The sequence below is a fragment of the Macaca nemestrina genome, chromosome X (assembly GCF_043159975.1).
Source record: "Macaca nemestrina isolate mMacNem1 chromosome X, mMacNem.hap1, whole genome shotgun sequence".
Taxonomy (NCBI): Eukaryota; Metazoa; Chordata; class Mammalia; order Primates; family Cercopithecidae; genus Macaca; species Macaca nemestrina.
Window position 1 is genome coordinate 120,220,185 of NC_092145.1, and position 144,179 is coordinate 120,364,363.

Consider the following 144,179-nt stretch of genomic DNA (forward strand, 5'->3'; position numbering starts at 1 on the left):
ATGTTTTACTACAATTTCAAAAAAATAATAATGTAATATGCCAAATGCCACAGACTTGTACAGTTTAAATGGGTGAATTATACCTTAATAAAGCTGTTAAAAATAAATAAAATTGTAAAACATAATTACACAGTTTAGTGAGTTATGAAGCAAACGCTTATGTAATGACCACTCTAATCAAGAACCAGAAAAATTTTAAGACTACTCTGGCCAACATAGTGAGACCCCATCTCTATTTTTTCTTTAAAAACGTATTTGAAAAAGTAAAAAAAACCCATAACATTGCCAGCACCACCAAAGCATCCCTGTGTATCCCACCCATTCCCACTCTTTCTCCCCACTAACCTAACTTCTTGGTAATAATTTCCTAGCATCCTCTATGCTTTTACAGCCTAGGTAGGCATCCCTAAACATATTAGTTCAGTTTTGCCTGTTTTTGAATTTTATATAAATGAAATAACATAGAAAGTGTTCTTTTGTGTCCGGTTTCATTTGCTCATCATCATGTTTCTGAGATTCAACCATGTTGTTGGATATAAGCTACAGGTGGTTCATTTGTGGTGTTGTACACTAGTGTTCCATTGCATTTTTTTTTCTTTTGAGACAGAGTCTCACTCTATTGCCCAAGCTGGAGTGCAGTAGTGCAATCTCGGCTCACTGCTACCTCTGCCTCCCGGGTTCAAGAGATTCTCGTGCCTCAGCCTCCCAGGTAGTTGGATTACAGGTGCCCACCACCTTGCCGGCTAATTTTGTATTTTCAGCAGACAGGGTTTCACCATGTTGGCCAGGCTAGTCTCGAACTCCTGACCTCAGGGGATCCGCCAGCCTCGGCCTGCCAAAGTGCTGGGATTACAAGTATGAGCCACCACGCCCGGCTGCATTTGTATATTAAAATGTACTTATCCATTCTATTGTTAATGAATATTTGCTGCTATGAGCAGTTTATGCGTGTACATGCATTTCTGACGGGTATAAATCTTGGAGTGGAATTTTTGGTTCTCAGCGTTATGCATATCCTCCACTTTGGTGGATAATGCTCAATTATTTTTGAAAATGTTCTATTTCACACTCCCACTAACAGTGTGAGAGTTCCTGTTGTTCCATCTCCTTGCAAAGACTTAGTATTGTCACTCTTAAACTTTAGCCATTCTAGTGGGAGTGTAAGGGTATCTCCTTGTGGTTTTCACTTCCATTTCCTTTCTCACTAATAAGATTGAGCCCCTTTTTGTACATTTATTTGCACTCTTTTCCTAAATGCTTGTTCAAATATCTTGCCCACTTTTCTACTGTGTCTGTCTTTTGCTTAATGATTTGTAGGAGTTTTGTTTGTTTGCTTGTTTGTTTTGAGACAGAGTTTCACTCTTGTTGCCCAGGCTGTAGTGCAGTGGCGCGATCCCGGCTCACTGTAACCTCTGCCTCCTAGGTTCAAGCGATTCACCCACCTCAGCCTCCTGAGTAGCTGGGATTACAGGCACGCATCACAACGCCCTGCTAATTTTTGTATTTTTAACAGAGATGGGCTTTCACCCTGTTGGCCAGGCTGGTCTCCAACTCCTGACCTCTGGTGATCCGCCTGCCTCGGCCTTCCAAAGTAGTGGGATTACCGGCGTGAACCACCACGCCTGGCCAGTTCTTTATATATGCTCCATAAAAGCTCCTTGTCAGATATATGAGTTGCAAATATCACCCCCACACCCCGTAGCTTGCCTTTTCACTCTTGTAATGGCGTCTTTTAATGAGGAGAAAACCTTAGTTTTAATGTGATCACATTTATCAACTGTTTTCTTTTGTGATTAGTGCTTTTTGTATACTGTTTTGAAAAGTCTTCCCCAACCCAGTGTCATGAAGACATCCTCATATGTTATCTTCTAAAGCTTTATTGTTTAGACTTTTACAGTATGGTATCTAATCTGCCTGAAATTGACTGTTGTGTATTATGTGAGGTAGGAATCAAGTTTCTTTTTCTTTTTTTTTTTTTTTTCTTTTTTTTGAGATGGAGTCTCATTCTGTCACCCAGGCTGGAGTGAAGTGGTGTGATCTGGCTCACTGCAACGTCGGCCTCCTGGGTTCAAGCGATTCCCTTGCCTTAGCCTCCCGAGTAGCTGGGATTACAGGTGCGCACCACCACACCAGGCTAAATTTTGTATTTTTAGTAGAGACAGGGTTTCACCATGTTGGCCAGGCTGATCTCGAACTCCTGACCTCAAGTGATCCACCCACCTCAGCCTCCCAAAGTGCTGGGATTACAGGCGTGAGCCACCATGCCTGGCCCAAGTTTCATTTTTGCAGACACAGGTATCCCTTTATCCCTGTACCATTTATTGAAAAGATCATTCTTTCTCCACTGTCTTACAAGGTTACCTTTGTTGTAAATCAAATTTCCATATATGCAAAGATTTGTTTCTGGTCTTTGATTAATGTCATGCTGATTTATATTTATTTCAATTATTTTCAGTTGTATATACTGTCAGCTTATAAGTCTTAATACAGAGTAGAGCAAGTCTCAATCTTCAAGCATGTCACAGTTCTTGGGCCTTTGAATTCCACAAACTTTCAGTATGGAATTTCTATAAACTTTTAATTTGTCAAGTTCCACAAACACAGACAAATAAAAACACCTTTTCAGATTTTGATTATGATTGCACTGAATCTGAAGATCAATTTGGGAAGTATTTATACCTCTATAGTATTGAGCCTTCCAATTCTGGAACATGGTATATTTCTCTCTTTTTTGTTTATTTTTAAAAATTTCTCTCAGTAATGTTTAATAGTTTTCCGCAGGACAGCTTGTGCTCTTTTTCAAAAAAGTCATTCCTGAGTACTTGATATTTTTTGGTGCCATGGTAAATAGCACTGAATTTCAGTTTCTGTTTGTTATTCTATGTACCCAGTAACATTATCTACAAGTAAGTCATTTTACTTTGTCTTGTCTACTTCTTATACTTTTCATTTCTGTTTCTTTTTCTTGTTTTGCTGAAATAGCTGGCACCATTGTAGGGATCTTTCTCTTTCTCCCGATCTCAAAGAAAAGCTTTCTATATTTCACCATTTCTATATTTCACCACTAAGTATAATTTTTGCTGTTATGTTTTTTGCAGATAACTTCCATCAGAATAGAGAAGTTTGCCAAGAGTTTTATCTATAAATGAATGTTACTTTTATAAAACATTTCTTCTGGCCGGGCGCAGTAGCTCACGCCTGTAATCTCAGCACTTTGAGAGGTGGAGGCAGGCGGATCACAAGGTCAGGAGTTCGAGACCAGCCCGGCCAATATGGTGAAACCCCATCTCCACTAAAAATACAAAAATTAGCCGGGCATGGTGGCGCACGCCTGTAGTCCCAGCTACTCGGGAGGCTGAGGCAGAAGACTTGCTTGAACCTGGGAGGCGGAGGTTGCAGTGAGCTGAGATCACGCCACTGCACTCCAGCCTGGGCGACAGAGCGAGACTCCGTCTCAAAAAATAAAATAAAATAAAATAAAATAAAATAAACATACACCAAAAAAACACACATTTTTTCTGCATATATAAAGAGGATCGTATGATATTTCTTGCCTTTCCTGTTAATGTGGCAAATTCTGTTGGTTGATTTTCTACTATCAAAATAACTGCATTTCTGAAAAAAATCTTATATGGTAAAAGTATATTATCTTTTTATTTTCCCCCATGTTCTATTGTTGGGTTCTGTCTGCTAATCATTTGTTAGTATAGTTTGTATCTATGTTCTTGAGAAAGATAGGCCCATAATTTTTCTTATTCATAATGCTCTTGTTGTGTTTCCTTATCTAGGTAATGTGGGCTTTACCAGAGGAGTGCAGGAGTGGTCCCTCATTTTTACTGTCTGGAAGAGTTTTTTAATATTGGTGTTATTTTAACCTCTAAATGTTTGGTAGAATTCTTGGGGGAAATTATCTAGAACTAGAGTTTCTATGGTGTGATGGGTGACGCAGTGGGAGAGATGCGGGGGAGTTTTAAAAGATTCAGTTTATTCAGTATTTCTAGAACTATTCAGATTTTCTATTTCTTCTTGCATCTTTTTAAAAATTTTTGTGGAGAGGGGGCCTCGCTATGTTGCCTAGGTTGGTCTTGAACTCCTGGGCTCAAGCAATCTGACCACCTCAGCCTCCCAAAGTGCTGGGATTATAAATGTGAGCCACCATGCCTGGCCACATCTTTTTGATATGTTTTATTTTTCTAAAAATCTGCTCATCTCATCTAATTTTTAAAATTTATTGCAATAAAACTGATCAAAATATTATTTTAGTATCTTTGTCATATCTGAAGGATCTATAGTGATACCTTTTTTAAAATTCCTGACACTAATAACTGCCTTCTCTCATTTTTTTCTCTATCAGCGTTGACATGGATTTATCAATTTCATCAGTCTTTTTAGAAAACCAACTTTTGATTTTGTTGAACTTCTCTATTACATCTTTGTTTTTTATTTCGTGATTTCTACTCTTTCATTCCTTCTACTTCCTTTGGTTTAAATTTGCTGTTCTTGCCGGGCACGGTGGCTCATGCCTGTAATCCCAGCACTTTGGGAGGCTGAGGTGGGTGGATCACGAGGTCAGGAGATTGAGACCATCCTGGCTGACACGGTGAAACCTCGTCTCTACTAAAAATACAAAAGATCAGCCAGGGGTGGTGGCAGTCGCCTGTAGTCCCAGCTACTCGGGAGGCTGAGGCAGGAGAATGACATGAACCCAGGAGGCAGAGCTTGCAGTGAGCCAAGATCACGCCACTGCACCCCAGCTTGGGGGACAGAGCGAGACTCCGTCTCAAAAAAAAAAAAAAAAAAAAAATTGCTGTTCTTTTTCTAGTTTCTTGATATGGATGCTTAGCTCATTAATTTTCAGACTTTCTCCTTTTTCTAATACATACATTTAAGGGTATAAATTTTTTAATGAATGCTGCTTTATCTGTGTTCCACAAGTTTTGGTATATAGCATTTTCATTGTCATTCAGTTCAAAATACTGTCTTATTTTCACTATTCACAATAGCGAAGACATGGAATTGGCCTAGGTGCCCATCAATGGTGGATTGGATAAATAAAATATGGTACATATACACCATGGAATACTACACAGCCACGAAAAAAAGAATAAAATCAATGTCCTTTGCAGCAACATGGATGCAGCTGGAGGTCATAATAACAGGAACAGAATATCAAATACTGCATGTTTTGACTTATAAGATGGGAACAATAGACACTGTGGACTACTAGGGGGAAGATGGGGATGTGGGTGTGGGTTGAAAAACTACCTATTTGGTACTATGCTTACTACCTGAGTGAGGGAACCTGTACCCCAAACCTCAGCCCCATGCAATATACCCACATAACAAACCTGCACATGTGCCCCCTGAATGTAAAATAAAAGTTGAAATTGTTATTATTATTGGTTATTTTTAAATCCAAACACAAAGAGACTTTTACATTATCTTTTTAGCATTGATTTCTGACTTATTGGCATTGAGGTAGAGAACATGCACCATTTTTTGAAATTTGTTGAAACTTGCTTTATGGCCCAATCTACAGTTAATCTTTTGTAACTATCTTATAGGAATTGATAAAGAAGCTATTTTCTATACTTGTTGGCTACATTATTCTTTATGCCTATTAGGTCATGTTTGTTAGTTGAGTTGTACAAATGTTCTGTATCCTTACTGATACCTTTGTCTGTCTGTACTATCAGTTGCGGAGCAAGGTTTGTCAAAATCTCCCCTATGGTCTGGGTATGGCAGTTCATACCTATCATCCCAGCGTTTTGGGAGGCTAATGGGGGAGGATGGTTTGATGCCAGGAATTCGAGGTTACAGTGAGCTATTATCACACCACTACACTCCAGCCTGAGTGACAGGGTGAGACCCTGTCTGTTAAATAAATAAATAAATAAACCAACACATAAATAAGTAAAATCTCTACCATGATCAAGGATTGGGTTTTCCCTTTGTAATTAAATTTTTGCTTTATTTTGGGGCCTTCTTATTAGAGGCATACACATTTAGAACTGGTATATCTTCTTGGTGAATCAAACATTTTTAAATCATGATAACATCTTCTTTATCTGTAGTAATGCTTTTGTCCATAATGCTCATTTTTGTCTGAAAATATAGCCACATCAGCTTCCTTTCTTTCTTTTGGTGTATTCCTTGTATACATATCTAACCAGTTACTTTACATGTAATATAATTACAATAATTTTAAGCTAATCATCTTGATGAATGCTTGCTATTTGTCATGCTATCATTTGGATCAATTTAGTAGTTTTCAATATTATTTCATTTATTAGTATTTTTAAGGAGGCTGTATGGCTTTTATTCTTAGCACTTAATTAGTGATATCACCTTCAATTTTCGTTATTTTTTCCAATGCATTGGTTGCTTCCAGAAACATCCCTCTAATTCCATAATCTTTTGTTCAATGTGTTTTTTAAAAATTATTATCAATATTATTTTTGATTGACAAATCATAATTATCTACATTTATGGGGTACAATGTGATGTGTTGAAATGTGAATACAATGTGGCCTGATTAAATCAAGCAAATTAACATATTCATCGCCTCAATTAGCTATCTCTTTTATAATTAGACATTTGAAATGTACTGTCTTAGTATTATATATTTCAAACATTCAATAGTCTTTATAATTACTATTTCCCCTGGACCCCTTAAATGCCTGAGACATTGCACCAGGCCAGTGAATTTCTTTCCACCAGTATCCCATGCCAGTTGCATTAAAAGAGACCCTTATCTACTGTAGACAGTGGACAGAAAAAGCTGAGAGTCAGGCCTAGGAGTTAATTATAAGAGCAGCAGTGCTCCAGAGAAAGTGAAATTTTCAACTCCAGTGAGTCCGCTGTACCAAGATCAGGGCCCTGATTGGGAAGGAGTGGGGCCTTGAGATATGGAACATGGACATCTGGATCAATGCTATCAAAAAAATCTTAACTCACCATATACCCCAAATCCTCTGGGCCTGCAGAAGTGGCCCACTCCACCTTGTTTAAGGCTAGTGCCTAGCAAAAATGGTGGAATAAGAAATGCCAAAAGTTCATCCCTCCATAAATGCAATGAAAAAACGGGCAAAAGTGGTCAGAATCAACTTTTTCAGAACCCTGGAAATTAACCCAAAGCTTGCAGCAACCAGGATACTACTTAAGAAAAACGGACTGAACCTCAGTAGGAATGATGAGCTCTGTGGCATTTTAACTTACTCTGAAAACATTTACAGTTAATTGTGTTAGTCACTGCTATCTGAGGCAATGGATAATAGTTGGGACAGGCAATAGACCAAAAATCTCGGGAGAAAAATCTGAATAATGAGGTGATTTGGGAATAAGAGCTTTGAAAAGTTCTGGCATGTTCCTGGGAATCCAAAAGGCCGCATGCATGCCCAGGACTATGGGCAGGCTCAGAAAAGACCTGAGAAGACCCTAAGTTCCCACCTCTGGTTGCCCTTCAGGCTCCATACATCAGGAAGTGAAGGCTAAGGCAGAGTTTTAAACTGCCTGGCTGAGTGTTGAAGGTGTGCCCCAACACACAAACAGACAGAAATTCAAGGAAATCTCTACAATTTTTAGCTGCCACTAAGCAAATGGAACAGAGGAAAAAGAAATTATTCTTTAAAAGAACTAATTTAAATAATTGATTTTTATAATGAAAGAGAAATTAAGACATTCCCAGAGAAACAAAAACTGAGGGAGTTTGTCACTAGCACAGCTACCCTATGAGAAATGCTAAAGGGAGTCCTTCAGGCTGAAATGAAAGGACACTGGACAGTAACTCAAACCCACATAAAGAAATAAAAAGCACCAGTAAAGGTAAGTACATAGACAAATATAGAAGTGTGTATTGGCCAGGCATGGTAGCTCACACCTCTAATCCCAGCATTTTGGGAGGCCGAGGTGGGTGGATCACCTAAGGTCAGGAGTTCAAGACCAGCCTTGTCTACACAGTGAAACCCCGTCTCTACTAAAAATACAAAAATTAGCTGGGCATGGTGGCAGGTGTCTGTAATCCCAGTTATTCAGGAGGCTGAGGCAGGAGAATTGCTTGAACCCAGAAGACGGAGGTTGCAGTGAGCCAAGATTACACCACTGCATTCCAGCCTGGGTGACAGAGTGAGACTCTGTCTAAAAAAATAAGTAAATAATAATAAAGTTTGTATTTAAGTATTTTTGGTTTGTAGCTCCTTGTTTCCTATCTTATTTAAAAGACATCTATAAGAAACAATAATTATAAATCTATGTTAATGGGCACATAATGTATAAACATACAATTGTGACAATAACAACATGGGAAGGGGGACAGAGCTATATAGAAGAGCAATTTTGTATACTATTGAAATTAAGGCCAGGCATAGTGGCTCATGCCTATGGTCTCAGCACTTTGGGAGGCTGAGGTAAGAGGATCACTTGAGCCCAGGAGTTCAGGACTAACCTAGGCAATATAGTGAGACTCAGTTTCTACAAAAAGTTTTAAAATTAGCCAGACATGGTGGCATGTGCCTGTAGTTCCACCTACTTGGGAGGCTGAAGCAGGAGGATCACTTGAGCCCAGGAGTTAGAGGCTGCAGTGAGCTATGATTATGCCACTGCACCCTCACTGCACTGGGTGAAGAGTAAGACCCTGTCTCTGAAGAAAAGAAAAAGAAAAGAAATTAAGTTGGCATCGATCTGAACTGGGTTGTTGTAAATGTAAGATGTTAATTGCAATCTCCAGGGCAACCACTAAGAAAATAACCCAAAAATGTATAGTAAAAAGAAATGGCAGGAGAACTTAAGTGTTACACTAGAAAATATCCAATTGATATGAAAGAAAGCAGTAATGGAGGAATTGAGGAACAAAAAAAAGTAAGACATACAGGGAATGAATAACAAAATAGCAGAAGTGAGTCCTTCCTTACCAGTAATCACGTTAAGTGTAAATAGATGTGATTTCCCAATTAAAAGTCAGAGATTAGCAGAATGGATAAAATACATGACCCAACTATATGCTATCTACAAGAGATTTACTTTAGATTCAGAAATGCAAATAGACTGAAAGTAAACGAATGAAAAAAATATATTTCTTGCAAACAGTAACCGAAAAGAGAGCTGGAGTGACTATACTTAAGACTAGTGGTAGCCTTTTGTTTGAAGACGGTGCAGAGGCCTCTACCCTGCAAGATAACATGTACCCCACCCCCTACTGGGATCTACCCCAACCATTCCTCCTGGCTGCTAGGTCAGTAACTAGGGTTCAGTCATAACATACACCAGCCACTAAAGTGCCGGGCCTGCTAAGAGAGGAGAGTGGCTATATTTCAAAAGACTGTAAGAGCAAACCAACATGTAATGGCAGAAGCCCAGAGAGTATGGATGGGACTCTGAGGATTCTGTATCAAGGGAGGGGTTATGAGTGAAACTGTGTCTCCTGAAAGAGTTATTTTGAAGTCCAAACCTCCAGTACCCCAGAATGTGACCTTATTTGGATAAAGGATTCTTGCAGACTTAACCAAGTTAAGATGAGGTCATCTAGAAGGGCCCTATATCAAAACAACTCGTGTCCTCTAAAAAGAAAAAATTCGAACACAGACACACACAAAGGGAAGATGATGTGAAGATGTACAGAGGAATGCCGTGTGAAGACGGGGCAGAGGCTAAATGCAGCTGTAAGCCAAGGAGCACCAAGCATTGGCAGCAAGGAACTAGATAGAGGCAAGGAAGGATTCTACCCAGAGTCTCAGAGGGAGCATGGCCCTGCCAACATCTTGACTTCAGACTTCCTGCCTCTAGAATCATGAGACAATAAATTTCTGTTGTTGTAAGCCACTCAGTTTGTGGTATTTTGTTCTGGTAGCCCTAGTAAACTAATTCAGGAGGTAAGCCATAAAGTTGGCTAAGGGAGAGTTTATTGATAGATGCCCACTCATCTATGATATGAGATTTTAAACCTTGGCAGGACTCTTGGGAGATGGTGTTACACGCATTGTTGGAAGCTTGGAGAAACCAATGGGCACCACTGAGTGAGGCAGAAATGGGAGAACTGCCATGGTAGGCTGTGGAAGGAAGACCAAAAAGCACAGAAAAATACGCATGCTAGGGGGTTGTTATGGATTGAATTGTGTCCTCCTAAAATTCGTATGTTGTAGCCCTACTCTCCAATGCTACTGTATTTGGAGATATGGCACGTAGGGAGGTAATTAAGTTAAATAAAGTCATAAGAGTGGGACTCTAATGCTGCAGGACTGGTATCCTTATAAGGAGAGGAAGAGACTTCAGAGAGATCTTGCTCTCCATGCAAATACAGAGAAGCGGCCACATGAGACACAGTAAGAAAGTGGCTGTCTGCAAGCCAGGAAGAGAGGTCTCACCAGAAACCAACCCTGATGACACCTTGATCTTGTACTTCCAGCCTCCAGAACTGTGAGAGAACAAATGTCTGTTGTTTAAGCCACCCAGCCTGTGGTATTTTGGTATAGCAGCCTAAGCAACTAATATAGGGGTTGTATTATATAAAGTCCTCACAGGAGGACCCCAAGGACACACTTTATCAAAGCAATAAACAATGCATGGGTAACAGGGGAACCAGAATCAATGAGAAACTCAATGGCCATCCATCAGGATGGTTGGGAATGATGGTAGGATATGCTGCTACAGAACGGAGCTCACTGATAGCAATGAGGATGATGGAATCCCAAAATGACAGATGGCACATGGTGACACTCTCAGAGGAAGGTGGGTGGCAGGTAGAGACAAGTGCCTGACCAAGGGGAATCAAGTGATCACACAGCCAGAACTAACCATCATGACCTGGGTTCTGTCAGACCCACCAAGTCGTAGGTTTAGGAAGGCCAAAAAGCAGTCCTTCAGAAGATGGAGGTGGAACACATAGATCAGTTATAAACAAAGCCAGAGAGCACAAGCAAGTGGCTAAGCAAGTGACGCAGACCCCTCAATATCTACCACTGTTCCATCTGTGACTCTGCTCCAGCTCACACTTAGGGCTTCATGGGGTATTCTTTGTGACCAGCTGATGGAAGAGGGAAAAAGCCAAGCTTGGTTCATGGATGGGAAAGCTTGGAATGTTTACACAAATGAAAAATTGGTGGTAACATAGAGAAAGGAAGTAGAGAATAGAAAAACAACAGTAAGAAACAACAAACCAAAAGCTGGTTCTTTAAAGATATCAGCAAAATTTACAAACCTTTAGCTAAGATGACTAAGAAAAAGAGAGAATAAGAAGATAACTAAAATCAGTAATTTTTTCATGGTTTTGATACTTTATTCTATTAATATGGTATGTTATGTTAATTGATTTTAGGATGTTAAACCACCTTTGCATTCCTGGGATGAATGCCATTTGGCCGGAGTATATAATCCCTTTCTTTTTCAGTTTTTTATTTCCATAGGTTTCTGGGGAACAGGTGGTGTTTGGTTACAAGAGTAAGTTCTTTAGTGGTGATTTTTGAGATTTTGGTGCACCCATCTCCCCAGCAGTATACACTGAACCCAATTTTTTTGTAGTCTTTTATCCCTCACCCCCTTCCCACCCTTTCCCCCTGAGTCCCCAGAGTCCATTGTGTCATTCTTATGCCTTTGGGTCCTCATAGCTTAGCTCCCACTTATGAGTGACAACATACAATGTTTGGTTTTCTATTCCTCAGTTACTTCACTTACAATAATACTCTCTAGTCCCATCAAGGTCGCTGCAAATGCCATTAATTCATTCCTTTTTATGGCCAAGTAGTATTCCATTGTGTTTGTGTGTGTGTGTGTGTGTGTGTGTGTGTGTATCATATATCATATATATCTCACAGTTTCTTTATCCACTTCTTGATTATTGATGGACATTTGGGTTGGCTCCACAGTTTTGCAATTGTGAATTGTGCTGCTATAAACATGTGTGAGCAAGTATCTTTTTCATATAATGACTTATTTTCCTCTGGGTAGATACCCAGTAGTGGGATTGCTGGATCAAATGGTAGTTCTACTTTTAGTTCTTTAAGGAATCTCCACACTGTTTTCCATAGTGGTTGTACTAGTTTACATTCCCACCAGCAGTGTAGAAGTGTTCCCTTTTCATTGCATTCACACCAACATCTATTTTTTTTATTTTTTGTAAAATCAGAAATTTTAAAAACAACTTTATAGAAATTAAAAGGATTATGGATACTAAGAACAACTGTATGCCAACAAATCACATAATCTAGATGAAGTGGACAAATTCCCAGGAACACACAAACAACCACAATTGACTCAAGAAAAAAATACAAAATCTCAACAAATCTTTAACAAGTAAAGAGATAGAATCAGTAATCAAAAACCTCCCAGCAAAGAAAAGTCTAGGACCAGATTACTTCACTAGTGAATTCTATCAAATATTTAAAGAACAATTAACAGCAATCCTACCTCAAATTCTCCCAAAAATGGAAGAGAAGGGACTACTTCCCAGCATATTCTATAAGGCCTGCATGACCCTGATACCAAAGACACAAACAAAAAAATACTACTGACCAATATCCTTTATGAACAGACAGAAAAATCCTCAGCAAAATACTAGCAAACTGAATTCAATGGAACATAAAAATGACTATATACCATGACCAAGTGGGATATATCCCACGAATGCAAGGGTGGTTCTACATAAGAAAATAGATCAATAGAACACACCATATTAAAAGAACAAAGGGGAAAAAAAACCCACATGATCATCTCAGTAGTTGCAAAAAAAAAAAAAAAAAAAGCATTTGACAAAACTCAACACTCTTTCACGAAAAAAACACCCAGCAAACTAAGAACAAAAAGGAATTCCTTATGAAAAACCTATAGCTAACCTCATACTCAACAGTAAAAGACTGAAAGCTCTTCCCCTAAGATCAGGAACAAAGCAAGGATGCCTGCTTTCACCACTGCTATTGAACATTGTACTGGAAATCCTAGCTACAGCAATTAGGCAAGTAAAAGAAATAACAGGCATCCAACTTGGAAAGAAAGAAGTAAAACTATTTCTGTTTGCAGATGACATCATCCTACATATAGAAAATCCTACAGAAGGCCGGACACGGTGGCTCATGCCTGTAATCTCAGCACTTTGGGAGGCCAAGGCAGGTGGATCACAGGGTCAGGAGATCAAGACCATCTTGGCTAACACAGTGAAACCCTGTCTCTACTAAAAGTACAAAAAATTAGCTGGGCGTGGTGGCACGCACCTGTAATCCCAACTACTTGGGAGGCTGAGGCAAGAGAATCACTTGAACCCAGGAGGTGGAGGTTGCAGTGAGCCAAGATTGTGCCACTGCACTCCAGCCTGGTTGACAGAGTGAGACTCCATCTCAGAAAAAAAAAAAAAAAAAAAAAATATATATATATATATATATATATATATATAATAAAATAAAAAGAAAATCCTATAGAATACACACAAAAAACTACTAGTGCTAATAAACTCAGCAAATTTGTAGGGTATGAGATCTACATACAAAAATCAGTTGTGGTTGCACAACAATCTGAATGTACTCAATGCCACCAAGCTATTCACTTTAAAAATGGTTAAAATGGTAAATTTTAAGTTATATATATTTTACCACAATTTTTCTTAAAGACACAGGAGGGTCAGAGATAAAGGAGATGTGATGGTAGAAACAGAATCAGAGGAATCAGAATGAGGATCAGAACAAGATTTTTTTTTGAGACAGGGTCTCACTCTGTTGTTCAGGCTGAAGTGCGGTGGCACAGTCAAGGCTCACTACAGCCTTGAACTTCTGGGCTCAAGCAATCCTCCTGCCTCAGTCTCCCAGTAGCTGGGGCTACAGGTGCATGCCACCATACCTAATTAAAAAAAAAAATAGAGACAGGGGTCTCACTTTGTTGCCTAGGCTAGTCTTGAACTCCTGGCTTCAAGCAGTCCTCCCACCTCAGCCTCCCAAAGTGCTGGGACTACAGGCCTGAGCCACTGCGCCCAGTACAGAGCAAGATTTGAAGATGCTACACTGGCGAGTTTGAGGATGAAGGGCCACAAGTCAAGGAATGCAGGCACCCTCTGGGAGCTGGAAAAGGCAAGGAAATTGATTGTCCCCTAGAGCCTCCAGGAGGAATGTAGCTTTTCTCACAACTTAACTTTAGCTCTACAAAACTCATTTTGGACTGCTGACCTTCAGAACCCTGAGATAATACATTTGTGGTGTTTAAAACACACATACTAAAGTAAGGACCAGATAAAAAGCTGAAAGTAGGACCAGGCAGGGTGGCTCATGCCTGTAATCCCAGCACTTTTGGAGGCTGAAGTGGGAGAATCACTTGAGCCCAAAAGTTCAAGACCAGCCTGGGCAACCTAGCAAGACTCCATCTCTACAAAAATTTAAAAATTAGCTGGGCGTGATGGCCTGTGCCTATGGTCCCAACTACTCAAGAGGCTGACACAGGAGGATCCTTTAAGCCCAAAAGGTCAAGACTGCAGACAGCTATTGTTACAGGATATCTGGGGTGTTGATTTTCCAGGCTGGAAACCTTTGTGGTCATGGCACCTTTGCCCACGTTCTTGTCCTGCCTCCAGGAAGAATGAGGTATGCAGACAAGTGAAGGGTGAAGAAGAGTTTTATTTAGTGTTAGAACAGCTCAGAGGAGTGGGTAGCTCCTCTGTGTAGGCAGGTCATCCTGTGGAGTATTCAGCTCATAGCAGAGAGGAGGCTCTGGAGAGGATAGCTCCTCTCCACAGGCAGGTCGTTTGGACATTTCTGCAGGTCTCTGAAGCTCTCAGTGGGAGAGGGTAGCTCCTCTCTGCCGGCAGGTCATCTCTGCAGCTCTCAGCATAAAGGGTACTCCTCTCTGCAGCTGATCCTCCTGCCATCTCTCTGCCCTCTTTGTCCTTTGGCCATCCTCTGCCCTGAAGGCTTTTATGGACCTCAGAGGGGAAGAAGTGCATGTAGATTGGTCCGTGGGCAGCCATGGGTGGGCCCGGAAGAGGCACCACGAGTCCTCACTCTGGCAGCCCAGCCCCCAGCCTTCAGGCCCTCCCTGGTTTGAGAGTGGGGCCTTACTGCGGATCCCACCCCCTCTTGCCCAGGACTCTGTCTGCCTCCCGCTGCCATTCATGGCCCTGGGGCTTGCCTCCAACCCCGCTCTGAGATCGGAGCCGGTTCTGGGAGGGGAGAGAGGCCAGGCAGTGGGAGCAGACACCCCTGAGCCTGCACGGATGGGGGTTTCTTCCTGGGGCGCCCGAGGGTGCAGGCTACAGAGATGCCCAGGTCCTGTGCCTGGGAGGGCAGCCTCAGTTGCACCCAGGAGCTCCCACCCCGCCAACCCTGAATAAGCAGGGCTCTTGCTTGTCCCCAGCTCCCGCCTGCTTCCTGGAGCGGGAGGCCCCTGCAGTAGCAGGTCGGGTAGTTGTGGCTGCACCAGGGAGGGCAGATCCTGCCTGTTCCCGGCTCCCCCAAGAGCACAGGGAGGCTCGGATCCACAGCTGCAGTTTGGGTGGCCGTGGTGCCCAGGAGGGCGGGGCTCTGCCTGCTCCATAGAGCAGGAGGCCTGGGTCTGCAGCTGCGGTTTGGGCGGCTGCAGCAGCACAGGGAGCTCCAGTCCCAACTCAAGAGGGCCAGGGCTCCCACAGGCTCCATGGAGTGTACAGCTCCAGCCACACATCCCTGCTGCAGCTGGCATGGTGGCAGCAGCCCCCGCCATCACTATGATCACATCACTGCACTTGTCTCAGTCTGGGCGACAGAATCAGACCTTGTCTCAAAAAAATAAAAAAAATAAAAAAAAAAGTTTAAAGTATTACTTATAATAGCAAGCACAGGAAAGCTTAAAAAAAATCAGTTTTGCTCCTATACGGCAGCAATGGACAATCCAAAACAGAAACTAAAAAAAAATTTACATTTACAATACCTCCAAAATAATAAAATGCCAAGGAACAAATTTAACCAAGGAGTTGAAAGACTTATACACTGAAAACCATGAAATACTGCTGAAAAGAATTAAAGAACATCTAAATAAATAGAAAGACATTCCATGTTCATAGTTTGGAAGACTTTAATATTGTTAAGATAGCAATACTCCCCCAAAAGATGTACAGATTTAACATAATCCCTATCAAAAGGACCTGCAATGACAGAAATGGAAAAGCTAGCTCTGATGTTCATATGGAACTGCATGGACTCTGAATAGCCACAACAACATTGTAACTGAAAAACAAAGTTTGTGGGCTTATACCTCTTGATTTTAAACTGACTACAATGCTACAGTAATCAAAACAGTGTGGTACTGGCATAAGGCTAGATGTAGAAATAAATGAATAGAATTGGGAGTCCAGAAATAAACTCAAACATCTATGGCCAATTGATTTTTTAACATGGATGTCAAAACTATTCAATGGGTAAAACCAATTTCTTCAATAAATGGTGCTTGAACAACTCTGTAACCATAGAATGAAGTTGGAATCCTACCTCACTCTATAAACAAAAATTAACTCAAGATGGATCAGCAACCTAAATTTAAGAGGTAATGCTATGAAACTATTAGGAGAAAACCTAAGGTTAAATCTTCATCAGATTTGGCAGTAGATTCTTATATTTGACACCAAAAGCATAAGCGACTAAAGAAAAAAATACATAAATTGGACTTCATCAAAATTGGCATGCATCAACCATATTGCTGTCATTCCAATATTCACATCTATTCTCATCTTTTCCTGTGAACAGTTTCCTTATCTATGCACTGTGGCCAAGGTAACAATCTGGCTACCTCTCTGGAATAATTACAGCTTTAATGAGACTGTATTGTGACAAATATAGTTACCAATTGTCGATGCACTGAAAATGGAGATGAGGCTGGGCGCGGTGGCTCACACCTGCAATCCCAGAATTTTGGGAGACCGAGGCGGGCAGATCACCTGAGGTCAGGAGTTTGAGATCAGCTTTGCCAAAATGGTGAAACCCCGTCTCTACTAAAAATACAAAAAATTAGCCGGGTATGGCAGCACACACCTGTAATCCCAGCTACTTGGGAGGCTGAGTCAGGAGTATTGCTTGAACCCAGGAGGCGGAGGTTGTAATGAGCCGAGATGGTGCCACTGCACTCCAGCCTGGGCAACCGAGCAAGACTCCGTCTCAAAAAAAAAAAAAAAAAAAGAGAGAGAGAGAGAAAATGGAGTTGACCTCCAGCTTGCTTGCTCAGTTTTTATTGAAAGTTGTGCTTACTGAATTTGTGCTTCTTGTCCTGCAACTCTCAGCTCTGCAGGTTTGGAGCTTCTAGTTCTTAGAGAGGTAGCTCTTTCACCAGGGGCTCAGAAAAAGTCCTACTACAATTTAAACTATTGCTTCTACCCAGTCACTTTAGGTTTCACACACTAACAGACAAGCAGGCAATGAGAGGAGTCACTATCCTGGCAGGTCTAACCTTGACCTTCATGAGGAGGTAGGGCTGTGTTACACAAGGGAGACAGCGGATTATATTCGACCTTTAGTTGATATTCTTGGGTACCTCTTGGTACTTCCTTGCTCGATTTTGACAGGAAATGGACAAATATGGCAACCTTGGTCTGAAAAGAGGATGGTGAGCAGGGCTCAGACCCTTCAAGGATGAGAATCTGTGTTGTGTCAGCAGGTGAGCCACCTACGCTGACAGTTGTTTTCGAACGGTGAAGAGAATCTAGAATGGGTAGTAGAGAAGGGACACACTGAATATCAGTCAAGGCCTCAAGACCAGTTGGAGTAGCTGAGTCTGTAGTTTATCTCACTGACCCTCCTCTTGTAAGTTATTCTGGGAAATGAAGACCACCTGAAACCTGGAGGAGCTGCGCTCCGAGTTTACTCTGTGAAGCAAGTGGGTGTGAGCAGCACAAGGGGTGAAGACTGAGATGGGTGCTGTGGTGCGCTGCGCAAATGTCCCACTGAAGCGCTCTTTCTCCCTGCTGCGGGGACTGTTGACAGCTGGCAGCTGGCCGCTGAATCCCTCCCTGGGGATTGCCTTCAGCTGAAGATACCTTCCTCACCCGAGATCACATCCCATTCCCAGGGGCAGCCCATATCCAGAGACTGGTCAATGTGGGAGAACAAAGGCTTTGGCCCCTCCTCTCAATTGCAGACAATTCTAAAGGATCATCCCAGCTCCAGAACTCCCCATGGGGTCAAATGGGCCTTGGGTGCAACCTCATCACAGTTCAGGTTCTTTCTCTGCCCCATCCTGCTTCCCTCATGCCCTCTCGGGTGTAGATCCTGAGAGCACGCCTCAATAAGCTTCCCGCATGCAAATCTCTGTCTCAGAGTCTGTTTCCCAGGAAACCTGGCCTGTGACAAACTGTTTTACAGTGGTACTCTTGGGCACTACCCAGGTGAAATACTGGGTGTAGCTGCAGTGCCTGAGGAGTTATTGCTTCCTTCCTTGCAGCTTTGAGGAATCCTCATGAGTCTGAAAAATCAACACCAGCGACTCTGAAGGAGGCATTTCTATTGGTCTGTCTTCCTCTAGTTACCCTGGGAGGGATATTTTGCCAGTGATCAATTAGACAATGTCACACGGACCCAGTGTGCTCAGAGGGTCCCAGTATTCATTATTCTAGCAGCAGATACCACCCTTGGCTTAACCCCACAAGACTAACTCATAGGGTAAAATAAGTGAAAGATAGTTACAGACAGAATGGCATTCAGACGTCATTCTTATTTATCTGTGTGGAGACAGCTGAGACCATTCTTGATGGATGGACTCACGGTAATTCAGCAGGACTGGCTGTAAAAATTGAATAGTGTGTGACATTTTGAGCAGCCAGAAACCTGGCATGTCTTGTGGCTCATCTTTCCAATAATCTTCAAAGCATCCTTGGCACACTGTTCCAGCCTTTTCATCTGCCCATTTATCTGGGGCAATGGGGGAGGATGGCAACATTGGGATAAGGTTCCTGTCAATAAATCCTCTACACTCAACTGAGGCACAGGCAGACACATTAGCAGAGATAAGTGAGTTGCCCTACCCACTCTAGAAATCACCCATTGAAGACCTAAGCACATGAGAACAGAGGTCTGAGATGGAACAATGAGCATCGAAAGCAATGCTCTGATTGGTCCTGCAAAATTCCCAGTCAGGATTTCACAGCCCTTCCTAAAGAGAAGAAGATACATTTGCTGAATAGACTGTGAGTGCTGGCGTGTCAACCACGTTGCTATCATTCCAATATTTGCATCTATTCTCATGATTTCCTGTGAACAGTTCCCTTATCTATGTACTGTGGCCAAGGTAACAAGCTGGCCACTTCTCTGGAATAATTACAGCTTTGGTGAGCCTATATTGTGACAGATACAGTTACCAATTATTGATACATTGAAAGTAGAGTTGACCTCTAGCTTGCATGCTCAGCTGTTATTGAAAACAACTGCAAATGCTTGGCTCAACCCTGGCACAGCTCTATGAAACAGAGAACAGCAACAAAAACTATGGGAATTATTTTAAAAGTCAAAAACTGGTTCTATGAAAATATGTTTTTAAAGACAGACCTCTGGCAAGAGTGATCAAGAATAAAAAAGAGAAGATGTGGGCCGGGTGCAGTGGCTCACGCCTGTAATCCCAGCACTTTGGGAGGCCAAGGCAGGTGGATGACGAGGTCAGGAGATCGAGACCATCCTGGCTAACACGGTGAAAGCCCGTCTCTACTAAAAACCCAAAAAATTAACCGGGCATGGTGGCGGGCGCCTGTAGTCCCAGATACTTGGGAGACTGAGGCAGGAGAATGGCGTGAACCTGGGAGGCGGAGCTTGCAGTGAGTCGAGATGACACCACTGCACTCCAGCCTGGGCGACAGAGCAAGACTCGGTCTCAAAAAAAAATGAGAGGATGTGAATAAATAAAATACAAAAAGAAAAGGAAGAAATAACCACAGGCACAAAAGTGATAATTTAAAAAAGAAAAAAGCATTATGAATAACTCTGCACTACTAAAATTGAAAAAAAAAAGAAATAAAATTCTAGAAATATATAAAATGCAACAGTTTGATCAAGAAGATGACTAATTCCAGGCCAAGCACGAAAAGATTGAAATGGTAGTCAAAGACATCCTCTCCCCAAAAACTTTAGGCCTTTTAGTTTGTTTTTTAAAAAATATTATTTTACTTTAAGTTCCAGGATACATGTGCAGAGCGTGCAGGTTTGTTACATAGGTATACGTGTGCCATGGTGGTTTGCTGCACCTATCAACCCGTCATCCAGGGGTTAAGCCCCGCACGCATTAGGTATTTGTCCTGATGCTCTCCCTCCCTTTACCCTCCACCCCTCGACAGGCCCCAGTGTGTGTTGTTCTCCTCCCTGTGTCCATGTGTTCTCATGGTTCAACTCCCACTTATGAGTGAGAACATGCAGTGTTTGGTTTTCTGTTCCTGTGTTAATGTGCTGAGGATGATGACTTCCAACTTCATCCATGTCCCTGCAAAGGACATGATCTCATTCTTTTTTATGGCTGCATATATTCCATGGTGCATATGTGCCACATTTTCTTTATCCAGTCTATCATTGATGGCCCTTTTAGTTTTATAGGCGAGTTCTATGAAATTTTTAAGAAATGCTTAATTCCGACCAGGTGTGGTGGCTCACGCCTATAATCCCAGCACTTTGGGAGGCCAAGGCAGGCGGATCACTTGAGATCAGGAGTTCGAGACCAGCCTGGCCAACATAGTGAAACCCTGTCTCTACAAAAACTAGAAAATTAGCCGGGAGGCTGTAATTCCAGGAGGCTGAGGCAGGAGGATAGCTTGAGCCTGGGAGGCAGAGGTTGCAGTGAGCCGAGATCATGCCACTGCACTCCAGCAGGTGCAACAGGGTGAGACTCTATCTTTAAAAATATATAATTTTTTTAAAAAGAAAGAAATGTTTAATTCCTATTTTACACAGATTGTTTCAGAGTTTAGAAAAAGAGTGAACACCATCCAGCTCATTTTGAAGCCAAGGCAATCTTAATTCCAAAACCAGTTAGTGACAATTTTAAAAAGTACTTATGGCCAGGCACAGTGAGTGGCGCACGCCTGTAATCCCAGCACTTTGGGAGGTCAAGGCGGGTGGATCATGAGATCAGGAGATCGAGGCCATCCTGGCTAACATGGTGAAACCCCATCTCTACTAACAATACAAAAAAATAGCTGGGCATGGTGGTGGGCACCTGTAGTCCCAGCTACTCGGGAGGCTGAGACAGGAGAATGGCGTGAACCTGGGAGGCGGAGCTTGCAGTCAGCCAAGATCGCACCACTGCACTCCAGCTTGGGTGACAGAGCGAGACTCCATCTCAAAAAAAGAAAAGTATATATATATATATATGAAGGTTTTATCCCAGAAATTCAACAATGGTTCAACATCAGTAAACTTAGCAAACAAGGAACATAAAGAAATTTTCTTTACTTGATAAAGGTTATGTATCAAATCCTACAGAAGGCTGGGCATGGTGGCTCACACTGATAATCCCAACACATTGAGAGTCCAAGGCAGGCAGATCACTTGAGATCAGGAGTTGGAGACCAGCCTGGCCAACATGGCAAAACTCTGTCTCTACTAAAAATACAAAAATTAGCTGGGTTTGATGGTGGGCACCTATAATCCCAGTTACTCAGGAGGCTGAGGCACAAGAATTACTCGAACCCAGGAGGCAGTGGTTGCAGTGAGCTGAGATTACGGCACTGCACTCCAGCCTGGGTGATGGAGTGAGGCTGTGCCTCAGAAACAACAACAAAAAACCCACAGCAAATATACTTAATGGAGAAACTCTAGATACATTCCCTTTAAGATTGTAAGTAAGACAAATGTGTCCTCAACCACTACTGTTTAACATGGCATGAAAGTCCTGGCCATTGTTAGAAAATGAAAATAATTAAGAGGTTGTATTAGTCAGGCTTCTCCAGAGAAAGAGAAGCAATAGGATGTATACGGACAGTGAAAAAGAGTGTAAGGGGAGGAGAGAGAGGAAGAGAGATGGAGGGAGGGAGATTTACTTTAAGGAATTAGCTCATGTGATTGTGTGGACTGACAAGTCAGAGATCTGCAGAGCAGACCAGCAGGCTGGAGACCCAAGGAAGAACTGATGTTGCAGCTTAAGTCCAAAGGCAGTCTAGAGGCAGAATTCTCTCCCTCCGAGAATGTTCATCTTTTTTCTTTTTCCTTTTCTTTTCTTTTTTTTTTTTTTTTTTTGAGACAGAGTTTTGCTCTTCTTGCCCAGGCTAGAGTGCAATGGCACAATCTCAGCTCACTGCAACCTCCACCTCCCAGGTTCAAGCGATTCTCCTGCCTCAGCTTCCCGAGTAGCTGGGATTACAGGCATGCCCCACCACGCGCAGCTAATTTTGTATTTTTGGTAGAGATGGGGTTTCTCCATGTTGGTCAGGCTGGTCTCGAACTCCTGTCCTCAAGTGATCCGCCTGCCTCAGCCTCCCAAAGTGCTAGGATTACAGGCGTGAGCCACCGCACCCGGCCTGTTCATCTTTTTTCTTAAGGCCTTCAACTGATTGGACAAGGCCTACCCACATTATGGAGGGTAATCTGCTTTACTCAAAGTCTATTGAGTTAAATGTTAATCTCATCTAAAAAATACCTCCATGGCAACACCTAGACTATAGACTGTTCTGTGACAAAATAACTGGGCACAAGAGACTAGCCAAATTGACATATAAAATTAATCATCACAGAGATATACTTTTGGGAAGGAAAAAGATAAAATTGCTATTTGCAAGTGGTATGATCATCTATCTAGAAATAAAAATGTAATCCACAAACTCAACTCTAAACGGGGATGTACATAAAGTTTCTAACTAGAAAATCAACCTACAGAAATCAGTAGCTGCTTTTTACTATAGAAATAACTAGAAACTACAAAATGTAATAAAAAGAAAATCATTTACAATCGCCACAAAATTATAAAGTGTCTAAAATTAGTGTAAGACTACACAAGCCCTCTCTGAGGAATACAGTGATGTACTACACAAGGATAGATAAACTGACCAATGGAAAAGAATCAAGAATCCAAAGCAGACACACATTCAGTTTACCTGGTTTATTACAGTATGACACTGATGTATAGTGGAAAAAAGATAATCTTTTAAATAAATGGCACTGGGTTAATTTTGTATCTAAATGGGGAGAAATAAATCTGGATCCCTATCTCACACCATACATGTAAATCAATTTCAGAAGAACTGTAGATCTAAATAGGAAAGATAAAATAATAAAGCTTTTAGAGGAAAACATTTTCATGAATTGGTGTGGGCAAGATTTTTTTTTTTTTTTTTTTTTTTTGAGACAGAGTCTCGCTCTGTTGCCCAGGCTGGAGTGCAGTGTCATGATCTCGGCTCACTGCAACCTCCACCTCCTGGGTTCAAGCGATTCTCCTGCCTCAGCCTCCTGAGTAGCTGGGATTACAGGTGTATGCCACCACATCTGGCTAATTTTTGTATTTTTAGTAGAGATGAGATTTCACCATGTTGGTCAGGCTAGTCTCGAACTCCTGATCTTGTGATCTGCCCACCTCAGCCTCCCAAAGTGCTGGGATTACAGGCATGAGCCACCGTGCCCGGCCAGAGCCAAGATTTTAAAGATCCCCTGCATGGAGTTAAAACAAAACTGGTGCACCAAATGGAAAAAATTAAAACTGTATCCCAAGCTAACACCACCAATAAATCGGAGAGTCTCTAGACTGAAGAACTAAAAGTGAAAGTGAAAACTATAAAGTTAATAAAAGAAACTGTAGAAGAATATCTTTGTGGTCTCTATTGGCAGAAAAAGACTACTTAAATAAAACTTCAAAGGTACAAACAATTAGGTGAAAAGGGAAATGTATTTACTTCAAAATTAAGGATTTCTGTTTATTGAAGCACACCACGGACAAAGGGAATAGATGTATGCACAAAATGGAAGAAAATGTTTTCAATCTCTAAAACAAGAAATGAGCATGTCAAATACGTGAGAAACACCTGCAAAATCAACATGAAGCAAAACAGCATCCCCAATAGAAAACTGGGCAAAGAATATGAACAGGCAGTTTAGAGAGAGACACCCACCTGCAAAGCTGCTCCAACTTATTTGCAGTCAGGGAGATGCAAATTAAAACAAAAATGAGATATCACTTTTTTATATTAGACTGCAAAAGTTAGCTGTATAATGCCAAGTGCTGGGGACCTATGGGGCTATAAAGAGCCCTCTGGCATTGCAGGTAAGAGTGTAGACTAGTGCAGCCATTCTGGAGAAGAAGCTGGCATCTCTGACATTAATTAAGTAAACACGTAGTGAATGACCCAGCAATTTGCCTCCTGGGTATATATCCCATGAAAATTCAGAGGTCCATGAGGTATATGTAAAAAGATGCTCAGTGCAGTATTTTTTTGTGGTGGGTAGCAAACTGGGCATCCATCACTGAGGGGGTGATTAGATAAAACCTGGGGACTATGGAGTAATCTGAAGCATTTAGTAGCAATGAGTTAGACATACAAATAGCTACATGAGTGAATCTTAAAGCTATGCTTAGTGAAAAATCTAAAGCCCAGAATGAGATATATAACAGAATATACATAAACTTAAAATATGCCAATGAGAATGGATAAACAAATTGTGGTATATTCATACAACAGAATACTACACAGCAATTTTTTTAAATCCCCAAATATTGACACATGCAATAACATGGATGATCTCAGAAGCATTCTATTGAACAAAAGCCAAACACAATAAAGTGTGCTTTATATGACTCTATGTCTATAAAATTCCAGAACAGGCAAAACTAATCTACAGTGGGAAAAGCAGATTAGTGTTGCTTAGAGCTACGGTGGAGAGAAGGGATTGACTGCAAAAGAATACAAGGGATATCTTGTATTCTTGGTGATGGATCCAAGATCCATCATGGATGAAAATGACCTATATCTTGACTGGGGTGTGGTTAAACGGCTATGTATATTTCTCCAAACTCATCAAACTGTACACTTAAAATGGGTACATGTTATTGTATGTAAATTATACATCAATAATGTTGATTTTAAAAATAAAAAAATATGTACACAAAACAGTACACATTTTCTAATAGATTTTACATGGGAAGACTACTAATAAGAGACATTGTGTAGTCACTCTATGTATTAGTCAGCTTGGGCTGCTATAACAAAATACCACAGGCTGGGGGCTTAAGGAACTTAGGTTTATTTCCCATAGTTCTGGAGACTGGGAAATCCAAGGTCAAAGTGCCAGCCAATTCAGTTCCCTGGGGAGGGCTCTATTCCTGGTTTGCAGACAGCCATCTTCTTGCTGTGTACTCACATGGCAGAGAGAGTGTGCTCTGGTCTTCCTCTTCCCATAAGAACATTAATCCCATCATGGGGAGCTCCCATCCTCAAGATGTCATCTACATTTAATCACCTCCCAAAGGTCCCACCTCATAATACCATCTCAGTGGAGATTGGGGCTTCAATATGTGAATTTTGAAGGGGCAGAAACATTTAGTACATAATATTCCAGAACACAGCTAGTAAAGAAAAACTTTAACTTCACACCTGGCTAGCCATGAAGCCTGTGTTTATTTAACTCCTGCCCTCCCCCACTCCCCCACCCTGCCATCAGTTTCTGGCCCCAGCCTGGTGGATTTGAGGATTGTGATGCCTCAGGAGGATCAGAAACCTGCCCACCATCCCCTTGAAGCTTCCACATGAGTGTAGGCATTGCCTGGAGACAAGGGTAGAATAATAGGACTGGTTTTGCAGAGGTTGAGTGGGACCCACACCTTCCCTGAGTTCCCACCAGCAGGATCTCTTGCCTTTGACCCAAAAAGCTGCTCCTTTAATTGTTGTGCCACCTGGGGCTGTGACATCACTAATGGGACCTAGCCTTGGCTCACCCTGCATGCCGAGTTCAAGTTTATCAAGAGGTTCTGTCAGGTCAACCTGCAGGAGTTGCTGAACGTGCATGCATAGCTCCTAAGCACCAAAGCCCTCTCCAGACTGCTAACCCCATCTGGGATGTTTCCGTTTCTGAACAAAGCCAAAGTCTTCTGACTCCAAGCCCAGCATCCTTTACTTTACCCAACAGATACCTCCCTGTATCGAGGAAGACAATTTCCAGGATACAGACTGACACTGAACAGCAGAACAGCTTCAAGCACAAGCCTTGAAGCTAGAGGTGAGATGAAATCTCAGCCGGCTAGCCTTGGGCAAGTTTCTTAATCTCTCTGAGTGTTAAGAGAAAAATGAGATCATCCATTAATGGAGAAAAAAATGATGACTATGAGCAAACGAATCCCATTCAGGGAACCTGTTTAGAAGAAAGAAGCAAAACTGCATTGTCATTATGGAACCTTAAACCTAATCAGCTATTTGGGGGTCTGTATTAGGGTTCTCCAGAGAAACAGAACCAAAAAGATGTACATGCACACACACGTGCACATGTATATATGTATAAATACATGGATATATCTATACACATACACATATATATACACACACATATATATACACATATACATATATACACGCATATATATATACACACATATATATATACACACACACATAGAGCAAGAGAGAGAGAGAGATTATAAGGGACTGGCTTACACGATTATGGAGGCCAGCAAGTCCAAAATCTGCAGTGTGTGCTGGTAGGCGGAGACCCAGGAGAGGTGAAGCTGCAGATGAAGTCCGAAGGCAGTGTATTCTGGAGAATTCCTCTTGCTCAGGGAGGCTGGTCTTTTTGCTCCTTTCTGGCCTTCAACTGATTGAACGAGGCCCACCCACATTATAGATCTGTTCATCAATTTCAATGTTAATCTGTTCATCAATTTCAATGTTAATTTTATCCCAAAACACCCTCCAAGTCGACACATAAAATTAGCCATCACAGCATCTGCATAAGAAAGAATGTGCTGGCAGAGGGGTCTGTTTAAGAAGAATGTGCATGGCATTTATAAAAGGGGACATCAGAGAGACCACCCGTGTCTTGGCCAGCACTGCTCAGGGAAGCCGCCCCCCTGACCTCTAAAACACTTGGGCTTGTCTGGGGAGGCAGATGGAAATAGATAACTCAGGCAGTGAACCTAAAGCTATCTCATTCTCCTGCCTTGACTAATCTCACACTCACTGAGCTGACTTCTGCCCTGTTTGGCTTTCCTTCTAGCTTTGCCTAGAAATAGAATTGCCAGATTTAGCAAATAAAATACAGCACTTATGCTAAAAAAAAAAAAAAAAAAAAAAAAAAAGTATTCATTGTTTATCTGAAATGCAAATTGAACTGGACAGCCTGTATTTTATCTGGCAACTCAACCCACAGGGAAGGTTTGCTGACAACTGAGTGGCAGAATTTGGTCCTCCTGATGTTTTCAGAGAAGTACCCAGTACCAACCGGCTGACCCCTATAGGTACACTCTGCACATATTGCAGTCACCTGTTTATTGTTCATCTCCCAGGCTGTGAGCCACTTGAGAGCAAAGACTGTGTCTTGTTCACCACTGAATCACAGTGGTGCCTGGTATCAACAGTACTTGTTACAATCGCTGCAGTTTTTTGTTTTTTGTTTTTGTTTGTTTTTTGTTTGTTTGTTTTATTGTTGTTGTTGTTGTTTGGTTGGTTGGGTTTTTTTTGAGGAGGAATCTCGCTCTGTCACCCAGGCTGGAGGGCAGTCATGATCTCGGCTCACCACAACCTCTGCCTCTCAGGTTCAAGCAATTCTCTTGCCTCACCCTTCCAAGTAGCTGGGATTACTGGCATGCACCACCACGCCCAGCTAATTTTTGTATTTTTAGTAGAAACAGGGTTTTGCCATGTTGACCAGGCTGGTCTTGAACTCCTGACCTCAGGTGATCCACCCACCTCGGCCTCCCAAAGTGCTGGGATTACAGGCATGAGCCACCGTGCCCAACCTCTGCATTTGATTTTTGAAGTAATTCCATCTGAACAACGTGATATTATGTCTGTGTCAGTTAAAACTCCAATTCCAGGGGCAGTCAGTCATTTGCCTTCACCAAAAATCCCCTCTCCAGCTACTCAGTTGGCTTTGTATCAGAAATACCACATCCAAATGCAAGATCACAAAGGCTCCATCAATACCTGAGGCTTTGCTAATTAGCAAAGTGAAAGTCAAAAATGGGTTTTCATTGATGAAATTGGTGACTTGTTAATTAGCATGACGAATGTTAGAAATAGACTCTTGCTGGTGAAATTAGAGGTATTCCGGATCTATGGGTTTACTGGAATACATTGGAGATACCACTCTCCACTCTGATAAAGAGGTTATCAGAATCTAGCAAGGTCTGTGCCCTATACCTTAGAGATGGCACCTGAGGCTTGATTCCACCTTTAGTTTTAGAGGATTTCTGGTTCCCTGATGCTTCTGGAATGTTGCATCCACCTTCAGTGACCTTTCATGCAAGGGTAGGCTGAGAGCTGGGACTTCCTCAAGCCTAGAGAAAAGGTTGCATCAATTGTGTTTGTGCCGGATTGCTAAACGAGTGCTTGCTTAATAAATGTGGTAGAGTTTGGTCAGATATTTGCTTTTGTGTGAGCTGGTGGTAAGGTTTCTGGGGGCGGTTAGCTAATCCTCACTCACCTCAAGACTCTTTGGAGATGTATCAGTTATTAAGAGTTTTGTTTTGTTTTGTTTTGTTTTTTGTTTTTTGAGACACAGTTTCACTGTCTCTCAGGCTGGAGTGCTGTGGCATGATCTCGCTCACTGCAACCTCTGCCTCCTGGGTTCAGGTGATTCTCATGCCTCAGCCTCGCAAGTAGCTGGGATTTCGGGCCCGCACCACCACGCCTGGCTAATTTTTGTATTATTAATAGAGACAGGGTTTCACCATGTTAGCCAGGCTGGTCTCGAACTCCTAACCTCAAGTGATCTGCCGGCCTTAGCCTCCCAAAGTGCTGGGATTACAGGTGTGAGCCACCACGCCCGGCCAGTTATTAAGAGATCATCTCTCAGCTCCAAACCCACCCCTCTTTATGATACTGGGGCTGGGACTTAAACCACCTTTCTGCTTTGCCAGCTGCTCCCTCTTGGGCTTTGCCTGTAGGAGGCACTAGAGAGAGACTCAAGGCTAGAGGAGAAGGGAGGGTTTTTTTTATTTTTTCCTTTGGGCTTCTGCTGGCTTCCCAGTGGCTTCTTCCCTTAGCTTCCTGATCCTGTGAGTGGCATCCCTCACACCATGCTTCTTCACTGTGGCAGCAGCAGTCCCTTCCTGTAACAGCGGCTAAATCCGGTTTGCAATGCCCACAGAACCAGCCTCATCATCTCCTACCCCAGAGATGCCAGCCGGCCAGCTCATCCTCCTTAGAGGTCTGGATTCCACTCCGTGGGGCCCCTCCTCTGAGCTCAGAGACACCAGCACTAGCCAGCAGGTGCCCCTTCCTCAGGCTGCTGAGTTTCAGCCCCATGTGATCACTCCTCCAAGCTTCTAGGTTTTAATAATTCCAACTTTTCCCCCTTTGTTCCCCAGAGGTGGTAGTTGCTTCCAGAAATTGCTACCTTCGTGATACCATAGAGTTCTCTTTTTTACTTTTTGAGTTCTTCAATAACTAGTTAATAATTCCTTATACTTAGCTAACCATTCTCTATATTAAATTCTCTCTGTTAAAACAACCGCTGTGGTTTTTGTTTCCTGCCTCATACAGGAGGCTATATTACCTTCTAGAAAGAACTTTAGGGTTATGCATGACCAATTTGGCTTAGGTCAGCACTCAATAAATATTTATGGGATAAATAAATGAGTAAACGACTGACTTTCTTGCTGTAAATTAATAATGACTTCCTGAGTTTTTAATACCAATCTCGTGATTTTAATTAACATGAGTCAGTCCCCAGAGCGTTCTTGTTTCCTTTTTTTTTTCCCCCTTTTTGTGGAGGTGGTCCCGCTATGTTGCCCAGGCTGGGTTCAAGCCATCCTCCAGCCTCTGCCTCCCTAAGTGTTGGGATTACAGGTGTGAGCTACCACCCCTGCCCTCTTGTTTCTGAAAGAGAGTAACAATCAGGCCTAAAGAAAAAAAAGATATAAAAAGTTGAAAGGAATAATAAGTACCCAAACCCGGCCACAGCAAGAGTAAACGCACCCACTAAAGTCCTCCTCCAGCTATTTTCAGAGTTAAATCAGCTCTGCCCTGGAGACTTCTCGCCTAACCTAAAAGTCCACTTCCACTTCCCTCTGACCCAGACATCTCACTCTTCAAACCACCTGGGCTTTCCTGGGGGACGTGAGGCACCTTTGTTTCTTCCCTCCACTCTATCTATGCACAGATAGTTAACAGCTACAGATATTTAACATCCCCAGAAGGCATCACTCATTCCAAGGGAGAGGCTAGCAGATAACAAAGAAACTGCAGAACAGCCCCAGGTTCAAAACCATGACTCCAGAGCCAGCTAAGGCCCCAGTCCAGCCTCTACACCTCTGCCTTGTTCCCAGAGAGCCGTTTCAGTCTTGGCTCTGTGCATTCTTTTACACTCTTGGACAAAACATTCCATCTTCCACCCCTGTGGCAACAGTTATTTGGGCATGGACACCAGGCCTTCTGCTGACTGCTGGGACTACAAAGTTACACTGTCTCTGCTCCCATGGAGCTCACAGCAAAAATAAAGAGAGAAGAGGTGCATTGATCACACACTGAAAAAGCCAGAGGTCCCCATACTTTCTTGTTGTCTGTGTTACACCTGCATTCCCCTGGCTACTTCTGTACTGTTTTTGACCACCCCTGGCTTCAGTGTGCCTTTGTTTCCAAAACCTGTAACTTATTTGGAGGCCTGCCCATAGCTACTGGAGCAACTTTATTGAGGAGAGCTGAAAATGTCTGGAAATTGAGCTGAAAATGTCTGGAAATTTATGCTTCCCCAGGACAGAGCAGTCCTTAGCCAATGGCTGGTGGATGGAGGAGTATGAAAGCCCAGCTCCCTTGCCTATGCATGGGACCCCTCTGACCTATAACTCACACTCCAGAGCTCCCCCACTCCCAAGTCAGGTTGAGGCTACCCGCCGCGAGACTATCTGAGATGGAATGCTTGCACGGGTGCTTCCCCAACCTAGGCCACCCATTCATCTGTCTCAGGTCTGGAGCACCTGGGTGGAGGGTTACAAGCTGACTTCCACACGGACCCTCCTCTGTCAACTGAGGGAGGAACTGTCAAATTCCAGATGCGAATCCCCCCACTCCCTCTGGCTGGTGGATTTATACACCAACTCCCAGGCAGCTCCGAGAGCAGAAGGAGAGATTGCTGGTGTGCCCACGGCTCAAGGTCATGACAGATTCCCCTCCTCCTATTCAGTGCCCATGATCATCCACAAGCACGGGGGGCCTCCACCAGCAACTCCCCCAAGCCCTCAGTCCTGGACCTCTCTGCCTTCCCCTACAACTGTTTCACCCCCAGAGATGACTCCAGAACAAATCATATATTAGTTCAGCTTAAGGGACTAGGGACCATTACAGTTCCCAGGAAAATTCAACAGGGAGCTTTCAGTGTGTGAATCCAAAGGAATCAGATAGGTGATTTACCTCCCACCTGCTAAGCAAATACCGCAGATAGTTCCTGTAACAGACAGTACTGTTGTTGGGACCATATCTCCAAGGCCCACCCAGAGGGAGGAAAGTTATCTGCGGACATTCCTGTACTTGCCAATTCTGAGTTCCAGTTTCCGCTTAGAAACTGGGGACCTTGGGAAAATCCCTATATTTATCTAAATTTCAGTCTCCATAGCTGAAAAATGGGAATAAGAACACCCACCTTGCAGGGCTGTTGTTGAGGAGTAAATCTGATGTCATATGGAGAAATACTTACACTATGAAGCATTGTCCAGATATTATTACACGGCAGAGAGGAGTGGACGGTGGGACAAACAATGGAGTGGAGTCAGAAAGGCACAAAGTCTGTTGAGGTGACAGTGAATCAGGGAATCAGGATGACTAAAGCATGGAATCTATGCGTGATGATTAATTTTACGTGTCAGCTTGACTGGACTAGGGGATGTTCAGATAGCTAATAAGATATTATTTATGGGTGTGTCTGTGAGAGTTTCTGGAAGAGATTACCATTTGAATCAGCAGGCTGAATAAAAATCACCCTTGCCAATGTGGGTGGGTGATAGAGTTTGGATGAGTGCACCTGCTCAAATCTCATATTGAAATGTAATCCACAATGTTGGAGGTGGGACCTGGTGGGAGGTAACTGGATCATGAGGAAGGGTTTCTCATGAATGGTTTAGCACCATCCCCCTTGGTACTGTCCTCCTGACAGAAGATCTGGTCATTTAAAAGTGAGTGGTACCTCCTCTCCCCTCTCTTGCTCCTGCTCTAGCTATGTGACATGCCTGCTCCCCTTTTGCCTTCCACCATGATTGGAACTTTCCTGAGGCCTCCCTGGAAGCCAAGCAGATAGCAGCATCATGCTTCCTGTACAGCCTGCAGAACCGTGAGCCAATTAAACCTCTTTTCTTTATCAATTACCCAGTCACAGGTATTTCTTTATAGCAATACAAGAACACTCTAATACAGTGGGTATCATCCAATCCATTGAGAGCCCGAATAGAACAAAAAGGAGGAGGAAGAGAGGAGGAGCGAATTAACTCTCTCTGTCCTTGAGCTGGGACATCCCTCTCCTCCTGCCCTTGAACATCAGCACTTCTGGCTCCTGGGCCATTGGACTCAGACCAGGACTTATAGCATCAGCTTCTCTGGGTCTCCAGCTTGCGGATAGCAGATTGTGGATCTTCTCAGCCTCCACAGTTGTGTGGGCCAATTCCCACAGTAAATAAATCTCCATAAATGTATCTCCTATTGGTTCTGCTTTTCTGGAAAATCCTGATTAATACACCATGGAAGATGCTGCAAGTTAGACTCTCCAGAAGCAGATGATGGGATGGCTTTTGAGATGCAAGATGTTTATTAGAGATCAAATTCTGTGAGGAAAAAAAGAAATGGGAGAAGGCAAGATAGGGCTGACTGAGAAGCTGAACTGTAATGCAAACCCGCATAGCTTTGGCCAACCCAGTGGAGAGCTCTGGAGCAGGGATGGGCCACCAGAGGTTTCCTGCAATTGGCTGAAATGGCCAGACTCTTACACACTTTTATGCTTTCTGCTAAAGCACTCACCAGGTGTGGGCTGCCCTGAGGAGGCTGTGGCCTGGAGTGAGGTGGCTCTCTGCAGCTGAGACAGACTGGAAGAGCTGACAGCTGGGAGCTATGTGCTCTCTGCACACTCCATGAATGGACAACAAAACTTTCTTGGAATCTCGCTCTGTTGTCCAGGCTAGAGTGCAGTGGTGCGATCTCGGCTCACTACAACCTCCACCTCCCGGGTTCAAGCAATTCTCCTGCCTCAGCCTCCTGAGTAACTGGGATTACAGGCATGAACCACCACGCCTGGCTAAGTTTTGTATTTTTTTTTTTAGTAGAGACAGGGTTTCACCATGTTGGCCAGGCTGGTCTCTAACTCCTGACCTCAAGTGATCCGCCCGCCTCAGCCTCCCAAAGTGAACAAGAACTTTATTGAAGGCAGATTTGGTGACACATCTCTGTGTCTATCACAAGACAGATAAGGGATAAAACCAGAAAATTTGTCATTATAACCATTAATTAATTCAGTTATTCACTCAAAAAGACAGACACAGTCAGCCAGACAACAAACTATCATCAAAGACTTACTTTGTGCCAGGGATTAAACTCAGTGCTGTGGAAAGATGCAAAGACAAAAAGACAGATACCTCCATGGTTTGGATTTCCCCAGAGCAGATCCTGTGATAAGAGGATGAGTGCTGGCTTGTGGTTTATTTGGGAGGTATAAGAAACACCAGAAGAGAAGTAGGGAAGTGAGACAAGGGAAGGAAATCAGGCACTAAATGGTGGGCTTTACTGGCTACCACTGTGGGCAGCTGGAGCTCATTTCCACAGGTGAACTGTGTGTAATGGCCAAGAGCACATGCCTCAGTGTTACCCACTCAAGGGCAAGGGAGCTGGGGTAGTTATACGCCAACTCCCATCAGTCATTGGTTGAGAGCTGCTCTCAGAAGGCATTAAGCCCCTGGCACTTTCATCCTGCCCCACGCTGCAGGGCACAGAAATGGTGAGTGCTGGAAGGCTCTGGGGCACTAGCAGTGGGTGCTGCACTCACATTAAGCACTTGACAGCCTTGAGGGGAGACTGATCATCAGAAAAATAGTCTGACAAATGTAATGAGGAGAGGCATGCTTGAAACACAAAGAAGGTCCCTAATCTGAGGGACCTTCTCAAAGGGGTGGCTGAACACCTGAGCTGAGTCTTTTTTTTTTTTTGAGACGGAGTCTTGCTCCGTTGCCCAAGCTGGAGTGCAGTGGCGCGATCTTGGCTCACTGCAACCTCCACCTCCCCAGCTTCTCCTGCCTCAGCCTCCTGAGTAGCTGGGATTACAGGCACCTGCCACCACGTCTGGCTAATTTTTGTATTTTTAGTAGAGACAGGGTTTCACCATGTTGGCCAGGCTGGTCTCGAACTCCTGATCTCAGGCGATCCGCCCACCTCGGCCTCCCAAAGTGCTGGGTTTACAGACTTGAGCCACCGTGCCTGGCCATGATCTGAGTCTTAAAAGGTAAGAAGGTTAGAAGAAGGGGCCAGGAAAGAGGCTCTAAGGATTTGATAGCTGGGGTGCTTCAGGAGTTTTCAAGTCATCCAGGGTGGCTGGACATATCATCCAGCATATGAAAGAGGAGGAATGGAAGGATAAGGGAAGGAAAGAAGGTGGTGCTAGATCACACAGAGCCCGAGCGTGGCTTTCTTCTTCCTATGGAAGGATTGGGGAGATTTGCTGGGATTGTAAAAACAGGTATGTCATGAACCTGATATACTCTCTAGAGAAATTACTTTAGGTGCAGAGTGGGGAATGGATTCGAGGTGACAACATGAGGACAGGGAGCCCCAGAGAGAAATTGCAAAGGCTGAACACAGGGAAGTGCCCATGGAGAGAGAGAGGGAGAAGGTGACAGAATCAAGAGAGATGAAGAATACACAAAGCCTAATGCTAACAAGAAGAGGAGCCCTAGGAAGGCATCCATGCTAGTCTTGGCTTCCCATGCAGTGTTTTAACCAAACCTCTCAACTTTCTACCACACCTGGAAGGACTATTTACCTGGGTCCAGGATATGGCAAGGAGATTCCCATAAGTTCTACTACAGCAAGAACACAGCCATAAACTGTCTGTGGGTAATTAAGGTGCAAGTACCAGACCTGTGTTATTACCCTGAGAACATTCCATGCCCAAAGTCAAAAGGCCTAATGTCTTGATTTAAATTCATTTTCAATGTGCAGATTCACCACCACTTATTTTTCAAGGTACTCAAAATGTTAGAAACTTCTAGTGGGTTAAAGATAGTCTTTTCAGTTGGTGCTCACTGTATCATTTTTAGCTCCTTTTTTTCCTCCATCGACCTTTTGATCCTCATGGCCTGTCTACACTACAGTGTTTGGGTTGCTGTTGCTCTTGTTTTTTTCCTAACAGACTCCAAAGCAACCCATATCTCATTTGGGTAGGGTAGGAAGCAAAGATAATCATGGTATTCTTATCTTTCCAGTGCTAGACTCTGATATATTGGTAAGATAAAGGCCTCCAAAATAAATACTACACTGGAAGTTGCATATACCCATTCTTACTTGGATGTCATTGACCGGAACTTAGTCATATGGCTATATCTACTGGCAAGGAAAGTTGAGAAATGTAATTTTTATTTTAGGTGGCCATTTAACGAGCTAGAAAACTCAGCCTTTCTTTTAAAGAGGAAAAGGGAGAGAAGGGGTATTGTGGAGCAACTACAAGTCTCTGCTGTTAGCTATTGCTTCCTAACAAACCACCCCAAAACTTAGTAGCATAAAACAACTACCTTTTTGCATCTCACAGTTCTGTGGTTCAGGAATTTGGGGCTGCAACACCTTGACTGGAGCTGGAAAACCCCAACTGGCCACACTTACATGTCTGATGGCTCAGATGGGGAGGTTCGCATGGCTGGCGCTAACTGGGATGGCTGAGCCTCTCTCTTTTCATGGGGTTAGCGGGTTCACTAATATATTTGGGAGCTTGGCTCTCCTCCTAAGGGGCTTCCGTCTCCAGCAGGTTAATCTGAGCTTCTTCACATGGTGGCTGGAAATCCCCCAGGCAAAAGTGGAAGCTACCAGAACTCCTAAGCCCTGGACTTAAATGCCACCCATCTTCACCCAGACACAAATACATATGTCACTTTAGCCATATTCTGTTGATCAAAACAGCAGATTCAAAGGCTGGAGAAGTAACTCCACTTCATGACGGAAAGAGCTGCAAAGAAACATTGCAAAGGATGTGAACACTGGGAGACATGATTCATTGGGGGCTGTTTTTAAGAACCTACCACACCTGCAACTAGGGGTAACATATTACATTTGATCTGTCATTTTATACCACTTACCACTGTTTATAAGCCATTCCCACAGAGACTGAGCTTTTCCTCTTGAATTCCACAGTAAATACTGGTGCCTTGATTTGGTTATATGTGCATAGCATGAGGATCTGAAAGAAACCAGGAATTAGACACAAAATTAAGTCTTGTACTTTTTCCACAGAAACATCTCTCTCTGAATAGCAGCAGTCTGCTTCTAATGTAGAAGGCTGGTAAAAGCATTCTTCCCACCCTTACAGCAACAACAAAAAAAGGAAAGACAATCTGCAAATCACAACTTACCTTGAACTTATCAGACAGCTGAAGTCACAGGGCAACCAACTAATCCAAACTCTAAGAAAAGACAGGTGCCTCCAAGGAGAGTTGGGAATAAACACTTATGGACAACATGGAAGATCAGATGGGTAATTTTAGCAGAGAGAATAAACCTATAAGAAAGAATCAAATGGAAATGCAAGAAATGAAAGACACTACTGTCCCTTGGATGGGCTCATCAAGAGACTGATACAGCTGAGGAAAGAATCAGCAAATTTGAAGATAAGTCAGTGGAAATTATTCAAACTGAAACACAAAGAGAAATGAATGGAGGGAAAAAACAGAACAGAGCATCAAAGATCTGTGGGAAATTATCAAACAGTCTGAAGTACATGTAACTGAAATCCCAAAAGGAGAAGAGCAAACAAGGCAGGAGAAATATTTGAGGGAATAATGGCTAAGAATTTTCCAAAAATAAATGGCAGACACCAAACCACAGATCCATGAAGCACAGAGAAGACCAAGCAGGGTAAAACAAAAACCGAAAGCAAAACCAAACAAACAAAAATCTAGGTATATCATATTTAAACTGCTGAAAACCAACAAACAAAGAGAACAATTATAAAGGCAGCCAGAGAAAAAAGGCATATTACATAAAGTAGAACAAAGATAAGAATCATGGCATACTTCTCATCAGAAACCATACAAGTCAAAAGACAATAAAGTAACACCTTCAAAATGTTAAGCAACAACAAAAGAACACGTCAACCCCAAATTCTATACCCAGCAAAAAATATATTTCAAAAGTAAAAGAGAAATACTCTCTCAAACAAAAACAGAGGATTAATTGCTGGCAGAACTGCTCTGTAAGAAATGTTATAAGTAGGAGGAATATGACTTGGATCTACACAAATAAATGAAAAGGGTTGGAAATTGAACAAATAAAGCTAAATAAAAATTCCTTTTAAAATGTTTAAATTGCTCTAAAAGATGACTGTCTAAAGTCAGCACAGCAGCAATGCATTGTGTGTTTATAGGATATGTAAATGTACCGTGGGATGGGAGGGAGGAATTAGAATTACACTCATAATGTTTTTAAACTACATATGAAATAGTATACTATTATTTGAAGGTAGATATTGATCTTGGCTTCCTGTAACCTCCACCTCCCAGGTTCAAGCAATTCTTGTGCATCAGTCTCCCAAGTAGCTGGGACTACAGGTGCCCGCCACCACGCCTGGCTAATGTTTGTATTTCTAGTAGAGATGGCATCCTCTACTAGAGAACCTCAAGTGATCCGCCCACCTCAGCCTCCCAAAATGCTGGGATTACAGGCACGAGCCACTACGCCTGACCAGAACAAAGCTTTTATAACACATGTTTTCTCCATAAGGCACATCATTGCCTTCTCCTGTTTAGGAATGCTAGACAGCACTGTAGCACTACACTTGGGGGTCATTTTAAACAGTGAAATCACCAACAAAAAGCACAAAATGTGAAAAACATGGCACTAGCCAGACGGCCAAAATAACACTTGTTTATAGTACGAGAGCTCAAACTACCAGGCAGAGAGGTCCCTTATTCAGCTCAGCCGGGAACATGGGCTTTAGGTAACTCAAGTTTTTTGCAGCTCTTTCCAAGAGTGACTGTGAATGGACTGCAAGTATTGATTTTGGGGTTACAAATCAATGTTAGTGAGCAGGTGAATTTGCAAATATGGAACCCACAAATAATGAGGATTGACTGTACTGGCACAAGACCTGGAAGGCCGGAGAGGTAGAAGCCATGATTATTATTGCTTCTCTTGCAACAGCAGACAGACACAAGGCACAGGAAATAAAGCTTTTGCAGCCACCTCCAGGCACTTCCCCGAGAATCGGCTACCTTGGTCCCACAGGCTGGCGTGCTCTTTCTTCACTGTACTTTCTGATGCTCTGGAAGTTTGGAGGAAATCTGAGAGACTTTTGCTCTTCCAGCTCTCCTAACTGGTTTGTAAGTACCTAACCCTCAGTGTTAAATCCCTCTCTATTTGAAATTCCAAGTGCCATCTGTTTTCCTAACCAAATCCTGACTAATACACATTCCCTTAGAAAACACACAGCTTGGAGAAGATTGAAATAAATATTAAATGTCCAACTAAGTACAAGTTGTCACAGCACAGGATTCGCCCCATAAGGCTGGGTGTGACCTGATTCAAACTCAAGGGCTTTGCCAGTCACTTCAGCCTCTTCATCACAGAGGGGTATGCAGCAACAGAAGAGCTTTGTCTTCAAAAGTGCTGGCCCACTTCTTATTTATATTTTCTAGGGTAAACCCTTATCTGAGGCTGCTAAGACACTGAGACCAGGATTTGTGTGCACATGATTTATAAAGGAAGTGCTTCCTGCACAGACCAGTAAAGAAGTCAAGAAAACAAGACAGGGAAGAGAAGAAGCCAAGCCAGGGCACACAATCAGGGGAGTCCCAGCCTCAGCGTGATCCTGCAGATGGGCTCTGAGGTGTATATTACACTTATATGTTTGTCCTGACCCCAGCCAAGGGAGCTGGACTTTCGTGCTCCCGCAGAGTAAGTCACTTGCTAAGGGCCATCCAAATTCCTAGGTGTAGGCAACATGATTCCGTGAGCCCAAAGGCAGGGCTCTGAAGCATTTCACATGGGCAGCCTGTTAGCAGCAAGCTCGTGGAGGAATCAGGGAAGAGGCACACAGAAATTGTCAAAAGGAACCAAAGAGGTCTGTGTGAAATACACACGTGTCTTCTCTACCCTTTCCTTCATGAAATAGAGAAAAGGCAGAACAGCAGGGTGATTAAGCCCCAAGACTCGAAAGCTGTGACAGAAACTAAGTTGACCCCTGGTATCCATTTTTCTTAATATAGAAGCCCTGATTGTTGGCTGAGTTCATTGCTGCCCAGAATAGAAATCATATTTCCCAGCCTCCCTAAAAGCCATGTGTTGCCAATGTGAGTTGAGAAATTCATTTGGGTATGACTCCCATGAGGTGTGTTCAAAGGAAGGGAGGGCCTTCTTTAATCCCGTTTCCTCCTGCTGCCTGAAGTATGGTCCTGAAGGCTGGAGCATAAGCAGCCATCTTGAACCATGAGGCAGAGATAGGGTTGCCAGGTTTAGCAAATAAAAATATTTAATTTTTTAATATTTTACTATTTAATACTTCATTTAATTTTAAGATTTCATGTTCGGGACCAGCCTGGACAACATGGTGAAACCCTGTCTCTACTAAAAATACATAAAATAAGCCAGGCATGGTAGTGTGCACCTGCAGTCCCAGCTACTTAGGAGGCTGAGGCGGGAGGATCACCTAAGCCCAGGGGGTCAAGGCTGTGGTGAGGTGCAATTATGCCACTACACTCCAGCTCGAGTGATAGAGTGAGACCCTGTCTCAAACAAGAACAAAACAATTTCATTTGATTATTTAATATTGCATGGGACATATACTAAAAATATTATCTGTTATTTATCTGAAATTCACATTCAACTGGGTGTCCTGTATTTTATCTGGCAACCCAAGGCAGAGACCATGTGTTGAAGATGGTAAAGTAATAAGAAAGAAGAAGTTGGGTGGCAGATGGTTATGGAGCTGCTGTACTGGAATTAGACTATATACCTCAAAACATCATGGGTTTGGGGGCTTTTTTACAGATAGAGTCTCACTCTGTTAACCAGGCTGGAGTGCAGTGGCACAATCATAGTTCACTGAAGCCTCCAACTCCTAGTGTCAAGCGATCCTCCCTCCTCAGCCTGCCAAGTAGCTAGGACTATAGGTACACACCACGCCTGGCTACTTTTTAAATTTTGTAGAGACAGGGTCTCATTATGTTGAGATCACTGGCCTCTAGTGATCCTCCCACCTTGGCCTCCCAAAGTGCTGGGATAATAGGCATGAGCCACTGCACCTGGCCCCGAATCTTTGTTTTTGTAAGAAAGGATGTCTATCTTGTTTATGCCTTACTCAGATTTTTTCTCCTGTCTCTGATAGCTGAACCCAATCTAATAAACACTAGCTCTGCCATGAATTTGTCTGGTGACCCTGGTGATGTGGTTTAGATGTTTTTTGTCCCCTCCAAGTCTCATGCTGCAATGTGACCTCCGATGTTGGAGGTGGGCCTGGTGGGAGGTGTTTGGGTCATGAGGAAGGATCCCTCATGAATGGCTTGGTGCTGTTCTTGCGGTAATGAGTGAGTTCTCACTCTATGAGTTCACACAAGATCTGGTTGTTTAAGAGAGCCTGGCACCTTCCCCCATCTCTCTTGCTCCCTCTCTTGCCATGTGATACACCAGCTCCCCCTTTGCTCTCCGCCATGATTGGAAACTTCCCGAGTCCTCGACAGGAGCAGACGCCTGTGCCATGCTTTTCATACAGCCTGCAGAAACGTACTCTTTTTTGTATAAATTAGCCAGCCTCAGGTATTCCTTTACAGCAATGCAAAATTGACTAACACACTCCAGGAAGTTATCTAACCTCCAAGTTAACATCCATTAAATGGGGGTGATCATAATCCACACCTCAGACAGCTGCTGTGAAAATTAAATGCTGCAAGCACTTCAAGTGGTCAGACATGGCTGGCAGGCCTTGGTAAGTGTTTGCTGTGATTGATTCAGTAAGAGTCCTCCCTCACTTGCAGGTGTGATCCCCAGCTCACCCCCACTCCCAGCGGCATTACTGGACAGCATCCTGGTTTGCATCTTTGCCCTTGAAGACCACATTCTATCTTCTCTGATGGTCAAACACCTCCTGACTTACTGAACTACCTCTTGGCATCAAGCACTGCCTCCTTAGGAAGTGGCTCCTGAATCTATTTCTTCTCAATTAGTCTTGTAGGGATTAAAGAAACACACACACACAAAGAAACTCTGACTGAATGTGCTACATGAAGTCTTCGACCGTCTTTCTGTCTTTGCTTAGAATTAGACATGAGAAAAACCACTAGTGCATTCTCACCTTCCCTCTAAATTTAGAAATCCGAAAACACTGTTCATTATGTCAGATATTTGATGCCTTCCTTGTGGGCCTGGAGGTTGAGAATTAAATCTCAACACTTCCTTGCATGAGAAGAGTGTATGGAACATTAGACAGCAATCCCCAGGGACATGAGTACTTATAGGACAAGATTTTTCCTGCAAAGGGGAACCAACCAAACCGGTGTACAATCGCAGGCTTTGCAGGCACTTGCTCCATCTCCCTCGCTGCCTGCAGGCGTCTGTTTCCAATATTTGTACCAGTTCTATGCATAAGCCCATTCAAAGTCACACAAATTCTGTCCAAAAAGCAAGGAGAGAACCCACCCAGGTCTGACAACTTGTAGCTTTCCTCCTGTCCACGTATTCTAATGGCCTGATTAGCAATTCTATTGTATTTAATTTGCACCCCGGGTAATTCACTGTCAGCCAGAAGAGCCATCAGCTTGAAAAATGGCACCAAAATTAAAAACCAATAGTCAAATTTCAGTTGGAATGAGCTCTCCTGGCATAATGATGAAGCTGGATTAACTAGAGTCCAGCCCGCTAAGTGCAAACATTTTAGTTACTAATATGCTGCTGGGGAGTTTGAGCCCTGGCCTTTTTGCAGTGTGGGAAACAAGCAGCCAAGTTAGAAAATTGAGAATGAAAAATGTGTTGGTCCAGTCAAACCGTCAAGTGAAGTGGCTGTTCACCATCTCCTAGCCATTTTTTTCTTTCTCTCTGTTTTGTTTTTGTTTTTGTTTTTGCTTTTGTTTTTGAGAGATGGAGGTCCCTCTATGTTGCCCAGGCTGGTCTTGAACTGCCTGGGCTCAAGCAATCTTCTTGCCTAGGCCTCCCAAAGTGCTGTCATTACAGGTGTGAGCCACTGCCCAGCCCACTGTGATGGTTTTAAACATGTCCACAAATTCTGCGGCAGTCCTCTCATCAAAGAGTGGAGGAGTCCAATCCCCTGCCCCTCCCCAAAAGCTGGCCTTCCTGACTCACATGGAACGAATAGAACACAGTGGAAGTGATGCTGCTTCCACTCTATCACTTGGAAGTGATTTCCAAGACTAGGTCGTAAAAGGTGATACAGCTTTTGTCTGGTTTTGGTTTTTTGTTTTTGTTTTGTTTTGTTTTGTTTTGTTTTGTTTTTGAGAGAAGTTTTGCTCTTGTTGCCCAGGCTGGAGCGCAGTGGCATGATCTCGGCTCACTGCAACCTCCGCCTCCCAGGTTCAAGCGATTCTCCTGCCTCAACCTCCTGAGTAGCTGGGATTACAGGTGCCTGCCACCATGCCTGGCTAATTTTTGTATATTTAGTAGAAACGGGCTTTCATCATGTTGACCAGGCTGGTCTTGAACTTCTGACCTCAGGTGATCCACCCTCCTTGGCCTCCCAAAGTACTGGGATTACAGGCATGAGCCACCGCACCCAGCTGTCTGGTTCTCTTTCTTGGAAGCCGTGAGCTGATATGTAAGAAACTCAACTGTCCTGAGCCACCATCTTGGAAAGGCCATGTAGCAAGACCACACAGAGAGAAGGACGCCCAAAGAGTCCCCATCTGGTTCCACTTTGGCAGTTTGAGTCTTCCCAGCTCACGAGGCAGACAAGTGAGTGAGATGACTCCAGCTCCAGCCACCAGGCCATTGCAACCCTAGCGACCCCTAGGGAGAACTGCCTGGCTGAGCCCAGTCAATGCCCAGATTAGTAAGCAACGTAAGTGACTGCTATGGTTTTAAACCACTATTTTGGAGTGGTTTGTTGTGATAAGACCACCCAGCATCCCTCAGTCTTCCTGCTTCTGCTTCTTGGTGGCAACTGGGGCCCACAGGGATCCCTGGTCAAGGGAACCCACCCCACACCCAGCCAAACCTCAGATCTACCCATTGTTCCCACTAGCCTGACCTGAAACTGAGCAAATGAGCCAGGAGTCACAGGAACAAATCCTTGCCCTACTCTTCCCTCCCTTCTGGAATTTTCCCCCACCCATGTGACAAAGACAAGTGTCTATCCCATTTGGGAGGCATGCCCTGGTTTGGGTAATACGGGAGAAACGCATGCTCTGATCCCCGTTAGAGAAGCTCATGACCAAGCTCCTCTCCCTAAATCCCCCATTCCCAGCAGCTAAGATCTCCAACCCCACTAACACTGAACATCATAAAGAAGCAGGGACAATGTCACCATGGTGGCAACCTCCAGGGTCCAGTAGTGACAGCGTCCTACAGATACTATGCTAAAAAGCCCCCTCCCCCCATGCACCCCTCCACCCAAGTGTTCTTGACTGTGAGTCCTGTTACCTTCCCTCAGGTTTGTGAACACAGCCTTCCAGAAATCCCTTTCCTATCGAAGTCAGCTATTGTTGGTTTCGGCAGCTTGAAATCAAGAAACCTGACTCAAAGCACCCTTATCTTAGCTGTGCCCAGGACACAAGTATAAAATTGGCAAGAGGCAGTGAACTGCTCCAGGCCTCACTAGTGAAACCAGCAAAGTTACCGGGGTCCAAGACCACAGTGAACCCTAGTACATGTTCCCTTGAATTCGCTGGCTTTGGCATGGAAACTAACCATGGAAACTAATAAATGCAAATAACATTCATTATAGGGTTATACAACATTACACAGGATTATCCAATAGAAACGTCCGTATTCTATCTAGACAAAATCTCACTAGTAATAGACACACCGCACACATGCACATTCCTTCGGGTTAGAGGTAAAAGTCCACAGCACCTTAGCCTCTGGGCGGGTACCTAAGATAGACCATCACTGTCTCATAGGTCTATGTAGCAGATGCCATCATTATCATTGCCTCTTACAAATCCCCTTGCTCTTAACTTCTGAGTGCATTCAGGCTCAGCTTCCCAGTGGTCACCCCTGCATTTCTTCATCTGGGGGCTTCTACTGGTTGCCAAACTACTTTGCCTGCCCCCGTGTCAGGCTGGAAGTGTGGGAGTTAATGCCCCCGAGAACAGCCCCCCAAGAAATGACTGATACAAATTGGTAGATAAACACCCTAGCCTCCTTACCTCTCAGGTGGGATAACTCAGAAGCCTGTGTACACTGTCTCCCCCAAAGGAAACGGGTCGTATTCGCTGTCTTAGTCTGTGAGGGCCAGCATAACAAAGTACCACACAACTGGGGGGCTTTAACAACATAAATGTATTTTCCCACAGCTCTGGAGATTGGAAGTCCAAGATCAAGGTGTCAGCAGGGTTGGTTCTTCCTGAGGCCTCTCTTCTTGGCTTGTAGATGGCTGTCTTTTCCTTGCGTCTTCACATGGCCTTCTCTCTGTGTATGTCTGTGTCCCAATCTCTTCTTAAAAAGACGCCAGTCACATTGGATTAGGGCCCAACCTGACGACTTCATTTTAACTTAATTACCTCTTTAAGGACCCTGTTTCCAAATAAGATGACATTCTGAGGTCCTGGGGTTTAGGACTTCAAAACATGAATTTGGGAGAGGGACAGAATTCAGCCATAGCAGTTACCCACAGGAGTACCTGGCTTGATCGTGCACCCTTCGTTAACTGTCCTGCCTTACACCCGCACGCCTTTGCTGGTGTTTCCTTCTCCCAGGCTTGATTCTGGGAGAACCCAAATGAAGACAGTATGGACACTCCCTCCCTTGCACCAGCCCCTGCCTAGGGTGTCACTGTCACTGTGGATCTGATCTACTACCGAATTCTCATCAGAGCAAGTCTGGAGTTCCCATTCAGCCTATACTCTGTGGTGGGAACAAGTGCCATGAAGCTCTAGGAGCTCAGGGGTCTTACACTCTGCAGTGAAGAATTCCCTGTATGTGATTGGTGCTCTTGGCAGTTTTGCTCCTTACACCATTGCTGTAATTGGCTGCATGTAAATTAGCTAAGCCTAATGCATTGATCCTAGTTATGAGTAGTGCACATGCCGGTTCTGCACCACACACCCACCCAGCTGGCTGTAGGTTTGATATGGATATGCAGATTAAGCAACTCTAATTTGTTAGTGCTAATAAGATTCCGGACACAGAAAACCCTCCTGTGTGGTGTTGTTAAGGTGCTGAGACCGGAACCCAATTTATACACTCACATACTCCCATAGAGACCATCCCAGCACACTCAGGAGCCAGACCCATTGGGTTGAGAAACAGTGACAGAGTCAAGACATCCGGGGGCCTGGTGGCATTTCCTACCTTTATATTGGTTGGTTGGGTGTCACATCACCCCAGCCTGCCAGTGTGATCCTGCTGTTATGACCAAGAGACCTTGTTCCACAGCACCACCACCACCTCACAACTGTGCCACGTGATACAGTTTACAGAATGTCTCCTCGTGCCTCAGCTCCTTTGCGACAAGTCTGCAAACTGATGGAACAGAAATTGCCATCATCACATCATCATCCTTGATATATTTCTGTTTTACCCCTGAGGGCTCAGAAACTCTTTGCCCCACTGCTCAGGGCTACGATACTGGAACTAGAGTTGTAGCCTCTGGTCTCTACACCTGCTGGGGCTCAGGACACACCACCCCAAAACATGACTGTAGGAAACCAGAAAATGCCACCCCAGAATATACCTCTTTGGCATATTGATTATTTCAAGCTGGTTATTTTGAGAAACTGCAGACACAGCAGTAGCTCTGAAAAACTCCCATTTTGTAAAGGACATTTTCATTAGTAAACGTATCTGTAGCAGGAAGAGAGCTGCTCAACTTTTATCACCTAAGAGACTTTTATCTGCATAACAAGGCAACCTTTATTCTCCGGACATTTCTTCTTCTCACCCGCCCAAAATTTGTCTCCAGCACCCCCCAGAAGCCCAGAACCCCTATTCTTTTCTGTAGCTCATGATACGATGCAAGCTTCCATCATCTGGCCCTTCTTTGGGTTTCATGGCTTTATGGGACTCCCATGCAAATGTGTGTAATTAAAATGGTTTTTCTCCTGCTAATCTGTTTCATGTCAATTTAATTCATAACCCAACTAAAGAATCTAGATAGGTGCAGGGAAGCATTTTTCCCTCCCCAACAATGCTTTGCACCCTGCTTCAATAAACACGCGGCTGGCAATGCTGAGGCAGCCCCAGTCTCTGCTCCCTCTGCTCCATGCCCTGGGGAGTAGCCTGGGCAAGGTGGGTGGGGTGGGGCCCCAGACTCTCCAATTCTGCAGCCTCACTCACACACCGGCCTGATTCCATCTCTCCCCAACCCCAGTGTGGTTTTCAGTTGGGGCTTTTCCCAGATCCTGACCTTGGCCTCTCCTAGAGGCCCAGCTGTTTCCAATTGCAGGAGCTGAGGTGGGGGTGGGCAGTAAAGGTACTATTCCCACCAAGTCTCAATGTAGCAAGGAAATGGCAGGCCCTGACAGAGCTGTGCTCAGAGCACTTTGGTGCCTCAGATGGATTTATTCAAAGTTCATAATTACCCTGAAATCTCCTAAAATGAAAACATGATTGAAGAATTAAACCTGGTAAACAAATTAGTCAGAAAGAAAACCTCCGCATAGCAAATGACAAAATCCAAAAAATCCAATCCAGCAAATGAATGGGCTTGTGCTGTAGTTGGCGGCCGGCGCTGCACACAAGCCTGGGCCCTGGCAAAGACAGGACTGAGGAGCAGCCGGCCCCCTGCTGCAGGGGAGCCTGGACCTTGGGGATGGTGTGGTCAGTCAGGTGGCCAGGACCTGGGGAGGGATGTGGCTGGAGCCTCTAGTCCACCGCAGCTGCGTGGGAAGTTGTGACTGCAGCTGGGCTCCACCAAAGCCCACGTTCAGGGGCTGCGAGCCTCCCTCCGGCTGGGGCTGGAAGGAAGACAGCTGTGGAAGGCCTGAGGGATGCTTTCTCATGCTGAGAGGGGCTGCTTTCATTTCTGTGCCCTCCTCCCCACCTCACCTCATTTCTCAGAACCACCGGGAACTGGGGTGAGGGGAGGGTTTGCACACAAGAGATCTTTTCTTTTCTTTTTGTTTTGTTTTGTTTGGAGATTTGTTTTTGTCTCTCTGAATCTGATCTATTTTTCAGGAACTGCTAACCCCCAATTTGAGGCTTTCTCTCTCCCAATAAGGAAGGGTGTCCTGGTTACTGCTGCTGTGTGACAAGCTACCCCCAAACTAAGTGGCAGAAAACAACTATTTGATTAGACTCACAGATTCTGAGGGTCAGGAATTCAGCCAGGGGACAGCAGGGACTGCTTATCTCTGCTCCGTGATGTCTGGGGTCTCAGCTGAGAAGACTCCATGGCTAGGGGTGGGGCTGGAATATGTGGAGGTCTCTTCACTCACAGGCCTGGGGCGCAATGCTGTCTGTCGATGGGATCCCAGCTAGATTGCAGATCCGAACACCTAAAGGTAAACTATCCGGGCAGCGGTAGGCACCTGTAGTCTCAGTTACTCAGGAGGCTGAGGCAGGAGAGCAGCTTGAACCCGGGAGGCAGAGGTTGCAGTGAGCCAAGATCGTGCCACTGCACTTCAGCCTTTACAACAGAACAAGACTCCATCAAAAAAAAAAAAAAAGAAAGAAAAAGAATGAAAGAAAGAAAGAAAGAAAGAAAGAAAGAAAGAAAGAAAGAAAGAAAGAAAGAAAGAAAGAAACACCTACAGGTGACCTCTCCATGTGACCTGGGTTTCCTCCCAGCGTAGTGGTAGCAGGGCAGTCAGATGGCTCATATGGTAGCTCAGAGCTCCAAAGGTAAATGTTTCTTCAAAAAAGGCAGTCACAGCTGGGCACGGTGGCTCACGCCTGTAATCCCAGCACTTTGGGAGGCCGAGGCAGGCAGATCACAAGGTCAGGAGATTGAGACCATCCTGGCTAACATGGTGAAACCCCATCTCTACTAAAAATACAAAAAAAAAAAAAAAATTAGCTGGGTGTGGTGGTGGGCACCTGTAGTCCCAGCTACTCGGGAGGCTGAGGTAGGAGAATGGCGTGAACCCAGGAGGCAGAGTTTGCAGTGAGCTGAGATCGCACCGCTGCATTCCTGCCTGGGTGACGGAGCGAGACTCCGTCTCAAAAAAAAAAGGCTGTCGCTGTATCATAGTTTCTGATCCACCATTGGAAGTCACGCGGCATCCCTTCGCTATGTTCTTTGGGTTACAAGTGAGTCACAAGCCCACCCAGATTCAAGGGGCAGGGCAGAGATGCCACATTTTGGTGGGAGGAGTGTTAAGGAATTTGTGGACAGGTTTTAAAACCACCACAAAGGATTCCTACTGGTGCAACCCTTCTCAGCAAGATCCTATCACATTGAAGTGACAACTGATCCTTTTTCTTGGGTTCTGACCCCTGTTCTGCCTCATGGGACCTTCAGTGGGTTGAATGGTGGCCCCGCAAAACCTATGCCCGTGTCTTAATCCCCAGAACCTGTGCATGTGACCATATTTGGAAAAAGGGTTTTTGCAGATGCAATTAAGGATCTTGAGATGAGATGATCCTCGATTATTCAGGTGGGCCCTAAATCCAATGACAGGGGTCCTTGTAAGAGACACATAGAGGAAAAACACATAGAGAGAAGGTGGCAAGAAGATGAAGGCAGATATTGGAGTGATGCAGCCAAAGCCACGAAACACCTGGAACCCCCCAGAAGCTGGTCAAGGCAGGGAAGGATCCTCCCCGAGAGCCTCCAGAGAAGGTGTGACCCCACCGGCACCTTAGTTTCAGACTGCTGGCCTCCAGAACAGCGAGAGAATCCATGCTTGTTGTCAGCCACCCAGTCTGGCCCAGTCTGGAGTACTCTGTTCCAGCAGCCTCAGGAAACGAATGCACCATCCGTGGAAACCCAAGTGGCCTTCCTTCACTGAGTCTCAGTGAAATGGGGATAAATTAAATGGAGATAAAAATAGTATCTGCCTCCTCCGGCGGTTGGGAGGATTAGGGAGATAAGCTGTGGAAAGTGCTTAGCCCAGTACCTGGCAGTGTTCTAGCATGGTTGTTATTAACAGAGTCCGGAGAAACAGATGGAGGGCCATTAAAACAAAACAAAAACAGATTAGAAAGACAATGGAATGAAACACAAAAGCGGATGATGTGCTGTACCTACTCTCTCTAAGGGCTCTGTGCCCCCTGCCTCAAACTCAGGTGTGCCTAGGACCACAGGAGCCACTCCTTCACAATGACGTGGCCCATCCTGCCGGTTCTCCTTTGCTGCCTGTCCACAAGGATGCTTCTCTGCTCCCCTGGCCTGACAGTCCTGGGTGGCGTGGTCGCTGCTGCTGGGCACTCTTGGCCCCTGAGGTGTCTGCAATATCTTCACTCCTCACCTAGACTGTCATCATCTCCAGGGCAGGAGCTCTGCTTCTCCCTTTAAGCTATTAATACCATTGCCGGCCGCGTGCGGTGGCTCACCCCTGTAATCCCAGCACTTTGGAAGGCTGAGGCGGGCAGATCACCTGAGGATGGGAGTTCGAGATCTGCCTGACCAACAATGGAGAAACCCCGTCTCTACTAAAAATACAAAAAAATTAGCCAGGTGTGGTGGTGCATGCCTGTAATCCCAGCTACTTGGGAGGCTGAGGCAGGAGAATAGCTTGAACCCAGGAGGCAGAGGTTGCGGTGAGCTGAGATCACGCCACTGCACTCCAGGCTGGGTAACAAGAGTGAAACTCTGTCTCAAAAAATAAAAATACCGTTGCCTTATAGAACAAACACGATTGTCAAAGCTGGGTGATATGATCATGGGAGATCAGTACATTATTCTGGCTACTTTTATATATGTTCGAACTTTTCCATAATAAAGCATTTAAAAAAAATGCCAACTGTCTCAGGGCAGGTTCCTCATGAAGTAGACTCATGAGATGGAGTTTAAGGAGCAGGGGGTTTATTTAGGGAGATCCCGTGGCACCATGGCCTGGGGAAGGGAGGGGAAGAGAGTGGGATTGGACAGAGGGAGCAGACAGTTGTGAGGCAGGCTCAGTGACAGCCTCTGCTAACCGCCAGACCCTGGGGAGCCCTGCAGCTAGAATGGCCCTGCAGAGTTGGACTCCTTTCCTACGGCAGCGGAACAAATGACCACTTACTTACGGGCTTACAACACATTTATTCTCTTACGGTTCTGGAGGTCAGAAGCTTGAAATCAAGGTATCAGTTGGGCTGATTCCTTCGGGAGGCTCTGGGGAGAATCCGTTTCCTTGCCCTTTCCAACTTTTAGAAGCCACCTGCATCCCTTGGCTCGCAGCCCCTTCTTGCACCTCCCAAGCTGGCCATTACATTCACTCTGACCTCTGCTTTTGTTGTCATGTCTCCTTTTCTGACTCTGATCCTCCTGCCTCTCCCTTACAAGGACCCTTGTGATGACATGAGGCCAACCAGGATAATGCCAGACAATCTCCCCATCTCCAGATCCTTAACTTAGTCACACCTGCAAAGTCCCTTTTGCCCTGTAAGGTAATGAACATATTCACAGGTTCTGGAAACTAGGACATGGGCATCTTGGCGGGAAGGAGGAGAAATTATTCAGCCCATCATAGAGTTGTCCAGATATGTCCAGAGGTGACTAGGCCTTTATTCCCCCATACTAAAAGGTCATTGGAAGAGTGTGACTTTGAGCAAGGCACTCTCTGTAGCTGAGGCAGACCCTAAAGTTGCCAACAGCTGGAGGGGGCCCCTGAAAGCACCTCCACAAAGTGGGACAGCAAGTCCTTCCTTGAAGGGGGTCTGGGCAACATCTCACAGACCCTACTGCGGCACTCCAGCCTCAAATCCTAGCACAGTAATGGATACCACGTAGGCTCTTAACCTTGGGCTTTAGGTGCATAAGTTGCCACCAAGATGCTCGCCCTCAACAGACACCCCAGGAATAGATCATAATGACAATGGCACCCCCTGACTGGGCACATGCCACCTGCCAGGACCTGCACTAAGCCCTGTACTTGCACTACTTCACTGAGCGCCCAACCCCAACCCTGTTACTTTTCTGATTTATTTGTACAGAGAAGGAAATCAAGGCCCAGGAAGATGAAGTCCTTTGCCTGAGGTCACACAGCCACAGTAAAGGCAGGACTCAAACCCATGTCCTTCTTGCTGTCTAACACTATGACATAATCCAACCAAAGTGATGCAGCTATGCACGGCATAAGCCAGAAACTCAAACACCAAAAGGGCCCCTTCCACTGTCACTAGGCCTTGCCTTGTCAATCTGGGTATGTCCTCACGTGACTCTGCCAAAATCTCTCCAGGTGGAGGGTGGTCCTCATCCTGTCCCCGCCTCACCAGCTGGCATAGAGAGCTGCACCAGTGTCTTTAAGAGATTCTCATGTATTTCTTCTAGGGGGAATGAGAAAAGGCACAGCCACTGTGGAAAACGGCGTGGCAGTGCCTCAAAAAGTTAAACATAGAATTACGATATGATCCAGCAATGCCACTTCTGGGCATATATCCCGAAGAACTGAAAGCAGGGATTCCAACAGATATTTGTACACTCTTGTTCATAGCAGCGTTATTCATAACAGCCAAAAGGTGGAAGCAACCCAAAAGTCCATAAACAAAACGTGGTATATTCATACAATGGCCTATTAACTTAAAAAAGGAAGAAAATTCTGATACATACTACAACATGGATGAACCTTCAAGACAGTATGCTAAGTGAAAGAAGCCATGGGCTGGGCACCATGGCTCACGCCTGTAATCCCAGCACTTTGGGAGGCTGAAGCAGGCAGATCACCTGAGGTCAGGAGCTGGAGACCAGCCTGGCCAACATGGTGAAACCCTGTCTTTACCAAAAAAATACAAAAATTACCCAGGTGTGGTGATGCATGCCTGAAGTCCCAGCTACTCAGGAGGCAGAGGCAAGAGAATCACTTGAACCTGGGAGGGAGGCACAGGTTGCAGTGAGCCAGGATTGCACCACTGCACTCCAGCCTGGGCACCACAGAGAGAGACTCCGTCTCAAAAGAATGAAATAAAGAAGCCAGACACGAAAGGACAAATATTTGTATGATTCCACTTATATGAAATACCTAAGTAGTCAAGTAGACATGGTAAGTAGACTGGAGGCTACCAGAGTCTGGGGGAAGGGGGCAGCCGGGAGCTTCTGTTCAAAGGTCCTGAGTTTCTGTTTGGGAAGATGACAAAGTCCTGGAAATGGATGACGCTAATGGTTGTAGAACAATGTGAATGTTTATGTTATATATATTTAACCACGATTTAAAAATAGAGTTTTTTTTTTTTTTATTGACACAGAGTCTTGCTCTGTTGCCTAGGCTGAAGTGCAGTGGAGCAATCTCGGCTCACTGCAATCTCCGCCACCCAGGTTCAAGCGATTCTTGTGCCTCAGCCTCCCGAGTAGCTGGGAACACAGGCACACACCACCACACCCAGCTAATTTTTTAGTATTTTTAGTAGAGATGGGGTTTCACCATGTTGCCCAGGTTGGTCTCGAACTCCTGACCTCAGGTGATCTGCCTGCCTCAGCCTCCCAAAGTGCTAGGATTACAGGTGTGAGCCACCACGCCTGGCCTAAAAGAGAGAGATTTTTGACTCTTCTCCTACACCTAACACCAGAACCAGTGTCCCAGCCAGCCCTTTCCTCATCCCTTTCTCCCTTTTCCTCTGAGCCTATGCCATGTGGACTGCAGCAAGATGGAGCTCCCAGCGCCTAAAGGTGGGACTCAATTGGTCTCCCTTTGCCTCCACTCATATCAGCGTCCTCCTTGGCCACAGGTAGGCCCAAGGCCCCTCTGGCACAGTGACGTAGACATAGCGGGTCCTTGAAAAAATTGTGACAGACATGGTAGGTGCCTAAGCATACGCCCTAGGTACTCACTTTCATATCTCCAGCTGTTTGCATGGGGGTGGCCCAGGCTGCAGGGCAGGCTGGGAGGGCCAAGGAATCATCAACCCCAGGCAACAGCCCTTAACTCATGACGGATGGGACAGGAGGATGAATGCCCCAGCCCCTTCACTCCTCAAGTGAGACAACTCTGGGGCAAATTCCTTGCTGATTCCCAAGGGATCCCGGCAGGATTAAGGCTGTTTCCCACCTGCCATTTGCTCACCCTCTACAGCTCTGCTTCCCTTCCTTATCTCTGTCCCCTGTGCCCCTGCTGGTGTCTCTGGAGATCACCCCTCAAATAAACTCCTTGCACTCAGGTATGCTTCTGGGGGAACCCACACTAGGAAGAAATACATCACAGAGAACATATCAAACTTGATCTGGTGAAATATCAGAAAGCAGATACACGGTTGTTGACATGTAAAGCCTAGTGTATTAGTCGGTTTTCACACTGCTATAAAGGACTACCTGAGACTGGGTTAAACTTATGAAGAAAAGAGGTTTAATTGACTCATAGTTCTGCAGGCTTAACAGGAAGCATGACTGGGAGGCCCCAGGAAACTTACAACCATGCTGGAAGGTGAAGGGGAAGCAAGTACATCTTACCATGGAAGAGCAGGAGAGAGAGAAAAGGGGGAAGTGCCACACACTTTCAAACAACCAGATCTCATGAGAACTCACCCACTATCATGAGAACAGCAAGGGAGAAGTCTGCCCCCATGATTCAATCACCTCTCACCAAGCCCCTTCCCTGACATGTGGGGATTACAATTTGACATGGGATTTGCATGGGGACACAGAGCCAAGCCATATCAACTGGGCAGAGAATGCATCCTAAACTGCCGTGGAAAAGGAGACGGGCATTTCTTCTCTTTCACTCTTTCTGTCTCTCACTCTTCTTTATCTCTTCAGTTTCATCTCTGCCACTCCCTCCAGCACATTCCACAATACAATGTCCACTCATTCTCTGAATTACTTACAGTTCTCTGCTCTTTCAAGTCTCCATTCCTTTCCACAGGTTGTTTTCTCTGCTGAAATGACCTTTTTCCCTTTGTCCACCTGGAAAACTCCTATTCAGCCTTCAAAACCCAGGTCAGATATCCCTTCAGGAAGCCTGCCTTGACTCTTCCCATCCCAGGAAGTAATTTACTCCCTTCACCTGTCACCTCTGTGCTTCTTCACTTAGTGTTGCAATTGAATTTGTTTCCTGTCTCCAACAGGACATCCTCCCCTCAAAACAACACAGTAAGTTCTTTGAATGAAGAGCCTGCTATACTTCTAGCATCTGGAACACACAATGCTTAGCACGTATTAGAAATTCAGTGTTGAAATTTAATAATACTTATTTCCTTTTTATTCTGCATGAGAAATTTGAAAAGTGTGTATTCGAAAGGTAACCCTTTTACACGCCTGTAATCCCAGCACTTTGGGAGGCTGAGGAGGGTGGATCACTTGAGGTCAGGAGTTCGAGACCAGCCTGGCCAACATGGTGAAACGCTGTCTCTACTAAAAATAAAAAAAAATTAAAAAATTAGCCTGGCATGGTGGCCGATGCCTGTAATTCCAGTTACTCAGGAGGCTGACACACGAGGATCGCTTGAACCCAGGAGGCGGAGGTTGCAGTGAGTCGAGATCACCCCACCGCACTCCAGCCTGGGCGACAGAGTAAGATTCTGTCAAAAAAAAAAAAAAAAAAGGAAGAAAGAGAGAGAGAGGGAGGGAGGAAGGGAGGGAGGGAGTAAGGGAGGGAGGGAGGGAGGAACGGAAGGAAAGAAGGAAGGAAGGAAGGAAGGAAGGAAGGAAGGAAGGAAGGAAGGAAGGAAGGAAGGAAGGAAGGAAGGAAGGAAGGAAATCTTTTTAAGACCTAAGTTGGATCACATCACCCCTTGGCTCAACACCCTGCAGTGGCTCCCCATTTTACTCAAAGTAAAAGCCAGAGTACTGACAATGGTCATCAAGATGGTACAATCATCTGTCCCAGCCCTCACCTCTGTGCCTGCATTTCCCATTTTCCTTCTCCCTCTGCCCCAGCCAAGATCTCCTTGTTATTTCTGAGGCATTTCAGACAATCCTGCCTTAGGGCCTTTGCACCAGCAGTTCCCCTGCCTGAACCACTATTTCTCGAGATAATTAGCCTGGTCTAATTGCTCACCTCCTTTAAGACTTTGCTCCAATGTCACCTTCTTCATCTTCTTCTTTTTTTTTTTGAGACTGAGTCTCGCTCTGTTGAAGAGCAGCGGCGCGATGCTCCGCCTCCTGAGTTCACGCCATTCTCCTTCCTCAGCCTCCCGAGTAGCTGGGATTATAGGTGCCCACCACCACGCCCAGCTAATTTTTTTTTTTTTTTTTTTTTTTTTTTTGTATTTTTAGTAGAGACGGGGTTTCACCGCATTAGCCAGGATGGTCTCTATCTCCTGACCTCATGATCCACCCGCCTCGGCCTCCCAAGGTGCTGGGATTACAGGCGTGAGCCACCACACCTGGCCCTTTATCTTCTTTTTATTTTATTTTATTTTTTGAGACAGAGTCTCGCTCTGTTGTCCAGGCTGGAGTGCAGTGGCACAATCTCGGCTCACTGAAACCTCCACCTCCCCAGTTCAAGCAATTATCCTGCCTCAGTCTCCCGAGTAGCTAGGACTACAGGCATAAATGCCACCATGCATTGTATTATATTTTTAGTAGAGACGGGGTTTCGTCATGTTGGCCAGGCTGGTCTCGAACTCCTGACCTCAAGTGATCCACCCTCCTCAGCCTCCCAAAGTGCTGGGATTACAGGCTTGAGCCACTGCACCCAGCTGATGTTACCTTCTTGATAAGACCTCCCTGACCACCCTATCAATACAGCCACCACCCCCAGCTCACTTGCCCAATCCCCCGCTTCCCCTTCCATCCTTTTACTTTTGTCCATAGCACATCTCTCCTTTTTAGCAGATGAGAAAATTTACTCACTGATTACGTTTCCTGTTTCCACTCTATGAGAGGTGAAATCTTGTATCCATCTTGTTCATTGCTATATCCTCAGTGCCTGGGCCAGCTCCTAGCACAAGGTAGGCACTCATTAAATATTTGTTCAACGAATGAACCTAGGTTATCCATCCCTCTTGGATTAGAAAAAACAGTTTCTCCAAGGCCTGTCATTCTGGAGATGAAAGTAGAAAAGCAGCCAGAGCCCCCCATTTGTCTGCCCCCGTCCCCAGGGAATCTCAGAGCAAGGGTGTCCCTCCTCCCTAGAGTTTCTCCCCTGAAACGGTCCTCCATCTCCCAGACAACTGTGTTCTTACAAGGAAATTCTCCCTCACAGACACACAGTTGCCCTGCACATTGTCAACTCCCTGAGCAGGGCCCGGAGAACTATGATGTTAAGACAGAGGGACGACAGCCCCAGGGACAGGCCAGCCAAGACCCCCATGGCCTGTATTGATGGCAAGGAGATGTCCTGTCCCGGAATATGCCCAGTCATAAACACACCTCCCTTCTAGTTTGGGGGCTTAGCTTCCTTAGCAGCCTGAACAGGAACCCATCAATGGCAGAGGGTACATTCTGAGCAATTAAGGAAAATTCCACAGGTTCTCCACAATAAGCACTTACACGGGAATGCCTACCCTTTTCAAAGGAAAAAGAAAGAATGCTCTTAATGATCCCTCCCTTTACTGGATGAAGTTCTAGGAGACCGGGCAGGACCTGTATCTAATTAGATACCCGGAGAGCGTGATTCACCGCCCATCATTTACAAGCATATCAAGATTTCAGGTTTTGCAACTGAGGCTCAAAATGAAACCATTTGGGTTTCGCAGGCCTGCTGCAGCGTGCTGGCTTCGGCTTCGAACTGGTGATTTAGTAAACAACCTGGAGGGGGGAAACGCAGCTACCCTTCACCAGGCAAGGTTTGCCTGGCCCAGCTTGGGGAGCAGAGGCGGCAGCTGGAGAGCAGGGAAGGGTTTCTGAGCAGAGAGGACTACACGGGTGGTGGGGGTGATGTGGGTGGCGGTGAAGGGATGGCTGGCCGATCAAAGGGCCCCCTCAGGCCAAACCCATGGAAAAGGCTTTGATCTCCTAATCACATCTATTTATCTTGTGTCCATCCTGAGACAAAAGAACTGCCCTGAAGGGCCGGCCTTTGAGGGCAAACCTGGCTCCTGAGGACTGCTCCAAGCTCCAAGCCAAACGCTTGCTTCTCTGTGGGTTATGGAGACCTTGGGCAACCAAGAAGGCAAATCTGGGACCCCTGAGGCCCAGGTGGACTCTGGCCGGCTGGCAACGGGGAGAGAGGGATCGAATGCACTGGAACCAGGCCTGGAAAACCAAACATGATGGCCAGACTTGAAGTGACAGCCAGATGCAGAAAAGACAGCAGCACCATCAACGGGGCTTACTTGTCATCCAAGTTCTCTGACTGTGGGTATTGGAGACTAGGGACTGAGAGGAAAAGAGAAGCAGAGTTCCGTAATCTTTCATTCACGTCTCATAATATCAGCAGCAAGAATAGTAATAGCATTTACTTCATGCCTGGCACTGTTCTTAACACTTCCCCTTTGTTAACCCAGCGCTATGCTATCATCATGCCCATTTTACAGATGAAGAGACCGAGACACAGAGCGATTACGTGACTCATGCGCGGTTACACAGCTGACATGCTGGAGCAGGAGACTTCACCTTCCGTTTCCTCCTTTCCTGCCTCCTGACCTCTGAAATGGAGGGGCAGAAACAGGACATAATGGACCCAGGCTCTTCCTCTAAAGCTCTCTGGGTCTCTGCTTGCTCATTTCTTTTCTCAAATGTGGTAACGAACCTCCTCCCCAAAGCCCCCCACAGGGGTGTTTTGAAGCTTGAGAGGTATAGTGAATGTGAAAGTGTTAATAACAACCAAACCAAAGTGCTAAGCAAAGTGAGAGTCTCTTGTTTTTTCTTTCCTCTTCGGACTCCTCTTGGTTTCCTGCAAGATCAAAGTTATGAGAGAGGTGCGGTGGGAGTAGTTTAAGGAGCAGAACTGGCTGGCAAGAGGGGGTTGAGGTGTGGGAAAAAGCTGCTGGGGTCTTTTCCTGGCTGGAAAGGGGCTGGGAAGTGACTCTCCTTTTAGGACCTAGCAGGGGAACCATTCGTCTTATAACTCCAGGAGGCGCCATTCACATAGGATAGAGTGCTAATAGTGACCCCCTGGAATCATTCCACATGCCCATCGGGCTAGGTGCTAGAAACTTCTAGAAAGGACACTTCTGCCTAGGGAACAGCCCCAGCCCTGACCGCGGCCCTGGGCGTGGAGAGCAGGAGCTGAAAGGCCTGAGGTGTTGGGGCTGGGGGCCGTGGTAGGGAAGGTGCAGAGGCCAAGGGAAGGATGGGAAGGCCACGGCTGGCAAAGTGGGGTGGAGGCAGACGTTAGAGAAAAGCTCAAAGAAGCTCCCTCCCCCACCCGCGCCCCGCCCCCACCCCCACCCGGGCTGTGGGAGGGAGACCCTGACCACATCAGGGGTGTGTGGCGAGGAAATGAGGCCTCCTCAGGAACGAGCTGCAAATGAGAACCGTATGGAGTTTCGGGATCCCCGAAGGAACACAGGGAAAGGATACAGTTGCGTCCATGGGAAAGTTATTATCATCTCCGCTGAAGTTAAACATTCGGGAGGGTCTGCTTTCCATCTCCTCCGCCTGGGAGCCTGTGAAGGGGGAGGCGCGTCGGCGGCTTGTCAGGAGGGCCTGGCCGGTCACATTTTCCGAGGGGAGTCAGGGACGGGGAGAGGCTGTTAGAGGCAGCCAGGGCCCTGAGGAGGTCCTCTGAGCCTCCAGCCTGTGCTCCTGCCCTTCGTCTGGCTCGCTCTTTCTGCAGTGCTCAGAAATCCATTGCTCCTCTCTCCTGCTCTGGGATTGCGCTCTGCAGGGGTGTGGAGGCTGCGCTCTGCAGGGGTGTAGGGGCTGCACTCTGCAGGGGTGTTGGGGCTGGACTTCACCTCTGCAAGTTCCTGGGCAGATAGAGAGGGGGAAGAAGGAGAGGCCCTGGCCCCTGAAGAGAAAAACTGGAAATGTAGAACTCAGGGAGATCTAAAGGAAGAATTCAGGCTTCTGGAAAATTCTTCCTCTCCTCAAAATGTACTAGAAATGGAAGTGAGTCAGGCAGAGCGGTGGGAGGACCCGTCTTCCAGGTGCTGGGCTCACCGGTGCTTACTAGTGACCTTTGAGATAATAAATCTACCCCAGAAAATGGTCTTCCTGCTGCAGCTGCCCTTAGAGGTCAGGGAGAAGGTAGACTTTCAGGTTTCACGGAGAACAAGTGTTCCAGGCCGAGGACACCGCAGCCTCCAAGCCTTCAAAGCCTGAGCACCTTCTCAGGCCCCTCAGAGGCCTCCGCCTCAGGGATGGGTCCCTTCCTCCCCCTCCTCTGCCCAGGGATTTGTGATTCCCTGAGCACAGAGGACAGAAGACTGCCTGCCTGACTCACAGCTCCTCCCTACCCTCTGGCCCGTATCTTCATTGAAGTTTTCTGGAGTTTTCTCTCATGAGTAAGAATGAGGAAAGACAGGAGATTTATAAAGGCTCTTTTATGGCACTCACTTCCCCTAATTTTCTGGACAGACAGACGTCCACTTGGGTGCCAGTGAGGATCAGTCCAAGCCAACAATACCCAGCCTCAGAGGGTCACCCAGGGCACTCCCCCAGGGACAGGTAGGGGACCTCAGTTGTGGTGGAGCAGATGGGCTGTGAGACCCAGGCCCTGGCCCCAGTTCTGCTCCTTCCTCCCCACTGTCAAGCCATGTAACCTCTCAGACCAGTTTTCTCACCTGTCAAACTGAGGAGAGCAACACTCATGGCCAGAACGGTTTTCAGGATTAGCTGACAAAACACATCGAGCCCGTGGAAGGTGCTTGCCAAATGAGGTTTCCTTTTCCATCTGCATCCCTGACTCTGGACCAGCCCTGAGGAGACATGGGCACTGAGGACTGGCATGGAAATGAATTTAGCACTTGAGTTCAGGTGCTAATAACAGAGACCTAACTACAGAGGCTTACACAAATCTGAGGGTTTTTTTTTTTTTTTTTTTTTTTTGAGATGGAGTCTCACTCTGTCACCCAGGCTGGAGTGCAGTGGCGCAATCTCAGCTCACTGCAACCTCCACCTCCCAGGTTCAAGAGATTCTCCTGCCTCAGCCTCTCGAGTAGTTGGGACTACAGGCATGCACTATCATGCCTAGCTAATTTTTAAAATTATTATTATTTTTAGTAGAGACAGGGTTTCACCATGTTGACCAGGCTGGTCTCGAACTCTTGACCTCAAGCAATCCGCCCGCCTCAGCCTCCCAGAGTGCTGGGAATACAGGCATGAGCCACCACACCCAGCCAAATCTTAGGTTTAATGTCTGATAAAATGAAGTCCAGAGGTGGGCAGTTTGGGGTTGGTATAGTAGTCACCAGGGACCCAGTCTCCTTGGATATTTCTGTTTTGCTTTCATTAGAATGAGGCTTCCATCTCCAAGATCACAAGATGGCTGCTAGAGCTCCAGCCATCATCATTCCAGGCAGACAGGTTTAGGAAGAAGAATAGCAAAGGGCAAAAGGAATCCTCCCAGCTGAAGGAGCCTCTTTGAAGATTTGCCCTTATATATCGTCAGTCACCTCTAAGCTTCAAGTGAAGCTGGGGGTATAGTCTTTCAGCTAAATGCAGTGCTGCCCCTAATAAAACCCAAGGGGGATGCAGAGAATGCAGAGCTAACATTCACAGGTATAGTGGGATAGTTGTTAAAATATTAAAATACTTTTACTGATGATAAATGGCCCCTTCCCCAAGCCTCTCCTTCAATATTTCTCTTTGTGGCTAGGGCCCCTCCTCTATCTCCCCATGACCCAGCAACAGAAGGATTAGTGCCGGGCCCAGCAGAAGGTTCGGCACTAAGTAGGCATCTGCTCTGATGGGCCGCTGCCTATACTATACAGTGGTGAAATATTTTGAAACATCACCCTTGGAAGAATGGGTTCCCAGCAAGTGAATAGCTCAAATGAGGGTTTCTAGCAGCTGCTCAGGAAAAAAAGGGAAAAGAAATGAGTGATAGCTCAAAGGATACAACACTTCTACTGAACAAGGCCTAGTCTGCTCTCTAGGACAAGAGCAACCCTTAGAACTGGGTCCCATGCTCCAGAGGCCCCTGCTCTGGCCACCCCGGTGGGCAAGTAGTCTACAGGAACAAAGGGACACCCGCCTGGAGCCCGTTTTCCTCTTCTGGACATGCTCTGGGATCCTAGGACCCAGAATTCCCTACCTGACAGCCCTAAGCCCACTATCAGGGGATTCCCAGGCTTCCCCATGTCCCAAGGGGGCATGTCACTGTCTGTTCACACCCTATTTTACTCCTGTTCTGCTGCTATAACACAAAATACCTGAGACAAGGTAACTGATAAGGAATGGAAATTTATTTTCTCACAGTTCTGGAGGCTGGGAAGTCAAAGATCAAGGCACCCACAGATTCAGTGTCTGATGAGGGCTACTCTCTGCTTCCCAGATGGCATCTCTTGCTTTGGCCTCCCATAACAGAAAGGACAAACAGCTCCCTCACACCTCTTTGATAAGGTCACAGTCCCATTCATGAAGGCTCTGCCCTCATGACTTAATCACCTCCTAAAGGCCCCACATCTTAACACCATCCCATTGATGAGTAAGTTTCAACATATGAATTTGAGAGGGACACATTCAAACCACAGCCCACCCTTAGGTCAGAGTGGTAGCCAAGACATGACTGTTCAGAGGGGAAGTATTTGGGGTAGATGGGGGGAATCAGACAGAGCAGAGACATTTGGGCTAGTGGGGTAGATGCATGTATGCATCCAAGGCCTCTCCCAGTGGGATACAGAGCCTCAGAGGCAGGACAAGAAAAGAGAACAGACAGGGCCCAGGAGCCGGCTCTCCCCAGACTGCTGTGCTCCCGTGCAGAACCATGGGGGAATCCAAGAAGTCTAAATTCAAACCTAGCCTTTCCCATCACTGTGAAGTTATATTCATCAACAGATTGGACACGATGGTTTGGAAGCTTGATTTTAGTCTTTAAATATTTACAGCTTTCTTTTGGGGAGGGAATCCAGAATTTTCCTGTGTCTCCCTGCAAACACTCAATGATCTCTGGTTCCTTGTGGGTAAATGCTTTTTCATGTACATATATCCAACTGCCATTTTCAATGAAAAATTTCTTTTTGCTAACTTTTAAAAGTGTATTATAGACCGGGCACGGTGTCTCATGCCTGTAATCCCAGCACTTTGGGAGGCTGAGGCAGGTGGATTACCCGAGGTCAGGAGTTCAGGACCAGCCTGGCCAGCATGGTGAAACCCCATCTCTACTAAAAACTACTAAAATTTGCCAGGTGTGGTGGCAGGTGCCTGTAATCCCAGCTACTCAGGAGGCTGAGAGAGGGGAATCACTTGAACCCAGGAGGCGGACGTTGCAGTGAGCTGAGATCATGCCATTGCACTCCAGCCTGGGTGACAAGAGTGAAACTCCATCTAAAAAAAAAAAGATATTTACAGATATGGTATGTGGGCTTCTGGGTGTACTCTTGGACCAGATCCCAACAAAGTTAAGGACGACCCTGTCTGAGATGATCATCCATTAGTAAGTCTGGTCTTCATATCTTTGGGGAGGGAGTCATCAGAGTGGGGAGCACACCTGGATGGAGTGAGCCAGAAGTGAACCCAAACAGCACCATCAAGGCAGCCATGGCTTAAAGCCCCCCACCCATATTTTCCTATCTATTGCAAGAGACCTGGGTGTTCCTCATAGCTTCAGGAAGCAGGACTGCAGCTTTGAAAGTCTGGCTTCGTGTTTGAGAAACATCTCTGCAAGCAACCTATAGGGAGCATCTTCTAGGTGCCAGGCTATGGGGATTCAGGCAACATTAGCAGCCACCATTGCCACTCCGAGAAGAAGCGGTAGAATAACCAACCATCAATGTTCACTATCAAGTCTACATTTGCAATGCAATTGGAAGAGTGCTGTGTGTGAGGCTACTGTGGGTTGACCAGACAGATAGCACCACAGGCAGGAGGTCCCTGTGAAGAGAGATGTCGGATGTAAATACCTCAGGCCCATCTCCAAGGGAAGCCTCCTTCACTGGCGAAACAGAAATCAAGAGCCTCAGGAATGGTCTCAGACCTGCGCCTTTCCCCACAGGAACTGCTGCAAGTAGCGATCTCCCTCGGTCTTTCTATGCAGTGACTGACAGACTCAGGGCACAACACAGTGGCTATGAGAAGGACCTGACTTGCTCCTTGGGCTTGTCCCCATTCTGCAACTCAGTCCTCCCTCCCCTGGGGGTCCCAGGTGCGGCACACCCCACCCTATCCCCCTGCATCCTTTTCTTTTTTTTTAATCTGAGACAGAATCTCACTCTATCACCCAGGCTGGAGTGCAGTGGCGCAATCTCGGTTCACTGCAACCTCCACCTCCTGGGTTCAAGTGATTCTCCTGCCTCAGCCTCCTAAGTAGCTAAGACTACAGGTGCGTACCACCACGCCTGGCTAATTTTTGTATTTCCAGTAGAGATGGTTTTTCGCCATGTTGGCCAGGCTGGTCTTGAACTCCTGACCTCAAGTAATCTACCCGCCTTGGCCTCCCAAAGTGCTGGGATTACAGGCGTGAGCGGCCGCGCCTGGCCCCACCTGCATCCTTTAACACTGACCCCTTTCTCTTTTCCTGGAGCCAATTCCACTGTGCTTACTTTGTGGAAACAGGTCACAGCTGAGACCAGCCACACATACCCTATAATCTGCAGTCCCTGGCTCCCAGGGACTAAGAGTCATTCCCCTAAAACTCTATGGCACACTCAGCACACTGGCACAGCTGAGCATTCTTTGCGGGAGGGAGTCCCGAATTTTCCTGTGTCTCCCTGCAAACACTCAATGATCTCTGGTTTCTTGTGGGTAAAAGCTTTTTACTGTACATATATCCAACTGCCATTCTCAATGAAAAATTTCTTTTTGCTAACTTTTAAAAGTGTATTATAGACCGGGCACAGTGTCTCATGCCTGTAATCCCAGCACTTTGGGAGGCGGAGGCGGGAGGATCACTTGAGGTCAGGAGTTCGAGACCAGCCTGGCCAACATGGTGAAACCCCGTCTCTACTAAAAATATGAAAAGTAGCCGGGCGTAGTGGTGTGTGCCTGTAGTCCCAGATACTCGGGAGGCTAAGGCAGGAGAATCACTTGAACCCAGGAGGCAGAGGTTGCAGTGAGCTGAGATCATGCCACTGCACTCCAGCCTGGGTGAGAGAGTGAGATTCTGTCTCAAAAAAAGAAGAAAGAAAGAAAGAAAGAAAGGAAAGAAAGAAAGAAAGAAAGAAAGAAAGAAAGAAAGAAAGAAAGAAAGAAAGAAAGAAAGAAAGAAAGAAAGAAAGAAAGAAAGAAAGAAAGAAGGGAAAGAAAGAAAGAAAGGAAGGAAGGAAGGAAGGAAGGAAGGAAGGAAGGAAGGAAGGAAGATAAAACATTTCATTGCTTTAAAAAAGTAAGTAAGTTTAGGAAAGCTAAGGGATAAATTGGCGGAGAGAGAGAGTGCAAGAGCAGGGAGTGGGAGGGATGAGAGAGAGGGAGAGGAGAGAGAGAAATATCACTTCCTAAGAGATGCTTCACTAATACCCCAAACAAAATCCAGACCCTCTATTATCCTGTCTCTTGGCATCCAATGTTTTTTCTTCAGAGCATTTTCTCGATTTGTAATTATATATTTACTTATAAGGTAATTTGTTTTCTGTCTAAGGTTAAGAACTGTGCCTGTTTTATTTAAATCAAGCGTATACCCATTGTCTAGCACAGTTTAGGCACCCAGGAAATATGTGCTAAGTTAAGCAATGAATTATATAAGGGGGTGGGTCAAAAAGCAAGGTTTTAAGAATTTGCAGAGGGGTGAGACTGGCTTCCACAGGCTCTCCAATCAAATGCAATTATCGACTGGGATTCTACCCTAACAGAGAAGATCTAAGAGGAGGCTGATGTTGCTCTGAGCCCCAACTATTCACCCAAACTCCTCTTGCCCTTCTCCCTAGCTGTCCCGGTTATAATAGCCGTGTAACAAATTTTCCCAAGACTTTGTGGCAAAAGGATAAAAATAATTATGGCCACCAATTCACAGAGGGAATGGCAGGGGCAGCTTGCCTCTGTTCTGTGAGATCTGGAGCCTCAGATGGAAGACATGGAGGCTGGGAGCTGAAGGATTATGTTGATTATTAGCTGGAGCCTCAGTTTCTCTCCTGGTGACACCCTACCTTTCCATGTGCATTGTCCATTGTGCTCATCTGGACTTGTTCACGGCATGGTGGCTGAGTTCTAAGGGAGAGCATCCCAAAAGCAAGAAAGAGCCAGGTGGAAGCTGAATCACCTTTTATGACCCAGCCTCAGGAGTCACAGAGCAACACTTCTGCCCTACTCTATTCATCCTGGCAATAGCAAAGTCCCACCCGGGATGAAGGACGGGGATTCAGACTCCACCTGTTGATATGTGATATAGATGGGATATTTGTCCCCACCCAAATCTCTTGTTGAATTGTAATCCTCAGTGTGCTGGAGGTGGGGCCTGGTGGGAGGTTTTTGGATCATGGGGGCAGATCCCTCATGGCTTGGTGCTGTCTTCATGATAGTGAGTTCTGGTTGTTTAAAAGTGTGTGGCATCTAACCCCTGCTCTCTCTCTCTGTCTCTCTCTCTCTTGCTCCTGCTCTGGTTATGTGATGTGATGCACCTGCTTCCCCTTTGCCTTCTGCCATAATTGGAAGCTTCTTGAGTCCCCCCCAGAAGCAGATGCTGCTATACTTCCTGTACAGCCTACAGAACCACAAGCCAATTAAACCTCTTTTCTTTGTAAATCATCCAGTCTCGGGTATTTCTTTATAACAATTCAATAATGGTCTGACACAATGGAAGAGTGTCATGGTTCTAAACGAACATGTAGGGCTGGAAATATTGTTTGGTCATTTTGGAAAAATAAGATCTGCCACACGCCCAACACCAGCATGCCAGTCCTGGGCCTCATGCCCTCAGATGCCCCCTCCCTGCCCTTCCCTTTCTCCGTTTTGTCTACATGTTTCCTGGCGTCTAGCTGCATTCAACAGTCGAAGGCACTAGAAGGAGACTGGAGGACAGGAGGAAGGGAAAAGCCAGGGTATTTCTTCTCTTTGCTTTCGGCCCCAGCCACTGGAGCTTCTCTGTGGCCCCAGATCCCAGTGGACAGGCTCACAGCATCTCTAGCTTCTGCCTGCTGACCCCAGCTGCTGGGCTCCAGTGACCTGGCTCTTCGCGAAATCCTTCCAGCGTTAGGGTAATTGAAGCTTCCTGCAGTTACTTATCTCTGGGTTGTCTCACGGTCTCCTGTTTGCCTTTTCAGCTTTTCTATCATATGTGTAAATAATTTTGTGCATTAAATCCCACCTGTTCAAAATACCTAGAGTAGTTTCTGTTTTCTGGACTGGACTTTGACCAATATAATTAGCAAGGACCAACAAGTACTTGCAGGAGAGCGGAGGAGATCATAGAATTTGTATCAGAAACGCTGGGATCAAGCCTTGGCCCCATCTGTCACTCAGATTGATTCACTTGAAAAAATGTGTCTTTCTCCTTGGTTCAAAAACAGCAAAATTAAGAGTCTTTGGGGCCCATATGTTCATAGCCAGAATTGTCAATTTCCTCTTCAGACATTTAGAGTAGTTATCTGATAGCTCTTCACGTTCTTGAGTGTACTTTGGACCCACAGCCAAGAATCACAGAGTCAAGAATGTTGGCCTGACAATGTACGTGATGACATGTGATAACCCATCTCCAGGATGGCCACTGATCCCCACCTCCTTTTATTCATGCCTTTGTGTATTCCTTCCCTGACCAATAGGATGTTGTGGGAATGGTGAGTATGACTTCTGAGGGTGAATTTTCAAAGACTTTTTGGCTTTGGCCCTGTTCTCTCATGGATCAATCTATCTGGGAGAAGCCAGCTGCCATATTGTGAAGATGCTCAAGTAGCCCCATGGAGATGCCCATGTGGCAAGGAACTGAGGCCTCCTGCCAAGAGCTGTGCAAGTGAACCATCTTGGAGGTGAATCCTTTGGCTACAGTCAAGCCTTCAGATGATAGCAACCCCAGCCAACATTGTACTGTAATTATCATGAGAGACCCTGAGCTAGCACCACCTAGGTAAATTGCTCCTGAATTCTTAACCCACATAAACTGTGAGGTAATAAATGTTTGTTTTGTTTTAAGCCATTACATTCCTTTTTTTTTTTTTTTGAGACAGAGTCTCACTCTGTTGCCCAGGCTGAAGTGCAGTGGCATGATCTCAGCTCACTGCAAGCTCAGCCTCCCAGGTTCACGCCATTCTCCTGCCTCAGCCTCCCAAGTAGCTGGGACCTGCCAACACACCCGGCTAATTTTTTTCTGTATTTTTAGTAGAGACAGGGTTTCACCATGTTAGCCAGGATGGTTTTGATCTCCTGACCTCATGATCCGCCTGCCTCGGCCTCCCAAAGTGCTGGGATTACAGGCGTGAGCCACCACGCCCAGCCTAGCCATTAAATTTTGATGTAATATGTCGTAGAGCAATAAACAAAAAGTGCAGTACAGTAACATTACAATCAGCTCTAAGGACAGAAACATTGCTGTTGACCCCTGGAAGGTGGGCATCCCCACATCCAATAGTGTATTCCAGACAGACGATGGAGCCAAACATTAGAAACCTCAAAAAGTACTAGAGAAAAATACAAAATAATTTTTTACACTATTGGGGAGAGAAAAGCCTTCCTAGGCAAGTCATGAACTCCAGAAGTCATGGAAAAGACTGACAGATTTAACTATATAAAAGCAAAATCTTAAGCTGGGTGTAGTGGCATGTGCCTGTAATCCCAGCTACTTGGGGAGGCTGAGGCAGGAGAATTGCTTGAGCCCGGGAGTTTGAGGCAAGCCTGAGCAACATAGCAAGACCTTGTCTCTAAAAAAAAAAAAAAAAAAAAAAGTAAAACTTTGTGTATGAAAAAGAAGCATAAACAATGTCTACAGTAAATGACAGACTGGAAGAAACTGCCTGGAGAAGACAAAGGTAAATGCCACCATGTACAAGGAACAGGTTTTATTGGGGAAGTTTTCAAGTAAACACTCAGTATGAAGCACAGTAATGAAGTATGAAGTAATGAAGTATGAAGTAATGAAGCAGTATGAAGCACAGCCCATTGTGATCCAGGGGAGCGGCCCACGCCTCCCCATCCTGGTTCACAATCTTTTAATTGTGTAAGCTTGGAGTGGCTTTGCATACAGGGAATAAACAGTCAGGACATGGGAGCAAACATGCTGGAAAAAGGAGAGCCCTCAGTCCAGAACAATTTGGGTTTGTCACAGCCACTCCAACTAGGGGGAAGGAGGGGCTCTCATCTCAAGCAGGCAACATGAGAAAGGTTCTGGAGTCATCACTGGACCATTCTGCTTGTCACTCTACAAAATGTTTGCAACATGCATCACAGACAAAATGTTACTATCACCAATAAGCTTAGAGTTTCTATAAATTAATTAGAAAAATAGTCTAATAAGAAATAAGCAAAATATAGGAACACAAATCACAGATGAAGAAGTATAAAAGACCCGTAAACATACAAAAAGATGCTTGATTTTGCCCAATGATAAGGAGAACACAAAATTAAAACCACAATGAAATACTATTTTTAACTTGTTTGATTGGCAGAAAAATGTAAACAATTTACAATAACCAGCATTGGTGGGAGAGTAAGTTGGTTCGGCATTTTTTAAAAAGCAAGCAATTTGACAGTATCTCTCACAATTATAAGTACATAAGTCCTTTGAGCACCATACTCCCTAGAGAAATCAATATTTCAAAAAAACACAGAAGCTCAGAGACATGAACCCATTCATTCCAAAAATATTTATTACATGCTATTCCAGGGGCTGGGGATGTAACAGTGAAAACAGTCCCTGCTGGCATCCTAGTTGGGTAGGCAGTTAAAAACCTATGGGCAAATGAGGTGCCATTACACTCACCAAGGATGCCACAAGTAAAAAGACTGATTATGTCAAGTGTTGATAAAAATATGGAGTAACTGGAACTCTCATACTTCACTTGTACGTAAAACAATTTGTCAGTTTCTTATGAAGTTAAATATACACTTATTACATAACCCAGTGATATGGTTAAGCTTTGTGTCCCCACCCAAATCTCATCATGAATTGTAATCCCCATTATCCCCATAATCCCCACATGTCAAGGGAGAGACCAGGCAGAGTAATTGAATCATGGGGGCAGTTTCCCCCATGCTGTTCTCATGATAGTGAGTGAGTTCTCAAGAGATCTGATGGTTTTATAAGGGGATCTTCCCCCTTCAGTTGGCACTTCTCCTTCCTGCCACCTTGGGAAGAAGGTGCCTTGCTTCCCCTTCACCTTCTGCCATGATTATAAGTTTCCTGAGGCCTCCCCAGCCATGCTGAACTGTGAGTCAATTAAACCTCTTTACTTTATAAATTACCCAGTCTTGGGAAGTTCCTTACAGCAGTATGAAAATGTACTAATATACCCAGTAATAGCACTCTTAGATATTTACCCAAAAGAAATAAAAACGTATGTCCACAAAATCTTGTACATAAATGTCCATAGCAGTTTTATTCATAGTAGCCCCAAACAATAAACAATCAAAATGTCCAGCAACAGGAGAATGAATAGACAAATTGTGACATATCATACAGTGGTATACAATTCGGTGAGAAAAAGAAATTAACTATAGACATACACAACAACATGGATGAACCTCAAAATATTATGCTAAATAGTGTGTAGTCACATAAAAGTCTATCCTCTATTATTCCATTCATATGAAATACCAGAAAAGACAAAAATTGATTGATAGTGGCAAAGCAAATCAGCGCTCGCCAGCGGCTGGGGTATTAGGAGGGAACTGGCTGCACAGAGGGCACATCTCTGGGGTGATTAAAATGTTCTATAGGTCAGGCACGGTGGCTCATGCCTGTAATCCAAGCACTTTGGGAGGCCAAGGAGGGGGGATCGCCTGAGGTCAGGAGTTCGAGACCAGCCTGGCAAACATAGTGAAACCCCCGTCTCTACTAAAAATACAAAAATTAGCTGGGTGTGGTGCAGGCGTCTGTAATCCCAGCTACTCAGGAGGCTGAGGCAGGAGAATTGCTTGAACCTGGGAGGCGGAAGTTGCAGTGAGCAGGGATCACGTCATCGCACTCCAGCTTGGGCGACAAGAGTGAGACTTCGTCTCAAAAAAAAAAAAATGTTCTATACTTTGATTATGGCGGTGGTTTCATGGGCTATGTTTGTCAAAGCTCACCAAACTGTATACTTAAAATAGGTACATATTATTATATGTATGTAAATTATACATCCACAAAGGATGCCAGACATGGTGGCTCATGCTTGTAATCCAGGAACTTTGGAAGGCTGAGGCACTAGGATCGCTTGAGCCCAGGAGTTTGAGACCAGCCTCGGCAATACAGTGAGACCCTGTCTCCACAAAAAAAAAAAAAAAAAAAAGTTTTAAATTAGCCAGGAGTGGTGGCGTGTGCCTGTGGTCCCAGCTACTCAGGTGGCTGAAGTGGGAGGATTGCTTAAGCCCAGGAGGTCAAGAATGCAGTGAGCCATGATCACTCCACTACACTCCAGCCTGGGCAAGATAGTGAGACCTTGTCTCAAAAAATAAATAAATAAATTACATAAATAAAAAGTAATAAGAAAAATGTATATATGTAAATTATACATCCATAAAGGTGATTAAAAGAAAAGGTGTGGGTGGATTTTTGCCCCTATGTGGCACAGTCCAACCCATGAAACTCTCTAAAGACAACAGCATGGGTTCTTACCTCAGGACCTGCAAATATGGCACCAAGTATCATACTAGAATGTGTGAGAGACACTGAGCTCCAGTCACACAGATGGGGACACAAGGGGACGCCTGTCAGTAAATACACACACTTGCACTCTCTTTTTCTCTGGAAGTGCAAGATAATGTTTTGATCAGAGGCAGCAGATGTGAACTGAAATAGTGCCTCTCTATGTTGGGGATGCATAGACCTAAAGCTGAATCCAAGTTTTTAAAAATATACCTAATTATGTGTCATCCCATGGCTCATGTGTCTAACCAAAGTTGCTGCTGTCTTGGTTACCTATTATTGCATGGTGCCCCAATCCTAGTGGCTTAGTACCACAACTTATTATTATCTCTCACAGTTCTATGAGTTGACTGGGCTCAGCTAGGGGATTTTCATTCCTGGTTTCTCATGTGGTTGCAGTCAGGTGTCAGCTGGGGCTGGAGTCATCTGAAGGTTTAACCAAACTGGATGTCCAAGATGGCTCACTCACAAGACTGGTGGTTAAAGTTGGCTGCCAGCTGGGAACTTAACTGTGGCTGTTGACTACGATGCCTTATATGTGGTGTCTGCATGTAGACTGGGCTTCTTACAACATAGTGGCTGGGTTCCAAGAGGGAGTATCCCAAGAGCAAGCATTCTTGACAGGTCAGGTGGAAGTTGCAAGGATTTCTGTGACCTCGCCTATCAAATCACAAAATCTCTCTTCCACATCGTTCTATCAGTCAAAACAGTCACAGAACTCACTCAGATTCAAAGGAATGGAGAAATGGTCTCCTGTGCTCGATGGAGGAGTGGCAGATTATACAGCAGAAAAGTGTGTGGGATATTGTTGCAGCCACCTTTTGAAAATGCAATCAGTCCCAGCTCTATAATGAAACATCTTTTTCCCTTAGTCTTCAATGTAGAATTTTTAATTGCTCTCCAACAACTTTAGGAAAAAAGATTTGGGAAAGGCAGGATTACATTGGTGGTCAGTCAGCTATATCTGCATTGTTATATATACACTGGGCCTTGCTATATTTACACTAGTGTTAGTATACAGTGGAGAAGTTGGTGTCCCCAAATAGCTGTTTACTTTTCCTCTGCAGCCCCTAAAGTGCTTAGTCATTTCTTTTGTACTCTAAGACTTCCTCTGTTATTAGCCCTCACTATTTCATTGGGATCTGCCTAATCCAAAATATTTCTCTGGGCCATACCTGACTCTACCTTCTCAGCTCCCAGCATTTCAATCTCCACTCACCATTTTTTTTTTTTCACATCAGATGGATAATGTGCTGACATCATAACAAGGTTTGAGGGAAGTTCATCTCACACAATAGCATGAAAATGTAATCAATATGCTTATGAACCATAAAAGGGTCTACACCACTCGCTGTTACCCAGGCATTTACAATGTCTTGTAGAGCTGGGCTGCAATGGCTCATTTCACCAATAGGTGGTAATGTAAAATTTGACTTGGGCCTGTATATTAGGGAGAGTGGGGCGGGATGAGGTTGAGGAGAAAGGAGGGTGGCAGAAGTATCTAACATACTCCTGTGTCTCAGCAGGACATTTTCAAGTTTGAAATTATAATTGTTCTAAAATATCCTTTTTGTTGGGTTTTAGAGTTTGGCAATACTGGTTTCCTTGCAAACAAAGGACGTCAGTGATAGCTGTACTGAATGTACTAGAGAGAATCTTGATAATATAAGATTTCATCCAATATTTCAAATCGTTTTGGAGTCGGTCAACAAACCGTAAAGGATAACCTTGCCAAGGGCACTCTATGAGGCCCTCAAAATGGGTCATGATAAGGCATAAATGAAGTCCCTACTTTCAAGCTGCCAACATGGTAACTTTCAAGAACCTACAAGACTGATCATGTACAATCAGCTTAAATATGGCAACTGCAGGGCTAAGGTGTGGGGCAGTTGATGACCATAATTGCCCTAGCAGTGGGGAGAAGGGGAGGGAATAATGAGGAGGGGGCAGAGTCAGAAAGCCAAAGGGAAACTGGTTGTTGATGCTCATGAGATACAGTTGGGCAAAATGGCAGAGGAAAATGGTGGGGATGGGGTGGAGGGGGAAACAAAGAGTGCAAAGAGTGTTGTAGGAAAAGACAGGCTTGGCTTGAATGGAGAGTGCAGACCCTGATTTTGAATTATAAGATGTTAGTACCGACAGGAATCCCAGAGACCATCCAGCCCAAAACTAGGGCCACCGTCAGTGAGAGGTACACCCACAACAGAATGCACTGCCCTGACTTCCACATGAGGGTTCTCTCCAAGTGTTCAGCCAAGATGATGTAACACAGGCAAAGAAAACAGTTATTAGTCAAAATTTCCAAGAAGCGATAACCTCTTTTCTTTTTTCATCGAATCCAATTCAGTTTGTCAATTCCTGGAGTGACCTTGGGGAGGTTGCTCCTCCTCTCTGAGCCTCATTTCTTTATCTTATCAAGGGCTCATTGTATGCTTTGCACATTCTTGGTGCTTTACATGTGTTAACTCATTTAGTCCCCCACTAGAGTCCTATGATGCAACGACAATTATTGCCATCCCCACCTTACAGATGAGGAAACTGAGGCAGAGGTTAGTAACTTGCCCAAGGTCATACTGCTAGTAAGCGATGGAGTCAGTTTCAAACTGGGACTATGTGGCTTCAAGTCTGTGCTCCCAACCACTAGGTAATCCTGCTTCTCAACTGGCAAGGTTGGACTAGATGCCCTCCAAGGTCCCTTCTGGCACAGAAGTGTTAAGGGTCTACCCATTTACTTCCCCTGGAATTAGTCAGGGAGAACCCAGAGTTAAATTCTCTTATGTAGGTACAACAAGAATGACAGGATGTACCCAGTGCCAAAGATACAGGCCAGCCACAGTCCTCTCATTTACTGAAATTTCGAGGTCAATTTCTTCAAGTCCCTAAGAAAATCCTCTCTGAATGGCGGTGTATCCTTCTGCTTTCTGGCACATTTTGCAACTCCAGACATCACGGAAGCAGCCAACAGGCACCATCAGAATCCTGAAAAGAGAGAAAAGTATGTGGGGGGACGGGGGGTGGCGATGATAGAACTTGCCGTTTTTAATCCATCCATCTCTGTTGCTGTTTCTCTCAGTGGCTGTTCTTTTGCATAAAGGGTCTACTTTTCCAAATGTGATTTTTAAACTGCAGCAGAGAGAAAACAAAATAAACACAGAATGGTCGGCTGAGGGCCCGCACTTTCTATTCCCTGGTTACAAAGTAAAATTAGCTAGCTGGTGGCCAGGGCCCGGAGATTTATTTTGGTCTGAAGTCAACCCACAGATTAACAATATTGGCAAGAACTACATAGGAGGGGAAAATATTTTGGACAAGGCTGCATATGTTTGCAGATACATCATCTCCCTCTGTGCAACAGCCAAGGTTACAGAGAATAAGAGTCAGGAGCAGGCTGCCTTGTCTCCCTCCTGTGAGCCATCATTCCCCTCTGCATGATGCCAGCTCATGCAGTTGCACCGTGCTCCAAAGGACCCAGGGAAGGTAGACAGGGAAGCACACACTCCAGATCTGGTAGAAGAGGGGTTTGTTCATCTTTTCTTTCCCCCTTTCTTTCAAGGCCCACATTCCATTCCAAGGGTAATTCTCAAGCAACAGCTATTTCCAGATTCTCAAGGACTAGCAGAGGGTAGTGTCAGAAAAAATTATCCCAAATTGGAAATAGGCAAAAGAGATTATTGGGTGTTCTTGCAGTGCAAAGCTGGGCTTGCACTCTTGATTGCCCCTGTAGGGACAGAGGTTAACTTTCACATTTTTGTCCGATACAAATGCAAATAATTTCCAATCCAGCCATCTCATCCTAACATTCTTCTATTAAATTGCCTATAAATACTAGTTCCTCCCATTCTCATGGGTATAAGTTTTAACATCTTACAGGTTTCTTCATTAATTAATGAGCTAAATCAAATCTTTGACATGTGGTCATTTTACATTTGCATGAGAGTCAAGTTTTTTAAACTTTTTGAAAATTCTATTTTAACAAAAGAATGTTTGTGTCTGTTGACAAGACATTTTCTCCTGCCTTCTTGTTATCCCAACTCAAGCCGATAGGCCAATATCCCAAACTCCTCCTGGTGAACTCCAGATACAGACAGCCACAGGCATCCCTGACCCCTTCCTGGATATGTGACTGCAGAGGAAACCCTAGTCTCTTTGCCCACTCATCTCTGCCTTTCACTGGAGTGCGCTGAGCCTTCAAGGAAGAACTATGGGTAGAGAGAAGTTTCCAGGACACACAGGAGTCACAAACCCTCTTCTCTCTTCTAGATGTTCATGGGATTGGGGAAAGAACGTCATCAATTCTTTGAGGAAATTTTTGCATCCTCAAATTGGGAGTAGTCATTTCCACATTGGATATCTCACAGGGGGGTTTCTAAAGTGCTTCTCAAAGTTTAATGTGTGTATGAGTCACTGAGGGATCTTCTTAAAATGCAGATTTGGATTCAGCAGGTCTAGAGTGGGCCTTTCTAACAGCCCCCTGGGTGATGGTGAAGCTGCTGCTGCTGATCTGCAGACCCTACTTTGAGTAGCAAGGCTCTGAGGCTGATGTGAGAGCCTGCCCTTCAAAACCACAGGGGATAGCATAAATATACTGAGACACCCTCGGGAATTATAATGTACACTTAGGACTCCACTCTCACAAGGCATGGGGCCCAAAAGTCTGAAGAAATACCAGGAACCACCATCTCCTAAAGCCTATTGTGTGCCTGGCAGGGTGCCCTAAGCCCATTACATACATGCCTGATCTCACTTCATCTTCACCACCAGCCCATGAGGAAAGAAAAGATCGGAAGTGTGATTTTACCAAAAAGGAAACTGAGGCCCAGAGAGGTGGAGTAAACAGCCCAGCACTAGTCACACAGCAACGCCGACTTTTGGAGCCAGTTCTAGCTGAACTCTAACCACATTACCACACAGCTTCCTCCCTCCACCACAACCTTGCAGGCCTAGGCTCCTTGGTCAAATCTGTAGGGGATTTTGAAAGGGAAAAGGGAGAACTTACCTCCTTTCCATGTGGTCTCCATTCTCCTCGTGATTCCCGGATAATTCCTTCGCTGTCTTTCACTGCAGCTGCCAGAGAGAGGGAGGGAGGAACTTTCTACTAATTTCAGAGTAGACAAATGCTCTTAGAGAATCTACCATTTGCCTAGCTTTGTTACCGGAAAGGGTTCTTGATCTAGACCCCAAGAGAGGGTTCTTGGATCTCGCTCAAGAAAGAATTCGAGGTGAGTCCATAGAGCTAAGTGAAAGCAAGTTTATTAAGAAAGTAGAAGAATAGGCCGGGCGTGGTGGCTCAAGCCTGTAATCCCAGGACTTTGGGAGGCCAAGACGGGCGGATCACGAGGTCAGGAGATCGAGACCATCCTGGCTAACACAGTGAAACCCCGTCTCTACTAAAAAATACGAAAAACTAGCCGGGCGAGGTGGCGGGCCCCTGTAGTCCCAGCTACTCGGGAGGCTGAGGCAGGAGAATGGCGTAAACCCAGGAGGCGGAGCTTGCAGTGAGCTGAGATCCCGCCACTGCACTCCAACCCGGGCAACAGAGCGAGACTCCGTCTCAAAAAAAAAAAAAGAAAGAGGCCGGGCGTGGTGGCTCAAGCCTGTAATCCTAGCACTTTGGGAGGCCGAGACGGGCGGATCACGAGGTCAGGAGATGGAGACCATCCTGGCTAAAACGGTGAAACCCCGTCTCTACTAAAAAATACAAAAAACTAGCCGGGCGAGGTGGCGGGCGCCTGTAGTCCCAGCTACTCGGGAGGCTGAGGCAGGAGAATGGCCTGAACCCGGGAGGCGGAGCTTGCAGTGAGCTGAGATCCGGCCACTGCGCTCCAGCCTGGGGGACAGAGCAAGACTCCGTCTCAAAAAAAAAAAAAAAAAAAGAAAGAAAGTAGAAGAATAAAAGAATGGCTACTCCATAGGCAGAACAGCCCCAGGGCTGCTGGTTGCCCATTTTTATGGTTATTTCTTGATGATATGCTAAACAAGGGGTGGATTATTCATGCCTTCTCTTTTTAGACCATATAGAATAACTTCCTGACGTTGCCATGGCATTTGTAAACTGTCATGGTGCTGGTGGGAGTGTAGCAGTGAGGATGACCAGAGGTCACTCTCGTTGCCATCTTGGTTTTGGTGGGTTTTAGCTGGCTTCTTTGCTGCGACCTGTTTTATCAGCAAGTCCTCATAACCTGTATCTTGTGCTGACCTCCTCTCTCATCCTGTGACTTAGAATGCCTAACCGTCTGGGAATGCAGCCTAGTAGGTTTCAGCCTTATTTCACCCAGCCCCTATTCAACATGGAGTTGCTCTGGTTCAAACGCCTCTGACAGCTTGATCCTTGGTCTTGGAGGGGGATGTGGAAAAATTCAAAGAACCAAAATAGATTCCTGCCCTCAAGGATATTCTACTCCAAAGGAGTATAATATGCATTACTGCAATGCAAATTCAGATCGGTCCTGCCAGGACTTCTGTGTAGGGAATACCTCTCTCCTCTCTGCAGGGCCCGTTTATCAGCAGAACTTTTGGTCTGTAAAGATAACCCCTTCAGAACTTTCTTTTACTGGACTGGGGGTGGGGGGAGGACAAAGCAGATGGTGGATGGGGGCGGGGCTGAGGGGATGAAGGGAGGGGAATGAATGGCAATTAGCGTCTGTTTCAGTTGATGGTGTGTGCTCCCAAGGACCCAGGGACTGGGTGCTCCTTTGCCAAATGTAAATATCAAACCAATAAATGCTAATGTAGCATGAAAAAGTGCTGATTTGGGAGAAAGTTCCAATCATTTAGAGAGCTTGTCGCAGAAAGCACTTAGGTGTTCCAGAGGCAAAGGGAGCTGGGGAAGGAAATAAGAGCCTGGAACTCATAGCTCCTCTCTGGGTCCTGGTACTACCCTGGCCACCTATTCCTGGAAGAGGGAACGTGGGCGTGGTAGGGAGGGTAGGTCCTTGCAGTGCAGTGGGGACAATAAACAAGACAAAACCAGAAAGGTGAGGTCAAATTCATGAACATCTGGCACCAGAAGAGGGAGATAGCAGAGAGGCCTGTTATCAAGTTCTCTGTGAACTTGACACTTGCCTTGATGGGCCTTTGCCCAAGATCCTTGTCGTCCTGACGGTCTGCCTTCAGGGACCTGTTTCTGATTGATGGCTCTGATCTTAGTGTCCCTCCCCTCCACTTTCAGCCCATCATACTACTCACACTCCTAACATACTTCTCTCAGGATCCCCCACCCAAAAACCCAGAGATGCTTGCAACTTCACCTGAAGGCTGCCACACCTGCCCACCTCACAGAGGAGCTCTGCAAATACTTGTGAACTGGATTCAGTAGAAATAGCTCTTAAGGGAGCTGTGAGACTAGAAAGCAGGAAAGTGTGTTGGAGAGAAGACTTGGCTAGGGGTTAGGACCACTGGGTTCCAGGCCCAGCTCTGCCATCTCCTTGGCCTGAGAGAAGATACTCGACCTCTCCGAGCCTTGAGGCCTCAGTGGCTTCATCTGTAGAATGGGGATAATTCCCACTGGGACAATTAAATGAAACAAAGATATATGTTTCATGTGCTTGGTAACCTGCAAATCTAGAGAGTCATTACTGCGTGTTTCTCAGCAGAGTCGGTTGCCTAGGAGACAAGCCGCAGTGGGGACCTCACCCCAGACAGGCTGCAGCCAGACTCCCTGTGTGAATGACATCATGGCCCAAACTCTGCCGGGCCCCAGGCTTTCTGGAGTCTCTTTCTGGTCCCAGGACACTGAGTAAACACCTTAAGCCTCCTTAAACACAGCTGCTTCTAAATATTCAGAGGGAAAACCACTCACCCACCCATCCCACCTCCTCCCCTCTAATCTAATCTGGACATCTAGTCTGGTCAGATTTACATCTAAATATCTCTCCCCAGTGCCTCTTTCCTTCCCTTACATCATCGCTTTCTCAAGGCTGTGGCTTTGGTTCAGCTCTCTGCTTCATTTTCTTCACCCCAGCCCCATTTTCCTTCTTGTGGCTGCCTCAGTTATCCCACTGTCCTTTGATTCAGCTTTAACCCTGTGTTCTGGCCTCATCTGTCCCTGCCCTCCCAGCCCATCCTTGCTGTTCAGCAGCCCCAGAACCTGTTCCTTATCTTCCCACCCCAGGGCCTTTGCACATGCTACTTAACCAGAACAGCAACTTTGACCAGTCCTTCTTGGCCCAGCTGGAACACTGGGTTCCTTGGCTACCCTTGGCAGGATGTGAGCTCCTTCCTATATTCTCTCTCCTTTCTCGCAGGGCCCACACAGCCCTCTGCCTTGTGGAACAGTTATTTGGGTTTCTGTGAATGTGGACTCTGTTAGGATGCACTCAGAAGCCCAAGGCTGAGCTCTAGAAGGAAAGTCTCTGGCAAGGAGGGGCAGCGGGGCCTGAGACTTGGCAGGCCTGAATTTTCTCTTTTCCCCAAGGTTCTCCCAATCAGAGGTGCATGGATCTTCTTTAAAACCGGAGATCACTGCCAACATAGGCAGAGTCACCAAAAGACCTTGCAGAATAATGTAAAGAACAGAATACTTAAGGCAGCTCTCAGTCTTTGGAACCTCACAGAATGCACTGGGCCAGGCATCAGGCTGGGCTTTGGAGATCCAGCAGGACTAAGACAGATGCAGATTCTGCCATCATGGAGAAGCCCTGCTCTAGCGGATGCCAGCCATCATGCCTAGAGGACACTTACACAGTCCTGCAAAGGGCCTAGGTGAAGAGAACTGAGGCTCCCAGCCAACAGCCACATGAGTGGACCACCTCGGAAGCTAAGCCTTCAGAGAACTGCCAACTTCTGAAGCCAACCTCTTGAGAGATCCTAAGCCACCCTGCCCAGCCAAGCTCTGGATTCGGAGTCACAGGAACAAGGGCAGTTGTTTTTTTGTTTGTTTGTTTGTTTGTTTGTTTGCTTTTTAAAAAAAGACTTTCATTATTTTAAGCCACTAAATTTTGGGGTGATTTGTTACCCAGCCACATCTAATACTGTGCCACAGATCATTGGACTCAGATTGGATAAGGGGTGAGGAAGTCATCATGATATCCTGATGGCAGCTACCATACCCTGAATGCCCACTCTGTGCCAGCCACTCTGCTATAACTTGACACACTGAACATAACCTGCTCCTTAGAGAGATCCTGGCCGAGCACGGTGGCTCACGCCTATAATCCCAGCACTTTGGGAGGCCAAAGCAGGCGGATCATGAGGTCAGGAGATCGAGACCATCCTGACTAACATGGTGAAACCCTGTCTCTACTGAAAATACAAAAAATTAGCTGAGCATGGTGGTGGGCGCCTGTAGTCCCGGTTATTCAGGAGGCTGAGGCAGGAGAATAGCGTGAACCCAGGAGGTGGAGCTTACAGTGAGCCAAGATCGCGCCACGGCACTCCAGCCTGGGCGACAGAGTGAGACTCTGTCTCAAAAAAAAAAAAAAAAGAAATCCTGAGACAGGGCTTATCCTTCCCAATTTAGAGATAGGGCACACAAGTGTCAAGCCACTTGTTCAAGGCCACACAGTCTGAGCTCTCTCTGGCACCATCCTCTGGGACACTGTCCTATGTGCCTGTGTGAAGAACCACCTTTCCTAGATTCATCTGTTCCTCCTTGTGTGTCCCCGTCAGCTTGGGCTTGGGCCAGTGTCTTGGTCTGTTTAGGTTGCCATAAAAAATTACCATAAATTGGGTGGCTTATAAACAACAGAAATTTATTGCCCACAGTTCTGGAGGCTGGAAAGTCCAAGATCGAGGCACCAGCAGATTCAGCGTCTAGTGAGGGCCCTCTGTGTCATAGATGGCGCCTTCTATGTGTGAGGACACAGTGGAAGGGACAAATAAGCTCCCTTGGGCCTCTTTTATAAGGGCACTAATCCCATGAGGACAGAGCCCTCATGAACTCATCATTTCCCAAAAGCGCCATTTCTTAATACTATTGCACTGAGGATTAGTATTAGCATATGAATTTTAGGGGGACACAAACGTTTATACCATTGCAGCCAGCAAGCTATGATTAGGACAGAACAAGCATTGTCTAACAAAGATAGCTCTGTAGGATGCCCTGGGCCCAAATTCCTCCCACCCCCACTGCTCCCACCCATCAAAGACAAAAGCTTTAGGAAATTGTCACGAATGGCAGACTGTATTTCCCAAGAATGGCTGCAACAATATCATCCACCTCATGTGCTCTTCTACAATGTGACATTGACATTCTCCATTGACATTGAGAAATGAGGTCTGTGTCCCCTTCCCTTGAATCCAGGCAGGCTTGTGACTGGTTCAATCAACACAGTGGAAGTTCCCAAGGCTGGGTCATAAGAGCCCATGCAGCTTCCACCGTGTTTTCTGGAACAATCACACTTGAAGCCCTGAGTTGCCGTGTAAGAAGTCCCACTATACTAAGGCTGCCATGCTGTGAGGAAGCCCAAGCTACATGGTGAGGTCATCTGATAACTCTTCAATCCACAGTCCAAGTATTTGAGTCTTCCTAGTCCAGGCACCAGACATGTAAATGCTGGAACCTTCAGATGACCCCAGCTCCTAAGCATCACATCATCTCTGATCTTTGAGTCTTTCCAGCTAAGGCCTCAGACATTGCAATGCACAGTCAAGCCATCCCCTATTGTGCCCTGCACCAATTCCTGACCCAGAAAGTCCATGAGCATAATGAAATGTTTGTTTGAAGTCACTAAATTTTGGAGTAACTTGTTATGTAGCAACAGTAACCGGAACAACATACCAAAAGAAGTGGGTGGAATGTTGGGTCAGTCAGTGGGTCCCCCCAACCTACATGTTCAGATTTGCCACCACTGCTTCTCAGCTCTAAAACCCAGAAACCTCCATTCCCCTTATATTACCATCCCTCACTTACCACTAAGAACTGAAACCACATTATTCCCTCTCCCTGGGATTCTCGCCCCCTGATATTAACTCCTTGCACAGTCACCTCCCACATTAAATAAGGCCGACCTATATAACCAATAAGATAGTGTAGAAATGATAAACTGAGACTTCAAGGTTAGGTAATAAAAGATATTGTGGGCTCAGTCTGGCTCTCTTTTGAGTCACTTGCTCTCAGGGAAGCCAGCTACGATGCCATAAGTGCACTCAAGCAGTCCCATTGGACAGGACCACATGGCAAGAAACTGAGCCCTCCTGCCAACAGCCAACCCCATTGTACTGTCTATGTGAGCGAGCAACCTTGAAAGTGGGTCCTTCAGTCCCAGGAAAGCTTTCAGATAACTGTTGGAAGTGCCGGCCAACACCCTAGCTGCAACCTCATGAGACACCTCAAGCCAGGACCACCCAGCTAAGCCACTCTTAAATTCCTAACTCTCAGAAACTGTGAGATAATAAATGTTTATTGTTTTAAGTCATGAAGTTTTGGGGTAATTTGTTATTCCCTGTCCCTATGTTAAACAATACTGGGACCAGGCATACGCTCATGTCCCCATGTTAAAATAATACTGAAAACAAGCAAAAATACCTTAGCTACTTGCCCTAAGAAATACTTGCTTCTGGAAGATAAGATGGAACCCACTAAAATAACTTGTTGTCAAGACCAGCAGCTAGCTAGCCAGTCAAGGGTTACTACAGGACTTTGGCCTTGCTGTATTCACCAGCCGAAAGCTATTTCTCCATAAACTCTCCCCAGTCCAAATTTCTTGCCTTGAAAGACCCAATTTGGAAATCACCCAGTCTGGGCTCTAAAACATTATAAATACATGTCGCCAGTTTCCCCACTTTGAGACGCTAGTAACATTCTGTCAAGGGGGCTCTCTCTTACTGAAGCAGGTCTAATAAACTTAAACTAGCACTGCTTGATTTTTTCTGATGGCCTTTTTTGGGGAGTTGATAGTCAACATTATATACCCTGCAAACTGGGGCTTCCACTCTTGGGTGTTTTGTTTGTTTGTTTGTTTGTTTTGAGATGGAGTCTCGCTCTGTTGCCCAGGCTGGAGTGTAGTGGCATGATCTGGGCTCACTGCAAGCTCCGCCTCCCGTGTTCACGCCATTCTCCTGCCTCAGCCTCTGGAGTAGCTGGGATTACAGTTGCCCACCACCATGCCTGGCTAATTTTTTTGTATTTTTAGTAGAGACGGGGTTTCACCATGTAAGCCAGGATGGTCTTGATCTCCTGACCTCATGATCTGCCCGCCTTGGCCTCCCAAAGTGTTAGGATTACAGGCGTGAGCCAGCACACACAGCCTGTTTGTTTTTATAGACAGGGTCTTGCTCTGTCCCCCAGGCTGGAGTACAGTGGCTCGATCATAGCTCACTACAGCCTCAACCTCCTGGGCTAAGCAGTCCTCCTGCCTCAGCCTCCCAAGCAACTGGGTCTAAAGGTGTGCGACACCACACTCAGCTACTTCTTAAAAATTTTTGGTAGAGATGAGGTCTTGAACTCCTGGCCTTAAGCAATCCTCCTGCCTCAGTCTCCCAAAGAGCTGGGATTACAGAAGTGAGCCACCGTGCCCGGCCTTCTTATGGGTTTTATTTGTTCATCTGTCTTTGTGCTGTCCCACTTGTCCACTCGCCACATGTGGTACTTCAATTAAAGTTAAAGAAAATATAAAATTCAGTTCCTCAATCACACCAGCCACATCTCAAGTGCTCAGTAACCACATGTAACTGGTGGCTCCCCTATTGGACAGCACAGATAGAAAGCCTTTCCGTGCTCACAGAGAGTTCTGTCGGACAGCGCTGCTCTGGGGGAAAGTGGGTCATTTGCTTCAGAGGATGGCTGCCCCCGAGGAAGCTCTCAGAAGCAGACAAGTTGGGGGGCGGCTGCAAACTGGGGGCTGGCCGCTTCCTAGAGCAAAATGGACTGCCAATCTGGCCTCTCATGGGCTCGACACGTGTCTGCAGGCATGACTCCACCAGGCAGGCCCTTCCTCCTCTGGCTTGCAGGAAACCATCAAGCTTTAGACTCATGGTGCACACAGGCACGCTTATTTCTGGGAGTGCACGTGATTTCCGCAGAGCAGCCCTGGCTCAGCTGGGAAGGAAGATAGATGGTCTGCAATCAACACACTGCCTCCCTCACCAACCCAAGGGCCTGCAGCTGCGCTTGTTTTCTGATTTCAGGTCTGACAAGTGACCTGCTGGCCATCAGAACCTCCTAGCCAAGTCTCCTGGGTCCTTGTCATCCCCTAGGTTGGAGACCTGGGGAGAAGTTGGGGAGGAAACCATGGCTCCCTATGTGGCACCCTTAGATCCAGGACTGGGCCAAAGTGTGAATTAGAAATTAATCAAATCATCGGACATTTTTCCTTTTCTTTTCTTTCTTTTTTTTTTTTTTTTTTCTTTTTTGGCTTTGAGAACTTTGATTTCTTCCATGGTAACTCTTCCTGGTTGGAGAATGTCATTTAAAATAATTCTGTCTTTAAAACTGTGGGATGAGGGGAAGGAAAATGTCACCTCCAACCAGGTCCTCACCATGCAAATCAAGGACATTTCAAAATGCTGGCAATCTGCTAGAGGACTTCAAAGGTGTCCAGGTCCAATTACACTTCATTTGGGGTGTGAATTGAGGAACTCTGGGGGAGGTGGCCCGGGTGGAACGTGTCACGGTCGATACTGTGGTAATGAACCTAGGCCTTTGTTCCTGGGAGCCCAGCTGCTGACAAGTGGGCTGTTTCCTGAAGGGCGGAGGTGTTTCTGTGTCCCCCACCAGGTGCGGGAAACAGGGTAGAGACTGTCGCTGCCATTTAAAAAAAAAAAAATCATTTTAGGGTGAGCTTTTCTTTCTCTTTGCTTTTAAAGACCAAAGGTTGATCACAACTTAAAATTAAACGGGATGGAGGGAGCCTGCAGCCTAGGTCAACATCTAAATCTTTTCAAGTCCTAGAGTTAGCCACACTCTGGGTCTCACACAATTTGTTTGAATAGGGGTCTGGGGAATTACTCTTCTCTAACTTATGACTTAGGTGCCGCCACAATTTCTGTGGCAGAATATGTTTGGATGGACGTGGGAAGAGGCCTGAAGAAAAAGGTCCTTAGCATTCATTCTGGAATGCTTTAAAAATAACATTCTTTTTAAAACGATTTTGGTTTTGCTGGCTAGTTAGAATGGAACTGACCGGCCGTTACGGGTTTGGGAAACTCAGCCCTGTGTGGGCAAGGCTGATGGCTTAAGGGCATTCAAGAATGATTCATGCAAGTTCTTTTAGTCCAAAACGCCCCTCAAAAAGACACAACATACTCAGAAACCTCAGATAAGGCTGGGTAGGAGCAGGTCTGCCGGGTAGATTCCAGCAGGGTGCGTTAAGAGCAATCAATCTACCACAAGTGCGAATCGGGATCAAAAGCCGGCCTCTCCCACTTGCTGGGATGCCTGTGCAATTCGTTATTTTATGTCCTTGGTTTCGTTTTTCAAATGCAGATACCCCAGAAAGGTAACACATTCAATTACTCACACCTTAGTGCAAATGCATTCATCAGAGACTTCTGTTTTTTTTTTGAGACTGAGTTTCGCTCTTTCACCCAGGCTGGAGTGCAGTGGCGCGACCTCGGCTCACTCCAACCTCTGCCTCCTGGGTTCAAGCGATTCTCCTGCCTCAGTCTCCTGAGTAGCTGGGATTACCAGGCATGCGCTACTACACCCGGCTAATTTTTGTATTTTTAATAGAGATGGGGTTTCATCATGTTGGCCAGGCTGGTCTCAAACTCCTGACATTGTGATCTGCTTGCCTCAGCCTCCCAAAGTGCTGGGATTACAGGCGTGAGCCAGCACGCCTGGCCAAGAAACATTTTAAATGGCAGCGGAACCTGGGTGAAGCTGCCTGTGATCAGGGAAGAAAAAAGTACAGATGCTGGAGCCACCCCCTGCAGATGCTGTTTCCTAGGGTGAAGCCCTAGCATCAATATTATTTTTTAAAGCTCCCCAGCTGGTGTCAATATGCAGCCAAGTTGAGAACCCCAGGAGAGAGAATCGAGGCTGAAAGAGGATGGATGGGTGGACCGGAAGAAACAAAAGAAAAAACAGTTCCTCTTTTTTTTTTTTTTCTTTTTTTTAGAGATGGGGGAGTCTTGCTCTGTTGGCCAGGCTGGTCTCAAACATCTGGCCTCAAGAGATCCTCCCTCCTTGGTCTCCCAAAGTGCTGGGATTACAGGCGTGAGCCACCATGCTCGGCCCACATAATTCCTCCAATGAAACACCCAGGTTTGAGTCCGGGCACTCCATTTGCTGGCGGCTTGATCCTGGTAGAGTTACTTATGCCCCTCTGGACTGCATTTTCTTCATCTCCTAAATAGGTTTAATACACTTAATGAACAGTGACTCTCAAACTTGAATGGGCATCAGAATCAACCGGAGGGCTTGTTAAAACACAGATCCCCAGGCCTCAGCCCATCTCCAAAGAGTGTGACTCAGCCAGTCTGGTGTGAGCCCCCAACATCTGTGTTTCTAACAAGCTCCCCAGTGATGCTGCCGGGCCAGGACCATGCTTCCGGAACCACTGATGTTAGGGGCAATTGAGCTGGTTATTATTAGCTCAATTTAATCCACAGATGAGGCCTGAAACCAATGGCAACATCCCGTTCTCTCTTAAAAGGGGTCAAGAGCCAAATAGGGCTTGAACTTGCATACAAATATTCACAAGGTTTTAGCATTTTGCTGTGATGCAGCCCACATTCAAATCTGAGGTTGAAGCCACCAACGGACCATTATGGTGAAGACTGCTCTGGAAGCAGAATTGTGCCTGGTCCGCAAAGACCCACCCACCCTAGAAAAAAGCACCCCTGCCCCATGTAATTCCAAAGAGCCCTGGCCTGGTCTTTCTGGAGGCTGTTGTGTGCTGGGACCTGGTCACTAAAAGCAGCTGTAACAGATTAATGCTGCTGTGTCCCCTGAGGGGGTGAGCCCTGCCTTCTGAAGCACAATATACACTGTGAAACCACGAGTTGGGGGGAGCCGGAGGGGGCACATTTCCTCTTTAAAAATGCTCAAAGTCTTTCAGCTGATGCTCAGAACAGGGCTGGCCTAGGCAAGGGTTTTAAGTAGGAAAGGTCACTACTTGTCTTTTTTTTTTTTTTTTCCTTGAGACGGAGTTTTGCTCTGTCGCCCAAACTGGAGTGCAATGGTGTGATCTCAGCTCACTGCAACCTCCACCTCCCGAGTTCAAGCAATTCTCCTGCCTCAGCCTCCCAAGTAGCTGGGATCACAGGCGTGCACCACCACACCTGGCTAATTTTTGTATTTTTAGTAGAGACGGCAGGTTGCACCATGCTGGCCAGGCTGGTCTTGAACTCCTGACCTCAAGTGATCTGCCCGCCTTGGCCTCCCAAAGTGCTGGGATTACAGGCGTGAGTCACTGTGCTCAGCCACTATTTGTCATGTATGCTCTATTCCCATCCCAGCCACCCACCCCCTGCTTCTGTCCCATAGCCTGGCCTCCTTGTGTCTCCAGCTTGGGATCACTGCCTGTCTCTGCCCCAGACTATCCCTACCTCCTCCCAAAAAATGTTATCAGGTGGAGAACAGTGGTTCATGCCTGTAATCCCAATACTTTGGGAGGCCGAGGTGGGAGGATCACTTGAACTCAGGAGCTTGAGACCAGCTTGGGTCTCTACAAAAAAACATTTTTTAAAATTAGCCAGGCATGGTGGAACGCGCCTGTAGTCCCAGTTATTCTGCCCATATGGGTTGCATCCTCCATGTGAGAGCCTCTCACCCTAAGTCTCACAGTCACCAGTACCCTGGCTTCCAGGACAAACCTGGACTATTTCCCCCCAGGCTTGCCCTAGAGACTTAAAGGAAGCTGGACTTTTGTGAAAAACTCATTGTGGGTGGGAGGCAAAAATTAACTAGGCACGAAGAACCTGGGAGATACCAGATTATTCTGGCTCATTAGGGCTTTACACTTATCTGGCCACAGCTGGGACATACTCCCTTCTCCCTGGACCATGCAGTCTGGGCCCACCTCACCCACAGTGTGGGTCACCTATTATAATGCCCCCCAAAATAGTGTCAATTCAACAGTAACTGCTTCTCCAGGGTCTAGGCTTTGGGGCCCCAACTTATCACAACTTGAAGTTACTGTTTTAAAAATTTATCTTATTTATTTGTTAATTGTGTAATCTGTTAACATATTATAGCTCCACAGGACAATCACTGGCGGTCTTGTTTACTGTTAAAGCACCAGCCCTAGCCCAGTAGTTCGAATATTTTGATTGCATGTATGGGTGGATAGCTGAGTGTGTAGATGGATGGATGCAAGGATGGAGGGATGGATGGATGGAGGGATAGATGGATGGATGGATGGGTGGATGGGTGGGTGGATGGACTGGCCCCCACATAGTACCAAGGTACTTCTCCTGTAAATACCACAAACCTAGACCAGCAGTTCTCAAACCTTTAGGTCTTGGGACTCCTTGACTTTTTAATTTATTATCGAGGACTCCAAAATGCTTTTGGTTATATTGGTCTTATCAGTATTTCCCACATTAAAAATGAAAACAGGAACATTTTTAATATTTATGTATTAATTGATCTAAAAATAACAATCATTAATATATTACATGTGTGGTGGGCAGCCTCTAAGATGGTGCCCAGTAATTGCCACTTTCTGTCACCCACACCCTTGAGTAATTCCCTCCCCTTGAATGCTAGCTGGACTTACAGACTCACTCCTAATAGATCTATTGTCCTATAGGGATGTGGCTTCCAAAATTAGATTACAAAAAAGACTGTGCCTTCTGTCTTGGGTGCCCTCTTTTCTCTCCCTAGGAGGAGCCAGCTGCCTTGTCACGAGGCAGCCCCATGGAGAGGGCCTCGTGGCAAGAAACCCAGGCCTGTCAGCAGCCACGAGTGAGCCTGGAGGTGGATCTTTCCCCGGCTGAGCTTTGAGATGATCCTACCCCTGGAACACACCCTGATTAGTCTCCTAAGAGACCCTGAGCCAGAACCACCCAGCTAAGCTGCTCCCAGATTCCTGACCCACAGAAACTGTGTGAGATAATAAATGTCTGTTGCTTTCAGCCACTAAGTTTTGGGGGTAACTTGTTACACAGCAATGGATAAAATGCATGGTAACGTCTATAGTAACATCAATAGCACAATTCTATTTAAAAATAACCATATTTTCCAAAACAAATAAACAAAAAAGTTTAGGGAGAAAAGTGGCATCGTTCTTACATTTTTGCAAACCTCTCTAATATCTGGCTTAATCGAAGACAGCTGCTTCCTCATAGTGGCTTGGGCATCCAATGCGTTGTGATACGTTGTTTTGGTTGAAGAAAATCCAGCCTAATGGAGCTTTGCAGTTAGAAAAGAACAGTCTGAAAAGGGCTCAGGGAACCACAGGGATCCTCAGACCACACTTTGGGAACCGCTGACCTAGACAATCATAGACCCCAAAACATTCTAATTCTAGGGTCCTCACTTCCCAATCTTGGTTTCCTGTTTGGGACCTTTGCCATTTCTCCAGGTGCCCAAGTGACTTAGTGGTGACGGAGGCCACCCAGGAGGTCTGGTCCCCTGCCAAAAAGGATAAGGTCCTCTGAGGCCTAAAAGCAGAAGACACTGATGAACTAACCCTCAGTCTTGGCTGTGTCATGCCCAAGATGTGACACAGAGGGGAAAGGATGCCTCCGACATCCAAGGTGAAGGTTGAGGCATCTGGAGCCGGGGAGGGCAGGGGAGCTTGTTCGCTGCGCATTGACAGCTTCCGGGACACTGGGGTTTGCCAGATCCACGGGGATTTCCCCCTCTCCTCCCCTTTCCTGCGCGTGTCCCACTACCCCCACCCCCCGGTGAAGTTTAGGGCCTGTTTTCAGCCGGAGCCGGTCTAATTTTCGCTGCCTAGTTGGTCAGAGAAACGCACGCAGCTGTAGCAAAGCATAAAAATAGCTTCCTCCGTGACCAATTTCTTCCCACTTCCCTTTCTCTCTCTCCATGCTCGCCTCCCCGTCCCCACCTTCTGTGGAAGCAGGAAGGTCCCTGGAGGGTGCCAGCACTATTGAGACATGCCATGCGCCCCGGCTTCCCTCCCAAACAACACATGTTCCTGGTTCTATTTTGCCCTGGCCCCCCGCAGGCTCGCACAGGCTTCCCAGGGAACCAGGCGTTGTCAGATGGGTCCCCGAGGGCCCAGTGTCCGTCCACCTCGCTGGGCAGACTTCCTCTCCAGCGCATAGGCCCCCCAAGACATCTGCACGCCGAGTGCTCGCCCGAGGCACTCGGATCTGGGGTCCCAGCCTCGCCCAGAGCCAGCCAAAGGCCTGCCCGCGAGAGATCCGGATCTTCTGGCACTTTAGAGGTTAAATGGGAAGCCTCCAGCTGGAAGGAAAAAAACGCCCCGGTGCTATGCGCGGAGGCTCCAGGCGGTGTCCCCAGCGTCCCGGGCTTCCTCTGCGCCGGGCGGCTGCGCGTCCCGGAGGCGTCCGTGGCAGAAGATGGAATCCGAAAGTGGGCATTCGTCTTTCTAGTTTGGAAGCGGGAGCAGACAGTCAAACCTGCAGCAGCTCAGCTCCCCAACGGGAAGGTCTAGCCAGCCTTGGGCGGGGGAGCGTTTCTAGAAATGTCTACACCCGGAGCCACCGGCGGGAACCAGGAACGCTATGGCCTGGACCTGCCCGGCCTCTCTTCCCTGAGCCTTTGGGACCATGCGGGAGAGAGGAGAGGCCACCTATCGCATTTCAGGAGTGGTTTGTAGGGTCCAAGGGCCGTTTGCCTCCCTCTACTGCAGTTTGGAAACAGAATAAACCGCCCCAGCAAAACCCGGTGAACTTGTCCAAACCACACAAGAGTTCAAACCACACAAACTCCAACTGGGCACTGACACAGGGCTGGCTTTATCTGTCCCCAGAGGGCTTTGCTCTGCCTCGCAATTGATTAGGGCTCCTGAAAACCACTGAAACAGTTTATCACACCCACCCAGCCTCAAGCCCCCTATGGGCTGGAGTGGAGCCTGGATTGTTCCGGCAACCAACCCCAGCCCAGCTTCCACCCAGCTTGGAGGCCCCTAGGGCCACCTGCCTGGTTCCTCACTCCAGAGAGGGTCCCCATTTTGTGGCAGGAAATCGAATGACAGAGAGCAAGAGGGTGAGATGGGAAGATGAAGGATTTGGATCTATGAGGGGAGAGAAGCATTCTGTCCACTGAACAGGGTCGGGGGCCGGGGGGCTTTCCAAGATCCCCCTTTACTTTCACGCCCTTTCTCCAGGTCTGTGTTCCTCTCCTTTCGCAGCACCCAACGCCCTTCTGCATGGGTGGCCCAGTCCTCCAAGCCCAGCCTTGTCTTTTGAACTTCTCCCCAAGCAACCTGTCCTTGTACAATTTACATCCTCTCAGTTGTTTTCTCTGGAAACTCCTAACTCGGGAGGCCAATGCCATGGCCATGAGAACATTCTTCACCACAGAAAGCAAGATCTTTTGTCAGCCTGTTCTTCATGGGAGGGGAGGGGAAGGTTTTGTAAATATCGCGTGGAGATTAACTGGGAGGAGGCAGGAATTAAACAACGTGCTTTTTTCTTTTCTTTTCTTTTCTTTTCTTTTCTTTTTTTTTTTTTTTTTTTTTTTTGAGACAGAGTCTTGCTTTGTCGCCCAGGCTGGAGTGCAGTGGCACCATCTCCGCTCACTGCAACCTCTGCCTCCCGGGTTTAAGTGATTCTCCTGCCTCAGCCTCCCAAGTAGTTGAGATGAGAAGTGCACACCACCACGCCCAGCTAAAATTTTTTTGGGGGGAGGGGGATGAAGTCTCACTCTGTCGCCCAGGCTGGAGTACAGTGGCGCGATCTCAGCTCACTGCAACCTCCGGCTCCCGGGTTCAAGCAAGTCTCTTGCCTCAGCCTTCTGAATAGCTGAGACTACAGGCGCATGACACCACCCCTGCTAATTTTTGTATTTTTAGAATAGACAGGGTTTCACCATGTTGGCCAGGCTGGTCTCCAGCTCTTGGCCTGAAGTGATCTGCCTGCCTCGCCCTCCTAAAGTGATGGGATTATAGGTGTGAGCCATCACACCCAGCTAATTTTTGTATTTTTAGTAGAGACGGGGTTTCACCATGTTGGCCAGGCTGGTCTGGAACTCCTGACCTCAAGTGATCCACCCGCCTCAGCCTCCCAAAGTGTTGGGATTACAGGCGTGAGCCACCACGCCCAGCCTAAACAGTGTGCTTTAACACGAACTAGTAGTGATCATGGTGGAGCACAGTCACAGACGGAGGAGGATCTCTGGCAGCTGAACTTCTGGGCTCACACCAGGAAGCCTGTCACGTTTCCCAGCTGCCTGTGCCATGCCTGTGGTGCCAGTCATTGCTCTAATGGTAGGCAGGGAGGCAGAACTCCCCCTGAATAAGTACAAGGACTTGATGAGCCTTTGAAAGCAGGCGACCCACCCAAAGAATCTGAATTCTTTCAGGTTGTTTCCTGCCCCAGCAACTCTATGTAAAACAACTGGCTGAGAGCTTGTACAAATTAGGGTGGCTTGTCACAAGGGTTTCTATCACATTTAGTCACCTCTGAAAAAAAGAGACCCGTTTTTGAAAAACACCTAGCAGGCCGGGCGCGGTGGCTCATGCCTGTAATCCCAGCACTTTGGGAGGCCGAGGTGGGTGGATCACGAGGTCAGGAGATCGAGACCATCCTGGCTAACACGGTGAAACCCCATCTCTACTAAAAATACAAAAAATTAGCCAGGTGTGGTGGCGGTGCCTGTAGTCCCCGCTACTCGGGAGGCCGAGGCAGGAGAATGGCGTGAACCCAGGAGGCAGAGCTTGCAGTGAGCGGAGATCGTGCCACTGCACTCCAGCCTGGGCGACAGAGCGAGACTCTGCCTCGAAAAAAAAAAAAAAAGAAAAAGACAAATACCTAGCATACATAAAGGGATTTATCATCTCGTTTCATTCCATCAATAACCTTGTGAGCAAATGGGGGTTACCCTGACAGCAGTTGGAGTTCCATTGCAGGAAAGAGAGAACCTCTCCAGCTATTTTAAGCAAGAAGAGATTTAACACAGGAAATTAGGTACTGACAAAATTATTGGAAGGGTGCAGGAGGAGCAGTCAGTCTCTGGGCTCCCAAAACAACACCACTGAACTGGTCCGCCAAGATTACTGCCATCTCTTCCACTATCAGAAAGGTGGGGCGTGAGGGAGCCCGCCTCTGGAAATGTAGATTTCCAGAGTGCACTACCATAGCTGTGATCCAAGGATCAGGAAGCCACTGCCACCACAACCCCTCTCAACACCCACACAGCTGGTAACTGAGCAAACACTAGAATGTTGTTTCACACACACACACACGCACACGCACACGCACACACACACACCTCCAGCAGGTACAGCCAGAGCAGCAGGCAAGAATTGTGGGCTCTGCCTCACATCTGCCATCCTAACTTCACACGAGTGCATCTAACTGGTAAAACTGAATTCTCATCCACAGTCCCAGCTGCAAAGGTGTCTGGGAAATCCAGTTTTTAGCCTTTCAGTCTCTGCAGACCATGGGGGCACCATAGGACGAGGTTGGAAGGGAGGCTGTGTGCCTGCCACCATGCCTACATTTTGCAGATAAGGAAACTAATGTTCAGAGAGGTTAAAGAACACATCCAAAGGCACATGGCTGGTAAACCCCAATCTCCCTGACTCCAGAACCTGTACTTTCAATCATTACCTTGAGCAAACAGCCCCATTCCATTTGGGGTTTTGGCAGTCTTGGGGCATCATTCGGCCAGAGGGCCCACACGACAGCAAAAGCTAGCACACTCCTTCTGCATGCTCAAAGGCACTGAGGTACAACTGAGGCCCCAGGATTGTGAATAGCTTATCTCAGGTTGACAGGCAGAGGCGACTCATAATCAAACCCAGGGTTCCCAACCCCACGTTGTATACTTCCTGACCTCACCCCCCTGCCCCCCGACATCGACATCTGGAGGAGGGGGAATACATGCACAGGTTGTCTCTGGAGACACGTTTCTCCAACACTCAGCTGCCCTGCATTTCTCCAGGTGAGGTATCTAGCCTCCAACCTCTCCTCCCATATTTGGAGAATCCTCCATCTTCCTAGTTGCCTCCCACCAGAGAAGCTAAAAATCCCAGATAGGCACTTTCACAGCCGCCATTGCAGTTGGCATAGGCTCCTGCCTTAGGCTCAACCCATCAGATGCCCCTATTAAAGGCTTGGAGTTGGGAACTGGTAATACTGAGATGCAAGGAGCACTGAAGTCCATTCTGGTGGACGGTGGCAGTCACCAAGGCAATGGCATTCCATTTCCTGGGGCGGCAGGGACCATATCCATGTCCCAAGGTGGCAGTGTATGCCAGGGAGTCCTGGACTTGGCAGCGAGGTCATCCCTGGATTGGCCTGGCTTTGGCTGTGGTCCTGACTGCTGTACAGCCTCCTTGGTCGGCTCACCAAACTGGATTCTTCAGCCCTCTTGGTTATTTTGTGAGTTCCCCAAGATCCTTTTCATAAAGTCCTTTTCTGCTTAAATAAGCCAGAATTGTTTCCTGTTGCTTGGAGCCAAGAGCTCTGGCTGTTACAGCTGAGCTGCTAGAATTTGCCTGGCTTCCCTCAGCGAGACCACACAGGACACTGCTAATTCTTGGATCCCTCAGGCATCCCAGTCCACTTCCTAGGAGCTCCCACATCCCAGGACCTTGGCCTGCTGATCTTACCTTAAGAGAACTGGCCTGATCTGACAGAGGGTCCCACATCTTTCCTGGACAGCTGCGTGGTGATGTTCCTGGGTCTCATCTCAGACTCTCCCCATCAAAGGCTTCCTCATTGACCATGACCTTTCCCTGGGCACAAGTGAGAGCCCCTCCCTCCCCGCTGCCCCACACCCCCCACAGTCACCAGTTCGGCATCCAGAAAACATTTCCTCTTTCTCCAGAGACCTTGCTCTTTGTCAGCCTTCACTCCTAGCTGAGGCAAAACAGCTGTGGGCTCTGCTCAGACTCCAAAAATGCAGGCTAGGAGCACTGGGGCCTCTGCAAGAATAATGGCTGAAAGCAGTGCCCCAGGTTCAAGGCCCCGGCTTTGCGTCAAGATAGGGTGTGAATAAATGGCTTACTCTCTTGGGGCCTTGAAAAGAGAGGAGAGTGAGGGCCTAGCCGTAGCAAAGCGAGCACTGCTCACTGTCAACACTGAACTGGGAGCAGGGAAGGACTGTGAGGAGGGCGTTCCTGACCTAGGTTTGGGGCCTGGGGTCAAACCAGTGGGCGGAATTGCCCAGGGCGTCATCCAGCCAGAGGCAGATAGGAGCAGGAAGGGCTTGGGTTCCCACAGGCAGCACCATGGGACCAGCTCAAATCAGCTTCTGGCTGAGTGTAGACAGGGGTCAGGGGAGGGGGCCCATCTCAGAAGACGGCCCAGCTGGTAGGGAGACCGGAAGTCCATTGGGATGACGACAGCATGCTGTAAACTTGGGCTTATCTCAAGGATGTTGTCTTTGTTCTCGTGATCCCTCACTTTCCCAATAAAAGTACCCTTGAAAATTGAGCTGAGGCCCAGAAGGGCATGTGGGTCATGAGGCCTGCAGAGCCAGGCTGCTGCTGCTGCAGGAGGGGTCAGAAGGGATGGGGCCACCACTAACCTCTCTGGGACTCTGGAGGAAGCAGGGGTAGATCTCTGCAGTCAACACGGAGGAGTAAAGGGCAGGGGGAGCCCAGCAGAAGAAGGGTGTTTCTCTCCCCTCTGTCGGGAGCAGGAGAGGTACGATAAGAACATCACAGAGAGTACCAGGGACACAGGTAGGCTGGAGACAAGATGGAAAATCGCCTAACCACTAGGTTCAGGCAGTGGAACCACAAACGCCAGCCTCAAACAATACTTGAGGAAGGAGCGTAGATCTGGAGTCAGACAGGCTTGGGTTCAAATCCCAGCTATATCAGTCAGTGGCCGTGGCATCCGAGGCAAGCTTTTGTGGCTAGACTGTTACACAGGCAGTCCCCTAGGAGCCATGCCTCCCACATCCCATGTGTTGACTATGAGTTTGACCATGTGACTTTCTTTGGCCAATGGAATATTAATGAGCATGAGGAAAAGCAGAGGAAGGATAATTGCTCGCATATTGAGGGTTGTCGTCTTGGAACACTCCCTCCCGAAGCCCAGCTGCCATACTTGAAGATGCCCAAGCCAGCCAGATGAAAAGGTCATGAAGAAGAGAGCTCAGGCCACCCAGCCAACAGCCAGCACCAAGGTCCCAATCATGTGAGAGACCTTCTTTGACCTTCCAGCCCAATCTAGCTGCCGATTGATTGTATCCCCATGAGAGACCCCAGCTGACACCATATGGAGCCCAAGAACTACCCAATTAATCTACGGAATCATGAGAAATTATCATTCATTGTCATTTTAAGCCATTAAGATTTGGGGTAGTTTTTGCACAGTAAAAAGGAACTGAAGCACTCACTGGTGAACCTTTCTGAGCCTCTGTGGCCCCCTCCACAAAATGGGGTGATAATATTTGCTGCCAAAAGTTAGGAGTAAATTTAAGACACAATAATGATCATTTATGGAGTGCCTGCTGTGTTTCGGGTACTGTGGGAGATGTGGTATGTATGCCATTTAAAGCAGAACTCAGAGGGGTTAAGTAACTTGTCCAAGGTGGCCCAGCCAGGGTCAGAGGTGGGACTCTAACCCAGGTCTCTTGGATTCTAACCACTGTGGTCTAGAAGGGCATCCTCTATTGGCACCGATGAATGGATGACCTTCCAGGGAAACACCAAACTGTCACACCTTTCTAGAGCTTTGTCATCGTCAGGTGGTTAGAGGAACGAGCCAGGGAGCATACTCACAAGGCTGGCATTAAGCCCAGGTCCCCTTGAGGGTAGATTAGCATGGCTCCATTGGGTGGTGAGTCCTGTGCTCTTGGCCCAGCCTCTGTGAGCCCTGGGTCACAAGGGATGACAGAACTCAGAGCAAATCCATTTTCACTTCTAGGAAAACAGCTAATGGGGATCAGTAGCTCTGTGGTCACGGCCAAAAGGCAGCTTGTTTCTCAAGAGACAGGAAATGCCTTGGCCAAGGGTGCCCTGCCCCCGCCACTAGAGTGCCTCAAGGATCCAGAAGCCAGCCCATTTGTCCCTCTGTGACATGTTCCCTCAACACACACACACACACACACACACACACACACACACACAGGAAACCAGGCGGGGCAGGGGAGGGGGTGACTGTGCGGGGGGAGGGGGCACCTGGCTTACAATGGGGTGGGGGTGAGACATGACCAGAGGCCCCTACCTCAAAGGCAGGTGAATGTTGCAGGGAGGCTCCCCACCTCCCTGGAACTGGTGAGTGAACAGGGTGGCAAAGGGTTCTTCCCTCACCCTCATCCCAAGCTGATGGTGTCACTCTCCACTCTCCACCCCAGGCAGAGGTCCAGGGTGAAGGTGAGGTGGGGGCCCCCCAGCTGATCAAACCTCCACATCCTCTCCTTTCCTTGATTCTACCCATCTGACTCAGGAAGAATTTTTTTTTTTTTTTTTTTTTTTTTTTTTTTGAGAGACAGAGTCTCTCTCTGTTGCCTAGGCAGGCATGTAGCAGTGATGCAATCTTAGCTCATCGCAGCCTTGAACTCCTGAGCTTAAGTGATCCTCCTACTTCAGCCTTCTGAGTAACTGGGCCCACAGGCATGCACCACTATGCCCAGCTAATTTTTTGTATTTTTATTTTGTAGAGACAGTGTCTCGCCAAGGCTGGTCTCAAAACTTCTGGACTCCAGGGATCCTCCCGCTTCAGCCTCCCAAAGTGCTGAGATTACAGGTGTGAACCACCACATCCAGCCCCCAAAAGACTTTTACCTTCAAGGCATCCCTTTTAGAAGTGCTCGCACATGATACAATTTGTGGGAAGAACTGATCCAAAAGTACATTGCTAAAATGATCTCAATTTTGCTTAAAATTATATATTTATATATAAACATATGAAAATGACTGGCAAGAACCACCTGAAAATATTGATGATAATTATCTCCAAGTGGTAGGCTGTGGTTTTTCCTTCTTTATATCTTTCTGTATCTTTGACTTCTCTATGAAGGGCATGAATTGCTTTCATAATCAGGACATAAACTGTTATTGTCTGTGCTGCTTTTTACAAATCCAAGAGGCTTGGAGAAGTCACACCTTAAAACCCTTCCCATCCAGCACCTTCATTGTTGGTTCACACCTGGATTGTCAGCGAGTGGCTCAGGACACATTAGTCCTCAACAAGGGGAGAGATGGGCAGGGAGCAGCAGCAACCAGGAAGGCAAAAGGGGTGGGGTCAGCGAGGATGGAGCCTGCACAGTGAGTAACTAGGGCTGCTTCCCACCCTCCTCTAGGCTGGAGACATGGGACCAGGGCCCTGCAAGGCCCTGCTGGAGAGGTTGCTGGAATGGAGGGCCACCCCTCCCTGCCTGGGGTGGGGAGGACAGGAAGCCCTGGGCTGGAATTAGCATTGAGAGGCCAGGCTCATGCATGCTTCCTGGTTTACACTGGGCCCTATCACAAAATAGTAGCAGCCTTACCTTGAAAGCTGGGTGTGGATTAAAGGAGTTGAGGTGGTGCATATCCAGTGCTTAGTACAGCTTCTGGGACACACTAGGTGCTCAATTATAATTATAATTATAAAAATGCAATTATAATCATTAGGAGTAAATGCATGCCCATCAGCACCAACTCTCTCGGGTGAGCCCAGCACCTCTCTCATCCTGTGCCAGAAAAAGGAATGAGCCCTGGCCCATCCCCAGCCAGTGATCTCCTGTCTTGCCCCTCATCAGATCCCACCTTCTACACAGCCGGATAACCCTTGGAGGAGTTTCTAGGATGGGCTGCTTTGGCCAAAGCAAGCTGTGCATTATGATGGGTGACAAATGCCCAGATGATGCCACCAAAGGCCATTAAACAGCCCCAGATGGTTGGGGGTGTTTGTTTTGCTTCCCATCCACTCTGCTTGGAGCTATGCCAGCACCAGTCCAGAGTGGAAGCCAAGTGTTGCAGGGAGGGCCTCGCACGATTGGGAATGGGGAAGTTCCCCCAGACAGAGGAGTGGGGCTCAAGTTGAACTCCTCTGCCCTCCTGCACTTTCAGGCTTACAGTGCCCAGTTGCTCTCTCCCTGCTCTAACTCACACACTTACTCCCAAGAAAGAGTTTGAAGTAAGTCATTTACACTTTAGTATGAATTTAAGTGTCCCAGGCCCTCTGGTTTCATTGTGGAATGAGAAGCTTTATTCTTTCCCCCTGAAATGTCACCATGTCGGGGGTCTTTGGCCTTAAATAAGAAAATGGAAGATCAGGCATGGTAGCTTATGCCTGTAATCTCCACACTTTGGGAGGCTGAGGTGGGTGGATTGCTTGAACTCAGGAGTTTGAGACTACCCTGGGCAATATGGCGAAACCCTGTCTCTACTTAAAAAAAAAAAAAATACAGGCCAGGTGCGGTGGCTCACGCCTGAAATCCCAGCACTTTGGGAGGCCAAGGCAGACGGATCACTTGAAGTCAGGAGTTCAAGACTAGCCTGGCAAACATGGTGAAACCCCGTCTCTACTAAAAAATACAAAAAATTAGCCAGGCGTGGTGGTGTGCACCTGTAATCCCAGCTACTTAAGAGGCTGAGGCAGAAGAATTGCTTGAACCCAGGAGGCAAAAGTTGCGGTGAGCTGAGATCGCGTCATTGCACTCCAGCCTGGGCGACAGAGCAAGACTCCGTCTCAAAAAAAAAAAAAAAAAAAGAAAAAGAAAATAAAGAAAAAAAGATACAAAAACGCTAGCCAGGCATGGTGGCATATGCCTGTAGCCCCAGCTACTTCAGAGGCTTCAGTGGGAGAATCACTTGAGTCTGGGAGGCAGAAATTGCAGTGAGCCGAGATCGTGCCACTGCGCTCCAGCCTGGACAACCGCGTGAGACTCTGTCTCAAAAAAAAAAAAAGAAAGAAAGAAAGAAAGAAAATAAAATGGAGGCCGGGCAAGGTGGTTCATGCCTGTAATCCCAGCATTTCAGGAGCCTGAGGTGGGAGCATCACTAGAGGCCAGGAGTTCGAGACCAGCCTAGGCAACAAAGAAAGACCCTCCACCTCTACAAAAAAAAAAAAAATCTTAAAAAAAAATTAACTGGGCATGGTGATGCATGCCTACAGTCTCAGCTACTCAGGAGGCTGAGGTGGAAGGATCATTTGAGCCCAGGAGTGCCAGGTTGCAGTGAGCTATGATCAGCCTGGGTGACAGAGGGAGATCCTGTCTCAAAAAAGGAAAAGAAAATGGGAAGCTGATGAGGAGTTCTAATGCTGGTGCTTCAGCCATTCCCAGGCCTAGCCACCCAAGTCCCCAAGGTCATGTCTTGCCCTACCCTCCAAGCCCAGTAATGTATACACTTTCTTTTATTTCTCATTAAGGAGACATGAATAAAAAGCATGAAAGCTTCTTTATGTATCCTTAAAATAGAAGGATTTAAAGAGTTTTTTTAAAAAAATGCTAAAGTGGTAGAAAGGGCCAGGCACAGTGGCTCACTCATGTAATCCTAGCACTTTGGGAGACGAAGGCAAGCCGATTACTTGAAGTCAAGAGTTCAAAACCAGCCTGACCAATATGGTGAAACCCGTCTCTACTAAAAATACAAAAAATTAGCCGGGCGTGGTGGCGTGCACCCCTAGTTCCAGCTACTCAGGAGGCTGAAGCAGGAGAATTGCTTGAACCCGGGAGGCAGAGGTTGCAGTGAGCCAAGAGTGTGCCAATGCACTACAATCTGGGCAAAAGAGCAAGACTCTGTCTCAAAAAAAAAAAAAAAAAGAATGGTAAAAAGAGAAAAAGAGTAACACAGGGCTCCAAAGTCATAAAGGAAAAGATGGACAGATGTGACAAAACAGAACTTTGCAGCCAAGTGTGGTGACATGCCTGTAATCACAAGACATTGGGAGGCTGAGGCGGGAGGATCACTTGAGGCCAGGAGTTCAAGACCGGCCTGGACAATATAGCAAGACCTCTCTTTAAAAAAAACAAAATAAACAAAAAACTCCTGTGCAACAAAAATACACCATCAACCAGAGATTGCAAACTGGCGTCCTGCAAATGCAACCCAGCTCAAACAGGTGGTGTCTTTTATAGTGCTTACAAATTTTTGAACGAGTTGCCAGGGTTTTTAAATTGGTTTTTGACCAGACGTGGTGGCTTATGCCTGTAATCCCAGCACTCTGGGAGGCCGAGACAGGCAGATCGCCTGAGGTCAGGAGTTTGAGACCAGACTGGCCAACATGGTGAAAACCCATCTCTACTAAAAATTAGCCAGGCATTGTGGTGGGCGCCGGTAATCCCAGCTACTCGGGAGATTGAGGCAGGGGAATTGCTTGAACCCGGGAGGCAGAGGTTGCAGTGAGCCGAGATCACACCACTGCACTCCAGCCTGGTTGACAGAACAAGACTCTATCTCAAAAACAAAAAAACAAAACAAAACAAAAGGCTGGGCGCGGTGGCTCACGCCTGTAATCCCAGCACTTTGGGAGGCCAAGGCGGGCGGGTCATGAGGTCAGGAGATCGACACCATCCTGGCTAACATGGTGAAACCCCGTCTCTACTAAAAATACAAAAATATTAGGCGCAGGTGGTGGCGGGCGCCTGTAGTTCCAGCTACTCGGGAGACTGAGGCAGGAGAATGGTGTGAACCCGGGAGGCGGAAGTTGCAGTGAGCCAAGATTGTGCCACTGCACTCCAGCCTGGCCGACAGAGCGAGACTCCATCTCAAAAAAAAAAAAAAAAAAAAAGAATTGGAAATTTTCCTGTAAATACCCATATATACGGCATCTCCTGAAAAATCAGAAGATTTGGCACAGAGGTTTCCACCTTCTCACCCAGCAGGGGTTAGCTGGAGCCCAGGAGGGGCTGCCGATCCTAGAGAGATGCCCTTCACGCCTGCTTCACTTATTTGTGCTGCTTGCCCAAGATTTGCCATAAACAAAAGGAATAAACAAAAAATACTTCAGCAGACTATGTTTGCTACACATCCAACAAAAAGTGGATATCCATTACATATAAACAAGAAACAGGCAAACAGTTCAATAGAAACATGGGGAAGGGGAGAATATAAACAGGTAAGTCATAGAAAAAGAAATGCAAATGCGCAATAAATAGGAGAGATGCTCAACCGACGGGTGACCAGAAAAATGCCAATGAAATCGAGAGGATCCTTTAAAAAAAAAAAAAAAAAAAAAAGCCATCAAGCTGACACAAAATCAAAAAGCTTTCCAGCATCCGCTGTTGGCAAAGATGTGGGAAAAGATAACTTGCATGTGTTATCGGTGAGCGTGAAAATTGGTGCAATCTTTTTTGGAGGGTGATCTGGCAGTTCCAGTCATTATTTTAATTATATACACCTTTAAAGAAATGTAAATAATTTTTTTTTTTTTTTTTAGACAGGGAGTCTGAGGCGGGTGGATCACTTGAGGCCAGGAGTGGCAGACCAGCCTGGGCAACACAGCAAGACCTCATCTCTACAAAAAATAAATATAAAAAATTAAAAATTAGCCCAGTGTGGTGGCAAACAGCTGTAGTCCCAACTATTTAGGAGGCTGAGGTGGGAGGATCACCTAAGCCAGGGAAGTTGAGGTTGTAGTGCGCGGTGATTGCACCACTGCACTCCAGCCTTGGGCAACAGAGCAAGACTCTGTCTAAAAATATTAATTAATTAATTAATTAATTAAATAAAAAAATATAAGAAATATTTTTTAAAAAACATTATAAGGCCAGGCAAGGTGGCTCACACCTGTAATCCCAGCACTTTGGGAGGCCAAGGCGGTCGGATCACTTGAGGTCAAGAGTTTGAAACCAGCCTGGCCAACATGGTGAAACCTCGTCTCTACTTTAAAAAATACAAAAATTAGGGCCAGGCACCGTGGCTCACGCCTGTAATCCCAGTACTCTGGGACACCGAGGTGGGTGGATCACCTGAGGTCAGGAGTTGGAGACCAGCCTGGGCAACAGAGTGAGACCCTGTCTCCACACAAAATAAATTAGCTGGGTGTGGTGGTGCACACCTGTAGTCCCAAGTACGTGGGAGGCTGAGACGGAAGGATTGCTTGAGCCTGAGAGGTGGAGGCTGCAGTGAGCCATGATTGCACCACTGCACTCAACCTAGGCGACCAGGTGAGATTTTGTCTCAAAAAGAAAAACAAAAACAAGTTAAAATAATATGAATAACACGTGTGCATTGAAATATTTGCCACATAGCACAACATCTCTCACTATCCACAAAGCTGGTGACAGCTGGGGGAAAGGGCTCTGCCATGGCACCCCAGTTACCTTGCACATATCCATGCGGGCCATGCAGGCAAAGGCTTGAAATGCAACTTATCTGCTCTTGGCAGAACATGAGAAGACAGGAGGCCTGTGAGGAATTGCTCGGAGGCCATCTTCCACTTGCCTCCTAGAGCAGTCTGCTTGGGCTCCCACGACAAAGTACCATGCACTGTGTAGCCTCAACAAAAGATATTTATTGTCTCACAGTTCTGGAGGCTGGAAGTCTGAGATCAAGATGTTGGCAGGGTTGGTTCCTTGTGAGGGCTGTGAGGGAAGGATCTGTCCCAGGCTTCTGTCCTTGGCTTCTCGCTGTGTCTTCACGTGGTCTTCCCTGCGTGTGTGTCTGCGTGGTAATTTCCTCTTCTCATAAGGACACCAGTCAGATTGGATTAAGGCTCACCCTCACGACCTCATTTTTAATTTAATCACCTCCGTAAAAAGCCTGTCTCCAAATACAGTTATATTCTGAGATCCTGGGGGTTAGGACTTCAACATATGAATGAATGGGGGTGGGGGCACAGTTTAGCTCACAGTGCCTCCCTATCTCTCTTTAGAGACTGTCAGGAGACAGTTTCTCTTCACCTGGGTTCTGAGGAGGTCTGAGGCTTCCTGCCCCACCTCCTGGTAGTACAGCAGGCCTATCAAGTTGGCCAGTCGGATACAGCCAGTCTAGAATTAGTCCTTTGGCAATGGGGCAGCCCTCAACTTCTGTTGCAGTCATCCTGTCCCTTTTGTTTCAAGGTCGTTCTTTTTGGTGTGGGACAAGGACCCAGGAGAGCTGGCACCTTTGGTTAATCTTCCTTTCACTGTTTCTGTTTTTTATGTTTTTGTTGAGATGGAGTCTCACTCTGTCACCCAGGCTGGAGTGCAGTGGTATTATCTCAGCTCACAGCAACCTCCACCTCCTGGGTTCAAGCAATTCTCGTGCCTCAGCCTCCCAAGTAGCTGGGATTACAAGCACCCACCACCACACCCGGCTAATTTTTGTATTTTCAGTAGAGATGGGGTTTTGCCATGTTGCCCAGGCTGATCTCAAACTCCTGACCTCAGGTGATCCGCCTGCCTTCGTGTCCCAAGGTGCTGGGATTATAGGCGTGAGCCACCGCATCCGGCCTCCTTTCACTGTTTCTGTGAATGATGAACTGTTCAAGTCTAAAAATGGCTACTGCATCTTTAGCAGCTGAATCCTCCAGGCCTTGGTCTCAGCTTTGCCTTGTCTTGTGTGTGCTTGATAATAGACACTGGAATGAACTGCAAAAACAAAAAAATCTTGCTACCAGAAGTGGGAGAAAAAGGAAAACATGAAGAATGGCTCCCAATTCTGTGGCCCTCTGCTCACTCCCATCCCCCAGCCTCCATACCCCTACCATTACCCAACCCTTTTCTGCTGGAGTGGCACAGTCCTTGCCCCAACTCTGGCTTTCGCACCCCTGTATTTTGGACTTGCTTGCCATTTTACAAATGAATTAACAAAAGATAAGGCACAACTATATGCGAATATATGTGTGCATTTAACTATTTAGAAGCACATTTTACACATGAACAAATAGGATCCATAACCCTTGGGGAAGAAGGATGCAGTGCAGGGAAGGGTGGGGAAGGGATGTTAACATTTTCTCCATATTTTAAACGACAGGCCCCACAGGTGAACTGTCAAAGGTGGGAAGTCTGGCCTCTAACAGGCAGAGTTGAGTTCACTGACAGTTCATATGCTGTACAGGCATCAGGACTTCCAACCCGTTCCCCAACAAATAAAGAGTTTAGGCCTGGAGAGGTGGCCCCCACCTGTAATCCCAGCACTTTGGGAAGCCAAGGTGGGCGGATTACGAGGTCAGGATATCAAGACCATCCTGGTTAACATGGTGAAACCCTGTCTCTACTAAAAATACAAAAAGTTAGCTGGGCGTGGTAACACGTGCCTATAGTCCCAGCTACTTGGGAGGCTGAGGCGGGAGAATGGCGTGAACCCGGGAGGCGGAGCTTGCAGTGAGTCAAGATCGCGCACCACTGCACTCCAGCCTGGGCGACAGAGTGAGACTCCGTCTCAAAAAAAAAAAAAAAAAAAAAAAAAAAGAGTTTAGCTGAGGGCTAGGTACGGTGGCTCAGACCTGTAATCCCAGCACCTTGGGAGGCCAAGGCGGGTGGATAACTTGAGCTCAAGAGTTCGAGACCAACTTGGGCAACATGCCGAAACTCCATCTCTACAAAAAATTAGCCAGGCATAGTGGTGCACGCCTGTAATCCCAACTACTGGGGAGACTAAGGTGGGAGGATCACTTGAGCCCAGGAGGTTGAGGCTGCAGTGAGCTGTGATTGCATCACTGCACTCCAGCCTGGGCGACAGAGTGAGACCGTCTCCGGAAAAAAAAGTGTAGCTGAAGAAATCAAAACTAGAATGAGATACCACTTCATACCCACTAGGATAGCTGTTATCAAAACCAAACAAAAACACAGAGAGTAATGAGTATTGGCGAGGATGTGGAGAAATTGGAACCCTTGTGCATTGCTTGTGGAAATGTAAAATGGTGCAAATGCTGTGGAAAACAGAACAAAAGGACGAATGCTGTAGGATTCCACTGACATATCTCAGGTCCCTAGAGTAGTCACACTCGGAGACAGAAGTGAAATGGTGGTTGCCAGGGGGTGGGGGAAGGGAATGAGGAGTTAGTTGAATGGATGCAGAATTCCAGTTTGGGAAGAAGAAAAGATTCTGGAGAAGGATGGTGTTGATGGCGGCACAACAGTGTGAATATACTTGATACCACTAAACTGTGCAGTTAAAATGGTTAAGATGGCCAGTTTTTCATGCCTGTAATCCCAGTTCTCTGGGAGGCTAAGGTAGGCAGATCGCTTGAGCCCAGGAGTTTGAGACCAGCCTCGGTCACATGGTGAAATCCGGTCTCTACAAAAACTACAAAAATTACCCAGAATTGGTGGAGCCATGCCTGTAGTCCCAGCTACTCGGGAGGCTGAGGTGGGAGGATCACCTGAGCCCAGAAGGTCAAGGCTGCAGTGAGCTGTGATCGTGCCACTGCACTCCAGCCTGGGTGACAGAGTGAGACACTGTCTCAAACTAAAAAAAAAAAAAAAAAAAAAAATGGTAAATTTTATTTTATGTGTATTTTACCACAATAAAACATGATATAAAATGATCTCTTCTAAAGTCAACTTCATACTCCACACACACACGCACTCACACACATACACAAAACAGTCAGCTAAAGATTTGAGAGATTTTGCTTCCTTGAGATGGAGTTTAACATAGACACTAGTTTCCTCGCTGCTGTCCTTCTCCTGTTAAGCAAGGGATGAGACAGCAGGAGCCGGCACACTTGCAACCTGATTGCCAGAGGCACTCCCCATTCTAGGGCCACCTCACAACAGAGAAATGGACACACCATAGGTGCATCTTTTCCCTCTTTTTTTCTCTTCTCTGTCTTCAACCTCAGTGGAAGGATACAGGGTTGAAAGTTGAGAAGGTCCCAAGACAAGCGTTGCCTTCCTCAAAGCCCCTCTCGGTCCTCTGCCTCGCTCTGTCGCCTAGGTTGGAGGGCAGTGATGCGATCTCTGCTCACTGCAACCTCCGCCTCCCAGGTTCAAGCAATTCTCTTGCCTCAACCTCCCGAGCAGCTGGAATTACAGGCGCCCGCCACTACGCTTGGCTAATTTTTTTGTATTTTTAATAGAGACGGGGTTTCACCGTGTTAGCCAGGTTGGTCTCGTTCTCCTGACCTCGTCATCCACCTGCCTCCGCCTCCCAAAGGCTGAGATTACAGGCCTGAGCCACTGTGCCCAGTCACCCCTCCCTCCTTCTAAGTGTTGCAGTGGTTCTTCATTCACGTGTGTCTTCCGATGTGTCTGCCTTATTGTTTCATGTTAATGACATTGCATGGGTACATGTCTTCTCTCCTTGACTAGAAGTTCCTCGAAGGTAGAAACCAATTTTTAGCCTCCTCTGAATCTCCTTAGCTCTGACATCAATGTCTAGTACATAGCAAGGGGCATATACATCCAGACAATGGAATCTTATTCAGGGCCAAAAAGAAATGAGCCATCAAGCCATGAAAAGACATGGAGGAAACTTAAATGCCAATTACTAAGTGAAAGAAGCCAACCTGGAAAGGCCATATGCTGCGTGATTCCAACTATATAACATTCTGGAAATTGAAAAACCATAGAGACAGTAAAAGGATGAGTGGTTGCCAGGGGTTAGGGGGCAGGGCTGGAGGGATGAACTCATGGAGGAGAGGGGATTTTTTTTTTTTTTTTTTGAGACAGAGTCTCGCTCTGTCACCAGGCTGGAATGCAGTGGCATGATCTTGGCTCACTGCAACCTCCTACTCCCTGGTTCAAGCGATTCTTCTGCCTCAGCCTCCCAAGTAGCTGGGATTACAGGCATGTGCCACTATGCCAAGCTAATTTTTGTATTTTTAGTAAACACGGGGTTTCACCGTGTTGGCCAGGATGGTCTCGATCTCCTGACCTCATGATCTGCCCGCCCCGGCTTCCCAAAGTGCTGGAATTACAGGCTTGAGCCACCGCGCCCGACCACAGAGGGGATTTTTAGGGCAGTGAAGCTATTCTGTGTGATACTGCAGCGGTGATTATGCATTTGTGGAAAATTGTAGAATGCATAACACAAAGAGTGAACCCTAATGTAAACTATGGACATTAGTTAAGAAGTGTCAGCAATTAGTTAATAATCAGTATCAATAGTGATTCATCAATATTGAACCAATATTCTAATGCAAGATATTAATAATAGCAGAAACTGGGGGCACTATATGGGAACTCTAAACTTTCTGCCCAGTTTTTCTGTAAACCTAAAACTGCTTTAGAAAATAAAATCTTTTTTTTTTTTTTTTTTTTTTTTGAGATGGAGTCTTGCTCTGTCGCCCAGGCTGGAGTGCAGTGGTGCAATCTCGGCTCACTGCAACCTCCGCCTTTCGGGTTCACGCCATTCTCCTGCCTCAGCCTCCCGAGTAGCTGGGATTACAGGTGCCCGCCACCACGCCTGGCTAATTTTTTGTTTGTACTTTTAGTAGAGACGGGGTTTCATCGTGTTAGCCAGGATGGTCTTGATCTCCTGACCTCGTGATCCGCCTGCCTCAGCCTCCCAAAGTGCTGGGATTACCGAAATAAAACCTATTAATGGTATATGTAAGTATGTGGGCGTAAGTGTGTGTGTATGTGTGTGTGTGTATATGTGTGTGTGTATATATATATACACATACACACACACAGAGAAAGAGAGAGAATCCAGTAAATGATGTTGGATCATCCTCATGGAGGAAAGAGTTAGGAAGATTTACGCAGGACTGACGGTTTTCAAAATTCAGTAAAACTTAGCTCAGAGTAAATTAAAGGTTCTCCCTCAGCCTGGGCAACATAGGGAGACCCTGTGTCTACAAAAATTTTTTTAAAAATCAGCCAGCCATAGTGGTATGTGCCTGTGCTCCCAGCTACTTGGGAAGCTGAGGAGGGAGAGTCACTTGAGCCCTGGAGGTCAAAGCTGCAGTGATCACACTGCTGTGTTACAGCCAAGGTGACAGAGTGAGACCTTGTCTCTTAAAAAAAAAAAGTAGAGAACAAGTAAGCATTTACTTGTGAATTAAAATTTATGCAGAAAGTTGCTAGACTTGCCCCAGGTGTTTGTGTTTCTTGATGTTTCCCCCTAGTGTATAATGTTTTGTATTTAAATCATAAGTAATTTTTAGAGAACCAAAAAGTGTCCTTAATATGACATCTGCTGTCCCCTTTCTAGGCCATGTCAGTTACCCTATTGCTGTAAATCTGGCTGTGAGTCCCCTACCCAATGGCAGACCCTGACCTCCAAAGAGAAGGAGGAGGTCATGTATCACTTGGCTTTTTTCGGAGAACTAGGAAAGGGAAAAGGGAAATGTCCACCATTACAGCAGTATTAGCTCCCTAGAAAATAGTTTCTGGGCTGGGACGGGTGGCTTACACCTGTAATCCCAGCACTTTGGGAGGCCGAGGTGGGTGGATCACTTGAGGTCAGGAGTTCGAGAACAACCTGGCCAACATGGTGAAACCTCATCTCTACTCAAAATACAAAAATTAGCCGGGAGTGGTGGTGGGCATCTGTAATCCCAGTTACTCAGGTGGTTGAGGCAGGAGAATCACTTGAACCTGGGAGGGGGAGGTTGCGGTGAGCCGAGATCACGCCACTGCACTCCAGCTTGAGCCACAGAGTGAGACTCTGTCTCAAAAAAAAGAAAACAGTTTCTGGAGAGATACTGTTCAGGGAACTGCACTGCAGAGAGAAACACAAAGGCTCTGATGTCAACAGATATTTATCGAGAAAGTGTTCGACCAAAAGGCAGTGGGGCGGGACAGCCGTTCCTGGCAACCGCTTTGTTTCTGTGATACTGTAATAGACCAGGGCAGACACACCTCCCTGGCCTGCGTGCACTCAGCACCTTCCTGCCCCTCCAAACCTACGATGCACGGCATGAACAGGTTGAACAGTCCTTTCTGTATTTCCCACATATCCAACCTTCTCTCTGTTGGCTTTAATGTATCTGCAGCAAGCAGAACTAACTAATGTTATTTTCTTGGTATTAAGGCTCCTGACCTCAGGGTGCAAATGTGCAGAAAGGAGAGGCAAATTAGTGTCTTCAGCCGGTGGTCCTGACACTCGGGTTTGAGTAGGAGCTTCCCGCTGCTCCTGGCTCCCAGGTGACTGTGCTTCTCAGCTCCACGCGGCACCACCACCCCCTATTTCATTTATCATCCTCTCCCTCTGATGCCAGCTTCTGATTAGAGGGTTAGAAAATAAGCCCTGAGAGGGAGCTAATTACTTAAGTGGGGGACAGAGAGGCCAAGGAATGGCTTGGTAACAGTCTCCATGCATTCTTACTGCAGGTCGCGGTGACCAGTGGTATCTTAGATCAGGTTCCCTGGAAACAGAGAGCCCTAGACAGGGATTCTTGTGCAAGTGAAAGATGGAGGAGGGAGGGCTCTCGAGAGATAAAGGTAAGGATGGAGAGAAGCAGAGTGGGGGTGGGGAAGGCAAGTGAAGAATGGGATTTGGCCAAAGTCTAGCCTCAGCCTGGGGGTGGAGTGGGGGTTCTGGAGTATGAATGGCATCATAACGACACTCCTCCCCATACTTGACACAAGGCAGCCAGGCTTTTCTGTCCCCTAGATCAGTTAGTAATTGGTTGACTGCAGGCCACCCCCATGAGGGCAAAAGGAGGACATAAGCCCAAGTGGTCATCCCTGGGTAAGGCCGATAGCAATTCCCCAGAGAAGGCTGACGCCGCGAGCCATTTATCTGGGGATGAACGCACTGGCCAGTACAGGGAATCTGGCTGGACACCAACAGCACCCACGAAGGGCTGGCCTCTCAAATGACAGTAGGAGAGAAGTAGGATAGACATAAGAAAAAGCTCTGGAGGCCCCTGGATGCTCTGAAGCTCCTTCCAGCTGCCTGTCGCTGGAAGGGATTGGACAGGGAATGGCCTCCACTCATGTGGGTCTTTCCAGGCAGTTACAAGCAGGATATTTGGGCTCAAAAAAGACCCAATCTGAGAATGTCACTGAGAACCACAATTTGTGATCCTACTGTCGAATGCTGGCCTGAGAGACCTAAGGGGCTCCCCAGAAAGCTTCCAGATTAGTTCAGCTCTAATAACAGCAGCAACAGGTACAGCTGCTACTTGGCCAGGTGTGATTCTAAATGCCTTATGCGCATTAACCTAATTTAATCCTCACAGCAACCTTGTGGGTAAAGTGTTATTATTTACCATCCCCATTTTACAGATGGGACATATGAGGCCCAGAGAGGTTAATTAATTTGCTGGAGTTACACAGTTGGAAGTAGAAGAGCCAGGATCTGAACCTAGATGGTGTGATTCATGTGGGCCTACTCTCTACCTCCTCTGGCTGTCCCTCTAGCAGGTGGGGTGGGATGGGGCAGTGTAAACAGGTGCTAGAAGGCAGGAGACCACCCTGGATGCTTTTAGAGCAGTATTTTCATAAACCTTTGCATACACTGGAATCTACCTGTAAGGGATTTTTACAATACAGGCAGTCCAGAGGCAACTCTGTAAGCCCCACAGTGATTCAGATGCGAGTGCAAAGGCCAGGTTCAAATCCTGGCTCTTCCACTTACTACCTGTGTGACCTTGGAAATGTCCATTAACCTCTCTGACTCCATTGTTCTCAACTCTAAAATAAAAGTAGGCTGGGTACAGTGGCTCATGCTTGCAATCCCAGCACTTTGGGAGGCCAAAGCAGGTATATCGCTTGAGCCCAGGAGTTGGAGACCAGCCAGGGCAACATAGTGAGACTCCCATCTCTATTTATTTTTTAAAATGAAATGTTTAAAGATAAACAAATAATAATAATACTTTTTAAGATTTTGTGAAGTTTAAACTATGAATCACTGCTGTATATATTAGGCAAACGTCTGGTAGGCCAAACTATTAACACTGGGTTTCTCTGGGGAGGGAAATTAAGGTGGGGACATAAAGAAGGTGGGGGCAGAATGGGAGAAACGTTTGCTTTTTTTTTTTTTTTTTTTTGAGGTGGAGTCTCACTCTGTTGCCCAGGATGGAGTATAGTGGCATGATCTCGACTCACTGCAACCTCCGCCTCCTGGGTTCAAGCGATTCTTCTGCCTCAGTCTCCCGAGTAGCTGGGATTACAGGCATGTGCCACCACACCTGGCTAATTTTTGTATTTTTAGTATAGATGGAGTTTTGCCATGTTGGCCAGCTGGTCTTGAACTCCTGACCTCAGGAGATCCACCCACCTCAACCTCCCAAAGTGTTGGGATTACAGGTGTGAGCCACCGTACCCAGCCAAAACGTTCACTTTTTGCCCTACGCATTGAATTTTAATTTTTTGTAAAGAGAACATATTAAAAGATCAAGTATGTAAAATTTATTTAATCAAAAACAAAAAGGACTGGGTGCAGGGGCTCACGCCTGTAATCCCAGCACTTTGGGAGGTTGATGCGGTGGATCACTTGAGGTCAGGAGTTCGAGACCAGCCTGGCCAACATGACAAAATCCCGTCTCTACTAAAAGTACAAAAATAAGCCAGGCATGATGACGGGTGCCTGTAGTGCCAGCTACTTGGGAGCCTGAGGCAGGAGAATGGCTTGAACCTGGGAGGCGGAGGTTGCAGTGAGCCGAGATTGCACCACTGCACTCCCTCCTAGGCAGCAGAGCAAGACTCTGTCTCAAAAACAAACAAAAAGATGAAATAGAATTATCTATAGAGAATGCGTGGCACACAGTAGGTGTTCAATCAACAGTAGCTGCTAGTAGTAGTATCAGCAACCACAAACATTTGTTGAATGCCTATTATGTGCAAGTCATCATATTTAGTCTCCATCAGGAGGCAGAGAAGAGCAAGGCAATGTCCTTACTCTTACACGTACAAAAAAAACACCCCAAACACCCAATGGTAGTGTTTACTTTGGATCTAAGAAGTGCTATAGAGAATAAGGGCTTCGAGGAGCTGAAATGAGAGAGAGATCATTTCCAGCTGGCCTCTTCAGGGGAGGTGGGGCTTGAGTGGGCTTTGAGAAAAGGGGAAGATTTCAATAGACAGAAAAAGGGGGAAAGAACATTCTGATGGCAGAAAAGAGCTTGGTTCAAAGGGCAAAGAAACTTGCTAGACATGCGCAGAAGATGCTGAGTGGACATTTGGCTTGGCGTGGCTCGGCCGGTCTGCAGGATGCAATCATGCTGGATCCGAGGCGGGCAGTGGGGGGCCTGCTATAGCTGGCCTGCCCTCCCTCAACTGAAAGAACACAATATCTGGCTCCAACCCTTCTGGTGGCTGGAATGGACTGAGGCCAAGATGGACTTTCCTAACAATTCTTTTTTTTTTTTTTTTTTTTTTTTTTTTTTTGAGACGGAGTCTCGCTCTGTAGCCCGGGCTGGAGTGCAGTGGCCGGATCTCAGCTCACTGCAAGCTCTGCCTCCCAGGTTTACGCCATTCTCCTGCCTCAGCCTCCCGAGTAGCTGGGACTACAGGCGCCCGCCACCTCGCCCGGCTAGTTTTTTGTATTTTTTAGTAGAGACGGGGTTTCACGGTGTTCGCCAGGATGGTCTCGATCTCCTGACCTCGTGATCCGCCCGTCTCGGCCTCCCAAAGTGCTGGGATTACAGGCTTGAGCCACCGCGCCCGGCCAACAATTCTTGACCCCTGTGGACCGAGCCTAGCTAGAATAGAAAGCAAAGTAGCCACAAAAATTGAAAAAAAAAAAAAAAAAGTCGATCCTCTTCCCGAACTGCTCTGTTGCCCAAATATGCAACAGCCTGCACAGTGAATCGTGGGTGCAGAATGGAGGGTGTGTGTGTCTGGGTGCAATATGTGCATGTGCATATGCCACGATGTGTGTTGTGCAGGGGGACTGCCTCAGAAGCATGCACGTTGTAATGACATGCGGTATTTCCTGTCATTGTGTGATATACTGGATTGGGTTATGAGTACTGTGTGTGCTCACCACATCCCTGAAAGCTAATCTTTCTGAGCGACTGGGAAGACGGAAGGGGAAAGCAGGCAGCCAGCAAAGTCTGCATCCACAGAGTGTGCCATCTGCCTCCGGTGGTCAGTATCAGGTGCCGCGGGGGAGTGTGGGGTGGTCCGGGCTGGCGGTATGAATATGAGGCCAGTTGTTGAGGCAGGGCATTGAGGTGGTCAGGAATAAAGCTAGTGGCATTTAAATTCCCGATTGTCCAGCGTTTTCCCTTTATCAGCAAAGTCCCACACCATGGGTGTGCATTTGGCTGCCTGAAAAATGCACACCGGCATCTTCCTAGATCTGGTCCCTGTGTGTATATATACACAGTGTGTATAGAGAGAGCCCAGAGATAAACACTTTTTTAAAAAGTTAAAGCTTGATTAGCCGAACACCACAAGGCCCCAGGAAATTGAGTTTAAGAAAAATTTGGATAATTGGAACAGTGTATAATATCAAGAATGTTAAATACACAAGTCAGCTGAGCACGCGGCATTTATGGCAAGCGCTGATTAAAACGAAGTTTCTGATAATCAAAGTTTTAATGGCAGAGGCTCATTTGAATTTCTTCTATATAAAAGGGAGATTAGATATCGTGTGCACGGAATATCTTGTGATACTTTCCATTCTTCCCAACTCCAGTTGGGCCACATAAATGCTTTTTAGCTATTTATTTCGTAAAAAGTACGCTGTCCTTTGGTGTGCCTCAAACTAGCCAAAACAGGACTTGCAGCAGATGTGTTTATCAGATTGAACTGCGAATTTGAGGAGAGGAAAAGTCTGCCTATCGTCTAAGTAATTTCAAAATCAAAGCCATCCCAGGCGCACCAGAAGCCTAAAGCAGCCAAGAGATAGGCCAAGTTTATAAACTTCCATAATATGTTTATTGCAAGGATGGCAATTACCCAATCTCCCTGCCCTCCTGGGTCTTAGATCTGAATATTTCCACAAAAAGAAATCTGTGTTTGACTGCATTTAACCAGTCATAATTCCAGATGTCTGTAATATTCTAACCCCAGGCGTGGGGGTGAGGAGGATGACTATGAAGCCTTCGACAATTCTGTTACATTCTTGTCCTACTCCACTGTGGTAATGGCGTGTCTAGCATTGGCTGTTTGTCCCTCCCCCTCCCTCCCTAATGATCAAGTGGCACAGGAGCAGTCATTGTATTCAGGGGAAAAGGCCGTCCCCAGCCACAAGCAGGCTTTTCTGTCCACCTCTGGAAACCTGACACATCACATCAGAGACATAATTTCTTAATGAAATGGCTGGAGTGTAACTAATTTACGCCAGGACGGAAAACGCTGACAGGGCACAAAGGCCACTTGTTTCTGCTGTCGCAGGGAACACATGTGGGCCACATCAGTCAGGAATGAATCAGACCAGCATTACAGGGCAGTCTGCTAAGAGAATTGCCTCCTTTTGCTCTCCTGTAAAGTGTTAAAGATATTTACTGCGTGCGTACATGCAGCCCTGCTCATTGGAACACAAACTTGTGTTGAGTTCAGTCATTTGTCCCAGACCCCTTCCTGAGCATGAATAAGAAAAGCAGGATTGTTCTACAGAATCATCATTGGGATTTATTCTACCCTTTTTCTCTGGGGCTTCTCTGGCAAACATTAAACATCACAACACCCCATTAAAGGGAGTCAAACTACTCATTTCACAGGAGGTAAGAGTCACACGCAAGTCTTGCCTTGGTGACACCTTACAGCCAACAGAACAGGTTTTTTTTTTCCCCTAGCAAAGCAACTGTGAGCCATGTTGGTGAACTCAACCTAAGGCTTGGGTGTGGTGTGGTCAAAGAGGTGAGGGCTTCTCCTGATCCATCATGGGGCTGTGGGTGGGGTCTTTAAATCTGGTGCCCTTGTCCTCTGCTCAAACCTAGGCTGAGAGGTATTAGTCATGACCAGCAAAAGAGAAAGTGAGAGGCAAGAGAAGTTTCTGCACTGGTTACTACACCAGAAGGTCCCCAGGGTTGGGGAACGCACATGCAAAGTGGTATGCAAGACAACCTTTGGAGTGGTACTGTTAGGGGCTGCCTTGGTGTCTCCCTTAAATTCCTAGGTTGAAGTCCTAAACCCAGTACCTCAGAATGTCACCTTATTTGGAGATAGGGTCTTTAAGGAGGTAACTGAGTTAAAATGAGGTCATGAGGTAACCGGGCACGGTGGCTCATGCCTGTAATCCCTGCACTTTGGGAGGCCAAGGCGAGTGGATCGAGGAGTTCAAGACCAACCTGGCCAACATGGTGAAACCCCTTCTCTACTAAAAATACAAAAACGTAGCTGGGCGTGGTGGCACGAGCCTGTAATCCCAGCTACTCAGGAGGCTGAAGCAGGAGAATCACTTGAACCCGGGAGGTGGAGGTTGCAGTGAGCCGAGATCGTGCCACTGCACTCCAGCCTGGGCAACAGAGCGAGACTCCATCTCAAAATAAATAAATCAATAAATTAAAATCATAAAATGAGGTCATTAGGGTGGACCCCAATCCAATATGACTGATGTCGTCATAAAAGGGGAAAATCTGGACACAGACACACATAAAGAGAAGATAATGTGGACTGGGCATGGTGGCTCAGGCCTGTAATCCCAGCACTTTGGGAGGCTGAGGCGGGTGGGTCACCTGAGGTCAGGAGTTCAAGACCAGCCTGACCAACATAGTGAAGCCCCATCTCTTCTAAAAATACAAAAATTAGCAGGGCGTGGTGGCGCATGCCTGTAATCCCAGCTACTAGGGAGGCTGAGGCAGGAGAATCCTTGAACCCAGGAGGCGGAGGATGCAGTGAGCTGTGATCTCGCCATTGCACTCCAGACTGGGCGACAAGAGTGAAACTCCATCTCAAAACAACAACAACAAAAAAAAAAGGACAAACAAACAAAAAAAGTAATGGCAAAAACTGCAATTACTTTTGCACCAGCCTACACCTTCTCCCTTGAACCCCTGCTGTGTACTTTCTCCTGTACAAGGCTGAATCCATTTTGTCTTCAAGTATCCTTACTTAAAGTGAAAGGTGTGTGTATCTTAGCTCAAGGATGGCCAGGCCTCAGGGAGGGGAGAACCAGTGTCTTATAGTCCTGCGAGGGTAGAACCTATTGAGGGAGTGGGGTGCATGTGTGTGATCCTTTCCCCCAGGTTTTTCCTGGGACTACTGCAAGTATAACGTGATTGTGTGCAAAAAAAAGGGTGGGGGGGAAGGGCCGGGGCGTGGTGGCTCATGCCTGTAATCCCAGCTCCAGAACTTTGGGAGGCTGAGGCAGGAGGATCACTTGAGCCCAGGAGTTCAACATCAGCCTGGGTAACATAGTGAGACCCCCATCTCTACAAAACATTAAAAATTAGCTGGACATGGTGGCATGCACCTATAGTCCCAGCTACTTGGGAGGCTGAGGTGGGAGAATCCCTTGGCCCCAAGAGGTCGAGGCTGCAGTGAGCCATGATCATGCCATTGCACTCCAGCCTGGGCAACAGAGCAAGACCCTGTCTCAAAAAGAAACAAACAAATCAAAAGGTGGTTTTGTGGTTTGCAGGTGGAGGGGGGACATGGTTGCCCTTGATGTCTCCATTATGAATAATTCTCATCAAATTCATGGAAAGCCACCCATACCTGGGCATTTCTGTGAAGAGACTGAGGCAGAGAGGATGAAGAGAGTTGTACAAGTCAGGGTCCAAGCAGGCAAACAGATTCTATGATTATTATGCAGTAAGGGTTTTGAGTAGGAGTTAAGACTTTACCTCTACACAATTCTGGGAGAGTGTGGGAGAGGAAGGGTCTAAAAGGAGAAGTTGGAGGATCAGAAAAGATTCATTAGCCAGCCCTCTCAAAGCCAGGTATGTCCAGCTGCCTGAGGGGGCTCAAGGAGAAAGAAGCCCGTAGAGACTGTGGCTCTATGTCTGGAGGTGGCCTGCAGTGGCTGTGACTCAGCAGGGCTGGTAATTGGGAAAGAGAGCTGGATGCAGAGCGGGAGAGAATAAGGACATGCTAGTACCTTCCAGCACCTTCTGTCTTTCACTGCATCTAACCAGATGACCAGAGAGGAGTGACAGCTGCTTCTCCTCCACCTTCTAAATGTTGTGCAAGTTTGTCTTCTGACCAACTCTAATCTGGAGCCATAAAAAGTAGTGGATTCTGGGAAACATCGCTCCAGATTAGGCAAGGTGACAGAATACAAAACCACGACAGGAGTCAAGGTTTGAACTGATCAACACAGTGTCCCCTGTGGCCCTGTGACACAGCTAGTTTAGAAAGGAAGACTGTGCTACTAGTCCTCAAATATTTCTTTGTCCCAGGCTTGGCAGGTAGACTTGGCTCAGGAAGAAAAAGACCTTTACAGAGTAACATCTTCCAAAGCTCACCTACAGGTCAAGCACAACACTATCCTTTTGACCTGCTTATCACTCAAAAAGGATGATTTCAGCTTGAAAGACCCAAAGAGAGGAACACAGCTCAGGGATTGTAGCAAATAGGATTTTCCAAAGATGGCCACTGTTATGAACTAAATTGTGTTCCCCTCAAAATTCATAGGTTGAAACCCTAACCCCAATGTGGCTATATTTGGAGGCAGGGCCTTTAGGGAGGTAATTAAGATTAAGTGAGGTCGTGAGAGTGGGGCCTTAGTACAACAGGACTGGTGTCCTTATAAGAAGAGACACCAGAGATCTCTCTCTCCATGCACACAAACAGGAAAGGCCACGTGAGGATACAATGAGAAGGCGGCTGTCTACAAGCCAGGAAGAGAGGCCTCACAGGCACCAACCCTGCTGACACCTTGATCTTGGACTTCTACCCTTCAGAACTTAGAAATACATGTGAGTCACTTAAGCCACTCCATCTATGCTATTTTGTTATGGCAGCCCAAGCAAACGAAGACAGCTACCACAATCTCCCATCCCACAGACTCTTCTTACAATGCAACAATGACACCCCAATGACAATGGCCCTTCCAGTGGTGGGGTCTACTCCTGCTCCCCTTGAACCTAATCAGGATTTCATGACTACCTGGACCACTAGAACATGTTAGAAGTGAAGCTATGTGACTTCTGAAACTAGGCCATGAGAATGCCATGCACTTCTACCTTGTTGCCTTGGGACACTCATGCTTAGAACCCAGTCTCCATGCTATGAGGAAGCCAAGAAGCCACAGAGAGAAGCCACATGGACAGGCTACAGTCAACAACCCCAGCTGCGTCCCATTGAACAGCCAGCATCGACACCAGACTTGTGAGAGATCAGATCACAGAGCCTTTGCCTGATTCTGGCCCCCAGCCATCGAGCACTCCCCATCCTTTAAGCCACCCCAGAGAATGCTCCATGGAGCAAAGACAAACTGGGCCCACCGACTCTGTCCAGATCACAAATTGGGGAGCAATCTGTTACCAAAACACCAGGGGTTCTGTCTAGGTCCTGCTGTTCCTGCACGAGAAGCCAATCACAGAAACAAGTATTGCCAAGGAAGAAGTTTTTAATAGGGTGCTGCAGCCGAAGAGATGGGAGATCAGTGTCAAATCCATCCCCTCTGTAATTCCAGCACTTTGGGGGCCCAAGGGAGGCAGATTGCTTGAGGAGGCAAATTGCTTGAGGAGGCAGATTGCTTGAGGTTAGGAGTTGGAGACCAGCCTGGCCAACACGGCAAAACCCAGTCTCTACTAAAAATACAAAAATTAGCCGGGCGTAGTGGCAGACGCCTGTAATCCCAGCTACTTGGGAGGCTGAGGAATGAGAATCGCTTGAACCCAGGAAGCAGAGGTTGCAGTGACCAAGATTACGCCATTGCACTCCAGCCTGGGCAACAAGAGTGAAACTCCGTGCCAAAAAAAAAAAAAAATCTCCTTGACCTACTAAAATTAGGGTTTATTTAGCAAGGAAGAAATGTAACTATATGTGAGAAAACAGGAACCCAGGAGGGGTAAGGAAGCAATCATGATGGGATGAGCAGCCTGACATCTCTGTCTGGATGTGATGATCTGGTGAGTTTCAGTTCTTTGATACTTTTTGAGAGGCCTGTAGGTCCTTTCCTGAGGAAGGAACTGGGATAAAACGAATAAAGGTTTCCGCTTTAAGACCAGAAGGGTCCATTTCTATGTTTATCAAAAAAAAAAAAAAAAAAAAAAAAAAAAAAAAAACCTGCCTGCTGGGCGTGGTGGTTCACACCTGTAATCCCAGCATTTTGGGATGCCGAGGTGGGTGGATCACTCGAAGTCAGGAGTTCGAGACTAACCTGGACAACACGGCAAAACCCTGTCTCTACCTAAAATGCAAAATTAGCTGGGTGTGGTGGTAGGTGCCTGTAATCCCAGCTACTCAGGAGGCTGAGGCAGAATTGCTTGAACTGGGGAGGCAGAGGCTGCAGTGAGCCAAGATCACACCACTTACTTGCACTACAACCTGGGTAAGAGAGTGAGACTCTGTCAAAACAAAACAAAACAAAACAAAACTGTCTATGGGACTATTGGTTGGTTTCAAAACTAAATGTTTGGTGTTTCAAGACACTAATTTTGGGGTGCTTTATTATGCAGCAATAAATAACCAGAACAGTGGTCATCACAACAAATGCATCCAGGAGACTGCTTGGGGGAAAATGGAGCCAAGTCAGTGTATACCTGCCTTACCTCCTTTGCATTGGATTGTGGTGATTTCAGACCGCCAAACTGAGCCAAACCTCCAGCATCAATACAGCACCACGGGCTGCCAGATGAGTGTTTCTCCAAAGATTGCACCCACTTTGACAATTTCTGTTCCTCTTCAGACAGCTCTGAAAGTCTTCCCAAGGAGATTTTTTTTTACTATTATTAATGCTGATCAAACTTTGGACAGAGCTTAAAGAGGACATATGTGCAGAAAGAAAATGGTAGAATCAGGAGGTTGAGCTGGAGGCTAGAATAATTAAAGGTTAAACTCCAGGTATGCATTTGGTATTTATAGAATTTTCCATGCTTGATGTGAGGGTTTTAAAACCAGACTGAGCAGGGAAGCTCTTTCAGCTCTGAAAGGAAGGAAAGGATTTTAGCACAAGGAAAGGAGCCTGCCTAGTTCAAAGTTTTATAAAGGCAGCATAATTAAGCTACATTGTTGCTTCAAGTGATACTGTAGAGGTGAATGGGGCTGGGAGAGTAGGCTGTGCAGAACAAAACAAAGCCAAACAAAACACTTTATTTCCTTACCAGGCACCCTGGGCTGTCAGCAGGGGTCCCTGGGTTCTCTAAAGCTGTTGTATGCCTCTGTTGCTCCCTGCTACCTGAAGGAGCCTGAGTCTTGCTTATATCACTTGACATGAGCAGAGGCAAGTCCGGGAGGTCGGCTTTCCCGCTGTGTTACGGGTGCTACCCACGGATGCGCACGAAGGGCGCGGGTGAAGGCAGAGATAGCGAGGGCCTGGCACCCAGCTTGCTTCCCTGGCAAGCCTCGCGGCTACTCACTGAAGCTGAATGCAAACTGATTGGAATTCACTTCTGCTTTTCTTAAAGTTTTTTCTTGCCTCCTTTTTTTCTCCCCTCCTATTTTCAGCATTGAACTTCAGAGAAACTCCTCTCTGTTGTTCAGCTTGTTATGTTTTGTCTCCTTTCGCTTTCCTGGAGCTTTGATGGGGATAGGATGGGGCTGGGGGAGGATCAGAGGAAGAGAGCTCTGCAAGGGGTGTCTGTGCTATGGGCTCAAACTTCTCCTAGGGAGAGATTTTCAAATATGCCCCACTTTCAGCTAGGCATAGTGGCACACACCTGTAATCCCAGCTACTCAGGAGGCTGAGGCAGGAGGATCACTTGAGGCCAGGAGTTCAAGACCAGCCTAGGTAACATAGCAAGACACCCCTCTCAAAAAAAATAATAATAAAAATCATACACAACATGTCCCACTCTAAACCTTTTTGAATGGATGCAAAGGTCTGTAAGAGTTGTCTAAATTGGCCCTTCATTTCTTTCTGAAAATTGAGTTGCCAAGAAAAAAAAAAAAAAAAAAAAAGCTGAGCGTGGTGGCTCACACCTGTAATCCCAGCACTTTGGGAGGCCAAGACAGGTGGATCCCTTGAGGTCAGGAGTTTGAGACCACCATGGCCAACCTGGAGAAACCCTGACTCTACTAAAAATACAAAAATTTGTTGGGCGTGGTGTTGCATGCCTGGAAACCCGGCTACTCAGGAGACTGAGGCAGGAGAATCACTTGAACTTGGGAGGTGGAGGCTGCAGTGAGCTAAGTGCCAGTGCATTCCAGCCTGAGCAACAGAGTGAGACTCTGTCAAAAAAAAAAAAAAAAATGAGTTACTCAAATTGACTATTATGCAGCTATGGAGAAGGATGGTTATAAAGACCGCATGGCAAATTAGAAAAAGGCATAAGTGGCCGGGCACGGTGGCTCAAGCCTGTAATCCCAGCACTTTGGGAGGCCGAGACGGGTGGATCATGAGGTCAGGAGATCGAGACCATCCTGGCTAACACGGTGAAACCCCGTCTCTACTAAAAAATACAAAAAAACTAGCCGGGTGAGGTGGCGGGCACCTGTAGTCCCAGCTACTCGGGAGGCTGAGGCAGGAGAATGGCGTGGACCCGAGAGGCGGAGCTTGCAGTGAGCTGAGATCCGGCCACTGCACTCCAGCCTGGGAGACAGAGCGAGACTCCGTCTCAAAAAAAAAAGAAAGAAAGAAAGAAAAAGGCATAAGTGCTATAACATTAAATGAAATATCAGAACTCCAAACTGTCCAAGGTACTGTCACAGCTATGTCAAAAGTATACTAGCAGCAGAGACTCAAGCATACAGCACTATTCACAATTGCAAAAAGGTGAAAGCAACCTGAGTATTCACCAGTGGATGAATGGATAAACAAGAAATGGTGTAACCATACAATGGAATATTACTCGACCTTCACATGAAGTTCTGACACATGCTACAATGTGATGGAACTTTGAGGATACTGTGCTAAGTGAAATAAGCCAGACACAAAACGGCAACTACTGTATGGCTCCACTTACACGAGGTACCTAGAATAGGCAAATTTATAGAGGCAAAAAATAGAACGGTGGTTGCCAGGGGCTGAGGAAGGGGGCATTGGGGAGTTAGTTTTCAATGGGGATAGAGTTTCTGCTTGAGAAGTTGTAAAGTTCTGGAGATGGATAATGATGATGGTTGCACAACTTTGTGAATGTACTTTTAGGCCACAGATCTGCACTTCAAATGGTTAGGATACTAAATTTTACATTACGTATCCTTTACAATCAGAAACTACTTTTTAAAGTGAATCAGGCAGATTGGTGATTGCCAGGGGCTGAGGGAGAGGGAATAGGGAATAACAGCTTAATGGGTGCAGGGTTTAATTTAGGGATGGTGAAAATGCTTTGGCACTAGAAAGAGCTGATGGTTGCACAACATTCTTGATGCACTAAATGCCATAATTGTTCACTTTTAAATGCCTAATTTTGTGTTATGTGAATTTTGCCTCAGTTTTGTGTTGTTTTTTAGAGACAGAGTCTCACTCTGTCACCCAGGCTGGAGTGCAGTGGTGTGATCATAGCTCACTATAACCTCAAGCTTATGAGCTCAAGCCATCCTCCCACCTCAGCTTCCCAAGTAGCTGGGAGTACAGGCACATGCCACCACACCCGGCTAATTTTTTAATTTTTTGTGGAGATGGGGTTTCACTGTATTGCCCAGTCTGGTCTCAAACTCCCGGGTTCAAGCAATCCTCCCACTTTGGCCTCCCCAGAGTGCTGGGATTACAGGTATGAGCCACTGCACCCGGCTTGCCTCAATTTTTTTGAACAGTGGATTCGAAGGAGATTGAAAGGAAACATGGAAAAATGAAAGCTGTTTAATGTGTTATAATGGGACTATTAGTGAATTCATTTTGGTTTCTGAAAAACTTGTTCAAACACAGTTTGTACAATGTATTCCTTTATGCGTTTAAGAAAAACCTGTCAGGTAGAAATTCTATTATAAAAAACACACTGTTAACTACTCTTAAGACTTCTGGGGCAAGATTGTACCAAGAGAATAAGTATAAGAGGGCCGGGCATGGTGGCTCATTCCTGTAATCCTAGAGCTTTGGGAGGCCAAGGTGGGCAGATTACTTGAGGCCATGAGTTCAAGACCAGCCTGGGCAACATGGCGAAACCCCATCTCTACAAGAAATACAAAAATTAACCAGGAGTGGTGTCGTGAACCTATAGTCCCAACTACTCAGGAGGCTGAGGCAGGAGAATTGTTTGAGCCCAGGAGACAGCAGTTGCCACTTCACTCCAACCTGGGTGACAGAGCGAAACTGTGTCTCAAAAAAAAAAAAAAAGTATGAGGAAAGAGAAATTGACGATACTGCTTGTCACTTTAAAAATACATATTATGCAGTGGGCATGGTGGTGTATGCCTATAATCCCAGCTACTTGGGAGGCTGAGGCAGGAGAATCACTTGAACCCAGGAGGCGGAGGTTGTGATGAGCCAGGATCGCCCCACTGCACTCCAGGCTGGGTGACAGAGCGAGATTCCGTCTCAAAAAAAAAAAAAAAAAAAAAAAAATGAGGCAGGGTGCAGTGGCTCACGCCTGGAATCCCAGCACTTTGGGAGGCCAAGGTGGGTGGATCGCAAGGTCAGGAGATCAAGACCATCCTGGCCAACATGGTGAAACCCCGTCTCTACTAAAAATACAAAAATTAGCTGGGCATGGTGGCGTGTGCCTGTAGTCCCAGCTACTCAGGAGGCTGAGGCAAGAGAATCACTTGAACCCGGAAGATGGAGGTTGCAATGAGCCAAGGTGGTGCCATTGCACTCCAGCCTGGTGACAGAGCGAGACTCTGTCTCAAAAAAAAAAAAAAAAAGAATGCTTCTAAAATACATATTATGTGTCATATATTAATACATTATTAACAATGGATATATATTGATAAACAAAAATATAAGAGATGGCCGGGTTCAGTGGCTCACACCTGTAATCCTAGCACTTTGGGAATCCAAGGCGGGTAGATCACTTGAGGCTAGGAGTTTGAGACCAACCTGGGAAACATGGCAGAACCCCGTCTCTACTAAAAAGAAAAATACAAAGATTAGCTGGGACTTGGTGGTAAAAGCCTATAGTTCCAGCTACTCAGGAGGCTGAGGCAGAGAATTGCTTGAGCCTGGGAGGCAGAGGTTGCAGCGAGCCGAGATCATGCCTCTGCACTCCAGCCTGGGTGACATAGCAATGCTGTATCTCAAAAACAAACAACTATGAGATTATATATATAATCTCATAGGTGTGTGTGTATATATATTATATATAATATATATAAAATATATATATGTGTGTGTGTATATCACAGTATGTCCTCACCAATCTATGAAAAAAGTATTTTTAGTATCCATGGTGTTCCCAGCACAATGTTGGGCCCAGAAGAAAGGTCAGAGATGGCTCTTGTTTTAGTGGAGTGATGCTGTAGGGCTAAGTTGTGTGATGCTGACAACAAGTTCATGAAGTCAGAGAGAAGCCGAAGCACACATAGAGAACGAGGGGTGCCTCGTCTGGACTTTAAGGATTGGTCAGGGTTTGGGCAGGCAAAGGGGAGAGAGGGGCCCTTCTAAGGATGAGGGAACAGGTAGGGGCAGGAGCACCAGTGCCTTTGATCAGGAGAAAGGAGGTGAGAGCAGGGAGGTGTATGGAGGGGCTTGGGGGTGCAAGGGGCAACGCTCGACCTCTGAGCAAGTGATGAGAGCCTTACATTCAGAAGTTTCCTCTGCCAAAATGACAGTAGGCCCTAGATCCTTTGCCCTTGTACCCAGGAGGCCCAGATAGGCCACAGTACAGCCAGAGCCCCCAGCCCTGATTACAGTAGCAGCAGCACAGAGCAACTTTGGAAACCCTGTTCTCTCATTGATGTTTTATAGTTTCCCGGCCCCAAAAAGATATAACGGTATGTCTAGTTAAAGATGGAGGATTGAACCCATGCATTCATTCCTCTGCTTCATTCCAAAGCTTCATTAAAATAATAGTAAAGGGATTTTTTTTTTTTAACGGACTCTCACTCTGTCACCCAGGCTGGAGTGCAGTGGCGCAATCTCGACTCACTGCAAGCTCTGCCTCCTGGGTTCACGCCATTCTCCTGCCTCAGCCTCCGGAGTAGCTGGGACTACAGGCGCCCGCCACCACGCCCGGCTAATTGTTTTGCATTTTTTCAGTAGAGAGGGGGTTTCACCGTGTTAGCCAGGATGGTCTCGATCTCCTGACCTCGTGATCCGCCCACCTTAGCCTCCCAAAGTGTTGGGATTACAGGCAAGAGCCACCGCGCCCCGCCAGGAAAGGGATTTTTAAAGGGCATTCACATGCAAATATAAGGAGGACAGGAAAAGAGAAAACAGCCCAGAGTGCTGGAAGCTGGAGAGCAGAAAGTTGCAGGGTGACTAACTTATAGCAGGGCTGAGAAAGCTCACTCAATGTGGCATTGGGGATAGGTGAGAAGCTGTTCGAATCCCCTCTCCCCTCCCAAAGACTCAGAAGTGGCAACACTGGCCGGTCACGGTGGCTCACGCCTGTAATCCCAGCACTTTGGGAGGCCGAGGCGGGCGGATCACGAGTTCAGGAGATGGAGACCATCCTGGCGAACACGGTGAAACCCCGTCTCTACTAAAAATACAAAAAAATTAGCCGGACATGGTGGCAGGCGCCTGTAGTCCCAGCTTCTAGGGAGGCTGAGGCAGGAGAATGGCGTGAACCCGGGAGGCGGAGCTTGCAGTGAGCAGAAATCAGGCCACTGCACTCCAGCCTGGGCAACAGAGCGAGACTCCGTCTCAAAAAAAAAAAAAAAAAAAAAAAAAAAAAAAAGAAGTAGCAACACTAGGTGCTTCTGGAAGTAAAGGTGAAACCAGGACCCAAAACAGGGGGATCCATTGAAAGTCCATTTAAGCAGCAGTCAGATATTCAGATGCTATTCCCTGCTTTGTGTACCCGAGGGACTGTTCCTTCACCCCCACCTCCTGCCCTTGACCGAAGACTAGACTTATATTATGTGGAGGGTTTTTGTTTTTTGTTTTTTAAAAGGGGGAGTGTCTTTGGATAGAGAGACTAGGCATAGTTAAGGGTAGGATGCCCAACTGGAAACAGGGAGATTAGGTGTAAGTTGTCATACTGAATATTGTGCCCGCAGCCAAGTTCTCTTGACATTCAGGCTTAGACCCTCTCAGCAGGAGGTTGATACGGACATCGGAGATTTCCCAAGGAAAAGGTTTGGCCAGATCACCATAGAGCAGGGGATCTTAAATGTGAGGCTGCATTCGAATCCCCTGGAGGGTTTGTTAAAACAGACTGCCAGGTCCTGCCCCCAGGATGTCTAATCCAGTAAATCTGGGGTAGGTCCTGAGAATGCATCTCTTAGCTGTTCCCAGTTGCGGTTGATGCTGCCCATCCCGGGAGCACACTTTGAAAAGCACTGCTCTAGAGTAAAGTCTGAATTGGCAAGGCTTATCCACACACATAAGCTTCCCCTCAGTTTTTAAGTGCCCTGCTGTAAAATGTGGACTAGTAACTGGGAGTCACCAGGCATCTAATCTAAGGAAAACCTCTAACATACATGATCAAGACCCAAACAAGCAGATAAAGCATGCTGGAGGAAACAGAGACTATTGCTAAGAAATGTAAACTACACACACACACACACACACACACACACACACACCCCTATCTATCAATAAGGTCCCAGAAGAGGCATTATTTTAATAGCAGTAAAAAGCAGCATTCAGGGAATATAAAGGAACGTTCAGAGAATAAAATTTGAGTTATTAGAAATTTAAAATATGACAGCAGAGATGAAAAATTAAGTAGAAGCATTGGAATGTGAAGTTGGGAACATTTCCCAAAAAATAGAGAAAAGAAAGCGAGATGAGAAATGGAAAAGTTTTTAAAAAAGTAATTAGTCCAGGCCGGGCACGGTGGCTCACGCCTATAATCCTAGCACTTTCGGAGGCCGAGGTGGGCAGGTCACTTGAGCCCAGGAGTTTGAGACCAGCCTGGGTAACATACCCAAAATACAAAAATCAGTCGGGTGTGGTGGCAAATGCCTGTGGTCCCAGCTACTTAGGAGGCTGAAGTGGGAGGACCACTTGTGCCTGGGAGGTAGATGTAGCAGTGAGCCGAGATCACACCGGTGCACTCCAGCCTGGGTGACAGAGACTCTGACTGAAAAAAAAAAAAGAAAAAAGAAAAAAAAATGACTAGTCCAAATGAAAGTTTTAGGGAGAACAGAGAAACAGAGAGAAATTCAAGAAAATTTCCCATACCTAAAGGACATGATTTTATAGATTGAAAGGACCATTGAATACCTAATACAATGGAAAAATAGACCCATATAAATGTATATCGTTGGCTGGGTACAGTGGCTCAAGCCTGTAATACCAGCATTTTGTGGGGCTGAGGTGAGAGGATCACTTGAGTCCAGGAGTTTGAGACCAGCTTGGACAACACAGTAAGACCCCATCTCTCCAAGAAATTAAAAAACTAGCCAAAATGGTAGTACATGCGTGTGGTCCCAGCCACATGGAAGACTAAGGCAGGAGGCTCATTTGAGCTCAGGAAATTGAGGCTGCAGTAAGCCATGTTTGCACCACTGCATTCCAACCTGGGCAACAGAGCAAGACCCTTGTCTCAAAAAAAATGCATATCATCATGAACTTTCAGGACTTTGGGAACAAAGATCTTAGAAGCTTCTAAAGAAAAAACTATATATACAGAGGCTCAAGAATCAGAATCACTTTGGACTTCTCAACAGCAACATGAATTTGGGAGAAAATGGAAAAATGCCTTCACAATTCTAAGGGAAAATGACTCAACTTAGAATTCTATATCCAGCCAAACTATCAGTTGAGTATAGAAAAATATTTCTCTGATACACAAAGTCTCAGAAACCTGCTGCTCATGTATTCTTTCTCAGGAAGCTACTGGAAAAGATGATCTGCCAAAATGTTAGGAAAAATCAAGAAAAGGGAAAATGTGAGATCCAGGAAACTGGGCATCCCCTGGAAGATGGAGTCAGAGGGAATCTCCACAATGAAGAAGAGAGGCCCCAGAATGCCAGCTATGCCCCAATCACAAGAAGCAACCAGGCCCAGCATGGTGGCTCATGCTTGTAATCCCAGCACTTTGGGAGGCCAAGGCGGGTGGATCACTTGAGGTCAGGAGTTCGAGACCAGCCTGGCCAACATGGTGAAGCCCCGTCTCTACTTTTAAAAAATACAAAAAATTAGACACCTGTATCCCAGCTACTCAGGAGTCTGAGGCAGGAGAATCACTTGAACCTTGGGGGCAGAAGTTGCAGTGAGCCGAGATCATACCACTGCACTCCAGCCTGGGTAACAGCGAGACTCCGTCTCAACAACAACAACAAAAAGCAACCAGTCTCCATTGGAGCTACTCAGAAGCCTCCTGGTAAGGCATCCCCAAGAACAAGAACAGGTGTGTTGGGACACAGTGAGATGAGAGCTGGTACACTGGGAGGGTGTTTGCACTGCAGCAATCTTCTCTAACCCAGCGGCAGATAGAAGGTGAGAGTAGGCTGGGCATATTGGCTCACGCCTGTAATCCCAGCCCTTTAGGAGGCCCAGGAGGGCAGATCACGAGGTCAAGAGATCGAGACCATCCTGGCCAACATACTGAAACTCTGTCTCTACTAAAAATACAAAAATTAGTTGGGCGTGGTGGCGTGCACCTGTAGTCCCAGCTACGTGGGAGGCTGAGGCAGGAGAATCACTTGAAGCCGGGAGGTGGAGGTTGTAGTGAGCCAAGATCGCATCACTGCACTCCAGCCTGGTGACAGAGCGAGACTCTGTCTCAAAACAAAACAAAACAGAAGAAGATGAGAGTAAAGCTCAGTGACCACAACCTGGCTGGAATTCCAGTTGTCCATACAAAGATGAAAAGGCCTGGCTCCCGCCTCTGTCTTCCTCCACCAGCAGCCACATCCTCATGCATATTTGGGAAGACAAAAATACCTGGGCCAATTTTACCATACTAAAAAGGGAAAAGAAACATCAACTTTTCAACTCCCTATCATTATTTTAAATGGTGTCAGAGTCTCCCAAGTGGGAAATTCCAAATGTCCAAATCTGGACACTGTCATGTGTAGAAGAGAAACTGGTCATTGGCAATGGGCATTGCTTTATTGAACAAGAACTTGCTGGAGGAAAATTAGATGCCACAGATTCCTTTTTCTTCTTTTTCTTCTTCTTTTTTTTTTTTTTTTTTTTTTTTTTGAGACAAAGTCTCGCTCTTGTTGCCCAGGCCGGAGTGCAATGGTGCAGTCTCGGCTCACTGCAACCTCCGCCTCCCCCGGTTCAAGCTATTCTCCTGCCTTAGCCTCCTGAGTAACTAGGATTACAGGCGCCAGCCACCGCACTGGCTACTTTTTGTATTTTTAGTAGAGATGGGGTTTCACTACATTGGCCAGAATGGTCTCAAACTCCTGACCTCACGTGATCCGCCTGCCTTGGCCTCCCAAAGTGCTGGGATTACAGGTGTGAGCCACCGTGCCTGGCCTTTCATTGTTTTTATAGGGAAGGTTTTTGCTGTTACACCATAGCGTGGCAGAATGTGTTTTCTGGCCAGGGATTTTTGACTCTTTCAGCGATTTATTTGAAGTTGAAATAACACCAAAATGGAGAGAAAGTGGTTCAACTGTTCTCTCCCTACCACTACCCCAAAGCCGAAGCACAGGTAAGCGTCTGTCACCTTATACGTTTCCCTTCAGTAGAATTTGCTGCCTTTAGTTATTTGCATTAGGTAGCACAATCCCAGTCGATCCCTTTCATGGTGTAACATGTAGGACCAATCAAGATAGGTAGAAAAATATCTCAATAGGTTAAAATAAATGACAAGTTCTGTCTATGATTAAAAAACAAAACAAAACAAAAAAGCTATATTCTGCACCAAAAAGTCTATCCCATCACTCCATGGCAGGGGTCCCTAACCACCGGGCTGAGGACTGCTACTGGTCCATGGCCTGTTAGGAACTGGGCTGCCCAGCAGGAGGTGAGTGGTGGCCGAGTAAGCATTACAGCCTGAGCTCCGCCTCCTTTCAGATCAGTCGTGCTATTAGATTCTCATAGGAGCATAAACCCTATTGTGAACTGTGCATGTGAGGGATCTAGGTTGTGCTATCCTTATGAGAATCTAATGCCTGATGATCTGAGGTGGAACAGTTTCATCCTGAAACCATCTCCCCACCAGCCCACCTCCCCGTCTGTGGAAAAGTTGTCTTCTACGAAACCAGTCCCTGGTGCCAAAAAGGTTGGGGACCACTGCTGTATGGTATAGTTGAGTCCTCCAGAGGAGAATACAGCTTTGTATTCCAGGCTTTGGCCCCACTCTGCTTCCTGCCACTCACCCTGCACCCAGCAGCCACAATGAGCAACTGCTCCAACATCCCACTGTGAGTTCCTTCTGTGAGTCTGGAAGATTGTCTCCAACTTCCCAACCCACTCCCAATGCATCCCCTCCATCCAGACAAGGGATCATTTCCTGACTAAGCCCATGCCCACGCCAGCAGCCTCCCTGTCCCCATACCCACCTATGTAGGCACCCTCCTCCCAGTGTTCCAGGACTGGTCACTGCTCATTTCCTTCTAGACCGTGGCAAAGGGAAGGTGGAGAATATAGATTATTCATCTTGGAATCTGAGCAGCTAGCAAGGAAGCCAGCATGGAACAGTGATGAATAAATACTTGATGAATGAATGCATAAGTGAATGAATAAATAAAATAAATGCATGAGTGAATATGACCTAGGGGCTTTGGTAAATGCCACATGAAGTTATTGTGTCATGTGATTGCCCAAAAAATGCTAATACCAAAGGCTTATGCTGTCCATTGAGGTGTGCGAACAACCTTACAACTTTAATTTCTCTCTTATTATTTAGTATAAGAACTATACATAAAGTTGTAATGTAAGTATTAATTGAGATTAATTCCTTTTTAATTTGTAGATTGAAATCAATGTGAATAGCTTCCATTTATGCTTGCCATTGCAGATTGCCACTCATGAATGCCCTTATCTGGCCCATAAACTGTGAGTCGTGGTCACAGGTGGCACCTGCTTGACTGTAACAGAAGAGCTGGAAGCCTGCTTCCTCCTCCACTGTCAGCATACTGTGACGCACTGCAGCTTACAGGTGCCTACTGATGCAGATTTACTGATCATATGACCTAGTTTTAACTTAACTCCCAAATGAGCCACGGAGCTTAAAGGGATTCCTGCGAAGAAACCATGTGTTAAAATACTAATGGCCGGGCACGGTGGCGCACACCTGTAATCCCAGCACTTTGGGAGGCCAAGGCGGGCAGATCACAAGGTCAAGAGATAGAGACCATGCTGGCCAACATGGTGAAACCCCATCTCTACTAAAAATACAAAAATTAGCCAGGCATGGTGGCCAGCACCTGTAATCCCAGCTACAGGAGAGTCTGAGGCATGAGAATAACTTGAACCCGGGAGGCGGAGGTTGCAGTGAGCCAAGATCGCGCCACTGCATTCCAACCTGGCAACAGAGCGAGACTCAGTCTCAAATAATAATAATAATAATAATAATAATAATAATACAAGCACACCCGAACAAGATGGAGGCAAAGCAGATGTTTTGCCTAGTATGAGCTTTCTCAGTCACATTATGAGGCAAAAGCAACCATAATCTAATCAGATCTGAGATGAAACTGGCCCTCAAATTGAAAAAAATCAAAAGACAGTTTGAAATACGAGCTTCCAATCCTACCATTTTAATCAGCCTGGCCTTGAGTGTACCTCATATGTTGGGGCTATCTGGTGAACAGCAGAAGCCTCTAGAATCCAGTCCTTATCCATAAATAAATATATCGGATTACAAAGGAAACCAGTGACATTGAAAGCATTATCAAATTATCAAAACAAAGTTGTGAGGCCGGGCGCGGTGGCTCACGCCGGTAATCCCAGCACTTTGGGAGGCCGAGGCAGGCGGATCATGAAGTCAGGAGATCGAGACCATCCTGGCTAACACAGTGAAACCCCATGTCTACTAAAAAAATACAAAAAAAAAAAAAAAAAAAATTAGCCGGGCGTGGTGGCGGGCGCCTGTAGTCCCAGCTACTCAGGAGGCTGAGGCAGAGAACAGTGTGAACTTGGTAGGCGGAGCTTGCAGAGTGAGACTCCATCTCAAAAAAAAAAAAGAAACAAAAATAAAAACAAATAAATAAAAAAGTTGTGATAGATTAGATAGATGCTGTTTTATTAAATCATTCAATAACAAGATCCTGTAGCCAGTCTAATAACTACAGTCATGTATTAGTGTTGATGAGCATAAATATTTCAAGATTCTGCAACAATGGGAATATGATTTTTGATTTTTTTTTTTTTAAGACAGAGTCTCCCTCTGTTGCCCAGGCTGGAGTGCAGTGGTGAGATCTTGGCTCACTGCAACCTCCGCCTCCCAGGTTCAAGTGATTGTCCTGCCTCAGTCTCCCGAGTAGCTGGGATTACAGGCGCATGCTACCACGCCTGGCTATTTTTTTTTTTTTTTTTTGTATTTTTAGTAGAGATGGGGTTTCACCAGTTTGCCAAACTGGTCTCGAACTCCTGACCTCAAGTGATCCACTCGCCACGGCCGCCCTAAGTGCTGGGATTACAGACGTGAGCTACCACACCTGGTCAGGAAAATGATTTTGATCAGGGACAAATTCACAGGTACTGCTAATACTACTGTGGTTTGTTGCCTACACTTGTAATAGAAGGAAATGCCAAATTTCAGTTAGAGGCTAGTAAAAATGAAGATGTCATTTTCCCCCATGAATTCGATCCTTGAACCTCAGGTTAAGAGCCCCTGGTCTAGAGCAAAGGAAGGGCTATTTGTCCTGTCCCTCCTAACCTCACTGCCAGGAGTTCTGCTAAAAATCATTTTTCCAAAGATCATAACCAAGGCTGGGCATGGTGGCTCACACCTGTAGTCCCAACACTTTGGGAGGCCAAGGTGGACAGATCACTTAAGTCCAGGGGTTTGAGACCAGCCTGGGCAACATGGCGAAACCCCATCTCTTCGAAAAAATACAAAAATTATAATTTAAAAATTACCCGGGTTTGGTAGCATGTGCCTACAGTCCCAGCTACTCGGGAAGCTGAAGTGGGAGAATCACTTGAGCTGGGGAGATTGAGGCTGCAGTGAGCCATGATTGCACCACTGCATTCCAGCCTGGGCTACAGAGTGAGACCCTGTCTCAAAAAAAAAAAAAAAAAAAATGCTGCGTGTGGTGGTATGCATCTGTGGTCCCAGCTACTTGGGAGGCTGAGGCAGGAGGATTGTTTGAGCCTAGGAAGTTGAGGCTGCAGTGAACTATGATCACGCCTACACAACAGAGTGAGACCTTGTCTCTAAAAAAACTAAAGAGTTAAAAATTTTTTTAAAAAAATTATAGCCAGCCTCCAACAGCATTAGCAGTCACACGTAACAACAATTCTTACAAACTGGCACAAAAACAGTCATGCAATATGCTCTTGTAACTTAGTGAAGTGCCAAGTCTCTGCCCTTAGGCATGCCAACAAGTAGCTTGCACGAAAGGTACACTGGGCATAGATGTGACAATATGTATGTGGCAGGATTCAGCTAACCCTCCAGTTAGAACAGGTTCAATGTCTTCTGTTGGGTGGCAGGCCAAAGGAGTAAACAAAATGTGTGGCCTGGAACATGACTCCTGAGAGTGTCTCGTGTGCTGGATTCATAGATCTGCTTCTGATAATTGCAGACGTGGTAGTGTGGTATTTTAAGTCAATCCCCATGTCTTGAATGCCACTTGTTTTATCAATGAATATTATTTCTAGCTTTTTTTTTTTTTTTTTTTTTTTTTTGAGACAGAGTCTCGCTCTGTTGCCAGGCTGGAGTGCAGTGGCATAATCTCGGCTCACTGCAACCTCCGCCTCCCAGGTTCAAGCAATTCTCCTGCCTCAGCCTCCCGAGTAGCTGGGACTACAGGCACTTGCCACTACATCTGGATAATTTTTTGTATATATATATATATTTTTTTAGTACAGACAGGTTTTCACCATGTTAGCCAGGAAGGTCTCTATCTCCTGACCTCGTGATCCACCCGCCTCGACCTCCCAAAGTGCTGGGATTACAGACATGAGCCACCGCGCCCGGCCTATTTCTAACATTCTTTATGCTAATTGGTGAACCCACTGGCATAGATTTATCTATTTGTGTATTTGAGAGATGGGGTCTTGCTATGTTGCCCAGGCTGGTCTTGAACTCTTGGCCTCAAGAGATTCCCGCTGCCTCAGCCTCCTGAGTAGCTACGATTATTGGCATGAGCTGCCATGCCTAGCAACCCTATGGTATAGATTTAGATAGCTAATGTGCTTGTGGTAGCTGTCTTTGAAGTGTGGATTTCTGATTTGGGCTTTTCAGATGCTAACTAAGCGTTCTTCATTAGGGTGTTTTAGTGTTAACCCACCTCTTCTACAGAATACATTAAAACAACAAAAATACACATACGTATCACACAATCTATACTGAGGTACTTCATTATGGACTGAACTATGTCCCCCCAAAATTCATAGGTTAAAACCCTAGCCCTAATGTGACTGCATTTGGAGACAGGGCCTTTAGGGAGGTAGTTAAGATGAAATGAGGTTGGCTGGGCCCAGTGGCTCACGCCTGTAATCCCAACACTTTGAGAGGCCAAAGCAGGCAGATCACAAGGTCAGGAGTTCAAGACCAGTCTGGCCAACATAGTGAAACTCTGCCTCTACTAAAAATACAAACATTAGCTGGGCGTGGTGGGGTGCCTGTAACTCCAGCTACTTGGGAGGCTGAGGCAGGAGAATCATTTGAACCCAGGAGGCAGAGGTTGCAGTGAGCCGAAATGGTGCCATTGCACTCCAGCCTGGGCGACAGGGCAAGACTAGGTCTCAAAAAAAAGCAACAACAAAAAAATGAAATGAGGTCATGAATGGGGCCCTAATCCAAAAAGACTGGTGTCCTTAAGAAGAGGAAGAGGCACCAGAGAGCTGCCTCTCTCCAAACTCACAGACAGGAAAGGCCATGTGAGGATACAGTAAGAAGGAAGCCGTCTACAAGCCAGGAAGAGAGAGGCCCCACAGACACCAACCGTGCCAGGACATAGATCTTGTACGTTGAGCCCCAGAACTGTGAGAAAATATATGTCTTTTGCTTAGCCACCCAGTCTGTGGTATTTTGTTATGGCAGCCCAAGCCTTCTAATCCATAAAGTACAGACAATGTAATGATCAACTCACATAACAAAAATAGCCACAGAGTCTTGCCCTCTGTATTAGTTATCTGTTGCTGTGTAACAATATGACCACAAACTTAACAGCTTAGAACAATCTACATTTCTGAGGTTAAGAGATCTGGGCACAGCTCAGATGAGGCCTCTGCCTAGAGTCTCACAAAGCTGCAGTTAAGATGTTGGCTGGGGCTGTTTTCATCTGAGGCTTGACTGGGGAAGGATCTGCTTCCAAGATCATTGGTTGTTGGCAGATATCAGTTCCTCATGGTTGTAGGACTTTCTCTCTCTCTCTTTCTTTCTTTTTCCTTCTTTCTTTTATTTCTCTCTTTCTCTCTCCCTCTCTCTTTCTTTCTTTCTCTCTCCCTCCCCTCCCCTCCTCTCTCCCTTCCTCCCTCCCTCCCTCCCTCCCTCCCTCCCTCCCTTCCTTCCTTCCTTCCTTCCTTCCTTCCTTCCTTCCTTCCTTCCTTCCTTCCTTCCTTCCTTCCCTCCCTCCTTCCTTCCTTCTCAGGGTCTCACTCTTGTCATTCAGGCTGGACTGCAGTGACACGATCATAGCTCACTCCTTGGCCTCCTGGGCCCAAGTGATCCTCACACCTCAGCTTCCTCAGTAGCTGGAAGTACAGGTGTGCACCACCACACCTGGCTAATTTTTAAACTTTTTGTAGAGATGGGATCTCCTTGTGTTGCCAAAGCTGGTCTCAAACTCCTGGGCTCAAGTGATCCTCCCCTCCTGCCTTGACCTCCCAAAGTGCTGAGTTTATAGGCATGATCCACGGTGCCCAGCCAGACTTCAGTTTCTTGCAGCTGTTGTCTGGAGGCTGCCCTCAAGCTCCTTGAGGCCACATGGAATTTACCAACATGGCTGCTTGCTTTCTCAAAACCTGCAAAGGAGTGAGAGACTCCACCAAGATGGTGCTACACTTTTTTATAATGTAGCCACATACTCACCTGCATCCCATCACCTTTGCCATATTCTACTGGTTAGAAGCAAGTCACAGATTGTGTCCACACTGAAGGAGAGAGGATTATGTATGGGCATGAATTCCAGGAGGGGAATCATGGAGCACTCTAAACATCTGTCTATCAAATCCTCCACCACCACCCTTTAAATCTGTGTGGGCCATGAGACTTCCTTTGGTAAATAAAGTACTAATAAAGTGACCAAAGCAGAGCCTTGAAAAGTGCTTGTGCATAGGGGCTTGCCCACTTGCCATTCTTGGAACACTACTGATGTGTGAATACACCAGAGCTAGCCTGCTGGAAGATGAGAGATGCATGGCATAGTCGCCCCAGCTGCTAGCCAACCAACCTCCAGATAAGTGAGTAAGGCCATCTGGGACCAGCCATTCCCAACCAATCTGCCAATTACGCAGAGCCTCATGAATAAGACCAGCTGAGATCTACCCAGCCTGGTGCAGTGCAAGCAGAACCATGAGCTAAATAAATGGTTGTTGTTTTAGGCCAGTGAGTTTTGGGAGTGATCTCTTATGCCGCAATAGGCAACTGATACACTATTTAAACTAACTGGACTTGTGTCTGTTGTGGGCAACTGAACCAATCAAGGTCACATACCCATCTCAGAAACTATCACTGTGGCCATGGGAATGTGATACTTTGATTGACCAACCAGGATACGTAGCTCACTCCGAGAGGTAGAACAGAAATAAGCTCTGATCAAAGCATGTGAATTGAGGTGGAAAGGATGGTTTCCCAGAGGAAAATTAAGGGACCATGACAGTTGTAAAATATGGCCCAAATTCTTTAACACCTCTGCCATCAAGAGGTCAGGTCTACGGCCCCTGCTGTTATGGACTGATTTGCACAACCCCCTCAAATTTATATGTTGAAGCCCTAACTCCCAGTGTGGCTATATTTGGAGATAGGGCCTTTAAGGAGATAATCTAAGGTTAAATGAGGTCATAGGATGGGGTCCTAATCCAATAAGACTGGTGTCCTTATGAGAAGAGAAAGACACGAGAGTCTCTCTCTGCATGCATGCAGGAAAGGCCGTGTGGCAACACAGTGAGAAGGCGGCCATCTATAAGCCAGGAAGAGAGGCCTCACCAGAAACCAATCCTGACAGCACCTTGATCTTGGACTTCTAGCTTCCAGAACTGTGACAAAATGACTATCTGTTGCTTAAGCCACCTAGCCTGTGGTATTGTGTTAAGGCAGCAGGAGCAAGCTAGGACACCTGCCCCTGATGGATGGAATTCTGACCGCTTCCAACAGCAGAGGTGACACTCTGACCTCCAAAGCTGGGTAAGAAGAGGCCACACAGATTCTGCCTTGCTTGGAGGGACACTTACTCTCTTGCAGTCTTGAGTAAGAACTCCTTTGTTATGGGTTGAATTGTGCCCTACTAAAGATGTAGTGAGGTCTTAATCCTCGGAATGTGATCTTACTTAGAATTAGAGTGGGTAGGCCAGGCAGAGTGACTCACATCTGTAACTCCAGCACTTTGAGAGACGCAGGTGGGCCTATCACCCGAGGTCAGGAGTCCGAGACCAGCCTGGACCTCATGGTAGAACACTGTCTTTACTAAAAATACAAAAATTAGCCGGGCATGGTGGCACTTGCCTGTAGTCCCAGCTACTCAGGAGGCTAAGGCAGGAGAAGTGCTTGAACCTGAGAGGCGGAGGTTGCAGTGAACTGAGATGGTGCCACTGCACTCCAGCCTGGGTGACAGAGCAAGACTCTGTCTCAAAAAAAAAAAGAAAGAGAAGAAAGAGAGAGAGAAGGAGAGAGAAAGAGAAAGAAAGAAAGAAAGGAAGAAAGAAAGAGAGAGAAAGAGAGAGAGAGAAAGAAAGAGAGAGAAAGAAAGAAAGAAAGAAAGAAAGAAAGAAAGAAAGAAAGAAAGAAAAGAAGAAAAAGAAATTAAGTGGGTACAGGTGAGCTGGGACCAGCTAAGACCAGGTTATACTGGTATAAGACGGGCCGTTAATCCAATATGACTAGTGTCCTCATAAGAACAAGGCAATCTGAATGCAGACACACACACACGCACACACAGAGAGAGAGAGAGAGTCATGTGCTGAAGAGAGAATGCCACCCAAAGATGAAAGCAGAGAATGGAGTGATGCTGCCACAAGCCAAGGAATGCCTGGGACTACCAGAAGCAGAAAGAGGTAAAGAAGGATCCTCCCTTAGAGGCTTCAGAAGGAGCATGGCCCTGCTGACACCTTGATTTCGGACTTCAAGCTGCCAGAACTGTGAGGCAATCAATTTTTGTTGTTTGAAGCCACCCAGTTTGTGGTACTTTGTTACAGCAGCTCTGGGAAACGAATATGTCCTTCTAGCCTGAGACTGCCCTCCTGATGAAGGCACGTGCAGGTGCTGTGGTCAGCGGTCACAGCTGAGGCTAGGCGCTGTGGCTCACGCCTGTAATCCCAGCACTTTGGGAGGCTGAGGCAGGTGGATTGCTTGAGCCCAGGAGTTTGAGACCAGCCTGGGCAACATGAAGAGACCACCCCCTCCCCCATCTCTACCAAAAATACAAAAACTTAGCTGGGTGCAGTGGCGGACACCTGTAATCCCAGCTACTCAGGAAGCTGAAGTGGGAGGATCGCTTGAACCTGGGAGGTGGAGGTTGCAGTGAGCTGTGATTGCACCACTGTATTCCAGCCTGAGTGACAGAGTGAGATTCTGTCTCAAAAAAAAAAAAAAAACCACAAAAGTCACAGCTGAGTCAGACCTTCAGCCAGGAAGGAAGACACCATCTTGGAAGCAGATCCTGCAGGCCCAGCTGTTTGACTTTTCTCAGCTGAAGTCCCATACATCAATGGGACAAAACCAAACTCTCCTCTCCATGCCCTTGCCAAATTCCTGACCATCAGAATTCATAAGCTGGTATTTTGGTTATTGTATGCCAGTAAGTTTTAGAGTATTTGTTATGCAGTGATGAAGAAGGGCAAGAGGTAGTTACCAAAGGGAGGGGGAATGGAAGCTGCATAGGCAAAAACAACAGCAGTGAGCGTATTTTACCTTTGTTTCCACAGAAGGTGCTCTGCAAGATGTGGCCTGTAGCCACATGCTACTGCCACAACGTTCTTAGTTCCTTTCTCCTTCCTGGCTGGAATGGCAGGGCCAACTACGTGGGTGCATAAGCCACACAGGGCACCACACTCAAAAGGTCCCTGTGTTTGGTTGAAAGCTCTCCTGTTGCTATACTGAAATGCTGTTGTGTTTTTTTTTTTTTTTTTTTTTTAGACCGTCTCGCTCTTGGCTCACTGCAACTTCTGCCTCCTGGGTTCAAGTGATTCTCCTGCCTCAGCCCCCTGAGTAGCTGGGATTACGGGCGTGTGCCACCATGCCCAGCTATTTTTTTGTATTTTTAGTAGAGAGGGAGGTTTCACCATGTTGGCCAGGCTGGTCTCGAACTCCTGACCTCGGGTGACCCGTCCACCTTGGCCTCCCAAAGTGCTGGGATTACAGGCATGAGCCACCTCGCCTGGCTTTAATAATCTTTTAAACAAGGGGCCCTGCATTTTCATTTTACACCAGGCCCCACAATTTATGTAGCAAGTCCTAACTGGAGCCTGAGCAGCCATGTTTAACCACTGAACCATAAGATGACCTTAGGAATGGAGGACACGCACCACAGATTCCTAGAAGGATGTAGAAAATGTCTGAATCTGAAGCATTGCATAAAGAAGAGCTACCATATCAGTCTTGGAATGCCTTCCTCAGACTTTTATGTGACTAGATTTCTATCTCATTTAAGCCACTGTTATTTAGGGTTTTCAATCATGCACAGTTGAAACTAATCCCTACTGATATAATGTAGGAATATGAACTCCGAGTCCCCCAGTATCCATTCTAGAAACATAGCTGTCGACCGGGCGTTGGGGCTCGTGTCTATAATCCCAGCAGTTTGGGAGGCCAAAGTGGGAGGATTGCTCGAGCCCAGGAGTTCGAGACCAGCCTGGGCAACAAAATGAGACCCCATTTCTACAAAAAATTTTTAAAAATTAGCACGATGTGGTGGCACGTGCCTGTGTCCCAGCTACACAGGAGACTGAGGTGGGAGAATCACCTAAGCCCAGGAAGTTGAGGCTGCAGCGAGCTGAGATCATGCCATTGCACTCCAGTCTGGGCGACAAAGCTCAGAAAAGAAAAGAAGGAAGAAAGAAAGCTGTTGAAGCAAAGACGATACTTCCCCACCTCCCTTGCAGCCTTGGGAGAGGTGGAGTCTCTCTCTCCTTAGCTGGCTTTGAGGAAGCAAGCAGCCCCGTGGGGAAATGGCATGTAGCCTCAAGGAGTTAAGGACAGCTTCCAGCCAACAGCCTAGTGAGACCCTAAATTCCAGGGTGTGGCCATGAGACTAAATTCTGGCCAATCGGATGCAAGCAAAAACTTCAGGTGCAATTTCCAGAAAGTGTTTTTAAATGAACATCTTGTGCATCCTTTTTTATCCCTTCCTCCTTCATGCTGGCTGGAATGTGAGTGTAATAACCAGAGTTCTGCAACCATCTTGGGTCATGAGCTACAGCCCCTGCTGAGAATGTCAGAGCCACATGACTGAAGGAGATCGAGTCTCTGACAACTTTTTGATGCCACCCTACCAGCTTTGGGTTGCCTACTCTGGACTTCTCTTTAGAAAGAGAGAAATAAACACTCTTTCTAAAGCCACTGTTATTCGGAGTTTCCAGTCCCTTGTATCCCAAACGAATCCTACCTGATACAAATACAAATCTAGGGCTTTGGTCTCCTGAGGCTACAACTTAATTACAAATTAGTTCTCAAGTATCTTTAGGTTTTCTTATGTAGACAATAACTTTTTTTTTTTTTTTCTTTTTGACAAAGTCTCACTCTGTTGCCCAGGCTGGAGTGCAGTGGTGCAATCATGGCTCACTACAGCCCCAGACTCCTGGGCTTCAGTGATCCTCTGCCTCAGTCTCTCAAGTAGCTGGGACTACAGGCACATGCCACCATGCCCAACTAATTTTTTCATTTTTTTTTTCTTTTGTAGAGAGAGGGTCTCACTATGTTGCCAAGGCCGTAGATAATATCTTAAAATCTTGTGTAATACTTAAATTTGTTAAAGGAAGCTTAAGTAACATGGTAATGGGAACTTATTCAAGGGAAATAGATGATTCTTTTTTGTTGTTTTGTTTTGTTTGAGATGGAGTCTCGCTCTGTCGCCCAGGCTGAAGTGCAGTGGCATGATCTTAGCTCACTGCAGCCTCCACCTCCCAGGTTCAAGCAATTCTCCTACCTCAGCTTCCCGAATAGCTGGGACTACAGATACCCACCACCATGCCTGGCTAATTTTTGTATTTTTAGTACAGATGGGGTTTCATTATGTCGTCTAGGCTGGTCTCGGACTCCTGATCTCAAGTGATCTGCTCACCTCGGCCTCCCAAAGAGCTGGGTTTACAGACGTGAGCCACCGCCAGGCCAGATGATTCTTTAGTGACTTCTTCTGTCTGCCTGGAGGCTGAGACATGTGCCCTCTAGGCTTACCATTAACTTCTGTGAACACACTCAGCTGTGACAGCTCTGAGGGAACTGAACTCACCCACCCCCATATTAGTTATCTAATGCTGCATAACAAGTTGCCCAAAAATGTAGTGGCATAAACCAACAATAACAATGTATTTTATCTCTTAATTTCTGTAGGTCAGGAATTCAGATAAGGTACAGCAGGGATGGATTGTCTCTGCTCACAATGTTTGGGGCTTCAGTTGGAGGAGTTGAAGCTGGGATGCTGGATGATACATTTCCATGGTGGCTCATTCACTTGGCTGGGCATGAGGGAGGAAAAATGCAGTGATTAGAAGAGACTGAAAAGGGCCAGGCATGGTGGCTCACACCTGTAATCACAGCACTTTGGGAGATTGAGGCAGGTGGATTGCCTGAGGTCAGGAGTTCAAGACCAGCCTGGCCAACATAGTGAAACCACGTCTCTACTAAAAATACAAAAACTAACTAGGTGTGGTGGTGTGCACCTGTAGTCCCAGCTACTAGGGAGGCTGAGGCAGGAGGATAACTTGAACCCAGGAGATGGAGGTTGCAGTGAGCCAAGATGGTACCACTGCACTCCAGATTGGGTGACAGAATGAGACTCCGTCTCAAAAAAAAAAAAAAAGAGGCCGGGCGCGGTGGCTCACATCTGTAATCCTAGCACTTTGGGAGGCCAAGGCAGGTGGATCATGAGGTCAGGAAATCGAGAACATCCTGGCTAACACGGTGAAACCCCGTCTCGACTAAAAATACAAAAAATTAGCCAGGTGTGAAGGAGGGAGTCTGTAGTCCCAGCTACTCAGGAGGTTGAGGCAGGAGAATGGCGTCAACCCAGGAAGCAGAGCTTGCAGTGAGCCGAGATCGTGCCATTGCACTCCAGCCTGGGCAACAGAGCGAGCCTCTGTCTCAAAAAGAAGCCGGGCGTGAGCCATTGCGTCCGGCCTCAAAAAATTTTAAAACATTAGCCCAACATGGTGGCACATACCTGTGGTCCCAGCTACTCAGGAGGCTGAGACAGGAGGATCACTTTTTTTTGACTCAGTTTACACATTCAAATGTATCATCCAGAAACACACACTCACAGACCTCCCCCCTAGAATATTGTTTCACCAAATATCTGGGCACCCCATGGTCCAGTCAAGTTGACACATACAATTCACCATCCCACTGACCCCCTTGTACTCACTTGATTTATTCTTGGATATTCTTTTTTTTTTTTTTTTTTTTTTTTTTTTGAGATGGAGTCTCACTCTGTCGCCCAGGCTGGAGTGCAGTGGCGAGATCTCAGCTCACTGCAAGCTCTGCCTCCTGGGTTTACGCCATTCTCCTGCCTCAGCCTCCCGAGTAGCTGGGACTACAGGCGCCCACCACCTCGCCCGGCTAGTTTTTTGTATTTTTTAGTAGAGACAGGGTTTCACCATGTTAGCCAGGATGGTCTTGATCTTCTGACCTCGTGATCTTCCCGTCTCGGCCTCCCAAAGTGCTGGGATTACAGGCTTGAGCCACCGCGCCCGGCCTTTCTCGGATATTCTTAGCTTGGAGTACCAGTGTATCTCTTGCTCGTCCTAAATTTGATGTTTTAAGGAGTCCTGGCCTCACCCATATATAACTTACATGTTTCTATAATTTTATTGATGTTGATAACATCTCCCCTTAAATCTGATGAGAGAAAATAAGTA

The 144,179-nt window shown here is 46.3% G+C and overlaps 1 long non-coding RNA gene, 1 other non-coding gene and 1 pseudogene across 3 annotated transcripts; 1 reads left to right on the forward strand and 2 right to left on the reverse strand.

Moving 5' to 3' along the window:
* The window catches only part of LOC105499901 (inosine-5'-monophosphate dehydrogenase 1 pseudogene), a 2,825-nt pseudogene extending 2,606 nt beyond the window's left edge, over positions 1–219 (forward strand).
* Positions 220–71,038: 70,819 nt separating this feature from the next.
* On the reverse strand, positions 71,039–94,825 carry LOC105499894 (uncharacterized). 2 transcript variants are annotated; one of them, XR_011618188.1, is made up of 3 exons: positions 94,740–94,825; positions 76,142–76,209; positions 71,039–74,268 (listed from the first exon to the last, which is right to left on the reverse strand). It is a non-coding gene; the product is annotated as an uncharacterized lncRNA (long non-coding RNA). The 2 variants fall into 2 exon arrangements; XR_011618189.1 differs by lacking the exon at positions 94,740–94,825 and adding an exon at positions 89,261–89,788.
* On the reverse strand, positions 72,381–72,484 carry LOC112423577 (small nucleolar RNA U13). The gene has a single exon (XR_003014048.1). It is a non-coding gene; the product is annotated as a small nucleolar RNA U13 (small nucleolar RNA).
* Positions 94,826–144,179: the final 49,354 nt, after the last annotated feature.